At 34.0% G+C, this 144,179-nt stretch overlaps 5 protein-coding genes and 1 pseudogene across 7 annotated transcripts; 2 read left to right on the top strand and 4 right to left on the bottom strand.

Moving 5' to 3' along the window:
• Positions 1 to 3,365: 3,365 nt before the first annotated feature.
• Positions 3,366 to 4,778, top strand: LOC120086466 (24-methylenesterol C-methyltransferase 2). Its single transcript, XM_039043139.2, has one exon. The coding sequence runs from the start codon at positions 3,494 to 3,496 to the stop codon at positions 4,574 to 4,576; it is 1,083 nt and encodes a 360-aa protein (XP_038899067.1). The 5' UTR covers positions 3,366 to 3,493; the 3' UTR covers positions 4,577 to 4,778.
• Positions 4,779 to 25,130: 20,352 nt separating this feature from the next.
• LOC120069954 (uncharacterized protein At1g76070) lies at positions 25,131 to 26,000 on the bottom strand. The gene has a single exon (XM_039021799.2). The coding sequence runs from the start codon at positions 25,902 to 25,904 to the stop codon at positions 25,230 to 25,232; it is 675 nt and encodes a 224-aa protein (XP_038877727.1). The 5' UTR covers positions 25,905 to 26,000; the 3' UTR covers positions 25,131 to 25,229.
• A 50,732-nt stretch (positions 26,001 to 76,732) lies between these two features.
• On the top strand, positions 76,733 to 77,830 carry LOC120069952 (LYR family of Fe/S cluster biogenesis protein). 3 transcript variants are annotated; one of them, XM_039021796.2, is made up of 3 exons: positions 76,733 to 76,899; positions 77,177 to 77,296; positions 77,402 to 77,830. In XM_039021796.2, the coding sequence occupies exons 2-3, from the start codon at positions 77,185 to 77,187 to the stop codon at positions 77,542 to 77,544; spliced, it is 255 nt and encodes an 84-aa protein (XP_038877724.1). In that variant the 5' UTR covers positions 76,733 to 76,899; positions 77,177 to 77,184; the 3' UTR covers positions 77,545 to 77,830. The 3 variants fall into 3 exon arrangements, with proteins under 3 accessions (XP_038877724.1, XP_038877726.1, XP_038877725.1); XM_039021798.2 differs by having other exon boundaries at positions 76,758 to 76,899; positions 77,181 to 77,296; XM_039021797.2 differs by having other exon boundaries at positions 76,761 to 76,899; positions 77,168 to 77,296.
• A 528-nt stretch (positions 77,831 to 78,358) lies between these two features.
• On the bottom strand, positions 78,359 to 80,557 carry LOC120069951 (Pentatricopeptide repeat (PPR) superfamily protein). The gene is made up of 2 exons (XM_039021795.2): positions 78,759 to 80,557; positions 78,359 to 78,615 (listed from the first exon to the last, which is right to left on the bottom strand). Exon 1 carries the CDS (start codon positions 80,420 to 80,422, stop codon positions 78,818 to 78,820), a length of 1,605 nt encoding a protein of 534 aa, XP_038877723.1. The 5' UTR covers positions 80,423 to 80,557; the 3' UTR covers positions 78,359 to 78,615; positions 78,759 to 78,817.
• A 2,812-nt stretch (positions 80,558 to 83,369) lies between these two features.
• On the bottom strand, positions 83,370 to 120,896 carry LOC150034032 (uncharacterized; annotated as a pseudogene).
• Positions 120,897 to 127,256: 6,360 nt separating this feature from the next.
• On the bottom strand, positions 127,257 to 132,044 carry CPK29 (calcium-dependent protein kinase 29). Its single transcript, XM_039021800.2, has 8 exons — positions 130,860 to 132,044; positions 129,530 to 129,673; positions 128,877 to 129,029; positions 128,510 to 128,625; positions 128,023 to 128,190; positions 127,776 to 127,903; positions 127,581 to 127,680; positions 127,257 to 127,474 (listed from the first exon to the last, which is right to left on the bottom strand). Exons 1-8 carry the CDS (start codon positions 131,539 to 131,541, stop codon positions 127,403 to 127,405), a joined length of 1,563 nt encoding a protein of 520 aa, XP_038877728.1. The 5' UTR covers positions 131,542 to 132,044; the 3' UTR covers positions 127,257 to 127,402.
• Positions 132,045 to 144,179: the final 12,135 nt, after the last annotated feature.

Here is a 144,179-nt window from a genome sequence, read left to right as displayed (position 1 = left end):
ATTTCATTGAAATTTCTCAATAGACTGTTTTTCTTTTATTGAGAAACAATTCCTTCAAACCTAGATTTTGATTCATTGAGTCCTAGGGTTTAGAAAATTAATTAAAAATTTTCACATTATAATGTTTTCAATCAATTAATTGAAAATCAAAGCCAATGCCAAAAAAGTATGCATTATTGAAAAATCAATAATAAATGTAAAATACTAAAATGTAAACAACATTATTAATTTTTTTTAACTTCTCAACCAAAAAAAAAAAAAAATTGAAAACAACATAACTGTTATGTGTGAATTTGGACGGGATAGAATCAGAAAAATATTAGATAAAATTTAATCTTTTAGCTTGTTTGGAATTAACAAAAACTCATATTTAACTCTAATCAAATCCCCTATAAATAGTAACTTAAACTTTCAATTATTTATGATTCTTGAAAATTTTCATTTTCTAATTGGGACCAGATTCATAGTCTTCAAATTAAGTGGTAAGATTGTTTTGAGGTAAAACTTGTCTAAACGTTCTTTCGATTTTGATTTAGGATTTTGAGTTGATATATTTATGTTATGTGTGAAAGCTCTAAAGATGATGTGATGTGTATCATTTGTTATAGGACTCACCTCCATTGTCATATTTTTTCTAGGAAAAAAAAAGCATCCAAGAACTATGCATCTCGTTGGAGGTATTTAATTCATTCCATTTTACAGTTGTTTTATTTTTTTATATAGTTTTTTCTTTCTTAGTGTGTAGCTTTATTTGCCGCACTTTTGGCTTGAAACTCCTAAATCATATCATATTCAATGTTTTCGATAGTTTTAGTTTGAGTTGAGCTTCACATTTACAAATGCACAGGTCAACTTATAGCCATATTCAATGTTTTCATTTCAAAAGAATGATTTAGTTTTAAATTCAATTGTATTCCGTGTTAGGTTTGTGAATCATGTTACTGTTTGCTGTTTTCTTAAGTTTTTAGGACTTTGTAGGTTGTGGTGCTTAATTTTAGTAATTTTTAAATTATTTAAATCTATATGTTGTGGCTTTTGGTATGTTATTTCAAAATATGTAGGTGCTAAAAGCAACAAGTTCAATGTGAGCTACATTATTCATGTGGAGGCAGGAGCATAGTGAGCAAGATTTGTCTATGACTACTTCTTCTGGGATTGATAGTTGTAATTTTTGGAATTGTTCAATGGGTAGGGGGAGGGGGAACGGGGTCGGTTGTAAGGAAATGTGTTCATATGGGATTGATAGTTAGTTATACTGTTGAAATTGTTCATATTCTTCTTAATTAGAAATTGTTCATTTGAACTTTCTTATGAACTTTGTTAATATAAGATTGTTACATGACAATATATATGTTCAAGATATATGAACTTTCTTAGGTTGGTAGAAATTTTGGGTTGATTGATGCTTAAATTGTTTATATATATGTGTTGTTTTTTTTATTTAGTTAATAAATAATTATCCTCTTCAATTAAATTATATCATTATTGAATCTCAAAATAGAAGCAATTATAGGTAATTTCTAATCATACATTTTTGTTTTTAAAAAAGCACATATGAACTTGACAAGCAAAATGTATCAAGTGTTCAATTAAGTTGTCAGTTTTTTGGATGTCAAGAAAAAATTACATTTGACAAGTAAAAACTATCAAGTTATGAAAACCTTGATCCATAATGAATGTCAATAATTTAGATACTTGACACTTAAAATAAGTCAACATATGTCATATACTTGACAGTTACAAAATTTCAAGTAAATCACAGCTTGACACTTTTAACCAGTAAAAAAATTTCTCTTATTCTTGACACGAGCTTACTTGACGTTTTTACACTGATAGTTGACTACAAAAAAAAACATCACGTAATATAGTTTTATTATAGAGTTTACACTTTGACTTTGGCATAGAGCTTTTTCTTTCTTTTTCTTTTTCTTTTTCTTTTTTTTTTTTTTTTTTTTCAGGTTCTCTCTTCCTTAAATTACATATTTATCTTTATTGTTCTGTGAAGGTCGAGTGCATTTTCCTCAATCCAAATTTTGGCATCAATAAAGCAAATATTGAACTAAAGGAAGAAAAGTTAGTATAGTAAAAAATCGAGATTAAAAATATAAATGTTAAAACATGTGGACCAAATTGAAATAGAATTCAAATCTCAAGAGTAAAATTGTAATATTTTAAAACTTATGGACTAACTAAAAACAAACTTAAATCTCATGGGTAAATATCTAACATTTTGAAACATAGAGACTAAATTGAAATAAAACTCAAATACTTAGAGTAAAATTGTAACATTTTGAAGCTCATTGATTAATTTGAAACCAAATTCAAATTTTAAAAATGGTTTCTTTTTTTTTTTTTTTTAAAGCAAAATAGAAGTTTTATTAAAGCCGAAAAATCCATTTTAGCCAACGAAGGAAATGGGGTGGAAAATTAACACCTACAAACAAACAAGTTCCTAACAAGTTTAGCTAAAGAGCCTGCAACCCTATTACATTCTCTTTTTACATGAAGCAAACGAAATGTTGTTGATTTTATTGCTTCAATCCAGCAATCAATTTCATTTAGAGTAGAGATAGTGTCATTTAGTAGAGCAATCCTTTAAAGACAATCAGATCAAACCCAATACATGTCTAATTTTAACTTAAAACAATTGATTTTTCTTCTTCTTTTCATTGAAATTGAAACTAATTTTATGTCACATTTATCCATGCGTAATGAAAATTAGTATAATCGTAATGTAATTCTATTGACGAATCAATCGTAATGGATTTCAATCACAAACGTAATTGTTATGAATCCGTCACATTTAATATTATCGTTATCTTTACCATCTGACCGTGACGATAACGATAATAGTAAATATAACAATAAATGAATAAATTCGCACATTATTATCGTAATAATAAAGATAGATAATAACAACAAACGAAATGGACTAATTTTTAAATTACCCTAAATTTTATTTGGTATAAAACGTGATCTAAATGATCATCAAATTTACCTATAGTAAGTGTTGACCATCCAAGATTCCAAGCATTCCACAATTTCCACCTCTACCTATATATCCCACTTTTTCTTTTACATTAGGAAAAAAGATTCTTTTTTTCGCATAATGGTATAAAGAAATTAACAAAACTTTATCATATATCACACATTATAATATTTTTGACAAAAATGTATATAATGTCTAAATTATAATAATCCTGAAAAAAGAATCACTCTTTTCCATTTTAAAAATAATAATAAACAAATAAAAATCGAGGGATGCACTAGGGATTTCTCTGGGGCCACTTTCCGTGTCCCAACTCCCCACTCACTTCTTTTCTTATAAAATTCGTAATTATAATTTCGCTGTCAAATACTAAGAATAAATAAATAAATTGCATTCAGGCGCTACTCACGTGCCTCTCCCATTTACATAACATTTATACAGTTTCCATTTTCAAGGCTGCCATATTCTCACAAAATTCCTCTTCCCTCTCTACTAGTAACAGTAATGGATTCTCTCCCCTTATTCCTCACCGGAACTCTCCTCGCCGCGGGCCTTTACTGGTTCTTCTTTATCTATGGCTCCGCCGAACGCCAAGGCAAACTCGCTGTCAACCTCTCCGGCGGCTCAATCTCCTCCGAGAAAATTCAAGACAAGTACAAACAGTACTGGTCTTTCTTTCGCCGCCCGGAGAAGATCGAAACCACCGAAAAAGTCCCCGATTTTGTAGATACCTTTTACAACTTAGTCACGGACATTTACGAATGGGGCTGGGGCCAGTCCTTCCATTTCGCTCGTCCGATTCCGGGAAAATCTTACAAAGAAGCCACTCGCCTCCACGAAGAAATGGTCGCCGATCTAGTCAACGCCAAATCCGGCGATCGAATTCTCGACGTTGGATGCGGTGTCGGTGGTCCGATGCGGTCGATCGCCGCCCATTCCAAAGCGAATGTGGTCGGAATCACAATTAACGATTACCAAGTCCAACGCGCTAGATTACACAACAAAAAAGCCGGATTAGACTCGCTCTGTGAAGTCGTATGCGGAAATTTCTTAGAAATGCCCTTTTCTGATGAGAGTTTCAATGGAGCTTACGCCATTGAAGCAACCTGTCATGCACCGAAGCTTGAAGATGTATACTCTGAAATTTACAGAGTGTTGAAGCCAGGTTCATTATTCGTATCGTTGGAATGGGTTTCGACGGATAAATACGATACTACAAATCCAGAGCATGTGAAGATTATTGAAGAGATTGCAAGAGGGAATGCTTTGCCGGGAGTGAAATCGTACGACGACGTAGCGAAGTCGGCGAAGAAAGTGGGATTTGAGGTTTTGAAAGAAGAGGATCTGGCAAAGCCGCCGGCCCTGCCGTGGTGGGGCCGATTGAAAATGGGCAGAGTGGCGTACTGGAGGAATCATATCCTCGTTACGATTCTTGCCGCGTTGAGAATCGCTCCTAAAGGAACTTTGGAAGTTCATGAAATGTTGGTGGAGGCCGCCGATTATTTGACTCGAAGCGGCGACGCTGGAATCTTCTCGCCGATGCATTTGATCGTCTGTAGAAAACCTGAATCGTCTAAAACTTGTTAGAGTTTGTCAGGGTTCCGGTACGGCGCCGTTTCACATGTCTATCTATTTTCCTGCCTTTCTTTTAATTATTATTATGATTATTATTACTATTCCTTCTTGTTTTCGTCGTCATCTAATATTTTCCTTTCGAAACTCTATTTTCTGTAATTGGGAATTATTTATAAAGAAAAGAGAAAAAAAAAATGGTTTACGTTTTTGTTTATTATTTCTCTCTTTATTAATTTAAATAAATAAATAATATATATATAAACCCTATTTATTGAGTCGTGACTCGTTTGGTTGGCAATGGACTTGGGGTGCATGCATTCATTTTATTAAATCCGTACTTGTTGAGAAATACAAATGAAACAGACACCAAAATTAGGTTCAATGTCTATTTTTTTTTTTCCGATAAAAGTTAAAACGGGTGCAATATTTAAAAAAGGATTATATTTGATATCGTCGATAACTATTTAATTTTTTTTATTATAAAAATTAAATTTTTAAACATTATTTTTATTTTTAAATTTCTTCTCTGTTATTATCTACTTTTTTATCTATAATTTTAAAAAATCAAGCCACATTTTGAAAATTTTTTAAAAATTAACTTTTAAAAACTTAAAAAGAATATTGATTAAGAATTCAATTATTATATTTAAAAAAGTGTAAATCATTATAAAAATAGAGTAAATAAACTTAATTTTTAAAATTTTCTAAAAAAATAAATGATTATGGGTCTAAATGGACTCTAGTAATGGACTTCTTTAGATTGCTTTTTTTTTTTCATCTGCTTTTAAGGTTTTTATGTAAAAAAATAAGAGGTTGAAAAATAGAAAATATAAAATATTAGAGTAAATATCAATCTACGTCTATGAATTTTTGAATTATATAAATTTAAATAATTAATAACTGTATCATTTTAAATCCAAAACTTTTATAAGTGTATCTATTTAAATCTTAAAATTTCATAAATTTGATAAAATTTAAAGATTAATTGATATATTTATGAAAATTTAGAGTTTAAATCTTCTTTCAAAATGAATACGAAAATGAAAGTAGAGAATATAAATTGATGTTCGTCAAAAACATTAATGGAGAAAAAAACAAAGTAATAAAATAAGAAATCAACCCACGTGGGGCACGTGTGCTGGGTAAAGTGTGAGCTGTCCAAAGATTCTTGAGAAAGAAAAAATATTTGTTGATAAAAGAGGACAAAAGGATGAGGCAGAGAAACAGAAATGGGGATTTTTTTTTTATTGTTAATTAAATATATTTCTGAGCAATAGATAGTGAAGAGAGCCAATGTTTGCACATGACTTCAATGAGAAAAGCAATGTTCCTGTTTCTTCATTGTCCCCCAACCATTCTTTTTTTAAAAACAAAAAATCATTTTTTTGTCTAAGGGACAGGGAAATTTGGCTGGTTCTTTCAATAAGATTAATTTTCTCTTTTGTATTTTGAAATTTAGTCTAGATTTATCGAAATGGGTTGAATTGGTTCACGACTTTATTTAAACTTAGTTAATCCAATCCATCTTAATCTATCGTTAAGATTAAAAAAATTTAACTTATTTAATCAATATATTCATTATTCTTTTATGATTATTTCTTCTCAAAGAAATTAGGAAAATAAACTTTAATGGCCTTTGAAAAATGATTTTTAGTTGTGTTACCAAATCTTATAGATGTTTTAGAGATTAAGATTTCATTAAAAATAATCAAATGGCTAAGATCATGTTTGGTAACTATTCTGTTTTTTATTTTTATTTTTGAAAATTAAGTCTATAGACACTAATTTTACTTCTAAATTTATTCATTTGTTATTTACTTATTCTAATAGTTTAAAAAACCAACACAAATTTTGAAAACTGGAAAAAAAAAATGAGCTTTTAAAATTTTGTTTTTGTTTCTAGAATTTGGTTAAGAGTTCACTACTTAAGAAATAGGCTTAATTCCAAAAACCAAAAATAAAAAACATAATAGTTACCAAGCGGAATCAAAATATTTTATAATTGGGTTAGGTTAAGTTTAATATTATGTTAGGTTGTTTAAGTTGAAGAAATTTATAACCGAGACAATTGATTGGTTCTCCTAAACACCTCCATGTTCTACTATTAAAATGTTGTTTAATTCCATTATAATCCTAACTTCTTACCCAAAATTTTTTAAAAAATATTAAAAATTAAAATTAAAAATAAAATAAAATATAATTAATTAAAAGAAAATGATGAAGATTGGCGGGGGAAATAAAGTGGGAGTTGTAGAGGAAGATTGAATGGGAAAAGAGGAATAACGGCGTTATTCTAAAGTTTATCCGTTTTCCTTTTCTGTAAATACAAACAAACTTTTAAGACTTTGGGTAAAAATAATAATTATTAAAAAATTGAAGGAAGAAAAAATGGCCAGCATTTGCTTAATGTCGCATTGCTTTGCTCTCAACAGCGTGGCTTTTGGAACATTTTAAAAAAGTGATTATGATGAGAATGAGAGCTGTTATTCACATATTATTCTTTAAAGTGTCTTTCATATATATATATATATATATATGCGCTGTCGCTTGCATTTAGATGCTATCCTTTGCAAGGGGTGTTAAACAAAATCGGTTGATCCGAAAAAGTTGATCCTTTCAATTCCTCCGACGTAGGTTCCGTCACCAACCTCAACTCCTAATAGTGGTACTGTTGCGAATTGAATCATTGTCTCTGAATCTATCATTGTAGCCACAATTTCCTCATTTTATTACTTTAAATGTAATTGGTTTGTCTTCACTCTTCCCTCCAAAATTTTCAAATTAATTAAAAAATCAAAATGCAAAAACATAAAATAAGTTGAAAAAAGATTTAAGAAATCAAAACAAATAAATAAAATACTATTTGACAAAAAATAGTTTAGTTTTGATATTTGAAAAAAAAAAATAACAGTATGATTTGACGATTCAAAACATGAAATTTTAGGAGAAAATAAAGATATATGATCAAATAAACAGGCAAAGGAAAAAAGTAGTTACACTGTAATTCAAATGAGGGTTTTACAATCATAAGAGGTCTTTGGAAAGTTTTTTGCGATACTTGCGATGAGATAGTTACTTGACATAAATACACTATAATTAGTCTCCAAACTATGCCCAAAAAATACACTAAACTGAAAAACAAATACACTACAATTGAAAATCATTTAACCAAACCATCTAAATCATTTTTGAACTTACAAAAAACTATGTAACAATAATCTTTCTTGTTCTAGACCCAAATATCAATTTAGAAAGTGAGGCTTGGACTGATAAAAACTTTATCTAAATAATTGCATTCATGAAGAAAGAAATCGATTTAGATTGAAGTTTGAAAATCCCAATAAAAAATCGTCAACTGAAATTACTAACCAATTATGATGTGGTGTTGATGTCAATCATGGAGATCTCGTGAACGAAAGAGAAACAAACAATATTCGACGATGTTACCTCCTTCCTTGATCGAATGTGTGTTAAGACCCAAACTCAAATTGGTTAATACCAACAACGTCTGACCCATCTTTTCACAATGGCTTGATAAGAATCACTTTGGAAAGAAAACACTTTGCGACTTGAACTCTTGGTCGATGGTCGATTGAGTTGATTCTTTTATCTATGCACCCGTGAATTTGATTGATTCAGTTAAGCCTCCAAAGTAGACTTGTCGTCGATTGTGAACAAAAAAATAAAATCAGTAAAAAAAAAAAAATTGAAAAAGTTGTGTTTGAAACAACATAAACTTCAATAAATCGGAAGTTATGATAGTGGTTTTCATCCCATCTACCATTGAACAAAACCCTTAAAATAATTTAAAACCTGTAAATCTTGAAAGATTAATAGAAAATATAATAAAAACACCAAATCTCGATTGGGATAATAAATATAATATGATATTTTAAATTTTAAAATAAAATTTGAAAATTAGTTGATGTACAATATTTGAAAATTCAAGACAACTATTAAATCTGTCCAAAAATTCAAAACAACTCACGAGATTTATGGAAAATTATTCTTTGGAATATATAGTTGAGCAATTAATTACAGTATTATTAATAAAGATGTCGAATTACACTGCAATTAAAATGGACGATGGGGACATTTTAAAATTTCATAAAATTGGACTCACGTAACGTTCATGCCTTTTGCTATAATTCAAAATGATCCCTTTTGCTAATTTTCCAAATGATAGTGTAATTACTATTATATACCTGATTATTCCTTCATTTTTTAATGAAGGTTATTTAGGTTGAAGAACTTTACAACTAGTACAATTATGAGTTTAAAAAGTCCTTTAATCCAACCCAACCCAATGCACGAACATCCCTACCTTGCATTAGAATAAAGTGTCATTGTAAATTAATCTTCGATTAAATTATAAGTTCAAATATGAAAGAAACTTATTAAAAATAACAAAATTTCATAAATGAATAATGGAACTTTCACTTTTATATCTAACAAATCTTTGACATATTCAAAATTGTAAGAAATAACTGGTAAATTAAAAATTCAATAACTGAATATACATGAATTTGAAATTTGAAAGTGAACTTGTAACTTTGAACTAAACTCACTTCAATACTTGCAATTAACCTTTAAATGTTATTAGGTAAAAGAAAAAAAAAACAACAAAGATTTTGTTTGTGTTTATACAATTTATGAGCCAAATTAACCTAATGAGTGAGATTCTTTTAAAAAACCAAACACGAGAAGTAAAGAATCAGTGATAATCGTTTCGTGTGTGTGTATATAAAATTCTAGAAATTTATCATGATATATTAAAAAAATTAATAAATCACAAGCCTTTGATGGCATTGTGATTTCCGACAATCACGCCTAGCCTCGTTCGGGTTTTAAGATTATTATTTTACTTTTACATCTTAAGTTAGGTTCTACCCTAAATAAATAAATATACCAAAAGTTTAGTGGTCGTTTCATAATCAATTAGGTCCCGTTTAATAAATATTTAATTTTTTTATTTTTATTTTTAAAAATTAAGTCTATTTCATCTACAATTTTTATAATGATTGCATTTTTCTTAAGTACCATCACTACAAATAATCAGACATTTAACGACTATTTTATAATCATCTCATGATTAGCGACAAAATATAATTCTCGTCTCTAACCATGCGACGATACGAACAAAAGTCGCAATAATGCAACGATTAACACCAATCATCGCTGCCTAATGATGTCGGATGCGACAAAACCTATGTTCGATGCAATTGCCTTTGTGACTAATTGGACTTTGGTCGTAGGTCCAATTAATGAACAGGAGGTTTGGTGCTTTAGGGCATGCGACGAAAGCCCTTATTGTCACATTATGTGACGAATGGATGATTCCTCGCAAGTTTTGTTATGTTCGACGAAAATCTTTTTACATTTTTTTGACTAATTGGGCTTTGCGGCTAATTGGGCTTTAGTTGTAGGCCCAATTAATGGGCGGGAGGTTTTGCGCTTTAGGACAAGTGACGAAAGCCCTAATTGTTGCATACGGATGATTCATCGCATGTCTTTTTACTTTCCCCCTCTTTCATTCACTCAAGAGCGACGGTTTTGATTTCATTTTTTCCCCTTCATTCAACTGTTCGTCCGAAAGAAAATAAATCTGTCGTTTGTCGTTCATCATTCATCCTTCATCTGATGTTCATCTAAAAGTGGGGAGCTCTTTCATCATTTGTTTGCTGTTTGTCTGAAAGTGGGAAGTTCTTCTTCCGTTCGCCATTCGTCTGAAACTAGGGAGTTCGTCTACCGTTTGCCATTGCATGTGTCAAAAAAGTTTGTATCTGCTCGTCGTTCACCTTTAATTTCTTCGCAATTTCATAAATGTATTCAATCTCTTTTATATACTTATTCACACATCGTATCTTCATCGTTGGTCTTGTGGTTAAATCATTGACAGATTATTATTTAAAATATTGATATTATTTTATCAATATGTACATAAAATTTTGTATATCATGCAAAATATATTGCAAACGAATTTTGATTTTATTTTTATCAAAAACTAAAAAAGTTATTAACACGTATTTTGTCCATTTTGTCTAACTAATTAAATTCCATTTTTAAATTAAAAAGATAGAATTGCATTCTTTGTTAACTAATTAAAGATGGATCCTTGATAGGAAACTTTATAATAATCCAATTCTATCTTCTTAATTTTGTCCATTTTGTCTAAAATTTCCAAAAAAGTAAAAAAGACAACATTAGCAACATCAGAGAAAACAATAAAGTTATTTTCAGTACAAAAATTTGTTCTCCATATGTTTTAACTTGGAAAATTGTCTAATTAAATATAGTATATAGTACATTGAAGACTTGGTATTAATCAAAGGTTTTTGTCTCTTAGCCAATTAATTCAAGTTTGAATTCCAAATATATAAATAATAATAATAATTAAGGACAGCGTTGTGTTTGTGATGTCACTTGACAATTAGTTTGAACAGTTCAATATTTCATATTTGTTTGTCATATGGTTGAGTCAAGATATCTCATTTTCACCTTATAAAGTTTGCAATAATCATACAATTTGTTCTTATCTAATTACTCAAAAATCAATCAAAAGAGATAGCAACAAATAAAAACAATAAATTAAAATAATATTTTCATCTATATATTTTTAAAAGATTATCGTTTTAGTTTCTACGTACAAAATTATAACACAAATGTCATATATAACAGAAAATAATAACTATAAATATTTTTACATGTAAAATAAAAAAATATCGATTTTTTTAAACAACGTGATCAATACAAATATCTAGACATTTTTTTAAAATCACTAATTATATATAATTGAAAGGGAAACTTGAAATTATATAAATTTATTTTCAGAACTCTTAAACTAAAATTTTATTTTCAAAAGTTTCTCATTTATCCGTTGTAATTAAATATATTTTTTTCAATACTTTAATCTTCAATGATATGCTTACTCAAACTTTTTATTTATTAAAGTTTCAAAGCCGCCCTCGAAAGAAGCCAGGGTTATTTTTTGTAATTTTCGGCATCCCATTCTAATTAAGGCAGATAAGATGACCGTTATCTGTTGACTTATGCAAACAACACTTGGATCCTTAATCCATTGAGAAAAAATCCAATGGATTGTCCGAATGCGTCTTTTGAACAGATGCGTCTATTGAAGAGACGAATTCAACCGTATTTTATTATTATTTTATTTTTCACATTAAAAAAATAATTAAATAAAATAAAATTGTCATAATGCGTCTTTTGAACAGATGCATTCTGACCACACCGCGCGCGTCAAAGTGAGTTGTCAACTCATTCTGAATGCGTCTGTTGCATTCTGACCAATTTTGTCGTCTTCCCCCTCGTTCTACCATAAAAAATCAACTTTCCTTCATTCCTTCCACCAATTTCATCTTCTCCTTCACCGATTTCATTTTCTCCTTCACCGATTTCATCTTCTCCTTCACTGAAACTCTCATTTCATCTTCCCCTTCATCACCGAAGCTCTCATTTCATCTTCACCCAAAAAAAAATTTCCTTCATTTCTTCCACCTTCTTCATTCATTTTCAAATATCGATCTACCTTCATTTCCACCTTCATATCATTGTTTTGTTTCAGTGTAGTATTTTATTTGGTAAACTGATATATTTTTGTTATTTAACTTTGAATTCAGTTTTTGATAATTTTTACTGATTTTTTGTGTTTATTTTATTTACAGTGGATATTATTCAAAGTTTTTTTTGGTAAGTTCCAATATTTGGTAAGGTGCAAAGTTTTTTTTTGGTAAGGTGCAATATTTTTCTTTTAATAAGTTGATATATTTTTTTTATAGTGGGTTATCATAAGGGAGAATTACATGTGATTAACATTGTGTTATATATGTTAGGGTTAAGTATTAAAAATAACTCTAATAACTCTAATAAACTTTAATGTAGCCCACTCTACTAGTTGATATTTGGTATTTGGTTGGTACTCTATTGTTGCTTTTCTGGTTGGTATTTGGTTGCTATTTAGCTATCAAAATGAGTATGATTTCTTTGGTTAAATATAATAAACGGTAAGTATGTCTTGTTTGGTTTTTATCTATTTCTTTAAAAATAATTACCTTGCAATTTTATTGCTACTTTGGTATTTTTTTTTATGATGAAAAATTTTATTTAGGTGATTTTAAATGGAATCAAACAACTCACACTTTGTTAAAAAAGAAGTATATATTTTCTAACCTATTTCTTATGCATATTTCTAAACAACTCACACTCTGTTCTAAAACCACTCACACTTTGTTCTAAAACCACTCACACTTTGTTCAAAATAAACCCAACCTATTTCTTATGCATATCAAATTATGATAATTATTTTTAAAATATAGTTTAGAATGTTCAACTACGATTTTTAAAATATTACATCATATTTCAAATTATTTATGTTTAAACATATAAAAAAGTCATTAATAAAAAAATTATTACATAATAAAAATAATGTTTTTTTCATACTTTTAGTAAAAAATAATGTAACTCAAAATTTTAAAAATAAAAAAATATCTTTAGTTCACGTTGAAAGAAAATTTTAACGAAATCTAAAAATAGGTATTTAAATATGTTCTTAAAAAAAAAAATAAATCTTTTTAAATGTAAAAATTATATTTAATTTTTTTTCCATTTTGCCAAAATTTTAAAATTTATTAGTAGTTAGAGCACGTACGCATGTTCTAGTACAGTATAGGCACATACTCGTGTTGGATTTTATGTCCTAAAACTCGTAGTTTGTAAATTAATAAGCATATTTTGTTTTGTTTTTCGATAAATTTGTTATTGAAATTGTAATCTTGAATCCAATAAACTAAGGTCCTGAGACTATTTAATGTAGTTTGAACTTTATGTAGTGACATAAATATGAATCAAGTTCAAATATATAGCCAAAATGGTCTATAGTATATGAATAAGGTTGGGCGCCTTATTCTGGGGATACTATGGATACGACCCACTTTGTAGTTAGTACAAACGATATGATTCTGAATCGTTCATATATAGATATGTGAGTGGGGGCATCCTATGCAATAAGTTTGCATAAGACTGAACCATAGTCACTTTTTACGTTCTAAATGTCGTTTTATGTATAAAACTGACTATTCCGTTAATTGATGACCTAGGTAACTTAATCTTAATCTTAAGCTAACTATGAACTTCTGTTCACTCAGAATTATCCTTAGATCTGCATATGTGAGGGCAGCTCATCATCGCTGGCTATATAAGCCTCCCATTTCAGGGGTAAGATCGGGTGGATAGCTGGGAACATAGGGTGCAAGACGGAATTCACTCCTACCCGTTATAGGGATGGTAGATAGGTTGTTCCCTTTAGTACTGAATCCAGGTCTTGAACAAGGGCCCCACCCTCTCCTTGGCCCGAGAGGGATGCGGTTTATAAGTTGGACCTTAAACCAATTGTTCATTAGAGGATCGGTGGAACTTAAGGAACAATATGTAGTCTTGGGGGTAAAACGGTTTTTATGACCCAGCCGAGATTATGAACAACATGTGAAGAATTAGCTTACTAATCATGGTTATATCAAATGGACACAAATATATCTATAGTGAGGGGAGTGCAACTATGGGACTATAGTGGAATGACCCGTTAGTTAACGAATGTTGATTAGTTCCGTCTAAAGAGTTTAGCCAACTAATCTCGGATCGTTGGAGCCCATGATCTATAGGTCCATTAGGTTCACCTACTAGCTCATATGGAATAAACTTAGAACAGTATGATAGAATGATTCGAATTGTTCGAATTAGATGAAGAGAGAGAAACCGACAAGTATATGTGATATAGTGATCAGGTTTTTTAGTTTAGAGATACAATATTTAAATGTGATTTAAATATCAAGAATATGAAGACGTTCATATTCGGGAGCTCGAAAATCATGGAAATGGTCAAAGATGTAAAAAGTCAAAGAGTTGACTTTTGACTTTGAAAAGTCAAACTTTGACCGACTTTATATTCAAAGTGATTTGAATTTCGAGAAAATTGATACGGATTCATGCTTGGGAGGTCAAAATAAGTCAACACGGAAAAAATCATAAAAAGTCAAAATGTTGACTTTTTGGTCAAAGTTTGACTTTAACCAAATAACTATTTTGCCATTTGACTAAAGTTAGTGGGAAAATCCAAACTTTTGTTGGATAATCCCACTAACAAAATAATGGGCTAGGTGTTGGCTTATAGTGGAGACATTAAGCCCACTAAGATAGTGGATTATAGGTGTTGGTTTTTATGGATTTGGTTCATGCAATTATTGCATGATTTTTTCTATAAAATGAGCTTTCATTTTGAATGAAAAGAGTTTTGCCATTTTGCCAAAATTGTTTTGTAAATTTGGGTTAGAAAAATCACTTTTTTTTGGGAGAAAAATTTAAAACCCAAACCTAATCCAAAATTCCATTTCTTTTTTCCATCTCTTTCTCTCTCTCGATTTTCTTCATCCACCAGGTCCCACAACCCAGTTCTGAGTCCAAATGATAGTAGGTCAACTCTAGTGGTGGTCCGGAAGAGTTCGTGTCAAGATTTAGCGAGAAGAAGTGATTTTCGGGAGCTTCAAAGGTAAGTTAATTACCGGTTTTTTTCCTTCAAATTGCATGTTTTTCCTTTAAGTTAAAAACAATTAGAGTGTAATTAGATCCTAATTTTGCTGCGTATGTCTCGTGTTCCATCATGTGGTATTAGAGCATGCTTTAATTACGCTCAATTATTTTTTGTGGGTGTTTTTTTCTTTTCTATTCAAGTGTTGAATGAAATATGGACTAAAGTGGACTTATTATGATTTTGGCATTGTTTTTCTTTAAATTTCTTGTGGAAATTTGTAATTGTTCACTTGTTTATAAGCACTAATGTGTGAAAAAGGATCTGTAAATTTTTTGAAGTCACTAGAGTTGAAATTAGACTGTAATTTCTTGATTTCGGGAGAGAGGATAGCAGCAAAAATGGAGAAAAAAATGTCTCACAAACTCGAGATTGATCACAGACCCTAATTCTACTCACAGACCCGCCCCTCCAGCCTGAGCGCTTCGACCCGATTTCTCGCACGTGCGCCTGGCTTCGTGTGCCTACCCACCCGGATCCAACTGCGCGTCCGCCGTTCCATTTTGCTCGCCACGACCCACGACCTGATCCGGTCCGGTCCGCCCGAAGCTGCCTCGCGTGTGCGGTTCCCCCGCGACCCGCTTTTCGTTCGCCCGAACCGCCCGCACTTTTGTTGACCGCACCAACGAACGTTGACTAGCCGGTTTAGATGGTCTGGGCTGGTTCGAGAGTTTTTTGGTTGGGTCAAGCTGGTTCAAAGTGTTTGAAGCCGATTCCGGGAAGCTGGTTGCTGAATTTTTTAATAAATTAGTTATTTGTTTGTTTTTAATGCCAAACCGGTCCACTTTAGTGTTGTTTACCTATTATGCATGTGATGTATAATGTTGTTTGATTATGTGTGCATATAGTATGCCATATAGTTTTAAAACCCCACCATAGGAAAAGCATATGACATGCATTTGTTATATCTTATAAGTGTTATAAAATATATACTATGCATGCTTAGTTTTAATATAAGTGTTATATTAAAGCATGTTTGATTGAAGGAAGCATGTTATAGATGAATGCTCTAGGGTTATAATTGTTATAATTTATTTTATAATTGTTATAAAATAACCTAGACTTATAAAATCTATAATAAAGATAAGATGCATACTCACTTAGGTTTAACCTTTGAGCAATCCCAATTTTCATAGAAAATAGGTCGACATCTTGTAAAATCGAAGTTACAAGAAAACTCACCAGGCAAGATCTTGGTAAAAAGCCAAATAAAATGACTAAGGTTGAAGGTTTTTAAGTTGACGGTTCATGGAACACCTACTACCTGGAGATCGACCCGACATCTGAGTTAGGTTAAACCGGTTTTATGAGCATTCGTGAGCGGTGTAAGGCAATAAAATTTGTTTATCACCTAGACATCGTAGGTTAAAAATCTAGTATAAAAGTTATACTCGGATGAATCACCTAGACTTAGGATATGTTTAGTTAGCCGAAATGTATTGCTAAGTATTTTATACCCTAACCGTCTAGAACACTTCAGCTGGAAAGAAGTAATGTACTTTTAGCTCTAGCGTCCCTAAGAGTTCACACCGTGAGATTCATGCTTGGCTTTAGGCCGCCCTGGGAGCGGACTCCATTCGGAGAGTGTTTGCATGAGTTAATACCAAGGTGAATAGGGGAAGTTGTTCATAGTAAGTGAGAGAAGGAAGTGTGTCAACACATCCTACGGTCTTTTCCATTAGGTCGCATCGTGAGATTCCTATAATGCGCTTGCATGTCTACCCAGGAGCGACCTTACCAATCGGAGGGTTGTATTATAGGATTCGGAACTCCGCGAACTTTAGAAATTGATAGGGTCTCTCAGGTCCGTTTTCATTCTTGTCTTTCCAACTTCGAGAGCTTAATGATTCTAATATTTGAGGTCTGAAAATGGAGGGTCACACTTACGAGAATTATTGAGTGTTAGTAAATTCTTGACCAAAGTAGCGATAACTGAGTTACTATAAGAATAAGAGTTATTCTGGTGATAGTATCTAGTCAAGATAGTCTTGGTTCAATGGAGGATTAGTCGATCACTCCTCGGTGGAGGTTATTCTAAACCATTGAAATATCGTTGCAAAATATAATAATGAAGGGTACATTATTAGTTTTTTTTTTGCTAAACTTGATTGGATTTAAAAGATTAATGTTTTTTTACTAAAAAAGATATGTTTCTTTTCAGCATGACTAGCTCTTTAGATCAACTCTTAGCTTCCGAGAAACTAAACGGCGATAATTACTTAACATGGAAAACAAATCTGAATTCAACACTAGTAGTAGATTACCTGAGTTTTGTCTTAACTGAGGAATGTCCTCAGGCCCCTGCCTCGAAAGAAGCACAAGGTGAATATGATTTATTAGTTGCTGAAATATGTTTAGTGGAGTATGATACCTCAACCTGGATATTGGATTCAGGAGCCACTAAACATATTTGTTTCTCTTTTCAGGAAACTAGTTCCCGGAAAAAGCTTGAAGAAGGTGAGATCACCCTCAAGGTTGGAACATGAGAGGTTGTCTCGGCCGAAGCAGTGGGAGACTTGAAGTTGTTTTTCAACGATAGATATATCATACTTAAAGATGTTTTGTATGCACTTCTTATGAAGAGGAATTTAATATCTATCGCTTGTATTATGGAACAAATGTATAAAATATCTTTTGAAGTTAATGAAGCGTTCATTTTCAGAAAAGGTATTCAAATTTGTTCTGCTATACTTGAAAACAACTTATATAAGTTAAGACCAACTAAAGCAAAATTTGTCTTAAATACTGAGATGTTTAGAACAGTCGAAACTCAGAATAAAAGACAAAAAGTTTCTTCTAATGCCTATCTATGGCACTTAAGACTTAGTCACATAAATCTCAATAGGATTGAGAGATTGGTTAAGAATGGACTCCTAAATCAGTTAGAAGACAATTCTTTACTTCTACGTGAGTCTTGTCTTGAGGGAAAAATGACTAAAAGATATTTTACTAGAAAAGGTCTCAGAGCCACAATACCCTTAGAGCTCGTACATTCGGACCTCTGTGGACCGATGAATGTCAAAGCTCGAGGTGGGTATGAATATTTCATCAATTTTATTGATGATTATTCAAGGTATGGTCATATTTACCTAATGCATCACAAATCTGATTCTTTTGAAAAGTTCAAAGAATATAAGGCTGAGGTTGAGAACCAGTTAAATAAAACAATTAAGACACTACGATCAGAACGAGGTGGAGAGTACATAGACTTAAGATTCCAGGACTATATGAAAGAACACGGAATCAAGTCACAACTCTTTGCACCTAATATACCTCAGCAGAACAGTGTATCTAAAATAAGAAACAGAACCTTATTGGACATGGTTTGCTTAATGATGAGCTTTGTTGAGTTACCTGATTCCTTTTGGGGACATGCATTAGAGACTGCAGTCTATATTTTGAATAACGTTCCCTCTAAAAGTTTTTCAGAAACACCTTATGAGCTATGGAAAGAGCGTAAAGGTAGTTTACGTCACTTTAGGATTTGGGGATGCCCGACACACGTGTTGGTGCAAAATCCTAAAAAATTAGAACGTCGTTCAAAACTATGCCTATTTGTAGGTTATCCAAAAGAAACAAAAGGTGGTCTATTTTACGATCCTCAAGAGAATAATGTATTTGTATCGACAAATGCCACATTCTTAAAGGAAGACCACATAAGAAGTCATCAACCTCGCAGTAGACTAGTATTAAATGAAATTTTCAAAGACGCTACAGATAGAACTAGTTCATCTACTAAAGTAGTAGATAAAACTAGTACATCTGGTCAGTCACATCATTCTCAAGAGTTGAGAATGCCTTGACGTAGTGGGAAGGTTGTTCATCAGCCTGACCATTACTTGGGTTTAACAGAAACACAATTCGTCATACTTGATGATGGCATAGAGGATCCATCGACCTATAAACAGGCAATAAAAGATGTGGACCGTGATGAGTGGGACAAAGCCATGGACCTCGAAATGGAGTCTATGTACTTCAATTCTGTCTGGAAACTTATAAATCAACCAAATGATATAAAACCAATTGGTTGTAAGTGGATCTACAAGAGAAAACAAGACCAAGCCGATAAAGTACAGACTTTTAAGGCTCGACTTGTGGCTAAGGGTTATACCCAGAGAGAGGGAGTGGACTATGAAGAAACTTTCTCTCTTGTTGCCATGCTTAAGTCGATTAGAATACTCTTATCCATTGCCACCTTTTGGGATTATGAAATTTGGCAGATGGATGTCAAGACAGCCTTTCTAAACGACAATCTTGAGGAGAGTATCTATATGGCTCAACCAGAAGGGTTTATTGCACAGGGTCAAGAACAAAAGGTTTGTAAGCTTCAAAAATCCATTTATGGGTTGAAACAAGCTTCTAGATCTTAGAATATAAGATTTGATACTATGATCAAATCTTATGGCTTTGTACAGAATGTCGACGAGCCCTGTGTTTACAAGAAGATCGTCAATTCTACTATAACGTTCTTAGTTTTATATGTTGACGATATTCTACTTATTGGGAATGAAGTAGGTTACCTAACTGACATCAAGAAATGGCTAGCAAAGCAGTTCCAAATGAAAGATTTGGGAAATACGCAGTATGTTCTCGGGATTCAGATTATTCGGAACTGCAAGAATAGAACACTAGCCATGTCTCAAGCAACTTATATAGACAAAATATTGTCTAGGTATAAGATGCAGAATTCCAAAAGAGGTTTGTTACCTTACAAATATGGAATTCATTTGTCAAAAGATCAATGTCCTAAGACACCTCAAGAGGTTGAGGATATGAGACGCATTCCCTATGCTTCCGCAATAGGGAGCATGATGTATGCAATGTTATGTACTAGACCTGACATATGTTACGCAGTAGGGATAGTCAGTAGGTATCAGTCCAATCCTGGATATGATCATTGGACTGCCGTTAAGAATATGCTCAAGTATCTTAGGAGAACAAGGAACTACATGCTCGTATATGGTACTAAGGATTCTATCCTTACTGGATACACTGACTCTGATTTTCAAACCGATAAAGATGTAAGAAAATCTACATCGCGATCAATGTTCATTCTGAATGGAGGAACAGTAGTGTGGAGAAGTGTGAAGAAAAACTGTATTGCAGACTCTACAATGGAAGCTGAATACGTAGCTGCTTGTGAAGCAGCAAATGAAGCAGTATGGTTGAGAAAATTCTTGACAGATTTGGAAGTTGTTCCAAATATGCATATGCCTATGACCCTATATTGTGATAATAGTGGTGCAGTTGTAAATTCAAGAGAACCAAAAAGCCACAAGCGCGACAAGCATATTGAGCGCAAATACCATCTGATCCGGGAGATTGTACATCATGGAGACGTTGTAGTAACCCATATATCTTCTAAGCAAAACATTGCTGATCCTTTTACAAAGGCCCTCACAGCTAAAGTGTTTGAAGGTCACCTACAGTCTAGGTCTACGAAGTTTGTAAACTAGGACAAGTGTGAGAACTTTTTGGGTATATGCCCTAGTTTATTGTATTCATCTGTTTATTGTACTCATATGTTTCTCACTTAAATTCAACATTGTGATACTCCACTAGAAGTTTTAGTCCAAGTGGGAGTTTGTTGGATTTTATGTCCTAAAACTTGTAGTTTGTAAATTAATAAACATATTCTGTTTTGTTTTTCGATAAAGTTGTTATTGAAATTGTAATCTTAAATCCAATAAACTAAGGTCTTGAGGCTATTTAATGTAGTTTGAACTTTATGTAGTGACATAAATATGAATCAAGTTCAAATATATAGCCAAAATGGTCTATAGTATATGAATAAGGTTGGGCACCTTATTCTGGGGACACTATGGATGCGGCCCACTTTGTAGTTAGTACAAACGATATGATCCTGAATCGTTTATATAGAGATATGTGAGTGGGGGCATCCTATGCAATGAGTTTGCATAAGACTGAACTATAGTCACTTTTTACGTTCTAAATGTCGTTTTATGTATAAAACTGAATATTCCGTTAATTGATGACCTAGGTAACTTAATCTTAATCTTAAGCTAACTATGAACTTCTGTTCACTCAGAATTATCCTTAGATCTGCATATGTGAGGGCAGCTCATCATCACTGGCTCAATAAGCCTCCCATTTCAGGGTTAAGATTGGGTGGATAGCTGGGAACATAGGGTGCAAGACGAAATTCACTCCTACCCGTTATAGGGATTGTAGATAGGTTGTTTCTTTAGTACTGAATCCAAGTCTTGAACAAGGGCCCCACCCTCTCCTTGGCCCGAGAGGGATTCGGTTTATAGGTTGGACCTTAAACCAATTGTTCATTAGAGGATCAGTGGAACTTACGGAACAATATGTAGTCTTGGGGGTAAAACGGTTTTTATGACCCAGCCGAGATTATGAACAACCTGTGAAGAATTAGCTTACTAATCATGGTTATATCAAATGGACACAAATATATCTATAGTGAGGGAAGTGCAACTACGGGACTATAGTGGAATGACCCATTAGTTAACGAATGTTGATTAGCTCCGTTTAAAGAGTTTAGCCAGCTAATCTCGGATCGTTGGAGCCCATGATCTATAGGTCCATTAGGTTCACCTACTAGCTCATATGGAATAAACTTAGAACATGATGATAGAATGATTCGAATTGTTCGAATTAGGTGAAGAGAGAGAAACCAACAAGTATATGTGATATAGTGGTCGGGTTTTTCAGTTTAGAGATACAACTTTAATATTTAAATGTGATTTAAATATCAAGAATATGAATACGTTCATATTTGGAAGCTCGGAAATAATGGAAATGGTCAAAGATGTAAAAAGTGAAAGAGTTGAATTTCGAACTTTGACCGACCTTATATTCAATTGTGATTTGAATTTTGAGAAAATGAATGCGGATTCATGCTACAGAGGTCAAAATTAGTCAATACGAAAAAAATCATAAAAAGTCAAAATGTTGACTTTTTGTTCAAAGTTTGACTTTGACCAAATGACTATTTTGCCCTTTGACTAAAGTTAGTGGGAAAATCCAAACTTTTGTTGGATAATTCTACTAATAAAATAGTGGGCTAGGTGTTGGCTTATAGTGGAGACATTAAGCCCACTAAGATAGTGGATGCGTTAATTTGGATGTTGCAACAAATTCCTCAACCTTACAACACAAACGCCAGACCATTCACACGATCTAAGGGGTAGGCATGAGTGAGACTGGATTGCATATTTGGCTCCTCAAATTACAATCTGGGAAAATCGATAGAGTTTGGTTGTTAATGGACCTCCTATTAACAACAGTGTAGATACCAAGCCTGGATATATTGAATGGTATTCCACCGTGAGCAGGCGGTACATAACTAAAGCAGGAGCATTCTATCACTTGTGGTATGAGTTTATTGTTTACTATGATTGTTTGATTTTATTTCTTCACTGCACACCAAAATAAATTTTAAAATCATTAACTTGTTATTCAATTCTTTTTCAGGTCGAGCTTCCAAATTTTCCAATATCTACTCAAAAAGCCTTGCGTAGATTCATCTCAATATATCGAGTGCGATATTTCGATGGTGGTGTACCAATGGAAGAACAAGGTGATCCAGCAAGACATAAGGATGTTCCTATTCGACCTAATGTTCGAAATGAATATCCAACAATGCAACTCGATCATTTTACACATACTTCCATGATGTCCTCTCCCTCAACATTTGAATTTTTTTCCAACAACCTTTAGTACACTAAGCATGGAAGAAAGGCAAACTTCACATGTCCATCCAAATATCCATGACCAGTATGTGACATATCGACAACGTAGTAAGGGTATACACTTTGCAGGGTAAAATCAACCATCAAGTGTAAGAGGGCATGGCGATCGTGAACACTATGTCACTCAACATGATCGATCTAGGCATAATAGAGAATCTTATTCTAGTCGTGAATAAAGAACATTGTACATATGATTAAATTTATTAATGAAATTCAATTACGAAAATGAACTTGCAGTCTACAACACATCCTAAAGAACCTTGAATATTATTTACAACAGTCGAAAGTTAATATCTATATTTTTGCATAAGTTTCTAACAACTTTAAACAAAAACAATAATTTGAAATTAAAAATTAATATTGAGTATATCAAATCAATCATAACAATTTCTTAATCTCAAAATAACATTATTGTTTATACTGTTAAAAAACTAATAATATTACTATCAAAATAAAAAACGAGATTAGTAAGATAGTTGATTTTAAGTAAGAATGATTTAGAGTTAAACAAATGAAATATTAGTAATTGTAAAAAAACATAAGTAATGAAAGAGTTGAGTTTCAGGTTGTTAAAAAAATGAAAAAAATAATATAAAAATATTTTATTATTTTTTATAGGAATGCGTCTCTTCAAAAAACGCATCCGAGTGCGTCTCTCAATGTGGAAAAAATAAAAAATAAAATATCGTCGAGTGTGTCTCTTCTAGAGACGCATTCAGTATGGGGAAAAAAAATATTGCCGAATGAAGAGATGCATTTGGATGAGGACAAAAAAATCTCCCTTTCTCCTAAATAAGTTTGAAAACCTCCATTTTCCCTAATTAACGTTCAAACCTCCCCCTAAATGTAAATAATCCCATAATAATTATGAAGCTTATATAAAATAATTCACTAGAGAAAGAGCAAATAAATTTGTTATTTCAAGTGAGTATAATTCAATAGAGTCGAGATTCAAATCTTCATCCTTCACTTATTTGTATTAAGAAAAAGTTCATTATAGTTTGTGTTTTGTTGTTGCTGTTTTTTTTAATAAAGTAATAAAAGGCGTATTTTTATTCCATAAATATGAAATTTCATCCAAAAACGAATTACAATTAGAGAAGTAACTCATGTATTTTATAAAGAAAGTTATAAAAATTATGAAGTCTATATCTTTCTAATTTTTGTGATGCTTTAACAATATAAACATAAAAAGTACTATTGTTTCTATTTACTATGATGCCTAATACGTTTTATAATTTGCACATTAATTGAAATTGTAATCAGTAGACCATACAAATCTTAAAAGAGAAAACTAAAGTCTCCATTCGATATCAATATTGATTTCATATTTCGTTTTTAGTTTTTAAAATCTATGTTTGCTACCTAGTTTAACATTTGGACTTTTAATCAAATTGCAATAATAAAAATAAATTTTTAAAAAAGTAATATTTTTTTAGTTTTCAAATTTTGACTTTTTGTTAAAAAATTATTAGTAAAACATGAATAATATTTATGAGTAAAAGTGATGATAAGACTTAATTTTTAAAATTTAAATAGTTACTAAACCATCTTGAGATTTTCATAGGTGTATGTTTCTATATTTTCATCCAAGTTTTTCCTTATGGCTTCCAAATTTCAAAATGTTTGTCCTTAGAAGTATAAATTAAAATGCAGAAGTATTTTATTGTTTTTACTAATGTTTTATAAATATTGAATAATTAGTTTTTCGTAAACTTCATTGTTTATTTGTTCAGATTATTTATTTTGTGACATCCCAAATTTAATCATTTTTTACAAAATTTAGAAGTTTTGTTCAACACGTACTTCTGTATTTTTAAATACGGAACTACCTAAAAACATAATATAGTCATTTTTAATTCCCTCCTCTACATTCTAATAAAAATTAATTATATAAAAAAAATTAACATTTTAAAAGTTTATTTTTATAGTGTGAACTAAACCATTAATTCTTATATAATAATTAATATTTTATCTACTAATGACGCTTTAAAACTTTTTTAGTATAACAAGTGTGCTATGCTTAAATCGATGACGTTTTAAAATTTTTTTAATACAACAAGTGTGAAAATGTAAGATCAAACCTCCGACCTCTAATATGATTTACCTAACTAACTTAAATACCTAAATTTACCTATGTAAAAACATATTGAAATTAATAGGTAAAAATGTAAATAATTTCTTTTTTTCTTTTTTCTTTTTTTTAAAAATATCTTCACATTTAAATTTCCAAACCTTCACAAGAAATCCATTCTATATTTATATTCAAATATTCTTACATTTCTTTTGGCGTAAAATTACAAAAAAAGAAAAAGGAAAAAAAGAAAGTATAATATCATTTTTGTTTGACCATGGTTGAGTTAAGTTGTAGAGGAGTGGGCGGAACGACGGTTCTTCTCTTCCATATATTTACTTCCTTTCTCGGCTGCAGTGGGCCCACTTCTTCATCAATCCACACCGTCCTCCGCCCCCCGCCGCCGGCCTCCTCCCCTTCCACGTCATCCGGAGCAATCTGCGCCGTCCAATCAAAATTCGCCAAAGCGCCACGTCCACTCGAGAATCGCTTCATCTGATTCAGCCCCGGCGCTCTCTCCGGCAGCGGCGGCTTCCCCGACGGAGCAGCCGCCGCCACGTTGGATTTCGCCCTCCCTAATACTTTCCCACCGGTCAAAATTCTCTTAATCCCCGACGGCGGATGGCGCTTTTTGGACTCAACCGTCGCCGCCGCCTTCTTCGCCAAGTCCTTCAGCTTCTTCTTGTGCTTGATTTGGCCGATGCACGACACTTTCGGCGACGTGGGTTCCGGCGTTTCGAATCCCGAGTTATTTGATTTGGATCGCGCTTCTCGTGGTATGATCGAGATCATCATCGGACCGGAAAATCCTCGACCGGGTAGCGGCCGGGTTTCCCGACCGGGACTGACCGGCGGGTTGTTGAAATTAACGGCGGAGGCTGCTCTTGGAAGAAATTTCATGAATTGGGATTTTGGCTTGGAATGTTTTTCCATCATTTATCTGTAAATTGAAAATATTCAGGGTGGAATTGTGTATATATATACACAATAATTAATAAACACATTGGCGTTGGTCTTTTAGAAAATCAGTTGAGATTTATTTAATTAATTTAACCAAGAATTAATAAAGGCTCCGTCATCGATGGTTTGGTCAAACATGTAACGTCTGACCAAGCTAACTTCTCCGGCTAACTGCCAATTGGTAATTTTCACTGATAAATAATCATTAAAAATTTAAAAAGCATAAACATTCTGCACGAGTGGTTTTTTTTCCCCCCCCCTTCAAAATATAGCCTTCAATAAATAAAAATTTATGTTCATTTTGATGATGGTCTTGTTTCCTTTTCACGTGTCCTGAAAAGTGTATATAAGTTAAGAAGCTAATAATTATGATTATGAATAAGCAGAGATTAATAGATAAAATGGGAAAAATACCTTTTAAGTAATAGTTTTTTTTTTTTTTTTTTTTTTTTTTTTTTTTTTTTTTTTTGAAATTCGATTTCTTAATTCAAAATGTTACACTTTTAGTTGAGTTTTGAATTTGACTTTAACTTAGTTCTTAAATTTTAAAATATTACATTTTACATTTGAAATTTAAGCTTATTTATTTATACTGTTAATCTTAATTTCTACAACATGTATTTTTAGTATTTAGTGATAATATCTATTAATTAATTTTAAAAGAATAAAAAATAATTATAATTAAATATGTTTCAATACTTTTTTCTCATTAATAAAATTAAAATGAAGTATTTAATGAAAAATCGAGATTAAAATTTAAAAATTGAAACCTAAGTATCAAATTCAAACCAAATTCAAAATTTAAGATTAAATATGTAAGATTAAATTGAAACTAAATTCAAAAGTTAAATGACTAAGAACGAAAAGTTTTATGAAGAAAATAGAAACTTGATCCAAAATTTAGAAAAAAATATTTTTCTCTAGGAAAAAACTATATAAAACTGGTTTAAACTCATTATGAAATTGGATTAATTAAACCACTAAATTTAATTTTGAACATTTATGGTTAAATGAGGCTCTATAACATTTAAAACAATAAAAAATGAGATAAATGCTAAAAATTAGAGATGTTAATAAAAAAAAAATAATCGTTAAAAATAGCTTATTTAGTTGAAGGTTGGAACAGGATTATGAATTCGAAAGTTTCGTGTGATGTTCGAAAATTTAATTTTCCCCATCTCCATCATCAAGAAGCCAATATTGAATGAATTAAACGACATGTTTTTATTAATTGAAATATATATATATATATATACACTTAATAAGGAGGAATTAGTCAGTATATATAATTAAAATAAATTTGATATAGTGGGCGATATAAAAAGAAGTGCCTTAAAACGACGTGTCGGACGCTGCTGAAATGTAACGGCACGTTAAATTAAATTTAAAATGAAGATAAAGTGGAAGTTAGTAGTAATTGATATGCAGTAAGAAAGAGGAGCCGATTCCAAGCCTCCTTGACTCATTGCATTTGTACTCGCTTGCCTTTTTTAAATATATATATATTAAATAGTCATTTGGCTGATGGGAAACCCAAGGAAATCAGAACCTTTGGAATTGGTTTGGTCAATTTTAATCATATTTGTTTTTTTTTTTAATTTGTTAATTTTTAATTTTTCAAACTTTTATTTTGAAAAATAGTGGAATGTCTTTAGGTTAAGAAAGATAGCAAAATGAATTTGAATTTAATTAATTACTAATGGTTAGATTATAAAAATACTCCCAATAATATCTACAATTAATTTATTCCAAATACATATATATATTTTTTAAAATTATTGGTATTTACAATAGATTTTATTTAAAGAAAATAAGATTTGATCTAATCTCCTAAAAAAATTAAGATATTTCCAACCTCCTAAAAAACTAGGGGAATTTATATAAATAAAAAATCCCAAAAATATTTATATTTTATAGCAAAAAGTTGGGAGAGTGCTTTATACTTTTGAAACTTTTTGCAAATATTTTTAAATATTTTTTATATTTAAAAGGTCTCAACAAACTAAAATTGTGATATAAACATTTTCAATAAATGGTTGGCATAACAATACGAAATTTTTTTGACCATAAATAACATGGAATAAATTACAAAATAAATTATAGTGTAATTCTTCAAGATTAAAACACAAAATTGCAAATTAAGATTGGTTGACAAAAAAAAAAAAAAATTACATTGTAGAGTTTAGGGATCTTATTTTTCCTTCACCATGTATGAGTTGAGCCTTAGATTGCACTCTCCAACACAACAAAAATTGGTAAAAATGTGATATCTACTACAACATCAATATTTGATTACATAGAAATTAAATATAGTGTTGAGGCATTTGATATCTATTGCAACATCAAAATTTTATTATATAGAAAATTAAATACAGTGAGACATTTTAGGAGTAAAAGAAAGTCATAATGATATTTATTAAAATTGTACTACACTGTGATTGTTTGAAAATTATGTGATGTTCATTAGTTAATTACATTATAATTTTAATATGATGTTGAAGAAAAATTGGGCAACAACAAAAGGAAAAAAAATGCAAATAATGACTACTTAGTGGATAGTTGATAATTATGTGAAATAAGGGACTCAAATTGCTAAGTATAAAAAAATAATTATCCGTTAATTATTTCTTTCCTCTTCCTCTTCTAATTTCGAATTCCCAATCTCTATTTCGCCTCATCAAGTCTCCATCATGCTATGTCCCTTCGATGAGCTTGTCTCTCCATGGTCAGAACGACAAATTCAAAGTGATACGGTACACATACAACTAAAGAATCACAATAACCATAATTCCAATCTTAATTTGTAAAAGTTGATTAAGAAGGGTAAATACCACGATGGAAATTTTCTTTGGTGTTTAGAAATAAAGAAAAAAAAACTAACAAAATATTGAGTGTTAATGAAATCAACATAATTTTTTATCACTAGGAAGAGGAAAATGGAACTCCTAACAAACTGTAAACATACCCTTTATATCTTCCACCAAATCTTGCAATATGTTGATAAATACGTAGCATATCAACTTACCTCTCCAAGTAACTAAGTAAAATAAATATCAATATTGGTACCAAATACTACATGGTTTGATGTGTACTCATAGCATCTATCTCATTTATGGGTTCTTTGTAATTATCGGTTTGTAGATGGCTTCGACAGAGTTTTTTTTCCTTAGATTTTGACATGGGTCTTCTAAAAAGATTCTTACTATTACTGCCACCAAGTGTCTTCATCAACCAACAAATACATAGAAAGATAGTATAAAATTAAAAAAAGATTAAATATTAGATCTAGATTTGATATTTGAAAAAGAAGATTGCATCTATTATTTCGATTTCAAAACAATGTTGGGAGATCAGGAGAAAATCGACATCTATGTCAAAAAATCAGCACGACTAAATTAGTTACACTGAATATTTGATTGAGGCCATTTTGAATAATCCAGAAGATCAACATCACATGCAAATAGATGGTTTGCTATATTTATCTAAAAAATTTAGTTCTTGCCATATATCCAAAGGAAAGTCAAAATGATGCTATATGTCCCAATTTTCCTATAATTTACTATATTTTTAAATGTTATGGGTGAAACTTAGTCTGACATAATAAAGTACAAAATAAGATAAAGGTCTGATGGAGTTTGTTTGGAATTAGAAATATTCATATTCTAATCCTAATAGGATTAAGTTAAACCCTAGATCAAATCTTCTATAAATAGACCATTATGGTCTCATATGAGGTAACTTAAACTTATGATTTCTTCTCCATTATATAGTTCCCTATCTCTGACTTTGACATCAGAGTTATCTTTTTTTGTTTTGTAGGTCCTCTCATTCTCAAATTATAGATTTATTATTGTTGTCATGTGAAGGTCATGTACCTTTTTCAGTTTGAAATTTGGTATCAACAATAAAAAATGTATATCAAATGAGGATCCGACTAACTTGCAAAACAAAAGACTCATATGAAGTGGAGTACTTTTGTCAACATATTTTGACCCTTAAGTTAGGGTTGAGCACAAAATGGTGTTGAACTAAGTACAATTAGATTTTATACATTATTAGTAGCGTTAGTCAAGACAGATCTTTTGGTATTTGTTCCAACCTGTGCTGACGTAACGATACTTCATTTCTTATTTGGGTAACATTTCTAAGCCTCAACTTAGATGTACGACTAACGAAGCTAAGGTGTATTGGGTTTGGACTCTAGACTCGTCGGGTTTACTAATCCCATAACAATTTCTTGTTCTTACTAAATTTCCTAAATGTCACCTAATTCATTTATAAAACAATAATGATCTTTCTTACTCGACATACTATATGTTTTCAATAAATTGCAAGGATGAGAAATCGAACCTTCAATCTCAAATGGAAGAGTACTACATGACAATTACCATTAAATCAAACTAAGTAACTTTGACGAAGAGGTGACGAGTTTGTGTCTAAAGAAAATGCATTACATAACAAAACCTATTGACATAAGATATGCTTACAAAGAGATTAAAGGTTCAAATTCTCCACTTCTAATTGCTTGTTTAAAAAACACACCACATTTTTTGGTACATTAAATAAAATAATATTATTTGAAGGTATGATACATTAAAATAGTAAGTTTACAATAAAGCCCCTATTTGTCGATAATCAATGGAAAAATAATTTAATATAGATGATGATGGATATGATTACAAAATGATAAATGAGAAGTTGAAAACATAGGGAATTTATCTATTTGAAAATAAAAAAAAATATAACATGCAAAAGGATCAACATTGGATTGTTAATTAAAGTCAAATGTGGTCCGTCCGTGGCACTTATTGTCATGAGGAAGAATTTAGATGCCGGCGAAACCACAATTGGTCACTCACATTTTCTTTTTAAATTTCCATCATCAAATTTCAACATTACTTATTGATGGTTGCTCTATGAAGGCTCAAAATACACAAATAGACTTATATCCAAGAAAAATTAAGAACCGACATAGGAGAATAGAAAAATCAAGAGTTGACATAGGAGAACGTACATCTCGAAAAAGAAAAGTTAGAGTCTTGAAATATGAATCGACCAACCAAATTGATAAATATATTTCAATCGAGAAATAATTAAACCGTGTTTGACCTGGCGTCCTATTTTCATGAACATTGTAAATAACTCTAACACCATCAAAATTACACGTAACTACAAAAGATGGCTAGAAGAAAGGTATTATAAATAGCCCTAATTGATGACTCCAAAAGGGAAGAGTAAGTAATCTCCAGAGGAGAGTACTAACCTTACTTTTTTTGTTTAGTTGTTGTATACTCCCACAATCAGAATATGGTAGGTTCTATATCACATTAGTGTGTGGATCTTTTACACAAGTCAGCTTGAAAAGATAGACCAAATCTAGAAAAGTGAGACAAAATTCAAACTCATGAGCAACACGTAATGACAACAAACCTATTCGAGATCCGAGCACTAATAATATTCTTTTAAATTGCAATTTTGATTGTTAAAATCTTAAAATCCCTATTTTAATTCTTGATTTTTTTTTTTTTTTTTTTTTAAAAAAAACAACATTATTTAGTTGGGTTATTACCATCATTTCTCAATTAATATCTACCTATCTACATTTCAAATTCAAATTATCAAGCTAGATCTATCGATATAGATTTCAGTCCTATTCTACAATTATAAAAGCGTTAGGCTAAATTGATGTTTTAGTCCATAACATCTCAGTATTTTCAATTTAATCTCATTGTTTTAATATTTTTTTTTTTCATTTATATTATAAATTTGTCTAGTAGCATTCTAAAGACATCTTCATTCCTGTATAGATATCAAGTTCAAAATATCGAGGTCTCGATTTTATGGAAATATAATATAGATAGAAATTTCGAAAATTTTTATAGAAATTGATGGAAATTGTTATAATTAGTTAATGAAACTTTGATTATGATCTAATAGACTATATTTGACCATTTTTAATAATCATTTCTATAAAGTAAGATAATATTTAGAGGATAGTGTAAAGATCGGTGTAAATATTGATGCAAGAGTAGAAATTTAAAAAAGAAATGAAAAATAATTACAAAATAATATCAGATTTTATTTTATTTTATTTCTAAGTTTTTTTCTTGAAAATTGAAACTTTGGATGGTAAAAGAAGCAAAACTCACACCAATTCAATTTTAAGGTAAAATGATGTGAAATCAATGGAAAAATATCTTAATGAAATTAAAAATAAATATATGTTATTTTTATCAATTTTGGTTTCTTAGAAATGAAAGCTTTAGATTGTCAAAAAAATAAAACTTACATCAATTCAATTTTGAGGTGAAATGATGTGAAAAATAAGTGAAAAATGTTTTAATGAAATTAAAAATAAATATATGTTATTATTTTTTTTTTCAATTTTGGTTTCTTGAAAATGAAAGTTTTGGATGGTAAAAAATTAAACTTACATCAATTAAATTTTGAGGTGAAATTATATAATTCGTGTAATCAAGACAAGTCTATAAACCTTAAAAAACTTTCATTGAATTAATTGCTAAAAAAATCGAAATTTCCATAGAAATATCTCCCATACTGAAATTTTAAACTATGATGGATATATAGTACAACATTGTATTAATATTTTTTTAGGCACCATTGTATTAATGTTACATTAACTTTTTGTTGATTATTTTCTGAGTTGAGTAAATTTTCTTATACCATAGAAGTAAATTTGTAAATATTTTATATATTAAAGGCCGATAGAAAATTTTAAAGGATCATTTAATTTAATCTAAAGACCAAACAACATTTGGCTCACTATATCAACTAACAAACATAAGTCTTTTTATTATTTTGCAAAATTTATAATATAAATGTTGAGCCATATTTAGGTATAATCTAGACTTGACCAAAATTCGTGAATACTTTACGATTTTGACTAATCATTGGACTCGATGTTATTTTAACCAATATCCCCCACGACAATTTATTTTCAACAATACGCGACAAAGACATAAAAAGAGTATTGGTTTCTTAATTCATACCAGGCCAAAATCCAAAGATCATTTTAATGTTAAAAAGCTTACAAGCGTGTTTGTGGAAAAAAAAAAGAAAAAGAAAAAGAAAAAGAAAATCCCTCCCTGTTGTGAAATTAAGGAGTAGGACGGAAATACGAATATCAAAAAAATATAATATAATAATAATAATAATAATAATAGATAAAATATAAAAAAACAAAAATCATAAAATGACTAAAATCATCCATTGGTAATAATCATCATTCTTACCAATGGATGTGTGATTTTAAGATCCATCAAATGTCATTATTTATAGGTAAAGTGACAAGTAGGATGTAGATTTACGTAAACACCAAACATGAATAATAAGGCACATGGACAATATGAATGGTGACACGTCGCTTTTGAGATACTAAACAATGAACATCTATTTATTATTACAATATTCATAATACTCTCAATGTTTTTTTTTTATTAATTTAGAGAGATAAAATTGAAAATTTATGATTATGCCCTATTAAACATAAAATTTAATTTTATTTCAAATAGATCCTTTAATTTCTTTAACTAATAAGTGATTAGTTAGTTTTTGATTTTTTCTAACCTGTTAAAAATCTATTAAATACAAAATCGAAGTTAAAAAACTATAATTTCTTTTAAAATTTATGGATATTTTAAACCTAAACTTAAAAGCAGTTTTAAAAATTGTATATGGTAATTTAACCAAATATTTAAGAGATTTTTATGTAAAAAATAATCTTTGAATCTTATATTTCATAGATGTCTTTAAAATTGATTCTTTTCAAAGATGTCTTTTAGTATTAATTTTGAACAGTTTTGTCTTTTGTCCATTTATTTATATTCATTTTTTTTAATATTTTTTCTTATTTTCAAAGTTTCCTTAATGATAGTGACAGAAATATATTTATTATGGAGAAAATAAAATGCATTTAATACATTTTCACATTTTCAATTAGAAAGAGAAAATACATTTAATATATATATTTTTTAATTTTCACTTGGAGAGAGAAAATGACATTTAATATGATTTTATTTTCCATTTGGGTTTTCATGTTGATTTTTGATATTTTGTAATATATTCCTTTATTTATTTGAAAATGTTCCAATAAATATATTTGATATGTACTCAAATACAACTAGTTTCGCAAGAACTTATTGGTTTTTTTGGCAGATTCATGGTTAATTTTAAATATTCTTAGAACATTGTATTAGATGGTTGCAAATATTCACCAATATACGAAATAAAAATGTACTCAAATAGATTGTTGTACCATTCGAAAGTTCCAATATAACCATATCCATATGACAATACAATATAAATCACAATATATATCATAAATTTCATTTATATCACAGGATATATCATAAATTTAAAGTAGTCGAAATAAACAAAAGTATCTACTACATTATATAAAGCATATATAGACTTAATGTTCAACACAGAATATATATATAAGCATATATATCATAAAACAAGAAATCTAAATACAAAAACCATCAATGTTCATATAAAATAAACTATCATATACATCACAGTATACTACAAGGGACTCTCCCGATGCCTAAAACAACCATCAGGAGAGAGGATCTCTTTTGACTACATAAGGATGGCGTGGGAGTGCTCGATAACTCTCGACGCCGTAAATGAGGCATCGGAAGATGGAAATAAAAGACCATTCTCCACGAAGGATCTTCCAACGCCTCCCATAACCGTCAGAAGATATAAAAGAACTCCCGTCGAATAAAACAATTCGTCGGGAGTTGGGTGTGACGGTTTTTCAAGATCGGCCAAACTCACGATGGGTCGCCCATATCCGTCGGAAGATTAGCCAAACTCTCGACGAGTTCATTAACGCATCGGGAGTTGTGTGGGAACTCCTACAGGTAGTATTGCATGTTGGAATTTCTGTTATAAAACTCTTAAATCGAGCAGATTTCATATCTGTCTTTCTTCTTTTTCGCCAAACCCTAACAGATCAGATGCGTGAAAACCCCAAATCGAGGATGTTAGACGTCCATTTGGCCATCGTCTGCCTCCCTTCGTCCGTCGTTCGTTTTGTAGGTTTCTTCTCCTCTTTTCTTTTCTTTTCTTTTCTTTTCTTTCTTTCTTTCTTTCTTTCTTTCTTTCTTTCTTTCTTTCTTTTTTTTTTTTTTTTTTTTTTTTTTTGAATTTTTCATGATTTTGTTGCTTTGTTCATGTCAAGACTATGGCTATCCTGGCGGTTTAAATAACCATCGATGAAATTCGAACCACTGAATTTAAGCATCTAGGTGGTAAGATTTCAATCCAGTATTGAGAAAAGTGATCGTAGTAGACCATGGACCTATTCAAACTGTCAATATCTTTTAATACCCACCATCCTTTTTTTACTCTATTTAATAACTAAGAGCAAATATTTCAATTAGCTTGGAGTCAAATATTCAGAATTCTTCGTATTATTTTACTTTCTGTTTTCTCCTACTTTTCTTCATCACTAAACATTCAGAATTTGGTACGTATAGCCTACATGGACCACGAAGCAGAAACTTTGTATTCCGAGTTACAAATGGAGGCGATCTTTAAAGATCTCACTTCTAATATATATGAAAATCCTTGTATCCATTAAGTTGTTTCATGAAAAATTAATTTTGTGATGCTCTGGAATAACTTCTTGATAATATCTTATGTATTTTCACTCTAAATCTGGATGAGCTATTGGAGATGAATTACAAAGATGAGTACTTAATTCAGTGAGTAAAATGGCATTGCTACTTCAGTGCTATAGCCTTTAGGATACTTCATCTTTCCTCCGTGAAAGTTTCAGTTTATCTCTAGAAAACATGTATATATATTTGTAGTTCTAGTTTAGTCACACAATAGATGATCCCCTTTTAGACTAGAAGTAATAAAGAAGATACTTATCTGGCATTTGAATATTGACTGTGCCATTAGGTCGTTTTTATTGTCTAGACTAATAGGCAACATGAAGCAAAGAACGAATTCCAGGAGCAAGAGATATATCTAAGCAACTTGGGATCTTCTGTGGGTGACACTCCAGGTTAATATCCGTACACAATTGGATTTTAATGTGTTTTAATGTGTTTTGTGGAGTTCTTGTGTGTTTGTGGAGTTTTTGTGTGTATCTGTGGAATTTAATATTGAAGTTTGAATGTTGAGTAGGGAGGGTTGAGATTAGTATCTTTATGGGAAATTGACGATTGATGTTGTATGTTAAAAAGTAGTCTTATATTTTTTATGTTGAAAAGTAGATGTTTGTCTCGTAAAGTTGAGTTCGTGAGTAAGTTGTTTGTCTCGTAATGTTATAAGTTTGTCTTGTGAAGTTACTTCACGTGACAAAGTTTGTCTTCAATTTCACGAGACATCTTGTAACTTCAGAGATGTCTCGTGAAGTTTGTCTCATGAAGTTATTTCACGAGCCAAAAGACAGAAATGAACTCAACAATATTTTTTAATTTTTTAAAATTCTTTTTAAAAATGATTTTCTCCCGACGAAAATCGTCAAAAGTTCATAAGAACTAGTCGTCGAGAGTTCAGTTTAGAAACTGAAATCTCGACGATGCCTAAACATGTGTCAAGAGTTCTAAACTACCAACGTAGTATATGAAACGTCGGGAGTTCCAATAACTCACAACGGTATATGTTTCCATGTCAGGAGATGCTATCTCCACGGGTATATCCCGACCAAACTCTTGACGACTAGTTTGTCATCAGGAGTGGATCTCCCGATGCATTTGTGACCATTTCTTGACGATTTTAAGCATCGGGAAAGGGCTTTTTCTTGTAGTGGTGTATATATATGTGTGTGTGTCTGTGTGTCTGTGTGTATATTTGTTCCTTGGTTTATGTGTTTAAGAACCCTCCCCATCTTCATCTTCATCTTGTCGAGAACCCGCTCATTGAACGGATGTTCTTACCCTGCGCCGTTGACCAGATTTGCTCAAGCTTGATGCTGGAAGTTTTGCCCCTCACCACGTTTTCCCATGTCGTTCGTATGCAACCATGCCACCGTTTGCTCGGGCCCGCACCGAATCTGCTCATGTTTGCGCTGGAGCTGCTCGCGCTCTGCACTGAAAGCTTCACCCCGCGCCACGCCATCTGTTTGCAACCATGTCACTGGGAAGGAGAAAAAGTGAGGAAGGAGGAATAAGAAAGAATAGGGAGGATGGAGGATGGAGGATGGAGAATGGAGGATGGAGGAGGAACATTAGGGATGAGAGAGGGAAGGAAGAAAGGATAGAATCCCGACGTTTTTTTCTTTTTTTAAAAAGTAAAATCAATAGGCGCGAAGCCTAGGATTGTGCATAGAGGAGAGAGAGTCAAAACCCTATTTTTTTATAAAAGAATTTTTTTTTTATATAAAAAAATATGGATGAGACATAAATGATAAATACACACAAACTTTAGTACAAATTTGTATTCTATTAACCAATTTCTAAAATAAATTAAGGCATGGTTGCACAAATAACAATCAAACTCAAATAATAAAAGATTTAGAACAAGGATAAATATATTAAGGATATAACACGAAATTAACGGCATATATCACTGATAGGAACTATCAATGATAGCTATATAGGTAAATGACTAAAAAGCCCACAAGCAGCCCACCATTCACGTTTTTTCTTTCGATTTTCTCAAATTGAAAACTATCACTAATAGTAGCTATCAATGATAGCAACTGCCACTGATAGCCACTATTAATTGCTATCATTGATAGCTACTATCAGCGATACTTTCAATTTTAGAAATATAAATACAACCTTAAAATAATAACACTTGAAATATCACCCTTCAAATTGCTATCGATTTTCAATGGCTATCATTGATACACTTCAATCAATTGGAATCAAACTTGAAATATTAATACATAAGGCTATCAGTGGATATCAATGATAGACTTTTATAAGTAGTTATCAACTTTTGAAAGGAAACTATCATATTTCAAAGGTTAACATTTACAGCTATAAGTGATAGAAGTCTATCAATAAGAGGTTTATAATTGACTATCTTTGATATTTATCTAATTCATATCACCAATATCATTAATATCATTTATTTCGTTGATATATACTTAGGTCATATCACTAATAGCTTCAATCAATGGCTATCACCGATAGCTTTTAGTAGTGGCTATCAATAATAGCCTCTAGTTTTTAGCAGTGGCTATCAATGATAGATATTTATCAAATGAATTTGACTTTTATATCATTGATATCATCAATATATGGATATCACGTAAGTTATATCACCGATATCACTAATATCGCTTATATCGTAGTTATTGGGGATAGCTTCTATCATTGATAACATGCTATCAGAGATAAATTCTATCATTCATTTTTACCATCAAATAACATATTATTGTAGATAGCTTCTATCACTAATAACATGCTACGAAATCAGAGTGGATCTGTGGCAAAGCGGCACCTCCAGGGGTATTAGGCTTGTGCTATGCCGCCATTTCGGATTCCCGACCTATTTTCGCACTAGTGAAATGGGGTGAGTCACCCAGATCTTGAATCAACTAGTGGATCATCAAATCAACATAGGGACCCAATGCATTCTCCAGATGAGTTGGGTGCTGGGGCAGCTCGCGCGCGACCCATACCAATCCTACACTCCTTTCTCCTATTCTTTGTCACTTCTTGAAAATCACGAAGAGGATTTTCGGACTGGACTGAGCGGGAGGGGAGCTGCTGTCGTGATAGCTTCTAGGCATTTCACTTACATTTTAGTTCGGGATTCAACTTTATTAACTAAATTCACTAAGTTGACTATCAATGATAGACTTCTATGAGTGGCTATTAACTGTGAGAAAAATCATCAAAGATTAAGATCTCAATGATATAAAAATATTAGTGACTATCATTGATAGACTTTCATTACTGACTATCAATTTTGAAATATTAACACTCAAAGCTATCAGTGGTTATTATTGAGAAACTTTTATCATGATTATCAATAATAGACTTTTATCACTAATAGAAGTTCACTCATATCTACCTAAATTCGATATCACTAATACATGAATATGACTGATCTCTATCTAAGTTCTATCACTAATATCACTAACAATTGATATTATCAATACATACATATTACGGTATACAAATATACAAATATTTCAATTTGTGCCTTTCATTTTAGGTCACCTATGCCATTTTTCAAGTTTATTTATGATAGACATCATACTTTTAAAGTCCTATAAAAAGGAAAAAAAAAAAAAAACTATCGGCCTGTTTGATATGGTTCACATTTCTCATTTTTTGAGAAATAAACTTATTTAATAACTATTCTCATTTCTTATTTCAAACATTTAAGAAATGTTTCTAAAAATGGTGAAAATTTGTGGACTAAAAAAGTAGTTTTTTTCAAATCCGTTTTGCATTTGCTATTTATATTTAATATTTCGTTATAATAATCAAATTTGATTATTGGCACATGTTGGTGTTAAGTCACTTATGAATTGGGTACTTTCAAGTGTTGGGTACGAAACTCAGCGTCATAATTCTTACGAAAAAAACGGAAGAAACAAAAATCAGATAAAGGAAAGAAAATTAAAAAGGAGCGAGAAGAAGCAAAAACTAGAGAAATGAAGGTGTTTTTTTTAAAAAAAAAGAAGCAAAAATCGGAGAAATGAAAGAAAATTTTAAAAAAAAAAGAAAGAAAGAAAGGGAAGAAGCAAAAATCGGAGAAAGAAAAGAAAATAAAAAAAAGAAAGGGAAGAAACAAAAACTGGAGAAATTAAAGAAAGTAAAGAAAAAAAGAAATGAAAGAAGAAAGAAAGGAAATAAAATAAAAAATAAAAAGGAAAGGAAAGAAACAAAAACTAGATAAAAGAAAATAAAAAATAAAAAAGGGAAGAAGCAAAAATCGGAGGAATGAAAGAAAACAAAAAATAAAAAAAGAAAGGAAATAAGCAAAAGTCGAAAAAAAAGAAGAAAAAAATAAAAAAAAAATGAAGAAAATGAAGAAGATGTGCAACAAGAATAGACCGATGAGGACGAAATTGAAAATTATAAAAAATTTAAAAGTTGACTAGTCAACACTCTCATATTTACAAATATTTTTAAAATGTGATATATTTTTAGATTTTTTTCTTTATTTTACTATCTATTACAAATATCCATAAAATGTTGAAGATAATAGTATAACATGGGCCTATAAAGAAGCCTATCTTTGGCCATATATTTTCATAAATGTCTTTAAATTTGATTTTTTTAAAAATATCTTTCAGGGTTATTTTTGAACAGTTTTATCCTTTTTCTATATCTATATGTATATATTCTATTTTCAAAGTCACTTTAAATGATGGAGAGAAAAAATACATTTATTATAAAAAGATAAAAAACATTTAATATAGTTTTTCTCATTTATCAATTGGAGAGAGAAAACACATTTATTTTAATTTTTTTTTCTATTTTTCAATTGGAAAAAAATGCATTTAATGAAATTTTATTTTCTATTTACATTAGTTTTCACATATCAATTGATTGTTTTTTTTAATAGATTAATGATTATTTTAAATATACCTTAGAACATTTTGTTAGGTATTTGAAAATATTCTAATTAACATATGAAATATATTACAGTTTATAAATTAGAGATTAACTCAATATTTGACATAAATCACAATATAAACCAATATATGAAATATACCACAATATATAAATCTTCATAAATTTCTTTTGCACCACAGTATGTATATTATAGTACAATAAATCTAAATAAAAAAATACTCGTTTATATTAAATAAATGAATACATATACCATAGTATATATCGGATTTCCTAAAGCTAAAATGAAAGTACACACACATATATATATATCATCTTATATATAAAAAAATAGAAAAAAAAATAAAGTCTATCTTCATATGGGGGTTTATAATATATAACCCTCAATCTTCATCTCTTCTTTTTCTTCAGCCATGATTGCCATGGATCTCTCTCCTCGTCGTCGTCGACTGGATTTGCTCGCCCTGCCGTGCTGTCGATTGAATATGTTCAACTCGTCACCCGTTGATTCGTCCCACGCCATCCGCACCATCGATTCATCCCAAGTCGTTCGTGTCATCTCGTGCTGAGCCATCAATTTGTCCCATGCCGTCGTCTATCGTCTGCAACTTACACCACCAGAAGGAGAAAAGAGAGGGGGGAAAGAGAAAATAGAGGGAAGAGGAAGAAATGAGTGTGAATTATGGGTGAGAGAATATATGAAATATATAATTGGAGAGAGAGAATATATGCATGAGGGAGAGAGAATATGTATGTGAAAGAGAGAGTATGCATGGGGGAGAGAGAAATATATATATATATATATATAATATAGGTGAGAGCTAAATTGTAAATAGCCACTGACGTTAGTGAAAATAGAGAAGCGGATAGATTTTTTTTTCTTTTTTTTAATAAAAAAATGAAATGTTTAAGACATGTAAGATGTGTTTATTCTTTTAAGCCATTTACGCTAAAAAAAAAACCCTTTTAAGACTATATATACGTAGAAAGCTGAATATTTAATCATTGTAGTGCAAGTGCTGCCGAAAGTACTTTACCATGATACATAGATATAACAAAACTACAAAAGTTACCCATGAAGAATGGTCAAGAGAGAGGAAAGAGAAACTATAAATATAAAAGAACAAAAGAGCTCCGGGATTGCCATTTTATTGAAACTAGAATACATAAACGTGCGCCGCACGTGTCAGACCTTTTCATTCTTTTGAAATTATATATATAAATGAACAAACAACACAATATTAAATTGAAAAACAACAATTTCAAAAATAGTTTGAAAGACAACCTAATATGATAATTAAAGAAAGTATTAGTTTAATGAACTAATACATTTTTTTAATACTATAATTATAAAAATAGAGGATCAAACTTTTAATATAAAAGGACGGAGAGAATATCAATTACTATCGAAATGATCTCACTTACCCTTATTAAATGCGTATCTATATATAATTTTTTTAATTAAATTTCTCACATTTTGAACTTAACAAAAGTTTTGTTGTTTTTATTGAGATCCCTCTTGAAAGTACATTCTATAATTGTCCATGTTCAAGAAGATAAATTCCAACATGTAGTATTTTTCTCCTCTTACCTTTGTTAATGGTCATCGTAAACTAAGCCGCATGGAAAACTATAAAAAATAAAATTAACAAATTACACATACTCAAATTTAAGTTTAATTTACAATATTGTGAAATGAATAGTGAGCAACAAAATTACCATATGAATTTTGTATATAATCATTAAAAGAGTAAAAAAAACGAGGAAGAGAATATTGCATTGTAAAAACATTTTAAGTAATTTTATAAAATTATAAACAATAAATAAATAAGAAATGTAGGGTTATCTTTTCAATTATAATGACTTTCAAAACCTCTCAAACTTCTTTATTTTTAGTTTCAAATTTACACAAATGTATTAGTAACAATAGTTTAAATAAAAATGAAATAAATTATAGTAGATCTAAAATTGGTATAAGACATGATTTTTTCTTAAACAATTCAAGGATTGACATAAATATCACAAATGAATCAACTTACATAGAAATGGAAAATTGATTTACTTATCAAATGCATAGAACTATTTATAGGGAATGTAAGATGTTATCATGGACATGTTACTTTTTTTAGGTACGATGATGGAATTTGAAAAGAGTAATAAACATTATTTATTATAATATAAATATTTGTAAACATGTATCTTAAGTTTATTTGAAGACAAAGAGACTTCCAATTTCATTCATTCTCAAAAATTGAAAATTAACTACAAAACCACAATCATGTTTAAATTAGGAGTGTACATGAGTCGGGTTGAGTTGGGTTGAGTTGAGGGTATTTATTGGACCAACACGAAAATCTGGGTTGGTTTGATTGGCAACCCAAATGGGCCAAATAAAGTTTCTAACCCAACCCAACCCAACTCTACTTTTAAAACTCGGGTTGGGTTGTCGGGTTATAACTTTTTTTTTTAATGAAAAATATGTAAATTTATATATAACACATGACTAATAACTAAAATCTCATAAAATTAAGATGCTAAATACCAAATATCTATAATATTTATTGTAAACTTTAAACAAAGGTAAATATCATAACAATTTTGCCAACAAGAGTGTAGCTCACATAGTGCTTGTATTATCAACCTCGAGGTTTGAGATTCGATTCCCCCATTCCACACTTTAATTACAATACCTTTAAAAAAATATATATCATAACAATTTTAAAAGAAAAATATTAAAAATTCAAAAATTAATCAATACAAAGAAATCAAACTTTAAACAAAGAGGAATATATATATATATATATACAAAATTTGGGTTTTTTTAGCCAATCCAATCCAAGAACAAAACTAACCCAACTCAACCCTTACATTTTGGGTTGGATAGTCTAAATTATTCGGGTTGTCGGATTATTTGAACACCTCTAGTTTAAATGCTTAACCTTTAAATAAACAATACTAATTAATTAGTGAAGAGTTACAAATGGCCATATATCTACATGATCATAAATGCCACATACCCATGTCTTACCATCTAATCACCTATGCACTTATTGATCACCATCAAATTATCTAATCACATACCCATGTCTTTATTTTTTTGGTTTTACATTTAAATAAACAACATTAATTAGTGGAGGCTTACGATAGAAATTAAATAAGTTATCATGTAATTGAAGAAGACAGAGACGAGTCGGCAAGAAAAATTACAAAGTCACGTGGCCCCCACATGCCTATTTCTTAATTTTACGAAAGCAAACTTTTTCCTTTTCTTTCTCTCTTTTCTTGCCCATAATTTGGCCAAGATTTAAGGGTTAATTGCAAAAGATCCATTTCTCAACCTATAGTTGTATTGATGTATATTAAATTAATCTGAAATTTAAGAAAATTATAATTAATTATTATTTATTTGTCAAAATAAAAATAAGTTTTACTATTTTCTCACTATAAAAATTAATTTTAAAATTTTATTTTATCATTATTTTTAATTAATTAATATATATTAATGTCAAAGACTAAAAGTGTAATGAACCTAGGGAAAAATAGAAACTAAATCCAAATCCTAATGACAAAAAATAAATTAAATTTTCTTTTCTTTTATCTTAATGACAAAAAAAAGAACATCTTTTAAAATTTTAAAACGAACGGAAAAAATGCCCCGACTCTTTTTATTAATTAATCAAAATTGGGGAAAAAAAGATCAAATGTTAAATAGAAAAAAAAAACACAATTATATGTGGTTTGAAGAAAATAATGTTTTTAAACAAAAGTGGGTTAAATACTGTTAAAGATAATTTTGGATCGACAAAAGGACAAAAGTAAAGATCGAATAAAGAAAGTTACCTAGCCTAGGAAACTAACCTGACTGGCTAAAGAGCAGGTCCAGAAGAGTTCCTAATAAAGGAAAGATAAGTAGGGCTCAAAAGAGCCCACTTGACCCGCCTCGCCCTTGAGACAGAGGGCGAGGCCAATGTGAGCCTTGAGAGCCCAAGGCCTACCTCGACCCCAAAAGACGAGGTCGGCCATAAAATCCCTTATAGGGAGGTTGATTCAGATCAACTCTCTTCGTTGGAACATCCTCAAGGGACCGATCCCAAGCCCCATGTGTTCAATTTTAAAGTAGGAGAAGGAAATAAGTCTACTTCTCCAATTGGGATAAGGAAGACCTCTAAGACTCAACTATAAATAGAGCATGGCAACCCCATGAAAGGTAAACTCATCTCCTCCCTAAAACTACTTGCCCTAACATTTATGCAAAGTACTAACTTAAGCATCAGAGTGTATATGGCAAGTACACCACCAGTGTGTTACCTTTTTTTTTTTTATTGTCTTGCAGGTAATTTCTTCTCCTAATACAAATTTACCGTTGAAGGCACGTGAAAGTCAAGTGAGTTCCCTTGGCTGGATTTTGTCATCAACAATTGGCGCCTCATATGGGGAGAAAGTGTTGTACCTGCAAAGAAACGTCAAAACACATCGTTTAGACAGAAGAAGGAATGAGTCCACAAAGGAATAGCAACTCAGACTAAAAAAGACATCTCCGAAGTATCGCTAGTCAAACGGAGAATAGTGACAACCTTATTCATAACTTGCCTTGGCCTCGGTTTTTTGAGAAAGCGGCGGAGGTTAGATTTGCGACTTTAGAGGCGAGGGTGAAGGATTTTGATCAAAACCTAACTCAAATAAAGGGAGTCTTGGAAGCACAAAGGAACCTCCCAAATGCTACACACGGGGGTTAACCTCATTCATCTAGGAAAGAGGTAAAGCCATGGTACAAGAAATCACAGGGATCAAGTAAAAGACAATGTCAAAATAGAGGTCAGGTAAGGCAATAAAAAAGGTAGAAGGAAACGACAAAGTCCACACGGTTCGCTTTGTCATCAGAAGCCAAGACTAACGTGAACTTAGGCCAAGCCAAGGCTAGGTTGTGCCCGAGGCAAGGTAAAAAAATCTATGCTAGGCCGAGACCAAGATGAGACAAAAAACCTAGGCCAGGGTGATGCCAAGATGGACAGCTCAGACCAGGTCGAGGCTGATGAGGTTTTAGACGAAACTCGAATTGAGGTGAGCCTAGGAGGGTACAAAGTCAACCATAGTGGACAACCTGCAGAGGTTTTAAAGTTTGTCCCTCTCACATCTGAAGAAAAAAGGATCAACATTGGAACCAAGCTAAGGATTGAACAAAAGACAAAGTTGGTTACCTTTCTTAGAAAACTGTAGATGTGTTTTCCTGGTCACATGAAGATATACTGGGAATAGACCCCATTATAGTGGAACACAGATTAAATGTTAGTAGGGATTTTAAGCCCATAAAACATAGACGAAGAGTTTTTTTTTTTCCTTTTTCCAAGAACAAAATGAAGTGATAACTAACCAAGTAAAAAATCTTCTCAAAACAGGTTTTATTAGAGAAATTGACTATCCAGAGTGACTTTCTAATGTAGTGCTAGTTAAGAAGACAAATGAAAAATGGCAAATATGCATCAATTCACCGATATGAACAAAGTTTGCCCCTAAAATGGTTTCTCCCTCGTGATAATAGATCGGTTGGTAGATGTTACAACAGGTTATGAGATGCTAAGTTTTATGGATGCCTACTCAGGTTATAATCATATCAAAACGCATAAAGAGAGAAAACTTCTTTGATCACTAATAAAGGTTTGTATTGTTATAAAGTCATGTCATTTGGCCTTAAAAATGTGGGGGCCACGTACCAGAGAATGGTACACAATATATTTGCCCCTTTTATCGAGAAGAATACGGAAGTGTACATAGATGATATGCTAGTAAAAAGTACCAAGGCAGCGCTGAGAACATCCAAAGCGTATAAAGAAGATGTATAAACAGGGCATGACCTCATCTGCGGAGAGTCGAGGCCACGAGACCGACGCCAGCGGAGCAAGAAGTTGGGTAATTCTTGGAACATGTCTGAGAGAATTAATCAAGGAAAAGTGACACATGGAAAGCTAAGCTGAGGCCGAGGCAGAGGTCGAGGCACACCCACAAAAATAAGAACTTAAGAAGATCGAGAAGGAAGCTGGAAACATTCAAAAAGGCAATCTCGAAGACTTACAAGCCGATAAGAGAACAATTAGTTTACTCTGAACCTACCTTGGACTGGCACTCTAAGGGAAGAAGAAGAGGAGAAGATGTGGATCTAAAATAGAATCAAGCATCATCCATAAAGAGATTGCGACCGAGTCGAGACATCACCGAGAGCGAGTTGGGGTGGAATCAAGGATAGTAGAATAGAAAGTTGAATAAAATTGGAGTCTGGCCTAAGAAAACTAATGATAGAGAAACAAAGTATAAAGGAATCTGTGGACGAGGCCGAGGCAAGTTTCTTATGTTTTTACATTGTTAATTTTGAAGTTACCATTTCCTTGGCCTAATGGAATTTGTGGCCGAAACCGAGACAAGTTTCTTGTCTCTTTTATATTATTGAACGTTCGAATACGTAAAAGAGGAAACTATGTCCTCCCCGGCCCAAGGAATTTGTGGTCGAGGTCGAGGCAAGTTTCTTATGTCTTTACATTGTTAATTTTGAAGTTATGCCCTCCTCAACCCAAAGAGATTTGTGGTCAAGGCCGAGACAAGCTTCTTGTTTCTTTTACATTATTGAATGTGTGAATAACGTAAAAAAGAAACTATGCCCTCCTCGGGCCAAGGAATTTGTGGCTGAGACCTAGGCAAGTTTTTTTTTTATGTTTTTACATTATTAACTGTAAATCTATGCCCTCCTCAGCCTAAATTTCTTTTTAGCAATCTTAGCCACAACAGTTAGATGAGACAACATGAACAGTTAGACAAAAGAAAATGAAAAAGCTCCATTATGAAAGTTCAATAAGTCGTTTTTAGCCTGCAGAATTTGAAATGAAGGAATACACAAGAGGAAAAATATAAAGACAAGTTTGCAATAAGGAAAGATAAAAAGAAGAAGTCAAGCACCATCTTGGCCTAAATCAATTTCCATATCCCTTCTCCAGCACGTCTGTTGCAGATAAGGGAGGAAGGTCAAGATTGTTCCGATGCTTGACATAAGCATCACACAGAAAGGTATAATCTTTGCCAGGGTATTGACGAGATGATCACTTACACCACTAAGCAAGACCAAACACTCTGACATCATTTTGTATTTTCGTGTATCTCAATCTTTTCAAAAGCATCAACCAAGGTTAAATTGCTCCTCAGTTTCTCAAGAATGTGTTCAGTTTAGGTAAATTTGGCTCAGACTTGAACTAGTTCCACGATCATGCTGTAGGAAGTTGATATGGTTAATCAATCTTAGGCTTGGAACAGAGATATTGGTAAAAAGCTATTAAGAAATCGGAACATATGTGAAAAAAAGAAAAAGAAAAAGCGAACACCAGCTCGGCTTGACCTTGGAGGCTGAGGCCAATCCTTAAAAAAAGAAAAAAAAAATATAGGGAGCAATTCTTTGTCACAATTGAGAGTAGAGGTAGGAGCTTTAGAAGAACCGGTGGCACCAACCTCGTCAGTCTTAGCTTGATGGCCATTTCTTTGCCAGAGTTGAGAGTTGTGGGATAGAAGATCTACTTGGTTTGATTCAGTAAAATCCTCAGAAAGAGCGAAAACATGAATACGAGTAGAATTAGAGCCTCCATCAGTATCATGAGAAGCATGAGTACCCTGGAGACGAGAAGATCGGTGCAAGCCTTCATAGAAAGGATGAAGGCTCGAAAGGGGGCAGTTGACTCTAGCCTCGCATGTAGGATCTAGGAGGTCCACATCATGTTGAATACGAGAAGTTCCAACTTGATCTTTTCTTCTCTTTCTCCCTCTACTTATGCTCTCAAAGAAGGTAGCCTTGCGAAAACCCATCTCCGCAAGTCACGAGAAGAAACCAAATGACAAAATAAGGGAAAAAGATGATAAAGTAGGTTGGCTTTGATGTTCGAGGTTGACCCGAGGCCGATTTGAAACAATAGCGCGATGGTTCCTTCTCTTTGAAATTATGAGGAAAAGACTAGTCGTCTGAGGACTCTAGATTGGAAAGACCAACAAAGGCTAGGTTTTCTTGAGTAAAAAAAGTTAAAGTCGTGCCCCGTCTCCTTAACCAAACCTTGAATAACCCTAGCAAAATTGCATGTAGTAGAGGAACAGTTAAACTCTTAGGGCACTAAAAATGGTAAAGAGAAAAGGTAAGAAGAAAGAAATGAAATGTGGTTCCAAACAAGAAAAAAAGGGACAAACCCTTACCATAATCCCTAAACCTAGTTGAAATCGCATTAGATATACTCACTTTATCAGTGGATAACCAATCGCCGTCGGAAAAAAATTTCTTACATGTCATAATGTAATAAAAATAATTTTCAAATTTCAAACTATGATTAATTTGACACAATGACAAGGAAGTAGGGATAGTCGTGGGCGATCCATCACCATATGATTTGCAAAAGAGGATAAGTGCTTGTAAGATGGATCCATCAATTCAGCAAAACTCATGCAAGAGCGAGTTTTATTAAAGCTAGGGAGCTCTAAAGAAATAAAGGTAAAAATAACGAAACCCAAAGCAAAACATGGTGAGAGAAAGAGCTAACTTCCACTCAGGAAGGTTTTCTATGGTTTCATCGCCACAAGAAACCCTCAAACGAATCAAGAGAGGAATGTCAAAATCATAAAATCTCAAGTTGAACTTGAGTCATAGAGGATGGCGAATCCCCCATAAACATAGAAGTGTCCTCAATATGGGCACAGATAAGTCGAGGACTCACAGTAAGAGGAAGTGGAATTGTTGTCATCATAAATACACTCATCATTCTCGTTAAAAGAATTCAATTTGAAAGAAAAAGAAGAGGAAAAAGCTAAAGATGCGATTGCCCGACACAGTAGTGGTAAGCGCGCTAGCTCTGCCTTGGCCACAGTAACGGAGATCAACCTGAACCGCTCGATTAACTAAGGTAGGTACGCTAGCTTCACACACGCCTCCTACACTATTTTGACCGTTGGATCTGTAGGGATTGTAATTCCCCACAGCGAAAGAAATTGTGCTCCAGTTTTAATTTTACAGAACAATAATAGAGGACGAAAACACAGGATAAATAAAACTAATTAAACATGCTTTCTACTATATAAGAAGAAGAAGAAGGGTTAAGATATCACATACTCTTGAAGACCCATTATTCGCGTTGTCTTCTCCTGATCCCACGAATACTGCAATCGAACACCACCACGGGGCCTTCCCCATTAGTCTCATGGATGAGAATCATGCAGTGGTGTGGGCCTGCACTCAATCTTGGCTTAGGGAGGAGTATGAGAGATTTTTATGAGAAAAATTTATGCAGAAAAATAGAGAGAAGAAGAGGGAGGAAAGAGATGATGATCAGAGGACATATTTTCTCTCCCTCTCATTTCTTTACGTAAAAATTGAGAGATTCAATTGTTGAGGGTGTTATAATTCCCTCATTATATATTTTTTTAATTTTAATTTTAATTTTAATAAAATATATATATATATATCAACTAACTTAATATATATACATATTAAACTATATGTTATATCACATATAATATATGACTTATAGTTTGTTAGGTTTTATATCCTGAAACTCGTGGTTTGTAAACAATAAAACTTATTCTGAAAATTCAATAAGTTGTTATTGAATGTATGAAATGCTTATTCTGTTTTAGAAATAAATCCAATAAACTAAAAGATCCATGACTATTACATGAATACTTAAACTTTATGTGGAGACATAAAAGTGGATCGCGTTCGAGTAAATAGTCAAAATGATCTATAGTATATGAATAAGGTTGGGTGCCTTATTCTGGTAACACTATTGGATACGACCCATTCTGTAGTTGTTACAAAAAGTTGTAAAGTGCTACAGACGATATGATCCTAATTCGTACATGTTATGACATGAGAAGTGGGGGGATCTTTTGCACAAGATCGGACCACGAAATAAGTCACTCTTACTTAATAACGTTGTTTATTGTTTAAGACTGATTATTTCAAAGTGATGACTGAGGTAACTTGACCTTAATCCTGAGTTAACTATGAACTCTTGTTTATTCGGGATTATCCTTAGATTTGCATAGGTGAGGGTTGGCTCAACAGCGCTGGCTCAATAAACCTCCATTTCAGGGGTAAGACCGGGTAGATAGTTGGGGGCATAGAGTGCAAAACGGAATTTACTCCTACCGCTTTCAGGGACAGTATGGAGGTTGTTCCCTTAAGTATTAACTCTGGGTCTTGAATAAGAGGCCCCATCCTCTCATTGGCCCGAGAGGGACTCGGTTTGTTGATCGAATCACAAACCAATTGTTCATTAGAGGATCAATGGGACTTAAGGAACGAGAGATAATCTCGGGGATAAAACAATCATTTAATCCAGCCGTTATTACAAACAACCTGTGAAGGGTTAACTTACTAATCATGGTTATATCGCGTGAACATAATATAGTAAGGGGAGTGCAACTCTGGGCTTTAGTGGAGTGATCAAGTAGTTATCAAATGGGGATTAGTTTAGTGTAAAGAGTTTAGCCAATTAATCTCGGATCGTTGGAGGTCCACGTGGTCCCCCTACTAACTCTGAAATGGATTAGCCTTAGAGTAGCGTGATAAGTTAATTTGAAACGTTCAAATTAGAATTAAGGGAATTGGTAATTATATGTGATATAATTACTTGTTTAATTTTGAAATTAAATGAAATGTGAGAATCAATTAATATTTAAGTATGATTTAAATATTAAATTTCATGAATAGAGGTTCATGATGGTGGAATTAGTGTTAAATTATTTAATATTTGATATTTAATTAATTTGAATTAATTAAATTATTAAATTATTTAATTATTATTAATTTTATTAGAAAATTAATTAATGAATAAAATTAATAAAGTTTTCAATTTTGAAAATAAAAATGTATTTTGGAAATCAATTAGTAAAACAAAATTGAAGAAAAGATGGAAAATGGAAGATCCCAAAAGTGGGATTTCTCCACTTTCAACCATCTTGCTCACACATTCTCCACCATGGTTTTGAGTCAAATTTTCCAAGCATGAGGTGCAATTCATACAACTATCTTCTTTGCATGAAAATCTTGCAATTACTAGAGAAGATTGAATTGGAGTTCGGGTATGCATTTGATGAGTTTTTGCTGAAAAACTTAAGGTTGAAGAAAGTCTTCTTTCATGGTGATGCAGTGACTTCTTCTCCAAATTCCCTTAATCCAAGCTTATTTTGAGTCTCACAACTCAATCTAAGGGATCAAGAGGACAGTAGGGAAGGCCTTGAGGTGGTTCACAAGCAGATTTGAAGGAGATTTGTAGCTGGAATCGAGATTCAAGTGGTTCTTTAAAGGTATGTCATGAAACCCTCTTATTAGTTTATGAGCATGCTTAATTTAAAGTCAAAATTAATGAATTAGAATGCTTATTGATTCGTTTAACTTTCTTTGTGTGTTTTCTGATTCTAACATAGTTTATATTATATCACATATAATATAACCTATAGCCTATAGTTCTTATATAAATCACATTCATATAATTTATTATTTGAATCACATTCAAATAACAACCCCTCTCATCAAACAATATAAATTTAATATGAATCAAATTCATATTAATTTTTACATATAGTTTCTATATGAATCATACTCACATAATTGAAATTTGAATCATATTCAAATATTTATTTCTATAATAAATTTAATATGAATCATATTCACATTAAATTTTAACATATAGTTTTTATATGAATCATATTCACACTAAATTGTAACATATAGTTTTTATATTAATCATATTCAGATAATCAATATTTGAATTATATTCAAATACTTATTTCTCTCGTAAAAATGTATCAACATACATTATATTATATAATGTATCAATATACATTATTTAACTATATCTTGTACAATTAATTCCTTTTAATAAATTTGAACAATTCAAATTACACCAAAATTAATTTGATTCCCATCGGTCCTCATTGAACTAATGAGGGGACCTTATGAACCTATAGATTGAAACTTCAATGATACGATATTAATTGATTAAACTCTTTTAATCAAATTAATCACATTCATTAACAGTCAGTCACTCCACTAAAGATCGACAACTGAACTCTTCGCACTATAGATATATATCTGTGTTCATTGGATATAACCAAGCAACAGTGTGTTGATTCTTCATAAATTGTTCATAAGTACAGCTCAGTCAAATTATCGTTTTACTCATATAGTTACATTTAACTCCTTAAGTACCACTGATCCCTCTAATCAACAATTAGTCATAGTCTAACTATGACCGAACCCCTCTTGGGCTAGGAGAAATTTATCTTCTTACCCTAACTATAAGGAAGGAGTGAATTTCTTCTTGTGTAGCTGTGTTCTCAGCTCCTCAATCAGACGAATCCCCAAAATGGTAGGCTTATTGAGTTGACAAATCTGACCACTCTCACCCATACAAATCAAAAGATCTCCCTCATAGGCAAGAGTTTACAATTCACTTAGGATTAAGGTCAAGTTACTTATGATCATCCTGGTGAAATATATGTCTCTTCTAGCAACGACGTTATAAAGAGAGACTTAACATTTTGTGGTCCTGTCTTTATACAAACTCTTTTGTATAAGATACCCCCGCTCACATGTCTCCAGAGGAATGATCAGGATTAGATCATTTGTAATAGTTTACAACAATTGTAACAACTACAAAGCGGGTCGTATCAGTAATGTTGCTAGGATAAGGCACCATACCTTATCCATTTACTACAGACCATTTAGGCTATCACTTAAACATGATCCAGTTGTATGTCTCTACATACATGTTTATGTTACATAAGATAGCTGATATAACTCTAAAAAAGAGCTATTATTCCTAGCTTAATTCAGGCTCGTTATCCGATTTTACGTGTTTATTTCCCTATTTTATAGGTACTAAGCAACCAAGAGGTAGAATTTGCAATTTGAAGCTAATCGGGATTAATTTGAAGAAATATGGTGGTGATTTGAGTATCCAGAATTCAAAGAAGTAAAAAAGACAGAAATGCCCTTACTTGAACGTTGCAATGCTCGTGGTTTGGTTTGGCTTGACGGCCGCTCAACGCTGTGAGACGGAATGGGTAGTGTTGCAACGTTACCCATCAGTGTTGCAACGACACGAGCTTTGACGGACAGGGAGCCTCGCACGTGCACATTTGAGGGTCAGGGTAGTGTTGGACTTTTTCACCCTGACGCTCTTGATCAGCTGCCGTACTGTTGCAATGCTAGTTCTAGCATTGCGACGTTGTCCCATTTTTTTTTTTTTTTTTATAAATAATCTCCTTCAATTTAGGTTAATTTATACTGAAAATTTTATTGAATCTCAATGGAGGCCGAGGAGAGGCCGAAACTTCTTCCTTTTCCTTTATATTTTCAGTATTACTAGAATAGTTTTTCATTTTATTTCGGATTATGAACGTGTATTTGGACGTATCTCGTTGGTTTGTCTATGGATCGATGAGGTAATTCTTTATTTAGTTCTTAGATCGAACAATTGTGTAATCCAATGAGTTTTTTTGTCCAGCTTTGTGTTCTAATTTAGAATTGTGTTTTCTTTGAATCTTGCTTGATTTCGATTTGCTTTTGTGTGTTGGATTGATTCACCTATAATAATTTCATATCTCCACTAGTTAAATTTAAGCTCACACATGTTCTTGTAATTGTCCATGCTTTGAATTTACCCTTGTAGCATCGATTAAATGAGCATGCTTAGGTGTATAGGCTGGCCTTGAATCTTTGCATTGCATGTTTAATCCAGATTTAAAGAATAAATTGATTATTTGAAAAAGGCTTTTCCTGACACTTAATCAACATAGTTGAATCCTAAATCTTAATGCATATGTTCGTTTTTATGGCCGCTAAGGACCCAATTGTATCTAGAAACATGTAGGTTAGTTAGAGTACGATCTTTCTAGCATTAATTATGAATTAGGGTGCTTGATTGGTTTCAAATTAATTGATTGTCGGCCTTTGTAGAGATTAGTTAATTCACATCAATTGGATAGCAATGCATGCATAATTCAAAGACATGACTCTTTAGTGGAGAACAATGATCTAAATTACATTGAATTGTTACTTGATCCGAGAACTGATGAACCAACTACCGTTTTATTTATCCCTAGCAATTTATCTTTCTTGCATTTTATTCAAATTTCAATCAAAAATCAAAATCCCATTTTTACTATTTTTCTAAGGTCAATTTTAATTTAAAAGAAATGAATTCAACGCTTCTCTGTGGTTTGACCACGCACTTACAACTGTTGGTACGCTTTAGTGGTAATAAAAGTAGTTCGGTATATACAAATTTTCTTTTGATCATGTTTGAGGCTTATTAACGACGTAAGTTTCGGGCCTGTAAAAAACATGGCGCCGTTGTCGGGGAACGCCATTGATGTTTGGTTAGTTAAATTTCTATTTAGAGTATTCTTTTGCTTTTGATTTATTTTCATTTTTTGTGCCACTATTCTAAGCATGGACAAATATCATCAACAAGGATGGGAACAATCGAGTGGAGCATCTCGGCTTAGTGATGAGGTTCATGAACTCCGAGGTCAACTTGTTGAGTTAACTTCTTTGGTTAGTTAGTTAATTGCAGGTAACCCGTAGCAGCTACAGGCATGTAAGATTGATCACCCTGAGCAAGCATGCCCAAGTTTGCAGTGGAGCCCTATGCCACATGACTACTCCATAGGAGTGTATCTTAGTTATATGGATGATGATTTTCATCAGCCTAGATTGGAAGAGTCTTATGGCTATGGAAACCTAGGATGGGACCAGTTTAACTATGATTTACACTCTGCCACATCCGACATGACGATGCATACTCACACCGCTGACTCAGATATGTCCTTAGAAGATGTGATTAGACAACTTGCTATTAACAATATCGTTTTTGAGTAGGAGATCCGTGACCTCAAGGAGAGCTTTAGTCTTCTGACTGAGGTTGGAACTGATCTGTAGAGTTTGAGAGACTCAATCACTCAATCTTCTGACTCAGTTGAGGAAATATGAGAACCCTTATGGCCTTTCCGGGTTATATTGACTCATGTACAAAAGGACTAGAGAAATACGAGAATTTCTTTGTATCTTGATAAGGGAAGGATCGCGTCGAGCAACCGATGTTAAAAATTTGTGCTTCTTGGAGACAACCAGGTTTAACATTTTTTATTTTTATTTTTAAGAGAGATTTTAGTAGTTAATTTTTTTAAAAAAAATTAGGACACAGCATCGCGACGCTGCAATCGCAGCGTTGCAACATTGCAAAAACAAAACTGTGTTAAAACGCAATTTCTGCCCTAAATTTTCACTTTCTTCTTCATTTTTTCTCTCAAACCCAAGCCTCCCCTATCCTCCTCTCTCGATTTCCTTCACTTCTTTTCATTCTAAACAGTTTTTCCCCTTTGATTTCTTCAAAATCCTCACGTTTTACCTAGATTCATAGTCTATTATCGTGGGTTTTTCTTCAACTTTCAAGATCTAGTGAGTTTCTAGCGTCTTTTGGATTTCTCCATTTCAAGGTAAAGTTTTTCCTCATTCTTTGTCTATTATTGCACATGTTTATCAAATGGTTGAGAGATGTCTTTATTTTGCATGGATTCTTGCTTGTTTTGAATGTGTTGGAAGATTTAGATATGTTAATATTGAATACATGAATGAAATTGTTGGGATTTTTCTATGTGCATGTGAATTTTTGTGTGGTTGTTGAGGGTTTTGAGTCATTTTTGGGTAGGGTTTGAGAAGAGGTTGTGAGAGTTTGCCTAGGAACCAAATTTTGTGAGTTTACCTTTTTGTGGAAATCTTTGTCATGGGACTTAGGATAGTAGAAAGAAGGGAAGCTAGTTCTAGTGGGCATGGGCAACACTAAGATCCAGTTTTCGAGCACCCTAGGTTTAGCTCTCAAGAGGCCCTAGATAGATACCACCACGTAGTATCTTCTAGGAAGATTATCCCCGAGAGAGCCTTATCCCTAGAGGCTGACTTTTACCCACATAGAGCAGAGGGGTGGGAGTCTTTGGCACCCCGTCCTAGTGAGGCAGTTGTCCCACTAGTTAGAGAGTTCTATGCTAACATCGATGAAGGTAGGGACTATTCATTGGTTAGAGACATTAGGGTTCCTTTTTTATCGTCCTACATTAATGAAGTCTACAATTTACGTGACTTGAGTGCAGTGGGTTCTGTTCTCAGCAATTCCCTAAGAAGGGGGTGATAGAGGCCTTATGTGGTCAGGGAGTTCAGTGGGCCAGGTCTAGAGAGGTGGCTGTGAGATTCAAAGGGACAGATATGTCCGTCATTGGCCAAATTTGGCATGCCTTTGTATGTTCCAGGTTGATGCCAATTCTGTTGGGGTTGATGGTCTAAATCTCGTAGGATTCATTAGTTTGTAAACACATGTATGAACAAACAGTTTTGTGATTTATAATATGAGATATTTTATTCACTTTAGTTTATGAAATATGAGATATTTTAGTTGCATTAACCACAAACCAATAAACAAAGATCCCTGGTTATTGTTGTAAGTTAAGCTTGTATGTGGAGATATACAAGTGGATCGTACTTTAAGTGATAACATAAATGGTCTGTAGTATATGGATAAAGGAGAGAAATTTTAACCTGGTGACACTACGAGAGTGTCCTGCTTTGTAGGTGTTACAAATATTGTAAAATGCTACAAATGGTATGATCTTGACCATTTGTGTATTAGACATGCGAGCGGGGATGCTCTATACAATGGAGTATGTATAAGACCGGACCACGAAATGTTTAGTCTCATTATATAACGTCGATCATGACAAGAGACTTACATTTCACTAGGAAGACCATAGGTAACATGACCTTAATCCTGAGTGAGTTTTGAATTCTTGTCTATGAGGGCGGTCCTTTGCTTTGCATGGGTGCGAGTGGCCAGATCACCGACTTAAACCTACCACTTTGGGGATTCGTCTAGTTGGGGAGCTAGGAACACAACTACACAAGACGGAATTCACTCCTTCCTCGAAGCGAGGGTAAGTAGATAAATTGCTCCCTTAAGGGCTGATTCTGGGGCTTGAACAATGTGGCACCACACCTTCTCTTGACCTAAGAAGGTTTTAGTCATAGTGGAACTATGGTATATTGTTCATTAGAGGAATCAGTGGTACTTAAGGAATTAGATGTAACTATAGGGGCAAAACAGTAAATTGGCCTTGCTGTACTTACGAGCGATTTGTGAAGGGTTATCATACTGTTGATTGGTTATATCTGATGGAAACAGAAATATATCTGTAGTACGAATAGTTAACGGATGGTGGATATCGTGATTAAAGAGTTTAGACTGTTATTCACATACCGTTGGAGCTTCAAGCTAAAGGTCCATAAGGTCCCCTTGGTAGCTCAATGGATTCATGTTGAGAATCAGTTTTTGGGTTAGTTTGAAGTATTCAAATTAATAAGAGGGATTTGATTATATATGATATAATTAAATTAATTCAATTATATGTGATATAATTAATTTAATGTATTTGATACACTATTTGATTTGAGGAATTAATATAAATATGATTTATATTAAATGCCATAAAGGGGAAAATGAACTATGGTTTATATGTTGCATATGATGTGATATTAAAACTATAAGTTATAAATATAATATGATAGATTAGTTATTATATTTATTTATAATAAATTAATTATGAGATAATTGATTTCAATTTTCTCCAAATAACCACCTTAATGGAAGGTTTTAATCGATTTATGGAAACTGTTGGATAAATATGAAAATTGTTTTCATTTTTTCAACATACGCGCAAAAGAATCAAGTTATCAGATAACTTATTGAGAGAGTAAACGATCAATCGAGTTTTTCTATACGATAGTTACTCACTATTAAACAATCGAGTACTCAAGTCTATACGATAGACTTTTTCCTTCTCCCACTTACTCGATCGTCCAGCTCCTCTATACCTCTACCCATCTCCATACAGAACCCACAACTCCTGGATTCTCACACCGAGAATACCAAGGTAACCGATGTTAGGGATGATGCCCTAAACTCTCGTTGGGTCCTGTAGTTTATAAACACTCTATTGGACAAACACTTGTGATGTAATAATATATGATATTTTCTTCACTATTGTCTATAAAACATGGGATGTTTTATTTGCTTTACCACAAACCAATAAACTAAGATCCCTGGTTGTCGTTGTAACTTATGCATGTATGTGGAGACATACAGGTGGATCATGCCTTAAGTGATAACCAAAATGGTCTGTATTATATGGATATAGGAGGGAAACCTTATCCTGGTGACAATACAGATGCAACCCGTTTTGTAGAAGAGTTAAAAGTGTTGTGACTTGCTACAGATGGTCTGATCCTGATCATTCATGTGGTGACATGCAAGCGGGGGGCATCCTATACAAAAGAGTTTGTATAAGACTGGACCATGAAGTGTTATAGTCTCGTTATATGATGCCATTCTTGACAAAGACTTCACTTCATTAGGATGATCATAGGTAACATGACCTCAATCTTGAGTGAGTTGGGAACTCCTGCCTTTGAAGCGGTCCTTTAATTTGCATGGGCGCGATTAGACAGATTGCCGACTCAAACCTACCACTTTGGGGATTCGTCTGATTTGAGAGTTGGGAACTTAGCTAGATAAGATGGAATTCACTCCTTCCCCGAAGCAGGGGTAAGTAGATGAAGGAACTCTTAAACAAGAGTACCCATGAGCGAAAGTGGATCATTCCGATTTCATTGTGACAGAATTACCACACATACATTCCAACATACAGATATGCATTGTAACACAAATTACTGGCATGCTTTAACAAATAAAATACAAAAGATCGAGAAAACGTACCAGTTGAATACTTTCTTCAATTGAACTCGGTTCAGCGAAAGTGAACTCTTCACTTTCCTTATCGTCCAGCAATCAGTCACCTAGCAGCACCACGATCATCTACACGGTCAGCAACACACGAATAAATAGCAACCGGGGACGACACCACCACTCGAAGCCCTCGGTATTATCGAAGTGAGAATCCAAAGGGTGGAGTTTGATGGAATTGGTATAGGGGAGGAGGAAAAAGTGATTGTATAAAATGAACAAGCAAGTGGGAGAAAGGGATGACTATCATATAGCCGGGTGCTTGTCGTTTAGGTCGGAGTACACGATCGTGTAGGTTTAGTTAAGTGATCATCTATCAAATGATAAACGATCGTTTAGGTCTTCTCGGCACGTTAAGCGATCATGTAGTATACTTAAGCGATCATTTAGTATGTGGGTGTGCGATCGATTATGAATACGGGCACTATCATATAGGCTCTCAATGCTAAGTGATTGTATAGATTCATACCATGAGCAATTTTTCTTGCGTGTCTTGTATCTTTCAAAATGAACACAATTTTCATTTTATTCTTCAGTTACAAGAACTGAATTCTAACTTCCCACTTTCGCACGATTCCGGAGAAATACTCGGCCAATTATCTCATAACCACCTAATTAATCAAATAATGAATATAATCACACTATATTCTTAACCTATAGTTTGATATATATATCTACTATAGTATTTTCTCCTCTACTTGATATAAATCATATTTATAACCAATTTTCTCCAAAATAATGTATCTCATACATAATTATATCATATATAATTAATCAATTCAATTATATCATATATAATCGAACTCCTTCTTGTCAATTTGAACATTTGAAGCTGACCCAAAAACTGATTCTCAACTTTATCCAAGCTACCAGGGGGACCTTATGAACCTATGGCGTGAAGCTCCAACGGTACGTGAATAGCTGACTAAACTCTTTAACCACGAGACCCACAATCTATTAACTGCTAGATATTCCACTAAAGACTAACAGCTGAACTCTTCTTACAGAGATATACTTTTGTGTTCATTAGATATAACCAATCATGAGTATGATGTCCCTTCACAGATGCTCGTAAGTATAGCTGGGCCAAATTACCGTTTTTCCCCTATAATTACATCTCAATCCTTAAATATTATTGATCCCTCTAATGAACAATACAATATAGTCCAACTATGTGTGGACACCTCTCGAGCCAAGAGAAGGTGTGTGATGCCACATCGTTCAAGCCCTAGAATAAGCCCCTAAGGGAGCTATCTATCTAGTTACCCCTACTTCGAGGAAGGAGTGAATTCCATCTTGTGTAGCTGAGTTCCCAACTCCCAAATCAGACGAATGCCCAAAGTGGTAGGTTTGAGTCGGCGACCTGGCCACTCGCACCCATGCAAATCAAAGGACTGTCCTCAATGGCAGGAGTTCCCAACCCACTTAGAATTGAGGTCATGTTACCTATGATCATCCTAGTGAAGTGAAGTCTCTATCATAAACGGCATTATATAACGAGATGTTAACACTTCGTGGTCAGGTCTTATATAAACTCTTTGTATAGGACGTCCCCACTCGCATATCCTCTACACGAATGATTAGGATCAGACCATCTGTGACAAGTTACAACACTTGCAACTATTCCACAAAGCAGGTCGCATCCGTAGCATTACCAGGATAAGGATTCACTCCTATATCCATATACTATAGACCATTTTGGTTATCACTTAAGACATGATCCAGTTGTATGTCACCACATACATGCTTAAGTTACATACAAACAACTAAGGATTTTAAGTTTATTGGTTTGTGGTAAAGAAAATAAAACATTCAATTGAGCAAAACCAAGAAGTGAAGTAAAATATCATATATTATACATCACAAGCTTTTATACAAATTGTTTACAAACTATAGAACACGAGATTTTAGGGCATCAACCCTAATAGTAGATAGATTGCTACCTTAAGATCTGATTTCAGGGCTTGAACGATGTGGCACCACACACCTTTTTATGGCCCAAGAGGTGCCACACATAGTAGGACTATGTTGTATTGTTCATTAGAGGGATCAGTGGTACTTAAGGAGTTAGATGTAGCTGTAGGGAAAAATGGTAAATTGACCCAACTGTGAACCAGTTCGCCTGGCGGTTCAAGACCTGGTTCACCTGTGAACCAGTTTGTTCGACGAAAAATATAATAGATAGGGTTTTTTCATTTCGATTTTTGTAAAGGCTCATCCCGGTCCATTAATCCTTTGTTTATTACATGGAATGTATGTCTTTATATGTCATATGGTATGTACATATAGTAAATACCACCTTAGGTTATGTAATGGACATGCATCATCTATTTATTGTAACTGTTATAATTTAGAGAAGCATGATTTAATTAAGTAAGAGCATGCTCATGCATCATATAATATAAGAGTTATATTTATGCATGCATAAAAAGCATTGACATGCATCATCTTTATATTATAATTGTTATAGTATAAGGGTGAATGATAGCATGTTTGCTTGGTTGTTACACATTAAATAAAAGTTATGTATAGTAATGACCGGACATTGCATGAAGCACAACACATAGGTTATTTTATAAATGTTATAAACACCTCGTTGTGTGCAATGGTTTTACTTGTTTCTTTTTAAAAGTTAGAGAGAAATTAGAACTAAAAGAAATAAGAAAGACATACATGCTCACTTAGGTTTAATTCATGGTTTTAAAGTGTTTAAAGCTTGGATCATATAGATCTAAGATCACGGTTCTAATACGATTAGTAACCCTAAGACTTTAATCTTGTAATCAATTTAATAGGATTAAATTGGCTAATAAAAAGTAAAAGTGAAGTAAATCTATCTATAAGGGACCTTTTGTCTAAGGCGAGTTCTGTCTCGGCTGGGGTATTTAAGTTGACGAAAACGTAACACCCCTACCTGGGAACTTACCTGGAAAGGTGAATTAGGTAGATTTGATGCATGCATACAAGTTAAGAACAGTCCATTAAAGTGTTTAAATGTGACTACTTGAACTTGTTTATATTCATAGACAAACGTTGTTTATCAATAGAGTTTAAAAAGACGACTTAGACCAAAAGAAATAGTTGGATTGTCTAGGTTAATGAACCCCTAGGTAAAACATTCAGTGGGAGGTACTTGGGGCATGAGATGCTTCATTTAAACCTTTCACGTTTCTCCTAAATAGTCCACACCGTGAGATCTACCCTCGGCCTCGTGGCATCTTTGGCGTTTCCCCCCAACGGATGGTATTTGGGTAGGTCAATATCAAAGTGGATGGAGAGAGTGTTCATAGTAAGTAGGATCGGGAAGTGCGACAACATATCCCTCAGTCTCCCTCATTAGGATGAATAAAGTTACTGCGCATCACCTCGAGGCATCCTGGGAGTGTCCCCCTAAAGGATTGCAGTTTTGCGCGTTTCTTTATTTGATCTTCTGTAAGAGGATAAGGTAACTTAGTCTCTTGTCCTAATTTGATTCTTCTCTATGGTGGGCTCATTAGGGCGGGACTCTGGCACCAAAAGCGAGGGGTTACACTTATGCGGAATAGTTAAAGGTTAACAATTCTGGATCGAAAAATGGTGGGTGTTAGGTTCAATTCCAAGAGTTGGTTCTACCTAATGGTTAAGAATGTCTCATCCCAGCGAAAAGGCAACTGATCACCCCATCGACAATGTTTGTCTTGCCTCACTGGGGCATCATTGTAAAATAGAAGTTTATAACTTAGGGTACTTGAAACTTTTTTGCAAAACTGATTGGTTTAAAAAGTGGTTTAGCAAATTCTAATAAAGTTTTGTTCGTATTTTCAGCAACTTGTTCAAAATGGCAACCACGTTGGAATTTCTAAGTGCCAAAAAACTTACTGGCGATAATTTCGCAACATGGAAGCACATAATCACGACGATCCTGATCATTGAGGATCTGATGTTCGCTCTCACGGAGGCTTATCCTCTTATTCCAGCTCCAAATGCCACTCGAAATATTTGGGAGGCATACGAGCGATGGACAAGGGCGAATGAGAAGGCCCGAGCCTATGTCTTGGAAAGTCTTTCGGAAGTCTTGGCCAAGAAACATAAGCCTATGGTCTCAGCACGTGAGATCATGGAGTCCCTGTGGGGATGTTTGGACAACCGTCTGAACAGCTAATGCATGAGGCTCTTAAATACATATTCAACTCCAAAATGGAAGCAACATAAGCCTATGGTCTCAGCACGTGAACATGTGCTAAACATGATGGTCCATTTTAATGTGGCAGAGTTGAATGGGTCTACCATCAATGAGGGCAACCAGGTTAGCATAATCCTGCATTTTTTGCTAGAGAGCTTCCTGCACTTTGTTAGCAATGTGATTCTTAACAAAGTGAAATATAACCTTACAAATCTCCTCAACGAGTTGCAGACATACCAATCTTTACTAAAAAGTAAGGAGAGGCAGAAGGGTGAGGCAAATATTGCTTCGTCCTTAGGACGTTCCATAGAGGTTCGACCTCAGGAAAGGGGAAGAAGAAGGGTGGTAAGGTAAGGAAAAAGGTGGAGAATGATGATTCTGTCTGGATAATTGATTCAGGCGCCACTAACCATGTTTGTTCTTCTTTTCAGTGGATTAGAACTTGACGACAACGGGAGGCTGGTGAGATGACGATGCGAGTAGGCACCGGGAACGTCGTCTCAGTTGTGGCAGTGGGAGGACTCCAGTTAGCTTTACAGAATAGGTTTCTTATTTTAAATAATGTATATATTGTTCCCGAACTAAAGAGGAACTTTATTTCTGTAAAATGTTTATTGCAATGTAAATATACTATCTCGTTTAATGTGGATAAAGTGTTTATTCATAAAAATGGTGTTTTTATTTGCACAGCAAATCGAGAATCGAATTTATATGTGCTAAGGTCGTTAGCCATTAATTCCCTCCATAATACTGAATTGTTCAAAACTGCTATAACTCAATCAAAACCTCGACGAATTTCTCCGAACGAAAATGCCCAACTTTGGCATCTACGTTTAGGGCATATGGAGAAAGCTCACTTAATAGAACCCATTGAAGAATTTATATGTGCTGGAATCATAGGGAATATGGAGAAAACTCACTAAATAGAACCCATTGAAGAACATATATTGCAGACTATCATGCAAAGAGATGTGCTGCATGGGATGCAGCTCATACTTGGGGTAAAGCAAAGGAGAAGTGGTGAGTTCTTTGTAAGCTAGTTGAAGATGAAAAACCCATTTTTTCAAGTTTTGTGTAATTTTCAATTTCCAAAATCCAAAATTGATTTAAAAATAATATTTTATTTTTAAAATCAGAATTTATTAATTTTACAAATTAATTTCATAAATTAATTTTCTAATAAAATTAATAAATAATTATTTAAACAATTTAAATAATTCTTAATTAATTTAATATCTAATATTAAATTAATTTTCACACAAATTCATCTTCATATATTTAAATCATATTTAAATATATTTTCTCCAATTCCGTTTGATTCTCATTTGAACGTTTCAAATTAACTTATCACGCTACTCTAGAGCTATCCATTTTCGAGCTAGTAGGGGGACCTCATGGGCCTATAGTTCATAGGCTCCAATGATCCAAGATTAATCGATTAAACTCATTAGACCGATCTAACCCCCATTCGTTAACTAATGGGTCACTCCACTAAAGCCCATAGTTGAACTCCCCTCACTGTAGATATATTATGTCCACTTGATATAACCATGATTAGTAAGTTAACCCTTCACAGGTTGTTCGCAATAACGGTTGGGTCAATTTTCTGTTTTACGCCCAAAATTACCTCTTGTTCCTTAAGTCCCCACTGATCCCCTAATGAACAATTGTTTTATGATCCAATCACAAAATCGAGTCCCTCACATTCCAAATGAGAGGGTGGGATCCCTTGTTCAAGCCCCAGAATCAGAATTTAAGGGAACAACCTCTCTACTATCCCTAAAGTGGGTAGGAGTGAATTCCCTCTTGCATCTTATGCCCCCCGCTATTTATCTAGTCTTACCCCTGAAATGACAGTCATATTGAGCCGACGCTGTTGAGCCAACTCTCACCTATGTAAATCTAAGGGCAATCTCAGATAAACAAGAGTTCATAGTTAGCTCAGTCTTAAACAGTCAACAACGTTATAAAGTAAGAGTGACTCATTTCGTGGTCCGATCTTGTATAAACTCTTTTGCACAAGGACACCCTCACTCCTCATGTCCAACATGAACGAATTAGGATCACTTCGTTTGTAGCACTTTACAACTCCTTGTAACAACTACAGAGAAGGTCGTATCCAATAGTGTTACTAGAATAAGGTACCCAACCTTATCCATGTACTATAGATTATTTTGACTATTTACTTGAACCTGATCCACCTTTATGTCTCCACATAAAGTTCAAGTACTTATCCAATAGTCAAGGGACTTTTAGGTTTATTGGATTTCTATTCAAGAATTAGATCTATTCAATAACACCTTTATTGAATTTTTTAGAATAAACTCTATTGTTTACATACCACGAGTATTAGGACATAAAACCCAACAAACTCCCACTTGAACTAAAACTCTAGTGGTAACTTATACATCCGATATATAAGACTGAGTTTCTGAGTTTTATAGAGAAATGCAATAAACTAGGGCATCCCATACCTATCTTTTACCATTCGGTATCCCGATATTTCTCCCACTTGCTCTAGGTTTACTAGTATTCCTAGTCCTACTAGGTAATTCTCAAACACTGTAGTGGAGAGAATTTATTGTAAATATTTTAGTATATAATAGGCTTTAGATAAAACTATAAGCGAATTGCATCTTAATCTCAATAATGGCCAGGAAGCACACTTTCCTCCCACTACATTGAGGTACTCTCAACTCTTTGAGCAAGATGCATCTGACCTGTCTCAATAACTCTTTGTTAACAGTTAGACCTAGAAATCTTTAAATTTTCTATACTTTGATCTAGCCATTTAGATATCCAAATATCTATAAATGGCATTTAACAATTTGATTCTCAACAGAGGTTGCTAGAATAAACATACTTTTTGAAAATGAACATTTCATTTATCACAAATATATACAATTTGTTCTTTACAAGTTTTAACAATTAAAACCAAGTAGCAACTTCTCCCACTGGATTAGCTGAGCAAATGGTCCCAGGGTCAAGTTAGTCTAGTTACCTTTTCTCTGCTCTCTTCTCACAAGATATTGAGGGCAGTGTCTCCTCCAGTGCCCTTCTTCGTTGCAGTGGAAATATTTCCCTTTGCAGCGCTATCCTTGCCTTTCAATCCAGTAGGCTTCTTCTTCTCTTTCCCTTTGCCTTTCTTCACAAGAATACTCTTATTCTTTGAAGAAAAAGCAACTTCAGGCTTGGAGGACATTCCTCACTTCTCAGCAGTAGTAACATTTACTTCTGGCACCAGACCCTTTGTTCTAAACATTATTTGGTAAGCCAATAGTTCATTCAGCAAAGAAGTCAAATTTTATTCATTAATGCATTCAAAATTGTAGAAAACTCTTCAGAAGAGATTCTAGAATAAAACCAACTTGACTTCTCTCATGATAGCGCCGTTTACTTTTGTCATACTAAAGTGGACCATCATGTCCATGACATGTTCACAAACATTGGTGCCCACTTTGATGCGACTGTTGTAAACGTGCTTAATGGCATCCCTCGCAGAGATTCCATAATCTCTTTGGCAGTACTCATATCCTCATGCTTCTTTTGTCAACACATCAGATAAGCTGGCGAGGATATACACACAGGTTATATCATTAGCCTTGACTCATCTGTCATATACATCTCGAACATTACGGTTTGTGTTAGAGCTAGGAATGGGAAGACAGTCCTCAGTTAAGACAAACTGCAAATTGTCTATCACAAGTATTATTTTCAAATTTGATTTATGATTCACATAATTATCCCCAATAAATTTATCTGTTGCCAACACTTGTATTAATGGACTTGTCATTCTGAAATTTTATATCCAATCAAGTTTTAGAAATTTTAATAATTTACCCAAGATTATTTTTTTGCAACGATACTACATCAAGACATTCTTGACTAAATACTACATCCAGAATAACTCATATTCCGATAGTCATTTAGGTACCACTTTTGGTTAGACATTATTAACACTTAATAATTCTGTAAGTGTAGACCCGCCATTTTCGGACGTCAGAGGCCACGAATGACCAAAGAAATCTTATCCATTTCTGGAGCTTGAATTGTTCCACATCTTATGTTACAATCTTCCGAGGGGATAGCCGTCGTTAAACGACTAGCAAAGGGCCACCTAAAGCTAACCAGCAGGCGCAACATAGGAATCTCACATTCCAAACTAATGGAGGAGATCGCAAGATATATTTTTTACTAGTTTATTGTTTTGTACTAGTTTATTGTACATCTCACTTCGCTTTAGGACAAGTGGAAGATTGTTGGGGTTGATACCCTAAAGTCTCGTGTCCTGTAGTTTGTAAACAGTATGTACGAACTCTTGTGTTGTTAATATATGATACTTACTTCACATCTTGTTTTTTTTGCTTGGTCACTTGTTTTATTTTCTTTACCACAAACCAATAAACATAAAATCCCTAGTTATCTGTATGTGACTCAAGCATGTATGTGGTGACATACAAGTGGATCATGTCTTGAGTGATAACTAAAATGGTCTGTAGTATATGAATATAGGAGGGAAACCTTATCCTGGTAATGCTACGGATGCGGCTCGCTTTGTGGAATGGGCACAAGTGTTGTGACTTGTCATAGATGGTCTGATCCTGATCATTTGTGTTGAGGACATGCTAGCGGGGGCATCCTATACAAAGAGTTTGTATAAGACCTGACCACGAAGTGTTAACGTCTCGTTGTATAACACCGTTCATGATAGAGACTTCACTTCACTACGATGACCATCGAGAACATGACCTCAATCCTGAGTGAGTTGTTAACTCTTGCCATTGAGGGTGATTCCTTGATTTGTATGGGTACGAGTGGCCAAGTCACCGATTCAAACCTACTATTTTGGGGGTTCGTCTGATTTGGGAGTTGGGAACTCAGCTACACAAGATGGAATTCACTCTTTCCCTGAGGCAGAGGTAAGTAGATAGATAGCTCCCTTAAGGGCTGATTTCGGGGCTTGAACGATGTGGCACCACACACCTTCTCTTGGCCTGAGAGGTGTTCACACATAGTTGGACTATGTTGTATTATTCATTAGAGAAATCAGTGGTACTTAAGGAGTGAGATGTAACTACAGGGGCAAAACGGTAATTTGGTCCAACTGTACTTAGGAACATCTTTGAAGGGTCATCGTACTTTGGATTGGTTATATCCGATGGACACAGAAATATATCTGTGGTAAGAAGAGTTCAGCTATTGGTCTTTAGTGGAATGCCTGACAGTTAACGGATGGTAGATCTCGTGGCTAAAGAGTTTAGTCAGCTATTTACGGACCGTTGGAGCTTCGAGCCATAGGTTCATTAGGTCCCCTAGGTAGCTTGTATAAAGTCGAGAACCAGTGTTTGGGTTAATTTGAAATGTTCAAATTGACAAGAGGAAGTTTAATTATATGATATAATTGGCTAAAAGTATGAGATACATTATTTTGGAAAAAATTAGATATAAATATGATTTATATCAAGTAGAGGAAAAAATACTATAGTAGATATGTGATATCAAACTATAGGATAAAAATATAATATGTATATTTATTAATTAATTAGTTGATTAATTATATGATAATTAATCCAAAATTTACATACGGACGTGGGTTAGTGGGATTCGTCGGTTATTGTAACCGATGAATTAAAATGAAAAATGTTTTCATTTTCAATCGCCCCGTCGTCAGATCATCCAAAAAAAATCGAGTGCGTGTTGGTGAAAATCTAAACGATTGCTTATGTAAAATGAGAGCCTATAAGATAGTCCTCTTCGTCTAGACGATTGTCCACCTCGTGCCTAAACAATCGCACGTTATTTCCTACATGATCGCACAGCTTCTTTAAACGGTCGTATAGTGTGCCGATTTTGTTAAACGATCGGATATCTTTTCCTAAACGATCGTTTAGTAAAATCTACACGATCGTGTAGCTTCTCCTAAACGATAAGCATTCTGCTATGCGATAGCATCTTCTTCCCTCCCATTTTCTTATTGTCCCCACAGCGTTCGTGTTCGTGCGGTTTTTCATGCTACTGTTTTTGATGTTGCTATTGGCCGTTGGTAGATCGCTTGGAGGGTTCCACTGCTTTGAGTGTTGAAGTTTGAAGAACGTCTTCAACTAGTATGGCACTCTTTCTCTCGTATGAATGTATAATTTTTTATTTCGGTCACTGTGAAATTGGAGCGATCCGAACGTGCTCATGGAACTCTTCGGTAAGAGATCCTTCAATTTGATTATACATGATATGATTAAACTGGTCAATTATATAGATATAGTTGACATGATGTATGAGATACATTAATTGGAGGAGAAAAGGATTAGAGTTTGTATGTTGCATATGATGTGATATTAAAACTATAGGTTATAAATATAATATGATTATATTTATTTTTTAAATAAATAATTTTGAGATAATTTTTGGTGGTTTTTCTCGATAACCGTACATGATAGTGGGAGGTTACATTCAATTTTGGTAACTAAAAGATAACATGAAAATAGTTTTTATTTTGCAAAAAGATCAGACAATCGCTTCACGAATAGTACACTGCCCATCGTCTAGCTAACGAGAGCAGACAAGATAGCTCAAGTTTTCCTAAACGATCGTGTACACGCGCAGTTTTCCTAAACGGTCGTATAGCCTTTTCTGATCGATCGTGCGCGAGATTTATTTTACCTAAACGATCGTGCTCCCTTTGCTAAATGATCAAGCACCTATCTATACTATAGACTCCAAATCTCTCTCACTTGCTTGGTCGTTGTAAACAATCATAGTTTCCTACTAACCTCCACCAAATCCAACAGAGCCCACTCGTCCTGGATTCTCACTTCGATAATATCGAGTTTACTGACTGGTGGTGTCCTCCTTGCTGCCATTTCGTGTAGAAGACCATCCGGTGGTGAGCGACAACGAGATTTGGTGGACGATAGCCTTGATGTGCACAACGATAGCGAGAGTTGCTTTTCCTTGATGAGAGTGAGATGTAATGAGAAGTAGAGTTCTTCAAGAGGTATGCCTCTTATTCCTTTGTATTTAAGTTTTAAAAGCATGTCGTAATTTGTTAGTAGATTCATAACTTGTTGTATGTTTGTGAATGCGGTATTTCCATCATAATGAATTTGAAACGATCTTGTTTCCACTCATAGGTATTCTTTGATAAGAATTCCATCAACCGAGTGGTGGTGTCGAGTTTTCTTCGAGGGCCGAGGATCGAGTTTTACTCGATTGTGATCGAGTATTTGCCAGTTCGTGCTATTTACTGGGTTTGATCATTATGTTTGTGTTGTTGGACGCATTCGAGTTTGATCGAGGAAATACTAGAAGAAAGGGTTCTTCAAAGGTATGTTTACTCAATCTTTTACTTTTTAACTTAGAAGCATGTTGTAATTTACCTTTGATGCATAACTATTCTGTTTGATTGTAAATGTTCTTATTCTTTCACAATGGAGTTTGGAACGATCTGCTTCCACTCACTCGTTCTCTAGATTTAGAGTTCATTCAACTTCTACGGCTCACAGACGTCATGAAGGATCGGATTAAGCTCATGTACTGTCTAGTCCAAGGAATGTCCATCAACGTCGTCAAGTCATTAGGTCTTTGATCCATCGTTGTAGACGGTGTTCCACCACTAGTAGCTTCGAACACCCTAGCTTTATTACTAAGTTGTGTCATAGGTCTGGGGTGGAGATTTCCAACAACGAAGAGAGGATGAGGCGTCGGGCCACCATCTGTAGGTCTTCAGTTGCCGCCTTTTGTGGGCGAGGTACAGAAGGGCATAATTTAGACAATGAAGAGGAGGACAAAGATGTCCCAGCGGTAGAGTAGCTTATTGATGTTGTTCCTTAGGGCCAGTATGAGATTCTGGTGGCAGAGGAATCCTACGGGGAGGAGGCTCTGAGGATAGCCACTGAAGTGCTTAGGGTGGCCACTGAGTCACTTCGGGTGAGTCGCGAGGTTGCATGTCGGGCGAGGCGAATGGAAAGGACGTTGAACTTCATTTCTGACAAAAACTGCCTCTAGTACGACAGTATTGGATTCCAAAGAGATCCGGACTCTCCTGGCTAGTTTTCTTTTCCCTTTTTATTTTATTTTTATTTTTACTTTTCTTTTTCTTTTCCTTTTTTGTTATTTTTCTTTTTAGTTTTTCTTTCTTTTAGTTTTGCTAACTTCTTGTTTGTTTTATAGGTTGTCTGTTGTAGTTTTTCTTTTATTTTTCTCTTTTTGTAAGCCTCTCTAGAGCCTAATCAAGCGAGAAGGAGATGCCCGACTACCACCATCCTATGCACGCATCATTTTCAGGGGAGGTTTTCTGTTCCCTTGTCTTTGTTTTTATTGAGCTTTATTTAAAATACATTGGGGACAATGTATTACTTTAAGTTGGGAGTGGGGTATCTGTTGGGTAATTTTTATATTAGCTTGGGGTCCTTGAGCGTTGTGCTCGGACAATGTTATGTGCTTGATTACCTTGTTAACTTGTTTGCTCTGTTGTTATCATGATAGTTTATGACACACTCTTCCTGTAATAAAATTTGCATGAAAGAACGTTAGGAAAACATGATCATGATTTTAGCCCAATTTAAGAAAAAAATCTTATCTCTCAAGCATCTTTCAGTCATTGCTTTTGCAAAATTAGTATCTTTCAATCTTAAAATTGGATTATCTTGTTTGTATTTCTGTTGTCACCCAGAAAGGTCCACTATTGACTTAGGAGTAACCACACTTGTTTTAGAGCAGAACTAGACAAAATGGATAAAATAGGGCCTACCGTGAGCTAAAAAAAAAAAAGAGAAAAGGAAAAGAAAGAAAAGCAAATTAGTTGCAATTCTAAAAAAAAAATAAAAAAAGAGAGAGGAGAAAAATGCATAAAAAAGACATTTTTCAACGTGCCTGCAATATATATATAGTGCATTCGTGAGTGTGTGTACATGGATAGAGGTGAAAAGAGCTACCTTCGCCGTGTCTAGTTAGGGCCCGCGAGAAAAGAGTGATAGGTTCCCGACGGTGCGTGTGAAAGCTAGCCCTCTAGGTAAAATAAATGCCCTTTATGTTTTATGTGTGTGTTTAGGCACTCTTGTTTTAGTGTTGCCCTCTTTTTTGCAAGTGTGGTATGTCCGAGGTTGAAAATCGAACCAGAGTAGGGGAAAATGGGATGAGGACCTTTTAAAACTCGTTCGGGATGTGCAAGCTTAACTAGCAAAACTCTAGGCTCCCTCATGCATGAATAGATTAAGAACCATTCTTAAACTTATGCTTCATTGATCGTTCATAATTGATTTTCGTTCTTAATTTCAAATTTCATTCGGTTTGACTGTTGAGATTGGAGTAACAACATTGTGAATTAAGCTAGCATATCTTTGATTGATTTATATTATATTTTGTGTGTGTCTACTTTGCTCGAGACGAGCAAGAATTAAGTTGGGGGTACTTGATAACTCTTAAAAAAGCTATTATTCCTAGCTTAATTCGGGCTCATTATCGAATTTTACGTGTTTATTTCCCTATTTAGTAGGTATTGAGCAACCAAGGAGTAGAATTGGCAACTTGCAGCTGATTGGGGTTAATTTAAAGGAAATTGAAGGTGATTTGAGCATCCAGACTTTAAAGGAGTCAAAAAGATAGAAATGCACCTGCTTCAGCGTCACCACGCTCATGGTTTGGCTTAGCCTGACGCTCGTCCAACGCTGTAAGACAGAATAGGTAGCGTTGTAATGCTACCCATCAGCGTTGCAACGCTACGAGATTTAATGAACAGGGAGTCTCGCGCGCATGCAAGTGAGCGTGAGTGCAACATTGGACTTTTTCACCCTAACGCTCTTGGCCAGCTGCCTTAGCGTTACGACACTGTCCCATTTTCTATAAATAATCTCCTTCGATTTTAAGTCAATTTATCTAAAAATTGTATTGAATCTCAATGAAGGACAATGAACGACCAAAACTTCTTCCTTTTCCTTTATGTTTTCAGTATCACTAGGATAGTTTTTCATTTTATTTTGGATTATGAATGTATATTTGGACGTATCTCGTTGGTTTTTCTATGAATCGATGAGGTAATTCTTTATTTAGTTCTTAGATCGAACAGTTTGGGTAATTCAATGATTTTTTTGTCCAGCTTTGCGTTCCAATTAAGAATTGTGTTTTCTTTGAATCTTGCTTCATTTCGATTTGCTTTTGTGTGTTGGATTGACACACCTATCATGATTGTATATCTTTGCTAGTTAAATTCAAGCTCGCATGTATCCTTGTAATCGTCCATGCTTTGAGTTTACCCTTGTAGCATCGATTAGATGAGCATGCTTAGGTATATAGGCTGGTCTTGATTCTTTCCATTGCATGTTTAACCTATATTTAAAGAATAAATTGATTATTTGAAAAAGGCTTTTCCTGACCCATAATCAACATAGTTGAATCCTAAATCTTAATGCATGTGTTTCTAGTTCTTTATGGCTACTAAGGACCAATTTTATCTAGGAGCATGTAGGTTAGTTAGGGCATAGTCTTTCCAGCCTTAATTATGAATTAGGACGCTTGATTGGTTTCGAATTAATTGATTGTCGGCCTTTGTAGAGATTAGTTAATTCACATCAATTGAGTAGCTATACGTGAATAATTCGAAGACATGATCCTTTGGTGGAAAATAATTATTTAAATTACATAGAATTATTACTTGATCCGAGAACTAGATGAGTCAACTACCGTCTCATTTATCCCTAGCAATTTATCTTTCTTGCATTTTTTTCAAATTTCAATCAAAAACCAAAATCCCGTTTTTACTGTTTTTCCAAAGTCAATTTTAATTTAAAAGAAATTAATTCAATGCTTCTTTGTGGTTTGATCCCACACTTACCACTGTTGCTATGCTTTAGTAGTAATAAGAGTAGTTCGGTATATACAATTTTTTTTTTGATCAAGTTTGAAGCTTATTAACAATGTAAGTTTCAGGTCTGTCAATAAGCTCGGATCTTAGGTTAATGGATTATTGCATAATTGATATATCAATCAACCATTGATTCAACTAATATAAAACTACAAGGCTTTGGGGCATACACCCCAACAGGATCGACGTCGCATAACCCTCAATTCGTTTCTCCTCACTTCCAGCCAAACCTAAATTGACAAATGTACAATACCAATGGGAGACCACATGCATGGCACACTCCACACTCTAAAAATTGGTATCACTTGTTATCCTCAATATTAAGGTTACTATTACTATTGTACTTATTACTATTATTATTAAAAGATGTACATTATGTACACTTAAACAATCCCATAAGTTAATCTATAAAGGTGAACTCTGAGTAATTTTAACGAACGTTTGTAAAACCGATCCTTTAAAAAGATAAGAACCCATTATAAAAATACGATTTAAGGATCACCCGAGAATTAATCAAAATAAGTCACTCAAAGTGGCCACATGCTCGACCCAAAATACAAAAGGTGCACATCTTGAGGGAGAGCACCAACAAGTCCATAAAAGACTTAGAATGAGCTAGAACACTCAAACTACCACAATTTTAATCCCGAATTGAAACCTTGGCCTGCCAACGAGAAAAACCATCGAGTCTCAACAGATGAGTATAGGGACTAATGTTATAGGTGATTCAGATCGACAAAAGGTTGAAGGTCAAGATCGAACCAAGAGAGTTATCTAGCTTAGGAAATGGACTTGAGATTGGTTAACGACTATGAAGCACAGATATTTCATGTGAGACAAAGAATCCGTATCAGAGACGTATCAGATACTGATACTTCCAGATACTTTTCAGATACATATCTGACACGCAATTTGACGTATCTATTTTTATGCGTACTTTTTTTAAAAGAAAAAAGACAAGCAACTCATCTAATCTTTCCCAATTTAAAACTAGGCAACCTATTTAAAAAGCTCACTATTTGAGTCCAAAACTAAAAGGAAAAAAAAAAATAAATAACGTACCAAACCCTAGACTAGAATCATCTAATCTCCATCTTCACATTTGAGTTCCCACAAAGTCTACCAAAATATAAACCATTTGGATATCTTCAACAATTCAATGAAGAAGTTCTTCGTTTATCTTTATATTTCTCCCTTTAATCTTTTTCTTCTTCTTCTTTGCAATATGAGTCACTTTTATATTGCATGTTATTATCTATTGTACTTTAACATCTTAGATGTTGCTTTTTTATATTGTATTTCAGTATTTGTATTCTATTTTGTTCTATTGTTTCTAACTTGTATATTAAATTTATCTATATCCTAGATTTTTTTTAAAGAAAAAGAAAATGTATTTTCAAAGTATCAGTATCTTCGTTTTTTAGAAATATATATATTAAAAAAAAATATAAAAAATGACGCATCCTTAGACGTATCCGTATTTTAGTTTTTTTTAAAAAAAATTGACGAATCGCCGTATCCAATCGTAGCCGTGTCATATAGCCGTATCTGTGTCTGTGCTTCATAAGTTAACGAGCAGACCCAGGAAAATTCTATATAAATAAAGAGAAGATAAGTTGGGCTCAAAAGAGCCTACTTGGCCCTTTTTGGCCTTGGTGGGCCTTGAGAGGCCAAGGACTGCATCAACCCAGAGGCCGAAGTTGTGGCCATAAAATCTTTTATAATAAGGTCGATCCGGATCAACCCTCTTCGTTAGAACATCCTCAGTTGGCCGTTCCCAAGCCCTAAGTGTCCGATTTCAAAGTAGGAGAAGGAAATAGATCTGCTTCTCCAATTGGGATAAGGAAGACCTCTAGGACTTAACTATAAATAGAGCATGGTAGCGGCATGCAAGGTAAGCTCACTTCCTCTCTAAAACTACCTACCATGACATTTGTGCGAAGTACTGACTTAAGCATCAGAGTGTGTGGTAAGCACCACATTGGTGTGTTACCTTTTTATTGTCTTACGGGTAATTTCTTCTCCTAAAATACAAATTCTTTGTTGAAGACACGTGAAAATCAGGTGAGTTTCCTTGGCAGGATTTTGCCATCAACAAACACAAATTTCGTACGGTTGGATCATTTAAAAAATCTAATCAGGACAAAGAAATCAGTTTCAAGAGTAGCTAAGCTTTTGTTAATATTTTTGTCAAGTACCCATTTTAGTATTTAATCCTCCATTGGATTAAAGCCCATTGTTCCTGAGTCCTACTTTCCTGCTAGATACTAGGCTCGGCCCAAATAGAGTTTTCCGAAGAAGCCCAAAAACAAGAAGCCCAATCTGAATAGCAGTCTCAGGCCCAAATAGTTTCCTGAGGAAGCCCACTATTCGGGAGTCACTCGCCGAACGCCAGTCTTCTCCAGAAGAACGTCGTCTTCCGTCGTTGTATTCTCTGAGAACTCGGAACGGAACGACAGAAATTAATATACTTTCGATTGAATCAAACATGGAATTCACTTCTGTTTAATCTGCAGCAGTCCACCGGACCAACTCTGTTACCGTCTTCCTTTTGATCCCTAGGGTAAGTTCGTACATTCTCGAAGAAATTTACGTTGTGCCCTAGCTGCTTGAATTAGCCATTGATTTCTGCCTAGGGTAACTCTTCTTAGAAATTAGTTCGATAACACCTAATCTGCCTATGATTTCTGCACTTAACTGCTTGAATTAGCTATTGATTGCGTATCAAGGATGTTCTAAATCCTCGTAATCTTCAGAAGCAGAGAAATCTGGATTGATTTGTTCTAGAAATTCTTGAATTCTTTGTTTGGCTACAAGTAACAATGTAAAAGGTTGTAAAGGAAGAGAGATGGCCATGGCTCTCTCCCTTGATTTACAGGACTTTATTCTCCGGGCAAGAGTGTTGAAACTGTATAGACAGGCTCTAAGAACTGCTCGCAAAGCTCCTGTTCATGCTCGAGGTGAAGCTTTATGCATTTTTTTTTTCTCATCGCGATTCTTCAAATTTCATATAATTGGATTAGGTGTTTATATTGGGTGAGATGAGAATGTGTGTTTTGAAACAGAGGAATTGAAGCATACGATGAGACAAGAAATGGAGAACAACCGGAACTGCAATGAGAGACAGAAAATAAGATATCTGGTGAGTGAAGGAATAGAGAGATTGAAGCGTTTAGATGAGATGTTGGATATGCAGGGTCATTCATAAACACAGCTACTTCTTCTATGATCTTGATCCTGGGCAGTTCTTAAGTTTTTTCATCATCTTCATCACTCAGTCACTGATTATCGATACATGGATCATTTTAAATTTCTGGTATTTTTGTATGATTTTGATAGTCAGGTCGAGGTTTTTTTTTTTTTTTTTTTTTTTTTTTTGTTCCTTTTGTGGATTATGAATCCGTAATTATAAATGTTGTCTGATTTTATGTTTAGAGTGTGTTTTGGGAGTGATTTTGGAATAGAAAAATTAGAAAAAAAATCACTTTCTCGAATATTGATGTTTGGAAAATGCTGAAATTGATTTTTCAATAATTTGTTGAGAGATAATTGCATGGGACTGATTAACTAGGACTAAAATTTTCCCTCATTGCGACCATTGTAATATTGAACTTGCCACTCTATTTAAGAATAATTTTCTAATTGAAAAATATCATTTTTAATAATTCAATAATTCTAAAATCACTTTTAAAATCAACCATAATACTTCCAAATCAAAACGCTTGCAACAATATTAATTTCACAAAACCAAGTATTTTATATTTTATTCCTTTGTCAAATTTAAATGTTTTTGCACCGTTAAAATGAATATTAAGGTCTATTTGTCTTGCTGATATAGGATGAGTTTAGAGTAGAATGACAATTCTGGGTATTATTTATAATAATTCATTCTGTTCCAGAGTTTTATTTTCATATCATGTGTTCCAACACTCCTCTGATTACTTGTAATCCTAATTATATCACAGCCTCCCAAACAGTCCATTATTGTGTAGCGCCGTTTCCATACGAGAATAGAAAAAACATACTCTGAAAAATAGATAATAACTTTAAAAGGGTAATTATTCATCCATTATAGTTAGCATTTGTAATTAAACATCCAATATAATTAACTCATCCTGAGTTTGCAGAGTTCTCTCGAACAGACAATCATAGGCTTGCTAGCAAATTATAGGCACCTAGTCTCGGTACCTTTTGATTTCTGATTTTGCTGTAAAGATCCAGACGAGTTGCTTCAAGCCAATTCCTCAGTCGATTCATTTTTAGGATCTCAAAATTATCCCTGCTTCATAAGTAATCAAATTAATAGCTTAATAATTGGATAAACTTGCAAAATGAAACTAGCACAATGACCCAAAGAATGTGAGATGCCTCTGTTGTGCATCGATTCATATCGATGAAACCATTTCCAACTACTATAACTACCTGTCTCGAAGCTTTTGCGAATGCAAATACAAGTTCGAACGTAAAAGAAGTCAGCTAATCTACACGGACCGTGATGTGAATCCTCTCTCAACCATCTTATCCACCAATTCCTCGTGCTTCTTCAACTGTCCTGCCTTTCTTAGCTGTTCCAAAACCATCTTATACAAAGACATGCTGGGTTTTAAGCATTTCTCCTCAATCATTTCCCTGAAGAACTTGTATGCATTGTTCCAATGCCCCATCCCACAATATAACGATATCAGTTCTCGATATGTATTCACATTAGGCTCGACTTCTTCCTCATCCATCTCCTTCTTCAACTTGAAAATCATATCAGCAGATTTTGACTCAGCAAACATTCGCATCAATATATTGTATGTCACTGTATTTGGCTTGCAACCTACCTCCTTCATCTTAGCAAACATCCGATGTGCACCATTTACATCCCGCGACTTTGCAATACACCTAAATATAGGGTTGAAAGTCGACGCATTCGGGGTGCAGCCTTTCTTAGCCATTGAGTTGAGAACCTTTATAGCCTCTCCAAGATTGTCATCCCTGCAATGAGTCTCTATGAGGAAGTTATAAGTAACAATATCAGCAGCACAACCCAATCTCTTCATTTGGTTATACACTTGCAAAACCTTCTCTGTTCTACCAGCTTTCACATGAACTCTTATAAGATTGTTAAATGTAACTGAGTTGGGATTGCAACCAGCATCAATCATCTCAGAGAAAACATCATGGGCGCGAGTAATTTGACCAGATCTACACAATGCATCAATCACAATGCTATAAGTATAAACATTGGGGCTAATACCTGCCATCTTCATCTCTTTAAATACCCTTTCAGCCCCTGAGATATCACCTGCTCGACACCATCCATGAACTAAGCTAGTGTACACAACAACATCAGGTTCGAATTTATGTTTTAAACTATCAAAAAAGGATTGGGCTTCAGTTGCCCTTCTCTTCTTGCAAAGAATGCTGATAACAATGGAGAAAGCAATCTTGTCAGGATTGCAGCCATAGTCCTCCATGCGATTAAACGCATGAACAGCCTCCGCCGTCAATCCAGCCCTCACATACCGCCGCACAAGAATCGAGAAAGTCTCAACAGTAATTTCTACATTTCTAGCTTTCATTAGATCAATCAAATACCACGCTAATCCGAATTGTCTTACCTTACCGGCAAGGTCAATCATCTCGATGTATGGATGTGTAGAGTGCTCGAAACCCTCTACCGCCGTCGCCCAGTTGAAGAACGCGAGGGCTTGAAGAAAAGGAATGCCATGACGGACGGCACCAGATTTCTCGACGACGTAACGAACGACAGCCGGAGAGATGGAATGGAGGGCTGCGATTTGGGACAGGTCGTTGGAAAGAGAGGAAATGGTGAAATTAGGGCAAGGTGGAGTGTGATCGGGATTGGGATTTCTTCGGTAGTACTCCTTGATTAGGGCGTGGTATTTGTTGGCAGCCTGGATTTGCTCCGGCGAGAGGACAGGTTTCGAGGCATTTTGAGGAGAGTCGCTGGCGGGCTCGTCTTGAAGGGAAGACTCTGAAATTGAAGGGCAGGATGAGAAGGAACGGTGATTCTGAATTCGCTGCGACAGAGATGACAGAAAGGAAGGAAGATTAGGCTTAGATTTGATCAAAGCCATTAATGGAATCTTCTCCGATGAAGTTTTTGGTCAGCTCCGGTAGCAGAGTCGAAGGTTTTTGGAGGGTTTAGCAGAAGCCACACACTACTGCCGTATAGAGTTCCACTTCATACAAAATTTGGTTGAATTGTAATATTTAAACCCCTAAGTAAATTAAAATTTTATTTAATACCTACTAGCCCTAACTAAATTAAAAATGTTTTTATTATAAATATTATAAAAACAAATAGATGCCGTGTCTAAAAAACCACATATCATTTTTCATGTTATTTATATGTCTTATAATAATTCACGTCACATTCTAGTTGCCACTTTATCTATAAATAATGCACATTGGTGAGAATAAGAAGAAAATTTTATATATTTTCTATTTCCATTAAATCATATTTTCTAATCCTATTGTTCTTATTTCCATAAAATTATAATTTTAGTTATTTTTAATTTAGTTATTTATTAGTTTAGTTATATTATTAGTATTATTTCCATTTTGCTCCATATGCTCCTAAATTTCACAAAATGTTATGAGTACGAGCTCATGTTGCTTCCATCATTAAAGGTAGGTCGATTTTTTTTCTCTTTATTATAATTAATAAATTAAATCTTATTTTGCATATTTAGTACTGGAGGAGAAATTTCGGACCAACCAAGGACTACCACGTCATTTGCTAAATTAATGACGAAATTTTGAAATCGTCAAATTTGTGACCAATTAGGAGTTGACATGTGCCCCAAATTGAAGTTGAAGACAAATTTCGATGATGACACGGTTTCATCATGACCGTTGAATTGGATAAAATTAACTCGGTCCAATTTAATAATATTATTATTTGGGTTAAAGTCTCTAAACCCAAAAATATGTTGAATTTGACTCAAATGTCAAATCAAATCTAAATCCAACTAATTGGGACTAAGAGTTAGGCCCATGGGTCAACCAAGACCAAGCCCATGAAGCCCACCTGAGAACTCTATAAATAGAGAAGTTCTCTTCATTTGTTGGGGATCAGCAATTCTACACTACAGAGAGCTTTGAGGGAATTTTCTACAATCAAAGAACTCCTTGACTCCTGAAGTTTACCACGCTTGAAGACTGAAGTCCTTTGGAAATACAAACATTCTAAAGACTGAAATCCTTTGAAGATACAAATATTTTGACCACGCTTGAAGACTAAAATCCTTTGAAGATACAAGCATTTTGAAGACCGAAGTCCTTTGAAGATACAAGCATTCTGAAGACCGAAGTCCTTTGAAGATACAAGCATTCTGAAGACCGAAGTCCTTTGAAGATACAAACATTCTAAAGACCGAAGTCCTTTGAAGATACAAGCATTCTGACCACGCTTGAAGACTGAAGTTCTTTAAAGATACAAGCATTCTTCCAATACTCGAAGCTCAAGAACATCCACATGCCCCGCTTCTATACATCAAGCGTATGTATTCAACCGAGAGAGAATCAAAGAATCAAGTATTAGAGATCGAACCACATCGCATCAAATCAACATCAACATCAACACTAACTCAAGTTCAACTCCATGAAACAAGTTTCTTCGGAAGCCTCATGCGAGCACTAATCATCCAAGAAGATTAACAAGCCCAAAGGCTGATCGTCCAAGAAGATCATCAAGTCCAAAAGCCGATCATCTAAGAAGATCATCAAACAGGCTAATCATCCAAGAAGATCAATAAGGCCAAAGGCCGATCATCCAAGAAGATCAACAAGCCCAAAGACCAATCATCCAAGAAGATCAACAAGCTCAAAGGCCGATCATCCAAGAAGATCATCAAGCCTAAAGGTCGATCATCCAAGAAGATCAATAAACCCAAAGACCGATAAGAGTGATTGTCCAAGAAGATCAACAAACCCAAAGGTCGATCATCCAAGAAGATCATCAAGCCCAAAGGCCAATCATCCAAGAAGTTCAACAAGCCTAAAAGGCAATCATCCAAGAAGATCATCAAGCCCAAAGGCTGATCATCCAAGAAGATTAACAAGCCCAAAGGCCGATAATTCAAGAAGATTAACAAGCCCAAAGGCCGATCATTGAAGAAGATCAATAAGCCCAAAGGCCGATCGTCCAAGAAGATCATCAAGCTCAAAGGCCGATCATTTAGGAAGATCAACCAGCTTAAAGATTATAGTTTATTTTGGAAGCATCAAAATATTATGTATTAGATATTGTTCTTACTTTCCACAAAATTAATACAAATACAAAGTTGAAGTTTCACAAAATAAATTTCTCTCGAAATCTCATGCGAACAAATTGGCACGCCCAGTGGGACCTCTCTACCTCTCATCTCTCTCGTCATCCAAGTCGACAAATATACAAATGGCACCAAAGAAAGCTTCATCCAAAGCTACCGTCACAAGCAACACTTACATAAGCTCTGTCATCACAGAGGAAATCTAGGACCAACAGATGGAATCTTCTAAAGGCGGGATCGCCATCAGAGAAAATCCCTTGTTCAACAACCATGCTTCTGCTAATGATCTATCAAAGAAAGAATCACATTTTGATGTAGTGATTGTCATGATGACTAACGTAACGGCTGAGTCGACCATGGCAGAGATAGAGATAAAGATAAATCGCCTGATGAAAGGAATAGAAGAGCGAGATCATTAAATCTCTGCTTTTTGGATGAAATACAGGCTTGAGAAACTGCTGAGTCGAGTCAATCTCCAGCTACGAAAGCCAATGACAAAGGAAAGATTGTCTTACAGGAAGACCAACCGCAACAATCTACCTCTGTTGCCACCCCGTCAATTCAATAGCTGCAGGATATGATTACAAACTCCATAAGGGCTCAGTACGGAAGATCATCACAGTCCTCCTTTATGTACTCCAAGCCGTACAGTAAGAGAATCGACAACTTGAGAATGCCAGCTGGGTATTACCTCCAAAGTTCCAGCAGTTCGATGGAAAGGGCAATCCAAAACAACATGTTGCATACTTCATTGAAACCTACAAAAATGCAAGAACCAGAGGAGACCAGCTAGTCAAGCATGTTTGTCCGTACCTTGAAAGAAAATGCTTTTGATTGGTATACTGATTTGGAGCCAGAAGTGATTGACTATTGGGAACAGCTAGAAAGGGAGTTCCTGAACTGCTTCTACAGTACAAGGCACACTGTTAGCATGATGGAATTGACAAATACCAAACAGTGAAAGGGAGAGACAATCATCGATTACATCAACCAATGGAGAGCTTTGATTTTGGATTGCAAAGATAGACTCACTGAATTATCTACAGTGGAGATGTGCACTCAAGGCATGCATTGGGAGCTTCTATACATCCTACAAGGGATAAAACCTCGTACGTTTGAGAAGTTGGTAACATGCGCTTATGATATGGAGCTGAGCATCACCAACAAGAGAATTAAAGATTTCCTAGCCTCTGAAGGGAGAAAATACAAGAATGAATCCAAGGGCACTGAAAAGATCGTGGATAGTACCACAAAAGAATCTATGGTCGTTCAAGTTACCCCGCTAAAATTTTTCTCCAAAGGAAAAAAAACAAAATTTGAAAGAAGGCACGATGAGGGCGAGAAGCGTCGTCCAACCCTTAAAGAAAGATAAGAGAAGGTTTATCCATTCCTTGACTCTGATGTGGCAGATATGTTGGAGCAATTGCTAGAGAAGCAACTTATTCAGCTGTCGGAATACAAGCGGTCAGAACAAGTAGGAAAAGTAGATGATCCTAACTACTGCAAGTATCATCAGGTCGTTAGTCACCAGTTGAAAGGTGCTTCGTGCTGAAGGAACGAATTCTGAAGTTGGCTTGTGAAAAGAAGATTGAGCTAGATTTGGATGAAGTAGCTCAGACAAATCATACTACAGTAGCGCCGACTTCAAGTGTTCCAACACTGTCTGTGTTCCATGCTTAAAGACAAAGCTTGATCCAGTTCGAAGCCTTCGAGTCTAAAGTTGTCTGGTTCCAGCAAGAGATTCAAATAGAAAATTTCAAAAAGAAAGATAAGATCGTTGAAGATGACAACGAATGATGGATAGTTATGACTTGTTGAAAAAGAAGACAACCAAACTCCACCCAAAAAGAGTCGCGTTCCTATCGAAGCTATAGAAGAAGGAACAAGACTCACAAAAAAAAGGCAAAAAAATGACATGGAAGCCTAAGCCTGCTAAGAAAGAAGACAAGGACTTCCTTTAATTTCGACGACCGATAACTTTGGCAGAATTTCTCCCAAGAAGCTTTCTTAATAATCATCCAGAGAAAGTATCAGAAATTATTGCATGTCATACTGTTGGCATAGTGGAAGTCGACAACAATCATATAACTGTTGAAGAAGTCAACGACTCAGAAGAAATGAAGTAAAGAACTTTTGTCTTCGATCGTATTAAGCTTTCAAGTGCTCGATCTTCAGTCTTTCAAAGATTGAGTATGGCCACGGTAGGAGAAGAAGACCAATGTCCAACAACTACTTCTACTCGAACTTCAGCCTTCAAAAGGCTAAGTATATCCACATCAAAGAATGATCGACATAAATAACTTTAGCATCTGCTTTTGATCGTCTCAAGATAACAAGCAATCAACCTAAAGGAAGGATGAAAATCTTGAAGGCGACATCATTCTACTAAGAAAAAACGGCGAAAAGATTCACAGTCATGTCCTTTCACGAATGAAAAGGAAATTTTTTATTGACATAAGTACAGAAGGTTCTTTGATAGTGAGCCAAAGCTCATCATATTGACGAATCCTACAAATGAAGAGGATGATCAAAACCATGATGAAATAAAAGCTTATGAAGTTTAAATGAAGAAGCTCCTCATCGCAAGAGCCTAAACTGCATGATGCTCCTAGCCCGCATGAGCTTAAAATGTGAACGCCCCCTCCCAAAAAAAAAATCTTTGTACAAACTACGTTACAACTTGATCCCTGTCATTATTAAAGGTACGCAGGCAACTTAGAGAAATTTAAGTTCAGTTGTGTATTAAAAAACATTCTTTTTGAACTACATTATGATTTGATCCCTATCATTATGAAGGGTAGTAGGTAGCTTGAAAGAAACTTCAAGTTCAGTCCAGTTAAAAAAATCTTGAACTACGTCATGATTTGATCCCTTTCTTTAAGGGTGTGAGGGCAACTTAAAGAAATTTAAGTTTAGTTCATCAGAAAGGGTACCACAAGCACCTAAGTATGATACTACAAGATTGATGTTGATTGTCCCTGTAAAAGAATGACACTTCAGATTGAAGATGTTCATCTCTATTGGGGGCAACATAACAGATTGAAGAAGTACATCCCTCGTAAGGAGCTAGCACAGTAAATAAAAGGCACACACTTGGAATACACTTCATTTCCTCTTCGAAATCAAACTTGGATGCTCTTCCATCTTCAAGTTCAGAGGTTTCATCGATGTTTCATCTTCATGCTCAAGTCTGGAGGCTTTGCAATGCCATCTTCATGCTCAAAGTCGCGAAGTCGAGCTCAATGCGAAGATTCATTGATGCTTCGTCAAATTCAAGTGCGGAGGATTTGCCAATGCTTCAAGCTCAAGTGCGGAGGATGCATCGATGCTTTGTCAAGCTCAAATGCAGAGGACTTATCGATATTTCTAACTTAAATGCAGAGGATTCACCGATTCTTCGAGCTCAAGTGCAGAGGATTCGTCGATGCTTTGTCAAACTTAAATGCGGAGGATTTGCTAATGCTTTGTCAAACTCAAACGCGAAAGTCTCATCGATGCTTCTTCATCTTCAAGTTCAGAGGGTCCATCGATGCTGCTCCATTTTCAAGTTCAAGATCGGCGTGTATGGCCCCACTTCCATCTTCAAGTTCAAGATCGGCGTGCATGGCCCCACTTCTATCTTCAAGTTCAAGATCCATGTGCATGGCTCTGCTTCTATCTTCAAGTTTAAGATTGGTGTGCATGGTTCCACTTCCATCTTCAAGTTCAAGGTCGGTGTGCATGGCTTTGCTCCATCTTCAAGTTCAAGATCGGTGTGCATGGCTTCGCTCCATATTCGAGTTCAAGATCGGTATGCATGGCTCTATTTCCATCTTCAAGCTTAAGATTGGTGTGCATGGCTCCACTTCCATCTTCAAGTTCAAGGTTGGTGCGCATGGCTCCGCTCCATCTTCAAGTTCAAGGTCGGTGTGCATGGCTTCGATCCATATTCAAGTTCAAGGTCGGGGTGCACGACTCCACTCAATCTTCAAGTTTATGGTCGGTATGCGTGGCTTGCTTCGCCTTCAAAGTCTAGCATGGTCCGCTTCGCCTCCAAAGTTTGGCATGGCCCGCTTCGTCTCCAAAGTCTGACGTGGCCCACTTCGTCTCCAAATTCTGGCGTGGCCCGCTTCGTCTCCAAAGTCTGGCGCGACTCGCTTCTTCTCCAAAGTCTGACACGACTCGCTTCGTCTCCATAGTCTGGCGTGACTCGTTTTCTCTTCACAAGTCAAGGCGTAGCTTCACTTCGTCTTCACAAGTCAAGGCACGACTTCGATTCATCTTCAATAACCAAGGCGTGACTTCGCTTCATCTTCAATAATCAAGGCGTGACTTCGCTTCATCATCACAAGTCAAGGCGCAACTTCGCTTCATCTTCATAAGTCAAGGCGCGACTTCGCTTCATCTTCATAAGTCAAGGCGCGACTTCGCTTCATCTCCAGAATGATCATGTGACTGTCACCCACATAGGGGCTGTGACTAGCAGGGGTCAGATCGTTATTGGCAAAGCTGACGACTACCCCTACAGGTTACACAATCGCCCACATAGGGGTTGTGTCTAGCAGAAGTCAGATCACTATTGGCAGAGCTGACGACCATCCCTGCAGGCTACATAGTCGCCCACATAGGGGCTGTGTCTAGCAAAAGTCAGATCGTTATTAGTGGAGCTGACGACCACCCCTATAGGCTACACAGTCACCCACATAGGGGTCGTGTCTAGCAGAAGTCAGATTGTTGTTGGCAGAGCTGATAACCACCCCTATAGGCCACACAGTCCCCCACATATGGGGTCGTGTCTAGCATGAGTCAGATCGTTTTTGGTGGAGCTGACGACCACCTCTACAGGCTACATAGTCGCCCACATAGAGGTCGTGTCTAGTAGGAGTTAGATCGTTGTTGACGGTGCTGACGACCACCCCTGCAAGCTATATAGTCACCCACATAGGGGGCCGTGTCTAGCAGAAGTCAGATCATTGTTGGCGGAGCTAACAACCACCCCTGCAGGCTACATAGTCACCCACATAGGGGCCCATACCGTGAGGTTCATGCGACACTTTGTGTCACCCTAGGAGTGACCTCCATTCGGAAAGTGTTTGCATGAGTTAATGTCAAGGTGAATAAGGGGAAGTTGTTCATTGTAAAATAAAATATGTGATATATTGATTTCAACTCTCGCATCCCTAGAAAGTACACTATGAGATTCATATGACGCTCCATGTCTCCCTAGGAGTGACCTCCATTCGGAAAGTGTTTGTATGGGTCAAGATCAAGGTGAATAGGAGAAATAGTTCATATTAAAATTGGTTAAATCAGTTGTTCAATAGAGGGTTAGTGGGACCTTAAGGTGCAAGATGTATTTATAGGGGTAAAACGGTAATTTTGACCCAGTTGTAAAGACGAACGACCGGTGAAGGATCGACTTACTGATTATGGTCGAAATGGACAGAAATATATCTATAGTGAAGAGAGTGCAATTATCAAGCTATAGTGGTGTGCCTTGATAGTTAACAAATAATAATTAATTTGGTTTAAAGTGTCTAACTGATTAATTACAAGCAGGAGTCAGATCGTTGGTGGCGGAGCTGACGACCACCCCTACAGGCTACACAGTCACCCACATAGGGGCCGTGTCTAGCAGGAGTCAGATCATTGTTGGTGGAGCTGACGACCACCCCTGCAGGCTACACAATCACCCACATAGGGGCCGTGTCTAGTATAAGTCAGATCATTGTTGGCGGAGGTGACGACCACCCCTGTAGGCTACATAGTCACCCACATAGAGGCCTTGTCTAGCAGGAGTCAGATTGTTGTTGGTGAATCACCCCTAAGGCTACACAATCACCCACATAAGGGCCTATCTAGCAGGAGTCAGATCGTTGTTGGCGGAGCTAACGACCACCCCTGCAGGCTACACAATCGCCCACATAGGGGCTGTGTCTAGCATGAGTCAGATCGTGCTGGCGGAGCTGATAGTTGCACGTCGAATGTCCCGGCTAATATATGTGCATATATATATATATAAGAAAAAAAAAACCATCTTTTGTGCAAAGATAGGAAGAAGTAGGGGAAATAACAAAGTGCAGGTTGCTGATAGTTCTAACTCCCGTAAAAAAAAGGGCAAGGGGGCAAGTTAGTAAAAAAAAAATAATAATAAAAGGAAAAAAGAAAAAAATGAAAAAGAAAAGGAAAGAAAAGAAAAAAAAAGAAAAGAAATGAAATTTTGTTGAAAAAAAAAAGAAAAGAAAAAAAGAAAAAAAGAGAGAAAAAAAGGGGGAAGTTTTTTTTTTCCTCTACCTTTGACTGCTTGGGATGAAAATACAGAAGGTTTTGAGCCAGGGACTCCACTGAATCTAGAATTCAATAAGAAAATCATAGATTTTATTGGTTACAAAAAAAAATCTTTTTTTTAACCACCCAAATCTTATCTTTGATAATTTTTTTTTTGTTCCTCATTTTTTAAAACTTTTGGTCCGACACCGAACCTTTTTATTAATCGCATTTTAGCCCGAATTAAATTAAATTCGAGATGAAACTTATTCTTTTATTTTTAAATTTGAGATTCCTGAGTTTATCCCCAAAATCAAATTAAGTGGGACAAAGCTCAATTTTTTTTTTTCTTTCCGGAAATTTGGCAATATTCCAAATTTCTTTCTTAAAAACCAAAATTTTAAGTTTTCATCTCCAAATTAAATTAAATTGGGGTGAAACTTTAACTTCTATTTTTAACTTAAAAAAATTGCTAAGTTTTATCCTAAAATCAAATTAAATGGGGATAAAGCTCAAAGTTTTGTTTTGTTTTGTTTTTTTGTTTTTTTTTTTTTTAAATTTGGCCATATTCTAAATTTCTTTCTTGAAACCAAAATATTAAAGTTTTCATCTCCAAATTAAATTAAATTTAGGATGAAACTTAAATTTCATTTTAAATTCAAAATTTTTAAGTTTCATCTTCAAGTCAAATTAATTTAGAATGAAAACTGAATTTTCCTTTTTGTTTAAAAAAAAGAAAAGAAAAAAAGAAAATTTGAGAATTCCTACTTTATCTCTCCAAATCAATTCAAGTCTGAGATAAAGGTTGAGATTTTTCTTAATGTAAAATTTTTGTTCAGTACCCTATTACAAATTTTAGTTAAACTCGTCACAACTCATGGTTTAATTAAATTGGGAGTATCGAAGTCAAGACCGAATTACTTGCATCTCGATGTCGATTTTATCTTTTTCGAGATTCATCCACCCACATCTGTGCACAAATCTCGACAAGGGGCATTTGTTGGAGGAGAAATTTTGGACCAACCACGGACCGCCACTTCATTTGCTAAGTTAATGACAAAATTCCGAAATCATCAAATTTGTAACCAATTAGGAGTTGACATGTGCCCCAAATTGAGGTTGAAGACAAATTTCGATGATGCCACGTGGTTTCATCATGACCGTTGAATTGGATAAAATTAACTTGGTCCAATTTAATAATATTATTATTTGGGTTAAAGTCTCTAAACCCAAAAATATGTTGAATTTTACTCAAATGTCAAATCAAACCCAAATCCAACTAATTGGACTCAAGAGTCAGGTCCATGAGTCAATCAAGTCCAAGCCTATGAAGCCCATCTGAGAACTTTATAAATAGAGAAGTTCTCTTCATTTGTTGGGGGTCAACAATTCAGAGCTTTGAGGGAATTCTCTACAATCAAAAGATGTTTTGACTCCTAAAGCTGACCACGTTTGAAGACTGAAGTCCTTTGGAGATACAAACATTCTGAAGACTGAAGTCCATACAAATATTCTGACCACGCTTGAAGACTGAAGTCCTTTGAAGATACAAGCATTCTGACCACGCTTGAAGATTGAAGTTCTTTAAAGATACCAGTATTCTTCCAAGACTCGAAGCTCAAGAACATCCACATGCCCCGTTTCTACACATCAAGCATATGTATTCAACCGAGAGAGAATCAGAGGATCAAGTACTAGAGATCGAACCACATCGCACCAAATCAACATCAATATCAACACCAACTCAAGTTCAACTCCATGAAACAAGTTTCTTTGGAAGCCTCGTGCGAGCACTAATCATCCAAGAAGACCAACAAGCCTAAAGATCGATCGTTCAAGAAGATCATCAAGCCCAAAAGTTGATCATCTAAGAAGATCATCAATCCCAAAAGCCGATCATCCAAGAAGATCATCAAACCCAAAGGCCGTTTATTCAAGAAGATCAACAAGCCCAAAAACCAATCGTCCAAGAAGATCAACAAGCCCAAAGGTCGATCATCCAAGAAGATCATTAAGCTAAAAGGCCGATCATCTAAGAAGATCATCAAGCCCAAAGGCCGATCATCTAAGAAGATCATCAAGCCCAAAGGTCAATCATCTAAGAAGATCATCAAGCCCAAAGGCCGATCACCCAAGAAGATCATCAAGCCCAAAGGTCGATCATCGAAGAAGATCAACAAGTCCAAAGGCCGATCATCCAAGAAGATCAATAAGCCCAAAGGCCGATCATCCAAGAAGTTTAATAAGCCCAAAGGCCAATCATCCAAGATGATTAAAAAGTCCAAAGGCTGATCATCAAAGAAGATCAATAAGCCCAAAGGCCGATCGTCCAAGAAGATCATCAAGCTCAAAGGCCGATCATCCAAAAAGATCAACAAGCCCAAAGGCCGATCATTCAAGAAGATCAACCAACTTAAAGACTATAATTTATTTTGGAAGCATCAAAATATTATGTATTAAAGATTGTACTCACTTTCTACAAAATTAATACAAATATAAAGTTCAAGTTCCATGAAATAAATTTCTCTCAAAATCTCGTGCGAACAAGTACATATGAAATTTATAATATAAATACAATATTTTTTGATAGTGTTGCCATGAAAAAACTTACAAAATTAGAATTAGCAGCCCTTGACATTAGTGACAATAATTATTTGTCATGGGTGCTCGATGCCGAAATTCACCTGGATGCTATGAACTTGGGAGAAACAATTAAAGAAGGAAATACGACATCCAAACAAGACAAAGTAAAAGCTATGATTTTCCTTCGTCATCATCTCCATGAGAGATTAAAAATGGAGTATCTTACAATAAACGATCCTCGTATTTTGTGAAAAAATTTGAAAGAAATGTATGATCATCAAAAGACAGTTATTCTTCCTAAAGCCCATTATGAGTAGATGCATTTGAGGCTACAAGATTTTAAATCATTTAGTGACAATTCCACATTATTTAAAATCAGTTCAAAATTGTTGTTATGTGGAGAAAAAATTATTGATGCTGATATGTTAGAGAAGACATTTTCTACATTTCATGTCTCGAATATGCTCTTGTAGCAGCAATATCGAGAGAAAAGTTTTAAACAATATTCTTACTTAATTTCACGTCTTCTTGTGGCCGAACAAAATATCGAGTTATTGATGAAAAATCATGAATCTCGACTAACTAGGACGACACCATTCCCTGAAGTGAATGTTATGAATTTTAGTAATAATCGTGGTCAAGGTCGTGACCATGGCAAAAGAACTACACAAAATGATTATCACAAAGGAAAAACTCCACAAGATAAGAGTTTAAAAAGTGATGAAAATAAATGCTTCTGATGCAGAATTACTAGCATTGGTTACGTATCCGTCGTACGTCAAAATACTTAGTTAACCTCTATCAAGCCTCCCTGGAGGAAAAAGGAAAAAATGTGGAAGTAAATTTTGTATACCAGGATAATGATATATTTGACCCATCCCATATGACAAATTTGGATGTGGTGGACTTCTTTGAATCTTCTGAAGAAAAGATTGATGCAGTTGATGGAACATCAAATGTTTCTTTTGATTTTGAGAGCATCTAGACTTAATGTTGTTGTTTTTCTTTTATCCATCTTCATGTTTTTTTTAGTAACTTTTGTATATTTTAATTGTTGTTTTTCTTATTGTAATTATTTATTTTTAATGAAGAAACATGCATCATTTTCATATGTTGGGTGTTTAAAAAATGAGCGAAGAAGATCTATGTCTAGAAGAAAATGCAATTACACACAGTACTCACAAATAAAAAAAAATTCAAATTGATAATAGTGAAAGCAAATGTAAATATAATATCAGGTTCTGCAAACTTAATCGAAGATTTTGGAAAAACAAATATTATTTTGCCTAAAGAAACAAAATTTACAATTGACGATACATTGTTCTCTAGTCAACCAAAGAGAAATTTTCTAAGTTTTTAAAGATATACGTTGCAATGGTTATCATGTCGAGACCGATAGTAAGAATAATGCGGAATATCTATATATTATCTCTACTGTCTCAAATGAAAAATGTATATTGGAAAAGTTGCTTGCTTTATCTTCTAGATTGTATTATACTCATATACGAGTAATTGAAACATATGCAACAAAGAATTTGAAGTTCATGTATCCAAATATATTTGCTATTTGGCATGATAGATTGGGTCATCCAGAGTCTATAATGATGAGAAGAATTATTGAGAATTTAAGTGGACACTCATTGAAGAGTTAGAAGATCCTTCAATCTAATGAATTATCATGTGATGCTTGCTCTCAAGGTAAATTAATAATTAGACCATTACCAACTAAAGTGAGAACTGAATCACCAGCATTTTTAGAACGAATTCATGGTGATATATGTGGACCTATTAACCCACCACGTGGACCATTTAAATATTTTATGGTATTAATAGATGTATCCAATAGATGTTCACACGTGTCTTTATTATCAAGTCAAAATCTTGCATTTGCAGGATTACTTGCTTAAATAATTAAGTTAATAGCAAAATTTCTTGATTATACAATTAAGGCTATTCGTCTTGATAGTATTAGTGAATTTACGTCCCGAGCTTTTGATAATTATTGTATGTCAATTGGGATAAGTGTTGAACATTCTGTAGCTCATGTTCATACATAGAATGGTTTAGTAGAATCATTTATAAAACTTTTGCAATTAATTGCAAGACCATTACTTATGAGAGCTAAGCTTCTTTCATTTGTATGAGAACATGCTATTTTGCATGCTGCGTCACTTGTACGCATTAGGCCAGTAGCTTATCATAAGTACTCGCCATTACAATTAACTTATGGTCACAAGCCAAATATTTACCATATGAGAATTTTTAGGTGTGTAGTATATGTTCCAATTGCTCCACCACAACACACTTAAGATGGGTCCTCAAAGGAGTTTAGGAATATATGTTGGATATGATTACCCATCAATTATTAAATACCTTGAACCCTTGACGGGTGATGTATTTACCGCACGATTTGCTGATTGTCATTTTAATGAGACAAATTTTCTAACATTAGGGGGAGGAATTAAAAAATTTGAAAAAGTAATTACATGGAACGCATCTTATTGTCTCATTTAGATTCCTGTACAGATCAATGTGAACTTAAAGTTAAAAAATAATTCATTTGCAAAATATAGCAAATCAATTACCAAATACATTTATAGATGCAAAGAAAGTAACTAAGTCACATATATCGCTGCAAATGTTCCATAAAAAATTGATATCCCAACACAACGAGTTGTCACTAATGAGTTTGGAACATGTCAGAAGCTTGGTAGACCAATGGGTTCCAAAAAAAAAATCCTCGAAAACAAAAAATAATTAATAGTGAAAAAGACTTGATTGAAGATGTAAAAATACCCATGAAGAAATTCTCGACATGACTAGTGAGGAAAGTGAAATAGCTAAAAATAATAATGAGATTTCAATAAACTATGTCATGACAGGAAAAAGATGGAATCAAACTAATGTAATTATTGACAACATTTTTGCATATAATGTTGCTCTTGATATTACATCTAAGAATGAGAATCCTTAACCAAAAATTATTGAAGAGTGACGACATAGAAAAGATTGGCTTTAGTGGAAAGAAGCAATCGAGACAAAATTAAACTCACTTCCAAAACGGTAGGTTTTTGGACCAGTAGTCAAGATACAAAGCAAGACTAGTTGCACAAGGTTTTTTACAAAGACTTGGTATTGATTATGAGGAGACATATTCTCCAGTGGTGAATACAATTACACTAAGATATTTAATTGACTAGACTGTGTATGAAAGTCTGGATATGCATCTTATGGATGTAGTCACAACATATTTATATGGATCTCTTGATAATGATATTTATTTGAGAATCTCATAAGGATTTAAGGTACCTGAAACATATACACCGAATTCCCGGGAATGGTATTCAATCAAGTTACATAGATCATTATATGGATTGAAACAATCAAGACGGATGTGGAACAATTGCCTGAATGGATATTTATTGAAAGAAAGATATCAAAATAAATCATATTTTCTATTTCTATTATTTCTGTTTCCATAAAATTATAATTTTAGTTATTTATTAGTTTAGTTATATTTTATTATTTTATTTTATTTATTATTATTATATATATATATATTAATTTCTCCATATCCGTTGTGCTCCTCAATTTCACAATAGTCTTCATTATTTATTGGAAAATAAATACATTTTCTTTGTCTATACATTTTGAGCTAACTAGGTTTCAAAACACTAAACTTTTAGTCCATAAGTTTTGAGTTTGATTTCGATTAGTTCGTACGTTTCAAAATAACTTTTTTTCCTTAAGTTTTGAGTTTAGTTTTAATTCTATTCTTAGATTTTAATTTTATATTTTCAATATCGGATTTTTACTAGATACTCAATTTCAATTTTGGCTTTGTCTATTAATTAATCAAAAATAACTATGAAGTAAAATTTTAAAATTAATTTTAATAGTGATGAAAAAAATAGTGAAGCTTAGTTAATTATAATTATTTTTATTCTTGTAAATTAATGTATAAACATTAACATTAAGACTAAAAGCGAGTATTTAGTAAAAAAATAAAAATAAAAATCAAAGTTAAAAATGTAAATCTAAATACCCAGAGATAAATTTGAAATAAAACTCACAACTTAGTACTAAAAGTGAAACGTTTTGAAACTCAAAACTTAAAAACTAAGTTCTTGTTGGTAATCATTTAACTTAAGGTCTTGGTTTTCATCTTCCTTAAGTAAGAGAGTTGAATGCTTGGTTAAATTTCAAAAAAAAAAAATTAAAAAAAAATTAAAAATTGATTTTTTAGTTTTCAAAATTAGGCTTGGTTTTTGAAAACATTGGTAGAAAGTAAATAACAAAACAAGAAATTTAGAAGTGAAATCGGTATTTATAAACTTAATTTTAAAAACTAAAAATAAAAAGACTCTAAGGCTCCATTTGGTAACAATTTTTTTTTTTTGAAAATTAAGCCTATAAACACCAATTCCACCTCTATGTTTCTTGTTTTGATATCTACTTTCTATTAACGTTTTTAAAAATCGAACAAAAATTTGAAAACTAAGACCATGTTTGATAACCATTTGGTTTTTAGTTTTTGTTTTTGAAAATCAAATATATTTCATCCACTTTTCTTACCATGATTTGCATCATTTTTAAGTACAATGATTGAATTCCGAGTCAAATTCCAAAAACAAAAACAACCTTTTGAAAGCTACTTTTTGTTTAGTTATCAAAATTTGCCTTGGTTTTTTAAACTATTGGTCAAAGGTAGATAACAAATAAAGAAATTTAGATGTAAAAATAGTGTCCATAAGCTTAATTTTTTTAAAAAAAATAAAAAATAAAATGGTGACCAAACGGGACTTAAAAATATAATATTCTGAAACAAATGAACCAAATAAACATTAAGCTTAAAACCTGACAATCAAAAAAGTATTTTTATATTATTTATTTATTTGAATAATCTTTAGGATTTAGGGTTTAGGGTTTTTATTGTTTAACATGGGCAAAAGTTCAAATTTAAGTCGATTTTAATTTCAACTATAATTTTTTACTTTAAAAAAAAACATTTCTATGTATTTTTAATATTTTGAAAGTTGAAACTCATGAAATTTCAAAGAAATTGGCATTAGAGTTATATTTTTGTTTTTTAAAAAATAGCAAATGGTAAGGATTGACTCACTTGGAGGAGCATAACTAACAATTGTATCTTTTTTTTCTTTTTCTTTTTCTTTTTTTTTTTAAAAAAAGAGTGGCTTCCTTCTTATTAAAACTAGATTCACTAAAAAGTGTGCCTCCACTCCAAAATGTCGAATGAAATAAGTGGCCAATCTAACTATTTAGGAAGGTTTTGTCAAAATATAGAGATAAAATCTAACTGTGAAACTATATCAACTAAATTCTAAGTTTCTTTAAATCATAGAGACCAACTTTATAATGTAACCTATTTTTTTTTTCTTTTTCTTTAGATGGACAGAAAAACAGATTATGTTGTAAAATTGAGGAGCACAACGGGGACACGAATATCAATAAATAATAATATTAAAATAAATAAATATAATATATAAAATAAATAAATAACAAAACATGAAATAAGAAATTTGTCAAGATTCTCCACTTTCTCCAAAATTCATGGATTTTGCCCAATACATGTATGTCTTTTAAAATCCACAAACGGCCGCTTATTTAGAGGGATCTTGGCAAGTCGGATGTGGTACATTTGGAGACCAAGCATAGGTTATTGTATGACATATGACCAACACATGTGGTAATTGAGGAGGACACTTGGCATTTGACACGAAGCTTGGACATCTATTTAACACATATTTATAATACTCTCCCTTAGATGCCCATGATATATGTGAACTATGTCTCATTAAAACCTTACAAGGAAAAATCCAATGGGAAAAAACCCTAGTGAAGGAAACAAAAGTACATATTTTGTACAATCATGTCGCCATTTTCTTTAAGATCACGAGTTTAGAAAAGCTTGGGTGAAATAAGCGTTGTTCAATCGGTTGGAATTGATGTCCTAAATCTCATAGAGTCCTGTAGTTTGTAATCGTATGGTACAAACATTTTATTCATTTAATAAAATATGAGATGCTTTATTTGACATTTAGTAGCATTAAACCCACAAACCAATAAACTAACATCCAAGGTTATTATCTGTAGCTTAAGCATGTATGTAGAGACATACAGGTGGTTCATGTTTAAGTGATAACCTAAATGGTCTATAGTAGATGGATAAGGCTGGATACCTTATCCTGGTGACACTGTGAGTATGACCCACTTTGTAGATGTTATGATTATTGTAAAGAGCTATAAAGGATCTGATCCTGATCATTCATGTGGAGACATATAAGCAGACGTATTCTATACAAAGGAGTTTGTATAAGACCGAACCACGAAATGACTAGTCTCATTATATTACACCGTTCATAACAGAACTTACATTTCACCAGGATGATCATGAATCCTGAGTGAATTGTGAACTCTTGCCTATGAAGGTGGTCCTTTGATTTGTATGGGTGAGAGTGACCAGATCGCTGACTCAACAAGTCTACTATTTTGGGGCTTCGCTTGATTAGGGAGTTGGGAACACAGCTACACAAGACGAAATTCACTCCTTCCCCAACGTCGGGAAAAGTAGATAAATTGCTCCTTTAAGGACTGATTCCAGGGCTTGAATAATGTGGCGCCATACCCTCTCCTGGCCCAAAAGGGGTTTGGTCATTTTTGGACTATGACTTATCGTTCATTAGAAGGATCAATGGTACTTAAGGAGTTGGATGTACGTATAGGGGGAAAACAGTAATTTTGGCCTACCTTTACTTACAATCAATTTGTGAAGAGTCATCACACGATTGACTAGTTATATCCAATAGACACAGAAATATATATGTAATGCAAAGAGTGTAACTGCCGGTCTTTAATGGAGTGCCCGACAGTTACTCGATGTTGAATAATTTAATTAAAGAGTTTAATTAATTATTCAAGTACCGTTGGAGCTTCAATCTACAGATCCATGAGGTCCCTTTTGTTGCTCAACAGGGATTAAATGAGAATCAATTTTGGATTAATTTGAATTTTTCAAATTAATTGAGGGAATTAATTATATGTGATATAATTAATTTTAATTTAATTATTGTTGGGATTGGTGTCCTAATTCTCCCGGAGTCTCGTTGTTTTGTAAAGATACACATTGTTTGATGAATAAAATAAATGTTATTTAATTCTTGCATTTACTCATATCCAATAAACAAAGCTCCTTGGTTATCTTATGTGAACTTAAGCATGCATATGTGATATACAAGTGGATCATGCCTTAAGTAATAACCTAAATAGGTCTGTAATATAAGGATTAAGGTGGGATACCTGATCCTGGTGACACTACAGATACGGTCCGCTTTGTAAAGGTTTGCAAGTGTTGTAAACTACTATAGATGATAGATCCTAACCATTCATGTGGAGACGTACAAGTAGGGGTGTCCTATATAAAGAGTTTGTATAAGACCTGAACCACGAGATGACTAGACTCTGTATATAACGTCATTGATACTGGAGACTTACATCTCATCTAAACGACCATAGGTGACACGACCTCAATCCTGAGTGTTTTGGGAACACTTGCCTTTGAGGGCGGTCCTTTGATCAGAATGAGTGAGAGTGGCCAGATTGCCAACTCAATATGCCTACCTTTTTGGGGACTTGTCTGATCTGGGAGCTGGGAACTCAATCCACAAGATGGAATTCATTTCTTTCCTGAAGTAGGGATAAGTAGAGAGATTGTTCCCTTAAGGGCTGATTCCGGGGCTTGAACATAGTGGCCACAACTTCTCTTTGGAAGAGAAGACTCGGTCATAGTAGGACTATGACTTATGTTCATTAGAGGGATTAGTGGTACTTAAGGAGTTAAATGTAACTACAGGGGCATAACGGTTATTGGCTCAGCTGTACTTACGAGCGATCTGTGAAGGGTTGTCACACTTCTGATTGGTTAAGATGGACACATAATATATATCTAATAAGAAGAGTTCAGCTGTCGGTCTTTAGTGGAGTACTTGACAGTTAACGGATGGTGGTTTCCGTGACTAAAGAGTTTAGTAAGTTATTCACGTACCGTTGGAGCTTCGAGCTACAGGTCCATGAGGACCCCTTGGTAGCTCAATGGATTCAGTTGAGGGTCAGTTCTTAGTGTTGATTTTAAATGTTCAAATTGACAAAAGGTAATTTGATTATATATGATATGATTAGTATGATGTATGAGATACATCTAGTGGAGGATTAACGTAAATAAGATTTACATTAAGTACCATGGAATAGAAAAAGAACTATGGTTTATATGTTTCATAGATGAAATATTAAAACTATAGCTTATAAATATAGTATGATAAGTTGGTTATCATTTATATTTATAATAATATTAATAATTAGATAATTAAATCTTTTTCTCTAATAACTAATTGAGTAGGAGGTTATTAAGGTTCATGGTAACTGTGAGATAAAAGAAAAATTGTTTTCCTAATTTTAGTAAGTTTTTTTTTTTTTTTTTTTTTTTTAAGTTTTTGCAAAAGTGATTTTGAGTTTTTCTCTCGGAAAAATATCTCATGGAAGCTTGTCAAGTAAATACCGATTTACTAATTGACAGCTTGATTTAGTAAACGATCGTGTAGTGTTTTGTAAATGACAGACACTGAGCTAAACGATGAGCTAAACGATCATTTAGCTTTTGCTAGACGATCACTTAGCTTTTGCTAAACGATTGGGCATCGACCTATACGATAGGTCTCACCCATCTCCCACTTTCCCACCCTCTGGATTCTCACACCGAGAATACCAAGGTAACCTTCTTGGTGGTGTCATACTCAACTGGACACCGTCGAGGTTTTGTGGAGGCCGTTCATTTTGCTGGGGAGTTCGTGACTGAGGCGATCGCAGAGGACGAGTACACGGTGTTCGTGCTGTTGAGCAGTCGTGTTGTCCGAGCGTTCGAGGTTGCTGTGTTCGAGCGTTCATGAGTAAGAAGCATGGAGACGAGTCTATAAATGTTCGTAGAGATTTCTCCTTGTTCATTTGTACTTTCATGCTGTAATTTCTGTATTGATTGCATAACTGTATATTTTGTTGACGACTGTAATTGTAATGTTCATACATGATTGTAATTTGGAATGATCTATTCCGCTGCTCATGGGAATCCTCAGATTCGATTTCTTTCAATTGGTATCAGAGTCAGGTTGTTCTGATATTCCAAATTACAACTCTGTTTTGAACTTCATTTGACAGTTGCGGTGGGTTTTTGCGTCTCTATTTAATCGTTAAGTGCTTTTGTGGTTAAGTTGATGAATGTTTCGGGTTTAATTGCCTTTAGTTAAAGCTTTATGTATTACAAAGTGTTAATTTGTAAGGGCCCATGTGTTTTTGGGCGTAATTAACTTTGCAATCGAGTCTGTAATTCAAAGAGTTTGAGTTAGTCGAGTCGTTCGTGATGAAGTTTCGAAGCATGGAGATGCGTTTCTCAATGAAGAAGAAGACCAAGCATTGGTCATATCCTGTAACTGAAGGTAAACGATCATTAGGATTTAACTAAGCGATTGTTTAGATTTTTTTGAACGATCATGTAGTATTTTTGAAACGATCGTTTAGCTAATGCTAAGCGATGGGGTAAATCATTTACTCTATCGCATAGCGTTGGTTGCCCGATCGCGTAGGCGTTAGAGGTAGACGATCGTAGTGGGATCATGTGATGCTCATCGTTTAGTAAAAGGCGTGCGCTAGACGATCGTGTAGTTAGAAAGCCTCATCACTTAGTTACTACTTACACGATCGCACGTATGCGATTGGAGGCGCTGGCTAAGCGATCACTTAAATGATGGTGCTTCGCGGCATCATAGTCATTTAGACGATCGCGGAAGGTGGGTGTTGTGAGGAGCGCGCTAAGCGATCGTGTACTTCAGGTTTTATCGCTTAGTAAAAGATACACGATCGTGTAGTAATAGCTAAACGATCGTTTAGATTTTTCTAAATGATCGTGTATATTTGTTGAACGATCGTTTAGCTCTGGGAGCGTTAGTAAGCGATAAAGAAAAGTGTTTGCTTTATCTTGTAGACGATTGCGGGATAGTACACGATGGTTGGAGACACAATGCTTTGCCCGAGCGGTTCAAGACCCGGTTCGCTTGTTGGAACTGGAGACTCATTATCTTTGTAATAGTTAGCTTTCCTTTTGTGTATTTTAAGGAAATTTTACTCGGTTCATCAACATTGGTTTATTATACATGTGATGTATGGTGCTTATATTCCAAAGTGTTTGACATATAGTTTAAAACCCACCTTAGGTTGTGCAATTACTCATGCATCATGTATTATAGTTGTTATAATATTGCATGATGAAATTACTTGAAAGCATGCGCATGCGTCATGAAATATAAGAGTTATATTTTGCATGCAGTGAGCATTATCATGCATCATTCTTTTATTATAAATTTTATAGTCTAAGGGTGAATGGAAGCATGTTTTGCTTGTTTCATTGCTATTTTGTATAAGTGTTATATTAAAGAAGTAGCAATGAATGGACAATGCATTAAACTTTACACTTAGGCCATTTATAAGCGTTATGAATGCCTTTCATGTGTTAGCTTCGCATTGTGGTGGTTGTTTCCGTTTATAAGTGTTATAAAGGAAATTAGACTTAAAATCAATAATTCAGAGTTGCATGCGGACTTAGGGTGAATCAAGTGTTTTAAAAGGGTTTTAAAATTGGATTGAGATAGACCTAAGTTCAAGTGGTTCTAAATAATTTAGTAACCTAGATTAATTTTTTAAAATCGATTTAATAGGATTAAATTGGTTGGCATAAAAGATTAAATTCGTTGTAAATTTATCTATAAGGGACTTTTTGTCTAAGGCGGGTTCTGGCTAGGCTAGGGTTCTTAAGTTGACGGAAACGCAACACCCCTACTTGGGAACCTACCTGGAAAGGTGAATTAGATAGATTTTCAACAAGCATGCGATGATTTGGTCAAAGACTCCGTTAAAGAGTTTAATGGATGATGATCAAAAGTTGTTTCACTATCCAAGGTAAAAGTTACCCTTGGAGAAACCTAAAAATCACTTAGTTAAAATCCTTAGTCGTGTTTTTTCTAAGTAAGCCAAACCTTAGGTTATAAAATACTCAGTCGGAGGAGGAGATGTATATGATATGTCTATGATTCCACTCACGTTTCTCCCTGTATGTTCACACCGTGAGATTCATGCTTAGCCTCGTGGTGCCCTGGGAGCATCCCCTTTCAGATAGTGTTTGCATGGGTCAACATCAAGGTGAATTGAGAGAGTGTTTATAGTAAGTGGGTGAAGGGTGTGTATCAACACACCCTATGGTCTCTATCATTGGTTCACACCGTGTGATCATTCTGTACTCCCTCGTGTCGCCTTTGTGCATTCCCCTTCAGATGGGTTTTGAGCAGTTGGTTAAGATCAAGGTGAACTCCAGAAATGGATAGGGTTGCTTTAGGTTTTGCCCCAATCGGATTTTTTCCCTTCGGATTGGCCTTTTGGGATGGACCTCTAGGGCCTAAAATGGTGGGCCACACTTACGGGAGATTGTTAAGCAAGTTAATAATCTCTTGGCCAAATCAATGATGGCTAGACGTTATAGGAGCAAGAGTTATTCTTGTATTAATGATTGGTTGAGATCTTCTCAATTCAAAGAAGGGATAACTGACCTCCCTTCGGTGGCTTTTGTCCTAAACCTTTAAAGCGTCATTGCAAAACTAGATGTCACACGGAGTTCATATTAGTTTTCTAAAACCTTATTGGATGTTATTTTGTTTTTTCAACGGGTATTTGCTTAAAACCTAACATAGGCTAATGTGTTTTTCTTTTTAGCAACTCGTTAGTATTTCCGTTTAAAGCTTTTAATATGACCGATTACTTACAATGGAAAGAATCTCGTGAAATGAATTTCGTGGCAAACGATCTCGATCCCACTACTCTCCAAAAGAGGAAACAAGACTAAATATGATTTATTGGTCTTGGAGACATGTTTGGTAGAGAATAATGATTCTGCCTGGATTCTTGATTTAGGTGCTATTAATCATGTTAGTTCCTCTTACCAAGGATTAAGTTCCTAGCAAACGTTGCTACAGGAAGAGATGACTCTTCGACTCGGTACTGGTGAGGTTGTTTCAAGTGTTGTTGTAGGCAGGCTGAAGTTATTTTTTGACAAGAAACATTATCTGTTACTGGATAATGTTTTTGTAGTTCCTCATATTAAAAGGAACTTAATCTCGATTTCTTGTCTCATTGAACAAGGCTATATCGTCTCCTTTTCTGAAAATAAAGTTTCTTTCTTCAAGAATGGAATGGAGATTGGTTATGGTTCAATAGAAAATAACTTATATGTACTAAGGCGGTTAGTCATAAAAGCCTTGTTTAACACTGAAATGTTCAATACGACAACAACAACTAAAAGACCAAAGGTTTCTCCTAAGGAAAACGACCATCTTTGGCATCTAAGATTAGGTCACATAAACCTCAATAGGATTGAGAAGTTGGTAAAAAGTGGACTTCTAAAGAGTTTTGAAGAAAACTTCTCACCGGTATGTGAATCATGCATCGAAGGCAAGATGACCAAACGACCTTTTACTGGAAAAGGTTACAGAGCCAAGGAAGCCTTGGAGCTTGTACATTCAAACCTTTGTGGTCCGATGAATGTTAGAGCTCGGGGTGGGTATGAATGTTTTATCTCTTTCATAGATGATTATTCAAGGTTTGGGTATCTCTACCTAATGCAACATAAGTCTGAAGCTCTTAACAAGTTCAAGGAGTATAAGGCTGAAGTTGAAAACTTGTTAGGTAAGAAGATAAAAACACTACGATTTGATCGTGGTGGAGATTATATGGACTTCCAATTCCAGAACCATGTGATAGAACATGGGATTGCGTCCCAACTCTCGGCCCCTGGTACACCTCAGCAAAATGGTGTATCTGAAAGGAGAAACTGAACTTTGTTGGACATGGTTCGGTCTATGATGAGTTATGCTTATCTTTCAGACTCGTTTTGGGGTTTTGCAGTGGAGACTGCATGTTATATCTTGAACAACGTTCCCTCGAAAAGTGTTTCTGAAACACCTTTTGAGTTATGGAGAGGCCTATAGGTAGTTTACGCCACTTTAGGATTTGGGGCTGTCCGGCACATGTACTAGTGACTAACCTAAAGAATTTGGAACCGCGTTCGAAGGTTTGTTTCTACCCTAAGGAAACGAGAGGTGGATACTTCTATGATCCAAGTGAGAACAAAATGTTTGTTTCTACAAATGTTATCTTCTTGGAAGAAGACCACATGAGGGATTATAAGCCATAGAGGAAGCTCGTTTTGCATGAGATCTCTAGTGAGACTGAGACTGTTGAGGGTTCAACAAGTGTTGTTGAACAAGTCGATAAATCAACAAGAGTTGTTGAGGTCGATACATCTAGTCAACCAGTTCAATAGTTGATACTGCCTCGATGTAGTAGAAGGGTTATGAACCCACCGGATCTGACTGAAGCCCAAAATGTCATTACGAATGATGGGGTCGAGAATCTATTGTCTTTTAAGAAAACAATGGAGGATGTTGACAAAGATGAATAGGTTAAGGCCATGAACTAGGAAATGGAGTCTATGTACTTCAATAACGTCTGGGAGCTTGTTGATCCACCTGATGGGGTAAGACCTATTAGATGTAAGTGGTCTATAAGCGAAAGAGAGGTGTAGATGGAAAGGTGCAAACCTTTAAGTCTAAACTCGTGGCAAAGGGTTATACCAAAGTTAAGGGAGTTGACTATGAGGAAACTTTCTCACCTGTTGTCATGCTCAAGTCTATCCAGATTCTCTTGTCCATAGCCACATTTTATGATTATCAAATATGGCAAATGGACGTCAAGACTGTCTTTCTTAATGGTAATCTTGAGGAGACCATCTATATGACTCAACCAGAGGGGTTCGTAGTTCCAGATCAAGATCAAAGGGTTTGCAAGCTTAATAGGTCCATTTATGGGCTGAAACAAGCATCTAGATCTTGGAACATCAGATTTGACACTATAGTTAAGTCGTTTAACTTTGACCAGAACGTTGATAAGCCTTGTGCTTACAAGAAAATCATCAACAACTTAATGGCTTTCTTGGTACTGTATGTGGATGATATCCTACTCACTGGTAATGATGTAGGGTATCTGACTGACATTAAAAAATGGCTAGCTGCCCAGTTCCAATGAAAGATTTTGGTGAGGCGCAGTATGTTCTAGGGTTCCAAATCATTTGGGATCGTAAGAACAAATCGTTAGCCCTGTCTCAGGCATCGTACATTGATAAAATGTTGACCAGGTACAGGATGCAGGATTCCAAGAGGGGTTTATTACCCTTCAAGCATGAAATCGTTTTGTCTAAGGATCAATGTTCTAAGACACCTCAAGAGGTTGAAGAGCTGAGAAAGATTCCCTATGCTTCTGCTGTAGGAAGCTTGATGTATTCAATGTTGTGTACTAGACCCGACATTTGCTATGCAGTAGGGATTGTCAGCCGATATTAGTCCAACCCAAGATTTGATCACTGAACGGTGGTCAAGACGATCCTCAAGTATCTTCGGAGAATGAAGGATTACATGCTTGTGTATAGAGATAAGAATCTGATCCTTACAGGATACACAGACTCTAACTTTCAGACCGATAGAGATTCTCGCAAATCGACATCGGGGTTAGTGTTCACTCTGAATGGAGGGGTTGTAGTCTGGCGAAGCATCAAACAAGGGTGCATCGCAGACTCCACTATGGAAGCTGAATACGTAGCCACTTGTGAAGCAACTAAAGAGGCTGTTTGGCTGAGGAAGTTCCTTTTAGATTTGGAAGTTGTTCCAAATATGGATTTACCTATCACACTGTATTGTGATAACAACGAGGCTGTGGCAAATTTGAAGGAGCCTCGGAGTCATCAATAGGGTAAGCATATCGAACGAAAATATCACCTGATCAGGGAGATTGTGCATCGCGGTGATGTGATAGTCACGAAGATTGCATCGGAGCACAACGTTGCTGATCCCTTTATAAAGGCCCTCACGGCTAAGGTGTTCGAGGGTCACCTGGAGAGTCTGGGTCTGCGGGACATGCGACATCTTGTCTAGGGCAAGTGGGAGATGATACTAGGGTATGCCCTAGTTTATTGTATATTGTACATTTTTATATTGTATTATACATTAGTCTCCCGAGTCATTAGGACAAATGGGAGATTGTTGGAATTGGTGTCCTAATTCAACCGGAGTCTCATTGTTTTGTAAAGATACACATTGTTTGATGAATAAAATAAATGTTATATAATTCTGGCATTTACTCATATCCAATAAACAAAACTCCTTGGTTATCTTATGTGAACTTAAACATGTATATATGATATACAAGTGGATCATGCCTTAAGTGATAACCTAAATAGATCTATAGTATAAGGATTAAGGTGGGATACCTGATCCTGGTGACACTATGGATACGGCTCACTTTATAGAGGTTTGCATGTGTTGTAAACTACTAAAGATGGTAGATCCTGACCATTCATGTGGAGACGTGCGAGCGTGGGTGTCCAATACAAAGATTTTGTATAAGACCTAGACCACGAGATGACTAGACTCTGTATATAATGTCGTTGATACTAGAGACTTATATCTCTCTTAAACAACCATAGGTGACACGACCTCAATCCTGAGTGTTTTGGGAACTTCTGCCTTTGATGGCAGTTCTTTGATTAGTATGGGTGAGAGTGACCAGATTGCCAACTCGACATGCTTACCTTTTTGGAGACTTGTCTGATCTAGAAGCTGGGAACTCAATCTACAAAATGGAATTCACTCCTTTCTCGAAGCAGGGATAAGTAGAGAGATTGCTCCCTTAAAGGCTGATTCCGGGGCTTGAACATAGTGGCCACAACTTCTCTTTGGAAGAGAAGACTCAGTTATAGTAGGACTATGACTTATGTTCATTAGAGAGATCAGTGGTACTTAAGGAGTTAGATGTAACTATAGGGGCATAACAGTTATTGGCCTAGCTATACTTACGAGCGATCTGTGAAAGGTGGTCACACTTTTGATTGGTTAAGATGGACACATAATATATCTGTGGTAAGGAGAGTTCAGCTGTCGGTCTTTAGTGGAGTGTCTGGCAGTTAACGGATGGTGGATCCCGTGACTAAAGAGTTTAGTTAGTTATTCACGTACCATTGGAGCTTCGAGCTACAGGTCCATAAGATCCCCTTGGTAGCTCAATGGATTAAGTTCAGGATCAGTTCTTGGTGTTGATTTGAAATGTTCAAATTGACAAGAGGTAATTTGATTATATATGATATGATCGGTATGATGTATGAGTTACATCTAGTGGAGGATTAATATAAAATAGATTTACATTAAGTACCATGGAATAGAAAAAGAACTAAGGTTTATATGTTTCATGAGATGAAATATTAAAACTACAGGTTATAAATATAATATGATAAGTTGGTTATCATTTATATTTATAATAATATTAATTATTGGATAATTAAATCTTTTTATCTAATAACCAATTGAGTGGGAGGTTATTGGTAGTTCATGGTAACTGTGAGATAAAAGAAAAATTGTTTTCCCAATTTTAGTAAGTTTTTTTTATATTTATATTATTGTTATTATTTTAATAATAGGGAAGGGAGTTACAACTCCCTTCCCCACCTTTTCTCTCCACCCACATTAGTGTGTGGTGGTTATTTTTTATGGCAAGGAGAATAAAAAAAAATGTTTTTCTTCTTTTTTCTACGTTTTGGCTGTTGGTTGAACGATTGATTTGAGAAAGACAGAAGTGTTCTGTGTCTTTGTGTTTTGTGTGATAGTTCTCAATTTTCTTCCTCCACTTCAAATTTTTCCCTCATAACCAAAATAGTCAGAGCCCACCACTCCTAGGTTCTCATCCTGATAATACCAAGGTAATTTTATGGTAGTCCGGGTTTTGTTCGAGGTTATCTTGAAGAAGGTCTCCGCGTTGTTCGTGAATTTGTTCGAGGGAAAAACACGAAGAAAGGTCTAGAAAGGTGAGGTTTCTTGAAACCCTTTTCTTTTAAAGCATGGTGTAATTTAGTTGTAAATGCATATCTTATTGCTTGTGTACTGTAAAACTTTTTATTCAATAAATTATGGAATTTGGTCGATCCTCTTCCACTTAAGGTTCTCTCATTAGAGTTCCTTCAATTAGTATTAGAGGCAGGTTGTAGGTTTCTGATTCTAAATTCTGTTCTTGTATTGAATTGTCTTACAGTAATGGTGGGTTTTATAATCTGCATTCTATTTAAGTGATGAATCTTGTGGATGAATTTGTTGATGGATGTTATTGGGATAGAACTCTCTGTTTAAGACTTTCTTTAATTTACAATTTTTAGTTTATAAAGGCCCCTGGGTTTTTGGGAATTACTGTTGCAATCGAGTCTGTAATTTGTAAGTTTTGAGTGGCTCATGAAGTTCCAAAGTTGCTTCAAAGAAGGGTTGCAGAGCGTTGTTTCGATGGAGAAAAGAAAATAGAGGCTCCAGATCATGTAGCTACAGCTAAACGATCGGGTAGTTCTTGTTATGCGATCAGGTAACTTTTGCTACACAATCGTGTAGCATTTGCTAAACGATCACATAGCTAATGCTACGCGATCGTGTAGAGTTTGCTACACGATCATGTGGCATTTCCTACAAGATCTTATAAAGGCTTGCTGAACAATCACGCGACTTTAGTTACTTGACGCATGGTTGTTTGCTACACGATCGCATAGTCTTTCATGCTCATCGCATAGTTTCTAGTTACGCGATCATGTAGTCTTTCATGCTCATCACATAGATGCTCGACACATAGTTCAATTTGCTACACGATCAACTGCAAGGTGGTTCTTTGAATGTCGGTTCGGTTCGAGCGGTTCAAGACCTAGTTCACTTGTTCCAAACTGGTTGACTCAAATTTTGTAATAGTTAGCATTTTGTTTTTTCCTTTTTTAGAGGTCCTATCCCAATCCATCAACTGTTAGAATAAATATACATGCGATGTATGTTTTATATTATATGTCATAATGTATGTCATATAGTTTTGAAACCCACCATAGGTTATGCATTTATATTCATGCATCGTTTTATATTATAAATGTTATAATATATGAATATGCATGATTTAAATTACACAAAACATGCTCATGCATCATATAGTATAAGTGTTATAGTATATGCATGCATGCATTATAGCATATCCATGCATCGTTTATATTATAACTGTCATAATATATGGATGAATGGTTGTATGGAATGTATGCTATAGCATGATTCATTACTTAGTTATATAAATGTTATATATTAGTAATGAATGAATATTGCATGAAGCATGACATTACCTTAGGTTAATTTATAAAAGTTATAATTAACTAAAGTATGTCTAGCATGCAATGGTTGGTTTTTTAATTGTTTCATTTATTTATAATTGTTATAACTAAATGAAATTAGAATTGAAATCAATAACAAACAGTTGCATGCAAACCTTAGGTTATAATCATTGTTTAAAGTTGTTTTAAAATATGATTGAGATAGACCTAAGATTACATTTCTAATGAGATTAGAAATCTAAGTTTAATCTTTTAATCGGTTTAATAGGATTAAATAGATTCTTAATGAAAGATTAAATATGTAACAAATTTATCTATAAGGAACCTTTTGTCTAAGGCGAGTTCTGGCTAGGCTGGGGTACTTAAGTCGATGGAAACGTCGCACCCCTACTTAGGAACCTACTTGGAAAGGTGAATTAGATAGATTTGTTACATGCATACAAGTTTAATGAAAGTCTATTAAAGAGTTTAATGAGACTTAAACCAAATTGTTTAATCATCAAAGACAAGAGTTGTTTTTAATAAAATTAAACAAACACTTCGATAAAATCAGTAGCCGGATTTTTCCAAGTTAATTAACCCTAGGTAGAACACTTAGTGGGAGAAAAAATGGGGTATATGATACTTCACTTGGCCTCTACACATTTCTCCCTAAAATTTCACACCATGAGATCTACTCTCGCCTCAAGGCACCATGGGTGTCCCCCTATGGGTGGCATTTGGGTAGGTCAATATCAAGGTGAATGGAGAGAGTGTTTATAGTAAGTAGGAGTGGGATGTGTGACAATACATCCCTCGGTCTCTCTCATTAGGTTAAATAAATTTTCATTCATCGCCTCGAGGCATCGTGGGTATCCCCCTAAAGTATGGTTGTATTGCATGATGCTTTATTTAATCTCCAAAAATGGATAGGGTTGCTTTAGTTTCATGTTCCAATCGGCTTTTCCTTACGGTTGGCTCATTGGAGTGGAACTTTAGAACCTAAAATGAGGGGTTACATTTATACAAAATTGTTAAGGATGTTAACAAATTTTGGACCTAACAATGGTGACTATTAGTTACGGTGACAAGGAGTTGTTTCTGTTTAATGATTGAGAATGTCTCATTTCAGTGAAAGGGCACTTGATCACCCTACGGTGACTTTTGTCCTGACTCATTGAAGCATCATTGCAGAATAGATGTCACTTAGGGTACACTAGACTATTTTGCTAAAAATTGATTGTTATTTTTAAGTAGTTTAATGCAAGTAGACTAAAATATGTTTGTACTTTTTTAGCAATTTCATTAAATGGCTACCGCTACCTTAAGTTTACTAGCTGCTGATAAATTAACGAGTGAAAACTACGTTAGTTGAAAAAACACAATCAACACTATTATGATCATCGATGACCTTCGCTTTGTCTTGATGGAGGAGTGTCCTCCCCTTCCACCTGGCAATGCTCCTCCATCAAGTATCTTGGCAAGCCTTAATGAACTCTTGGCCAAGAAGCATGAGCCCATGCTCACAGCCCGTGAGATCATTGAGTACCTGAGGGGGATGTTCGGACAACCGTCTGCACAGCTCAGGCATGACGCTCTCAAGTACATCTTTAATGCCCGTATGTAAGAGGGGGCATCTGTTCGAGAACACATTCTCAACATGATGATCCACTTCAATGTGGCGGAGATGAATGGGTCAAGCATTGATGAGGCCAATCAGATTAGCATTATACTGGAATCTTTTCCTAGAAGTTTCCTGCACTTCCGCAACAATGCTGTTTTGAACAAGATTGACTATAACCTGACTACCCTGCTCAATGAGCTACAGACTTTCCAATCCTTGTTGAAAAGAGAAGAAGGGTGAAGCAAATATTGCTTTATCTTTTAAAAAGTTCTAGAAAGCTTCAACCTCTGGAACTAAGTCTGTACCTTTTTCCTCTGGCACCAAAAAGTGAAAGAATGAGAGGGTGGAAAGGGGAAGGCTGCTAACCCAGTAGTTGCTGCACCAAGGGGTAGACAACCCGTCAAGGTTAACAAAGGAAAATGTTTCCATTGCAACCAAGATGGGCACTGAAAGAGGAACTACAACAGATATTTGGTAGAAAAGAAAAAGGCCAAACAAGGTAAATATGATTTGCTTGTATTGGAAACTTGTTTAGTGGAGAATGATGATTCTGCCTAGATTATTGACTCTTAGGCCACTAACCATGTTTTTTCTTTTAGGGAATTAGTTCCTAGCAGCAACTAGATGCTGGTGAGATGATAATGCGAGTTAGAACCGGGCACGTTGTCTCAGCTGTGGCAGTGGGTGGTCTCCGGTGGACTTTACAAAACAAATTTCTTGTATTAAAAGATGTATTTGTAGTTCCTGACTTAAAAAGGAACTTAGTTTCTATAAAATGCTTGTTGGAACAATGTTATCATATCAAATTTTCTTTTAATAAAGTGTTTAATAGAAAGATTGGTGTTGATATTTGTTTTGCAAAACTGGAAAATAATTTGTATGTGCTAAGGCCGTTAGCAACTAATGCCTTCCATAACACATAGATGTTTAAAACTGCAGTAACTCAACATAAAAGACTTAGAATTTCTCCTCAGGAAAATGCCCAACTTTGGCACCTAAGACTAGACATCGATCTCAATAGGATTGAGAGGTTGATGAAGAATGGACTTCTAAGTGAGTTAGAAGAAAATTCTTTACCAGTGTGTGAGTCATGCCTTAAAGGCAAGATGGCTAAGAGACCTTTTACTGGAAAAGGTCAAAGAGTCAAAGAACCTCTAAAGCTAGTACATTCAGACCTCTGTGGTCCGATGAATGTAAAAGCTAGGGGAGGTTATGAATATTTCATCACTTTTGCTAATGATTATTCAAGATATAGGTACGTTTACTTAATGCAACATAAGTTTGAATCTTTTGAAAAGTTCAAAGAATTCAAGGCTGAAGTTGAAAATGTATTAAATAGAACAATTAAAACATTTTGATTTGATCAAGGTGGAGAGTTTATGGATTTAACATTCCAGAACTATTTGATAGAACATAGAATTGTATCCCAACTCTCAGCACCTGGTATATCTCAGCAAAATTGTGTATCAAAAAGGAGAAATCGAACCCTGTTGGACATGGTTTGGTCTATGATGAGTTACACTTGACTCGTTTTGGGGTTATGTAGTAGAGCTAGTTGAACTATTTGGGGTTATGTAGTAGAGCTAGAAATCAAACCCTGTTGGACATGGTTCGGTCTTCCATACATCCTGAACTGTGTTACATCCAAGAGTGTTTCCAGAACAACTTTGAAGTTATGGAATGGTCGTAAAGCTAGTTTACGTCATTTCAGAATCTAGGGTTACCCAGCACATGTGCTTGAGGCTAATACTAAGAAATTGAAACCACGTTCAAGGTTGTACCTATTTGTAGGTTACCGTAAAGGAATGAAAGGTGATTACTTCTTTGATCCTAAAGAAAATAAAGTATTTATATCGACAAATGCTAATTTTCTTGAAAAAGACCATATAAGGGAGCACAGACCAGAATTAAGATTGTGTTGAATGAGATTTCCAAAGATACTACTGAATCTTCAACAAGAGTTGTTGAAGAACCTAGTACCTCAATAAGAGTTGTTGAAGTAGGTTCATCTAGTACATTAAATCCACCTCAAGTGTTGAGGGAACCTCGACGTAGTGGGAGGATTGTGAACCCACCTATTTGCTATATGGGTTTAACTGAAATCCTTGCTATGATAACTAATGGCGAAGTTGAGGATCCATTGTCTTACAAGAAAGCAATGCAAGACATTGACAGAGATGAATGGATCAAAGTCATGGATCTCGAAATGGAGTCTATGTACTTCAATTCCATATGGGATCTTGTAGATCAACCGCATAGGGTTAAACCTATAGGTTGTAAATGGATCTAAAGAGGAAACAAGGTATTGATGGGAAGGTGCAAACCTGCAAGGTTAGATTGGTGGCAAAGGGTTATACCCAGGTAGAGGGAGTTCACTATGAGGAGACTTTCTTGCCTGTTTCCATGTTGAAGTCTATCTGGATCCTTCTATGCATTGCCTCATACTATGACTATGAGATTTGGCAAATGAATGTCCTTGCTTTTCTGAATGGCAATTTAGAGGAGACCGGTGCAGTTCAAGGGATTCATAACCCAAGGTCAAGAGCAATGCAAGCTTAATCAGTCCATTTATGGACTGAAACAAGCTTCTCGATCTTAGAACATAAGGTTTGATACTACAATCAAATCTTATGGCTTTGATCAAAACGTTGATGAGCTTTGTGTATACAAGAAGATCATCAACAATCAGTAGTTTTTCTAGTGTTGTATGTATATGATATTCTACTCATTGGGAATGATTTAGGTTTACTGACTATAGTTAAGAACTAGCTAGCGACCCAATTTCAAATGAAAGATTTGGGAGAGGCTCAATTTGTTCTGGGTATTCAGATCTTTTGAGATCGAAAGAACAAAATGCTAGCACTATCTCAGGCATCGTATATTGACAATATGCTCGTCAAATATTCGATGCAGAAGGAATAGTGTCATAAGACACCTCAAGAGGTTGACGAGATAAGACGAATTCCCTATGCATCTGTTGTAGGCAACTTGATGTATGTGATGTTATGTACTAGACCTGTCATTTGCTATGCAATGGAGATAGTCAGTAGATATCAATCTAATCCAGGATTAGGTCATTGGACAGCCGTTAAAAACATCCTCAAGTATCTACGAAGAACAAGGGACTACATACTTATGTATGATTCTAAGGATTTGATCCTTATGAGAAACATGGACTCTGATTTTTAGATTGATAAGGATTCTAGGAAATCCACATCAAGATCAATGTTTACTCTTAACGAAGGGACAATAGTATGGCGAAGCACCAAGCAAGGGTGCATCGCTGACTTCACCATGAAGGTTGAGTATGTAACGACTTGTGAAGCTGCTAAGAAAACCATTTGGCTCAGGAAATTCTTGACTGATCCAAAAGTTATTCTGAACATGTATAAGCCCGTCACACTTTATTGTGATAATAGTGATGTTTGAGGGTCACCTACAGAGTATGGGTCTATAGGACAAGCCACATCTAGACTAGGGCAAGTGGGAGATATTGTACTGGGTGCGTGTTATGCCCTAGTTTATTATTTGTATACTTTGTATTTTGATTATATTGTACACCCCACTAGCTTTAGGTCAAGTGGGATATTCATATTATACTGGACGCATGTTATGCCCTGATTTATTATTTTTGTACTTTGTATTTTGATTATATTGTACACCCCACTAGCTTTAGGTCAAGTGGGAGATTGTTGGTGTTGATGTCCTAAATCTCATAGGGTCCTATAGTTTGTAAATATTTGTTGAACAAACTCTTTTTGTATTTAATAAAATATATGATATTTTATTCATTGTCATAAAATATATGATATTTTAGTTGCATTAACCACAAACCAATAAACTAACATCCAAGGTTATCTTTGTAACTTAAACATGTATGCTGATACATATGAGTGGATCATGTTTAAGTGATAACTTAAAAGGTCTGTAGTAAATGGAAAATGCTAGGTACCTTATCCTTGTGACACTGCAAGTATGACCCGCTTTGTAGGTGTTACAATTATTGTAAAGTGCTACAAATGATCTGATCCTGATCATTCATGTATAGACATGCGAGCGGGGATATTCTATACAAAGAAATTTGTATAAGACCGGACCACGAAATGTTTAGTCTCATTATATAACACCGTTCATAATAGAGACTTACCTTTCACCAGGATGACCATAGGTAACATGACTTGAATCCTGAGTGAGTTGTGAACTCCTGCCTATAAGGGCGGTTCTTTGATTTGTATAGGTGTGAGTGGCCAGATTGCCAACTCAACAAGCCTACCATTTTGGGGATTCGTCTGATTAGAAATCTGGGCACATAACTACACAAGATGGAATTCACTCCTTTCCCGAGGTAAGGGTAAGTAGATACATTTCTCCCTTAAGAGCTGATTCTGGGTCTTGAATAATGTGGCGCCACACCTTCTCCTAGCTAGTCATAGTAGGACTATGATCTATTGTTCATTAGAGGGATCAGTGGTACTTAAGAAGTTAGATGTAATACAGAGGAAAAATGTAATTTGGCCTAGATGTACTTACGAGCAATTTGTGAAGGGTCACCTTATTGTTGATTGGTTATGTCCAATGGACACAAAAATATATTTGTAGTGCGAAGAGTGCAGTTGTCGATCTTTAGTGGAGTGCCCGACAGTTAACGGGCGGTGACTAATGTAATTAAAGAGTTTAGTTAATTATTCATGTACTGTTGGGGCTTCAAACTATAGGTCCATGAGGTCCCCTTGGTAGCTCAATAGGATTTAGTTGAGAATTAGTTTTTAGATTAATTTAAATTGTACAAATTAATAGAGGTATTTAATTATATATGATATAATTAAATTGTTTCAGTTATATGTGATATATATAACTTAATGGGAGGAAATAAATATTTGAATGAGATTCAAATATAGTTTCTATGAATTGGATTCATAGTTGTTAAATTTAATATAAATATGATTTATATTAAATGTCATATAAAAGAGAAAAGAAACTATAGTTTATATTGTATGTGATACAATATTAAAACTATAGGTTATATATTATATTTGATATAACATATAATACATACATACATACATACATATATATATATATATATATATATCGTATTTATATTTATATTATTGTTATTGTTTTGATAATAAGGATGGGAGTTACAACTCCCTTCCCCATCTTTTCTCTCTACCCACATTAGTAGGTGATGGTTATTTTTTATGGCAAGGAGAATAAAATGAAAAAAAAATTTTCTTCTTTTTCAACGTTTTGGTTGTTGGTTGAACGATTGATTTAAGAAAGACAGAAGTGTTCTGTGTCTTTGAGATAGTTCTCAATCTTCTTCCTCTACATCAAAGTTTTCCCTCATAATCAAAATAGTCAGAGCCCACCACTACTAGGTTCTCACCCTGAGAATACCAAGGTAATTTTGTGGTAGTGTCTGGGTTTTGTTCGAGGTTATCTTGAAGAAGGTCTTCAAGTTGTTCATGAATTTGTTCGAGGGAAAAACACGAAGAAAGGTCTTCAAAGGTGAGGAAAACCCTTTTCTTTTAAAGCATGTTGTAATTTAGTTGTAAATGCATATCTTATTGCTTTTTTACTGTAAAACTCTGTATCCAATAAATTATAGAATTTGGTCGATCCTCTTCCATCCAAGGTTCTCTCATTAGAGTTCTTTCAATTGGTATCAAAGCCAGGTTGTAGGTTTCTGATTCCAAATTCCATTCTTGTATTGAATTGTTTTACAGTGATGGTGGATTTTATAATCTGCATTCTATTTATGCGATGAATGATTGTGGATGTTTTGTTGATGGATGTTTTGGGATAGTACTCTCTGTTTAAGGCTTTCTTTAATTTACAAATTTTAGTTTATAAGGGCCTTTACGTTTTTGGACATTAATTGTTGCAATCGATCTGTAATTTGTAAGTTTTGAGTCACTCGTGAAGTTCCAAGGTTGCAGAGCGCTGTTTTGATGGAGAAGACGAAACAGAGATTCCAGATCGTGTAGCTACAACTAAACGATTGGGTAGCTCTTGTTATGCAATCAGGTAGCTTTTGCTACACGATCGTGCAACATTTTCTAAACGATCGCATAGCTAATGCTACACGATCGTGTTGCGTTTGCTACAAGATCGCTTAGTCTCTTGCTGAAAAATCGTGTAGGTCCATAGGATGCATGTCCAAAATTTATACACAGTCAGACCAATTAAATATCTTAGCATAATTGCATCCACCACCGAAGAATACGTCTTCCCAAAATCAATACCAGGTCTTTGTGAAAAACTTTGTTCAACTAGTCTTGCTTTATATCTTGTGACCTTATTATTTTTATTTCTGTTCCTCACAAATATCCATTTGTATCTCACAGGTTTGACATCTTTTGGTATTTGGACTACTGGTCCAAAAACCTGACGTTTTGAAAATGAGTTTAGTTCTGCCTCGATTGCTTCTTTCCATTGAAGCTAATCTTTTCTATTTCGACATCCTTCAACTGATTTTGGTTCAGAAACCTCATTTTCAGATATAATATCAAGAACAACATTATATGCAAAAATGTTGTCAATTACTGCATTAGTTCTATTCCATCTTTTTTCTATCATGACATAGTTTATTGAAATCTCATTATTATCTTTAGGTATTTCACCTTCCTTACTAGTCATGTCAAGGATTTCTTCATGGGTATTTACATCCTCAACCAAACCTTTTTTACTATTAATTATTTTTCTTTTTCAAGAATTTTTATCTCTAGAACCCACTGGTCTACCACACTTCCGACGTGTTCCAGATTCATTAGTGACAACTTGCTGTGTTAGGATATCAATTTTTTATGCAACATTTGCAGCTGCTATATGTAATTTAGTTACTTTCCTTGCATCTATAAATGCATCTGGTAACTGATTTGTTATATTTTGCAAATGAATTATCTTCTAAACTTCAAGTTCACATTGATCTTTACGGGGATCTAAATGAGACAATAACGATGCATTCCATGTAATTTTTTTTCCAACTTCTTAATTCCTCCCCATAATGTTGGAAAAATTTTCTAATTAAAATGAAAATCAGCAAATCGTGTAATAAATACATCACTCGTTAAGGGTTCAAGATATTTAATAATTGATAGATGAATCATATCCAAGATATATTCCTAACCTCCTTTGAGGACACATCTTAATGCATTGTGGTAGAGGAATTGGAACATATATTGGACATCCAAAAATTCTCAGATGAGAAATATTTGGCTCATCACCATAAGCTAATTGTAATGCCGAGTACTTATAGTAAGGTACTGACTAAAAGTGTACAAATGACGTTGCATGAAAAATAGCATGTCCCCATACAAATGTAGGAAGCTTAGCTCTCATAAGCAATGGTCTAGCAATTAACTACAAACGTTTTATGAATGATTCTGCTAAACCATTTTGTTTATGAATGTAAGCTACAAAATATTCAACATTCATCCTAATTGATACACAATAATTATCAAAAGCTTGGGATGTGAATTCACCAACATTATAAAGATGAATGATCTTAATTGTATAATTAGGAAATTTTGCTCTTAACTTAATTATTTGAACACGTAATCTTGCAAATGCAAGATTTGGACTTGATAATAAGCACATGTGTGACCATTTGCTGAATACGTCTATTAATATCATAAAATATCTAAATGGTCCACTTAGTGGGTTAATAGGTCGATATATATCACCATGAATTTATTCTAAAAATGCAGGAGGTTCAATTCCCACTTTGGTTGATGATGGTCTAATTATTAATTTGCCTTGAAAGCAAATATCACATGATAGTTCATTAGATTGAAGAATCTTCTGGCTCTTCAATGAGTGTCCATTTAAATTCTCCATAATTCATTTCATCATTATAGACCCTGGATGGCCTAATATGTCATGCCAAATAACAAATATATCTGGATTCATGAATTTCAGGTTCATTGTTGCATATTTTTCAGTTACTCGTATATGAGTATAATATAATTCAGAAGATAAAACAGACAACTCTTCCATTATACGTTTTTCCTATAACACATTAGATATGATATATAGATATTTCATATTATTCTTACTATCAATCTCAATATGATAACCATTGCAACATGTATCTTTAAAACTAAATAGATTTCTCTTTGATTGACTAGAGAGCAATGCATTGTCAAATTTAAATTGTTCCTCTAGGCAAAATGATATTTGTGTTTCCAAACTCCTCAATTAAGATTGTAGAACCTGATATTGTATTAACTTTTGTTTTCACCATTTTCAATTTGGACAAGTATTTTTTATTTGTAAGTATCGTGTGTGTAGTTGCATTGTCTGCCAGACGTAGATCTTCTTTGCTAGTTTTTTAAACACTCAACATTTGAAAATGATTCATGTTTCTTCATTAAAAGAAAATAATTACAATAATAAAAACAACACTTGGAATATACAAAAATCAACATTTTCTAAGAGAAAAAAAATATAAAGATGGATAAAAAAACAACATTAAATCTAGATATTTTCAAAGTCAAAAGAAACATTTGATGTTCCATCAACTATACCAATTTTCTTTTTAGGAGATTCAAAGAAATCCGTCAGATCCAAATTTGTCGTATAGGATAGGTCAAATATGTCATTATCCTGGTATGCAAAATTTGCTTCCACATTTTTCTTTTTTTCCTTCAGGGAGGCTTGATAGAGATCGATTAAGTGTTTTGATGTACGACAGGTACCTGACCAATGCCTAGTCATTCAACATTGGAGACATTTATTTTCAACACTTTTTGAACTCTTATCTTGTTGAGCTTTTCCTTTGTGATCATCATTTTGTGTGGTTTTTTTGAAATTTGAATGATTAGAACGACCACCTCAAAAATAATAATTATTTCTTCCTTTTCCACGGTCACAATCTCGACCTCGACCACAATTATTATTAAAATTCACAGCATTTACTTCAGGGAATGGTGTCGTTCCGGTTGGTCGAGATTCATGATTTTTCATCAATAAATCATTATTTTGTTCAACCACGAGAAGATATGAAATCAGTTTAGAATATTATTTAGAACCTTTCCCTCGATAATGCTACTGCAGGAGCATATTCGAGACATGAAATGTAGAAAATGTCTTCTCTAACATATCAATATCAGTAATTTTCTCTCCACATAACAACCATTTTGAATTAATTTTAAATAATGTGAAGCTGTAATCACTTACTGATTTGAAATCTTGTAGCCTAAAGTGTATCCACTCATAACGAGCTTTAGGAAGAATAAGTATTTTTTGATGATCATACATCTCTTTCAAAGTTTTCCACAAGATACGAGGATCTTTTATTATAAGATACTCCATTTTCAATCCCTCGTGGAGATGACAACGAAGAAAAATCATAACTTTTGCTTGACTGGATGTCGTATTTCATTCTTTAATTGTTTCTCCTAGTTCATAGCATCCAAGTGGATTTCAATATCGAGCACTCATGACAAATAATTATTGCCATTAATATCAAAGGCGAAAAATTCTAATTTTGTGAGATTCATCATGGCAGCACTATCATAAAATATTTTCTTTATATTGGAAATTTAATAGATATTAAATATGCAAAATAACATTAAATTTATTAATTATAATAAAGAGAAAAATAATCCGGCCTACCTTCAGTAGGAAAAACGACGGGAGCTCGTGCTGATAACGTGTTATAAAATTAGGGAGTACAATAGGAACACAGATACCAATAAAATATATTAATAAAATAAATATGATATAATATATAAAATAAATAAGTAACAAAATATGAAATAAGAAATTTCTCAAGATTCTCCACTTTCACAAATTTCATGGATTTTGCCCAATATATGTGTCTTTTAAAATCCACTTATTCATAGAGATTTTGGCACGTAGGATATGGTACATTTGGACACCAAGTATAGGTTATTGTATGACATATGGCCAACACATGTGGTAATGAAATGGGATACTTGACTTTTGACACTAAGCTTAGGCATCTATCTAACACATTATAATATTTATAACTGTTGGAATCGGCTACCCTTGGACGGTGAAACTTGACAGTGGAACCTGCAAAATAGAAACTAGTTACAGGCTGAGTCGCGGATCTCGCTCTCTTTAAGACGTTTCGCAGTTCTGCCTAAGTGTGCAAGCAGTTCAACTGTAATGCTATACGTCGTCTCCAGGATAAAATAACCATAGTAGATAATACTATCTCGAACGGAGTAGCACCGTGACTGATCAGACACTCGCACCCTTTATACTAAAAAAATATTGAGAGAGAAATGGCGATAAGAAATCTTGTTGTGTCTCACTATAAAGAAAGGCAGAGAACGCTCGACCAGAGAACGTGCATTTTCGTGAAATACGTGGAGTCATTAATCTTGCATGTGCGCATGGAGGAATACTTGACCCGCGAGCGAGCGATACGTGTTGGTTCGGTTTCAGTTGAAAAGGAAAAAATTATTAAAGTCAAATATATATATATATATATATATATATATATATATATATATATATATATATATATCTTATGTTGGCCTCCAAGGCCTATAAAATATGGGTAACCCTTGGGCCCAAACCTAATGTTCAAGATGGGAGTATATGAATGAGAGTTCATTTCCCAATCTAAGCAATGTGGGATTCTAAAAAACAATTCTTCCTTTTTAAAAACCCAAATTTTCACCAACAATCCCCCATTTGGGAATTTAAAAACATAAGAAAAGCATTTTTCATCGAGTAGTATCAGTCTAAACAACACTGTGCATAAGCAAAGGTGTCTTACGACTTGAACCTTTACATAGTGTCATTAGGGTGTAGTTCAAAAGCCCGTGCTTTAAGGCCTAACATGTGTATCTCGGTTTAGTGAACGCTCATAGAGTGTTTCCTTAAAACTCCAAAGGAAGCGACTCCCACTTCCACATTCACATAGGTGAGTCTATCAAGAGTACTCTTATAGCTAGCTACCCCACTTGACATCAAGTATATATCTCATTAAGAACTAAGTTCAACCTTTCTTAAATTTTAGAATATCATGCTCAGAGTTTAGGTCATAGAAAGAGGACTCTATGTTAGTTTTAGCATGATTCACTTTATGTTACTTTCAGTTATTACCCGTTGAACATATTTCTTGAGATCTCAAACCTACAGGTTAGATTTTCCTCACAGTGATTCATCTCTATATAGGCATTAGTCTCATCCTTTTTGTGGTTTTGAAAACCTTCTCTCTGGACAGTCTTTTCGTCAAAGGATCTTCCAAGTTTTCATCAGTTCGTATATGATCCACTCTAATTGCACCAGTAATAAGGAACTCTTTAATGGTGCTATGTTTACGACGTATTTGTCATCTCTTTTCATTGTAATAAAGGTTATGAACTTTTGCGATTTCTACAGTACTATCACAATGGATCAATATCTTTTTCCATAGGGGAATCGCTAATAGTAGACTTCTAAGCCAACTTACTTCTTCATTAGTTGTTGCTAGTGCTATCATTTCTAATTCCATCGTAGATTGGGCTAAAATAGTCTGTTTTTTGGACTTCCAAGAGACAGTCGCCTGCTATATTAAAGATATAGCCACTTTTAGCCTTTGAATCATCCGAGAGGGAGTTTCAGTCAGCATCGCTGAATCCTTCTAGGATAGCGGAAAACTTCTGATAATGTAATCTTATGTTTTGGGTTTTCTTCAAGTACCTCATAATTCTTTCTATAGCATTTCAATGCTCTATACTAGGTCTGCTTGTAAACCTACAGAGTAGTCCTACAGCATAAGTTATGTCAGATCTAGTGGTCAACAGCGTATCTAAGACTGCCTATGATACTCGCATACTCAAATTGATTAACACTGTCACCAGTGTTCTTGAACAACTTAACACTAGGATCATAAGGAGTACATGCTGGTTTACATTCAAAATAAATATATTTCTTTAGAATCTTTTTTACATTGTGAGATTGATCCAAAGAAATTCTCTTTTCAAATCTAGTCACTTTTATGTCTAAGATTACACTTACTTCTCCTAAGTCATGTCGAAGTTTGCACATAATGTAGATTTCACATCATTTATGACATGCAAGTTCGACCCAAAGATTATGAAATCATCTACATACAGACATAGGATGGTGCAAAGATTATTTTCAAACTTATAGTAGATGCATTTGTCACTTTCATTAATCTTGAAATCTTTAGATAGGATTAGCTTATCAAATTTTTCATGCTATTGCTTAGGAGCTTGTTTAAAACCTATAGAGATATATCTAGCTTACAGACCTTATTTTCTTGACCATGGACTATAAAGCCCTCAAGTGTTCCATGTAAATCACTTCTTCAAGTTCATCGTTTAGGAAAGCGGTCTTTACATCCATCTAATGTACTACAAGGGCATAAATGGCAGCAAGAGAGAACAATACATGAATTGAGGTAATTCTAGAGACAGAGGAGAAGGTGTCAAAGAAGTCTATGGTTTCTCTTTGTCTAAAGCCCTTTGTCACTAACCTGGTTTTAAACTTGTCAATGGTTTCATCAAGTCTAAGTTTCTTCCTTAAGATCCATTTGCACCCTATTGCCTTGCAACCTGGGGCAGGTCTACTAAATGCCAAGTCCTATTTGATTCAATATAGTCCATCTCATCATTTATGGCTTCTTACTATAAGTTGACATCTACAGAGGATAGGGCAGCTTTTAGGTCTTCAGGATCTTCTTCTACATTATAAGTCTGGAAGTCATTCCCAAAATCTTTGACGGTTCTAGTTTTTTCTGCTTCTTCTAGATTCTGGGTTGGCTTCCTTTGTAGGGGTAGGATTCCTAACTAGGGCTAGACTACTAGATCCTGAGTAGTCACTATTTCTCGATTTAAAAGGAAATCTATCCTCGAAGAAGTCGACATTGTTTAACTCAATGATCACTTGGTTTACTAGGTCATAGAACCTATAGGATTTACTGTTTATGACATAACCTATAAAGACACATTCATAGGCTCTACTAGTTAGCTTTCTTCTTTTAGGGTTTAAAATCCTTACAAAGGCTAGACATCCTCATGTTCTAAAATATGACAAGTTTGGTCTCTTATTCTTGAGGATTTCGTAAGGTGGAGTTGTGTTTTTAGACTTTGGTATTCTATTCAGGACATAACACACAGTGAGGATGATTTCACCCCACCAATAAGATGCAACTTCTAAACTAAGTAAAATAGCAACTACTAGCTCAACTAAAGTTCTATTTTTCCTTTCGACTTTTCCGTTCATTTCAGGAGTGTAAGATGTAGTCTTTTCATGTATTATTCCAAGTGAGTTAAAGAACTCATTAAAGTTGTCTGAGTCTTGCTTAATTCCCCTATCACTACGAAGTCTTTTAACCTTTCTATTAAACTGATTTTTTATTCCAGTTACAAACAATTTGAAAACATCAAATGCATCACTTTTGTTTTTCAGGAAGTATATACAAGTGAAATCAGAGCAATCATCAATAAAATTAATAAAATATCTTTTACTGTTCCTAGTCAATATGTTATCAAATTCACATAAGTCAGAATGAATTAAATCTAGAGGCTCATACCCTAAGTACAGATTTATGCGGAGTTTTAATTATTTTAGCCTGACTACAATACTCGCATTTATCAAATTCATTCATGGATAACTTAAGTATCATTTCCAGTCTAATCATGTTATTAATTAATTTCTTATTAATATGACAAAGTCTAGCATACCAAACATTCAAAGAACACAACATATACACATAAGATTTCATTTTATTAATGTCTAAATTTAATTTGAACATTCCCTCAGTTGCATACACTTTCCCTACGAATATATTATTCTTAGTAAGGGTATATAAATCTGCCCCTATGATTTGAGTAAATCCAGCCTTGTTGAGGAGATAGCCCGAGACCAAGTTCTTTCTTATCTTCAATGTGTGCAGGACATCCCTCAATGTAAGGGTTTTCCCGAAGGAAACTTCAGCTCCATCTTGTCGGTAAAAGCAACTTTTGTTGAATGGTGATCCTCCAATAGAATATTCTTATCCTTAGTTTCAGTATAAGTTTTAAAGAGACTAAGATCGTGATAGACATGGCGCATAGCGCCAATGTCTATCCACCACCCCTCAGAACCACCAATCACATTTACTTCTTTGATCATGGCAACTAACATTTCTTTTGTCAAGTTCACCTGACCAGCAGGACGATGCCTATTCCTACAGTTCTTAGCCATGTGTCTAAGTTTATTATAGTTAAAGCAAAGGAACCTTACCATTTCTCTCGAAGGGGGATTTCTACTTCTTCTGTTGGTTCTGGTTGCTGGAACCATGGTTTTGACCTTTCCTCTTTGTCCCCTTGGACTTTTGGTCAGACTTTATCACAGTAGATGTAGATATCCCAGGTATGATTTTCACCTGCTCCCTCTGGTCCTGCTTTTGGACTTCCTCCTCAATCCTTAGCCGGGTGATAAGACTTTCTAAGGAAAACTCCTTGGTCTTATGTCTCAAGATGTTCTTAAAATCCTTCCACAATGAGGCAGTTTGTCAATAATAACTGCAACTTGGAATTGTTCATCTAAGGGCATACCTTCAAATATCAGTTCATGGGCTATCTTCGGCAGTTCATGGGATTGGGTCTCTACAGATTTGTCATTCGTCATCTGGAACTTGAGGTAACGACTGATGACATATTTTTTCAATCCCACCTCCTCGGTGTCGTTCTTCTTTTGCAGGGCGTCTCAAACTTCCTTTGTTGTCTTCATAGTGCTGTAGTAATCATACCGATCATCAATCAAACCATTTAAAATGAAATTTTTACACAAAAAGTATTTTTCTTCCCAATCAACAATTGCTTTTATTTGTTGTTCAGTCAGATCTTCATTCGAAATAGTTGGCTTATCTGTGGTACAAGCATCGACCTCTTTCTTGACGATAAGGAAAAACATCTTCTGCTTCCATCGTTTGAAGTTCACTCCTTCGAACCGGAATGGACGGTTGAGGCCGGATGTCATAATGTCATTATTACTTGTGAGGGCCATTGCAACAACGACAGATAGTCGTCTTAAAATTGTTGGAACCGGCTACCCTCGAACAATGAAACTTGACAGATGAATAGTCACGAACGACAATCGTCAGAAATGTGGAACCTGCAAAATAGAAACTCGTTAAAGACTGAGTCGCGGATCTTGCTCTCTTTAAGATGTTTCACGGCTCTGTCTAAGTTTGCAAGAAGTTCAACTATAATGCCACGTTGTCCCCAAGATAAAATAACCAAAATAGATAATATTGTCTCGATCGGAGTAGCACCATGACCGATCGGAAACTCACACCCTTCAGATTGACTTGCTCGGAAAACTTGAACGGAAGAAAGAAAAAAAAAAGATCGAGAGAGAAATGGCAATAGGAAATCGTGTTGTGTCTCACTACCGAAAAGGCTTACGCCTTTCATAGGCCTCAAGGGCCAACAGAAGCGGAGAACACTAGGCCAAAGAACATGCAATTTCGTAAAATGCATGGAACCATTAATCGTGAATGTGTGCACGTGGAGGAATACTTGACCTATGGACGAGCGACACGTGTTGGTTCGATTTCGGTTGAAAAGGAAAAAATTATTAAAGTAAAATAAAATTAAAAATTGATATATATATATATATATATTTATTTATTAAAAAATAATCACACACGCACCGCACCCGTCCGACCGGACGGCGCACGTGTCGGATGTCTACTGTATCCACATTGATCTATTTCCTCACTCCATCTAAAATATGGGTACCCCTTGGGGCCCAAACTTAAAGTTCAAGATGGGAGTATATGAAAGAGAGTTCACTTCCCAACCTAAGCAAGGTGGGATTCTCAAAAACAATTTTTCCTTTTTAAAAACCCAAATTTTCACCAACAATAATAGATTGTACAGAATCGTGCATTGATAAGTAGAAACTTCGTAGTATAATGGACATTATTGATTTTGTAGTTTGTATAGTTACACTTTCTCATTGCAATCATCAATTACATATCTATACACAACAAACTTACTCATCTTTTTCCTTTTTACAACCTGTAAACTGTAATCTAGTTCATTTTTGCTTCCACTGTCCCTTTTGTCATCATGTTAACAAACTCGTCGTAGTTAATTTTTCCATCCTGAAAGAGATTAAAAAAAAAAAGGGTTTAAATCTTTCAAGTTGCTAAACTATCAGAGATGTTGCAATCATATTTCAGCTGTAAAAATCAGAGGAAAGAGTAGTACTCCATCGATATCAACATCGTTGATAATTTCATTTATGGTCTCTTCATCTCCCATGTCATACTGAGTCATGGCTTGTTTGAGTTCATCTCTTGTGATAAATCTGAAAATTCAACAACAAAGTATCAGTAGCATTTTATCAATCAAACAGCTTCCCAATGCAAGAGTTTATAGAATACTGCATTCTGCATTACGAACCCGCTTCGATCGATGTCAAAGAACTGGAAGGCCTTGTATATGTTCTCTTCTTTCTCGAGCCTATGTCGATGCATTGTTGCAGTAATAAACTCGCCATAATCAATTGTCCCATTTCTATCGACATCAGCCTGGCCAAAGTAGAGAAGTAACATTTTCATGTATAAGCTAAAAGGCATTGCAATTTCTGAACATACTCAACCAGTTGGGAAAGTAAAAGAGGGGATAAGGGAGATTTTTCGCCTCTTACCGCATCCATTAGTTGTTTTATTTCGTGTTCGGAAAGCCTTGAACCGAGCCTGGACAGACCTTTTTTCAGCTCATCAAATGTGATGGTACCACTTCTATCAGTGTCTATGTTCTTGAACATTTGATTTAGACCCTTTAATTCTTCTTCTGAAAGGTTTTCTGCCATTACCTACAAACAAACATTCAGCAGAGTTTTAGATCAGTCAAGTGAAATTCACTCATTCTTAAGTTGTATTTGTATGAGTCATATTTACGTTTTTTACGTTTTGATCCTAGAGACACCTATGATCTATAATCTGAATTATATTATCTAAAAGTAAACTATTCTCCCTTTGTCCATGGACGTAGCTAATACACTTTGAGTGAACCATGTAAATCTCTATATCAATTATCTATTGCTTACACTTTTCTGTTTATTTTTATTTGTCGATTTCATGACACTACATAGGAAGCTAAAAAATTGGGGGAATGTAAATTATGCGAAATACCTTGAGAGCAAGTTGCTTAAACTTGTTCATTGCTCTGAACTGTTTCATCCTAATGAGCACAGCGCTATCAATGGGCTTGGTAGAGGCCTCACCCTCAATCTTCAACCAAGGATGTTCTGATCAATCAATGGGAGACGTAGAATGGAAAAAGTTGGTGGAATGAGAATATTTTTATGTTATCATCATGTATATTGAAATTAACTTCGAATATTAATCAAATGGGGTGGGTCCATGAATTTTGGAAACAATGGGAATGACATTCTATCACTAAGAACAGGTTCAACTTTTGTAATAAACACAAATATTGAAAATGAAAAGAGTGATTTTTGTTTTCAATCTAATCAACTAGGGAAGTAGCCTTACTTACCGAGTGCTTCAGCAGCGGTGATCCGCTTCTTTGGGTCCCTCGTCAACATTTTAGAGACAAGATCCTTGGCAGAAGGGGATATGGAAGGCCATGGAGCATCTTCCATTTTTAGGTTGCCTTTCTGGACCGCTTTTATTATCTCGTCCTCGGTCTCTGACGGAATTCAAACATCAAATCAACTCTGAACAAAGCCAAATGCATGAAGTCTAATCTTAAGAGCAGGATATTGAAGTGTGCTTAGATTAGACTTGTTAGCTCGGTTTTGTGTTTAGAATAGATGCTCAGCAGAATACAATACTTAAAGACTTTATAATACTAAAAATAAGCAGAACATTAAGCTCATAAGTGAAGTCTTCAGATTCTTCGAAGCAGAACACTCAAAAAAGAATCAACTACATTGAGTTTGCGAGCAAACAAGTCTAGTTTCAAACCAGAATACTAAAACTATTAAAGATCTTTTTCGTTTTTTAATTTTTGAAAATTAAACTTAGAAACACTACTTCGCTATGAGTTTCTTTGTTTTGTCATCTACATTTTCAAAATCTATGCTAAAAGTAGTTTTTGGCTTTAGAATTCAAGTGTAATCTTAAGAAAGACGGAGGTCATAGTAAAGAATTGTAAGACTATGTAAAGAAGTGAAGTACTTTACTTACTTCCCCAAAAGGGAGGCTCCCCACACAAGATAATGTAGAGAATAACCCCAGCGCTCCACACATCAATTTCCTTCCCATAATTTCGCTGCAAAACCTCAGGGGCAATATAATATGCACTTCCAACTATGTCTCTGTATACTTTGCCTGAGAAATTTCATTCAAATAGAAACTGTCAAGAACCCTGAGGAATCCCCATACTCAGCAGCCCAAAAACAAACCTAATATGATTAATGGGAACAAAAAGTTTTAAATCTTATTTTGGTCTTACCTACCTTAATAAATTCTTCCGTGATATCTCGTGATCATTTTATTTTATATTTTTTAAGTGCAACAAGATATTGGATAAAAGAATTTGAATTCTTTGGTTGAGGTCATATACCTTAATCAACTAATTATATTTAAATTGATCAATATACTGTAACATCCATAGTTAGGAAAATAACAGGAACGTTAGTAGAATATTAGTATGGTTATTAGAAGAGACATATTAGTAATTAGATAATAAGGTTGTTAAGGCCTTTAGTGGGAGTGAGTCAAGAGGAGGGTAATGAAGAATTTTGTAGTGATTTCCTGTGGAAAATATTGAGAGAAAGTAGCCCTCTTGAAGACTATGGAATATTGTAGTATCTTCGGTATTGCAATATAAATTTATCTTTTTTTTTTTTAAATTCATTATTTAGAATTTTTATTACTAGTATACTATTATTTAAATTATGTAAATCTAAGCATAGCTCAATAAATAAGGTAACAATGCATAACTTTATATATCACATAACCTCAATTAAAAGATAAAAAGGCTCAAATTTTCATTCTCATATGTTATTAATTTTTAAAATGTAATGGAACATTTATGAAAGTTTAGGAATAAAAAAAAAAAAAAAAGTCCCACTTTTTAAATTAAAAAAAAAATGAAATATTTAAGGCAAGAAATAGGCTTAAATTTTCGAAAACTAAAAGTAAGTCAAATCCCAAATGGTTACCAACGATGTTAGTGTAAATTTAAAAAAGTAAATAACACATTTAAATCAACCATCAATCTAAAAACTTAAGCTAAACAAAAAAAACTTAAGTTAATTGGTAGAAGTAAATGTTATGAAGCTAAATGAAGTGGTTGACTTGGTTGACCAGTCGTTTTCTTGGTTGATTTGGTCAACGGTGATTTTCAACGTTCCCCATACGGCTTGCTTAATACAGACATTCCAATTCGAATGCCATTTTCAAGAGCTCTCAGTTCAAGTTCATACATAAAACATACACAGTGCTTCAAAACAATTTTCAGTTAACAATCAAAAGAAATGCACAAGAGAATTGGGAGTGGAAACTGACGAACCTTCTTCAATGAAAACAGAGAGTCCAAAATCGGTAGCCTTAATCGGCGAATCGTCGTCTTCATTGACCATCAGGAAGTTCTCAGGCTTCAAATCTCTGTGCATAACCCCCATGAAATGACAAGCATGAACCACGTTCAAAATCTGCTTACAAATCGACGCCGCTTCTCGTTCCGAGTAACTCTTCTTCTTAATAATCCGATCGAAAAGCTCTCCGCCAGAACACAGCTCCATAATCAGATGCAAATTCCTCTTATCCTCATACGCCCCTTTAAACTCCACGACATTGGGTTGCCCAGTCAAATGCTGCAAAATCAAAATCTCCCTTCTCACATCTTCAATATCCTTCGGATTCACCATTTTTCTCCTGGAAATCGTCTTGCAAGCGTATTTAAGACCAGTGGCTTTCTCGGTACAGAGATAAGTAATACCGAACTGACCTCGACCCAGCTCCTTGTGGAGTTCGTAGAGTGTGGTTATGTTGATGTAAGGACGGCCGGTGAGTGGGCCAATCTGCGACCGCGGAACGGACTTGTAAGAGGGAATCGGTTGCGGCTTTGGCGGTGGTTTTGGGTTTGGGTTTGGTGGGTCTTGAGAATGAGGCTTGATTTGCGGAGATGGGTCTGAGGCATAGGAGAAGGAGTCGATTGGAATGTCGCGGGTTCTGGTGAAGCAGAGACCCATGGCGGAAAAAGGAGAAAGAAATGGAGAACCCCTTTTTCTTTTCCTTCTTGTTCTTGTTGTTCTGAAATGGGATTTTATGAAAGGAGATGCGAAGGGAGGAAGAAGATGATTGTTACCCTTTTTGTTGTTCTACTTTATTCTGTGCTTTGCTTTGGCAAATGGGTTGGTATTCAGCATCATTCGCTTCCACTTTTTTGTTGTATTGCCAAAAACAGAGAAAAATGGGTACTACGAAATTACAGAGAAAAAGAAAGAGAAGAAGGAATCGGTTTCTTTTGAAGAATAGAAACCAAATTCAGGAAGCTTTCTAATAGCTGTCTGTTTATTGTGTTTATGCGTTTTCTCTGTATCACTGCTCCCCTTCCTTTGTAGTTTCAACTTTCTTTGCAAGTTTTCACAAATTCTCCCCCGAATCACATGGGTTTTTTCTTTTTTTTTTTTTCCTCTCTCTTTGATCAAAAATTTTGTAATGCAATAAAATTAAAAGCTATCTATCTCGGAGTCAGAAATCGATTCTCACACAGTCAAATAATAGTAATAATGAAGTTGTTACAATCTGATTACTATTTGACAAATATTGCATACATCTGAAAGTTATTTACAAATTCTTACGAAAATTGTTATTATAGCTCTAGGTTATTCTAGATGGATTATAATAATGTGTCTGGATATAGATTATTATACTTTTGATTATAATAATATATGTTTGAAATATAAATTATTTTAGCTTTAAGAGGAAATATTAAACCTGGTGATAAATAATAAAACAATAATGAACATGAAATAGTAAAAAGTGTAGTAAATTGTAAATACGGTAACAAATGAGAGTTCTAAAATAATGTTGATTGTAGTTAATTGAAGATTACAAAGTAGTATGTATTATAGCAAGAGATAAATATTATAATCTTAACATAGTCTTTGCTCCAGACGTCCCCTTGGGAGCCTTTGAGACGAGAGATAGACTTGTTTAATCCAGTTGTTAAATTTAAGAAATTGTTTAGTCATTCATCCACAATGTAAATAGTTAATAAATCGTGAAATTAATACTTGTTTATAAGAAATTGACAAAATGAGCTTGATTGTCATAAAGTTTGCACCAATTTTTTTTTTTTTTTTTTTTTTTTTTTTTTTAAAAAAAAAAAAACAACTCCCCAACCGGCTAGGCCAAACAACTTCAATTCCCCAATGCCTACTCTTTGACCAAAGACACATTAAACATTAGGCTAAATTATAACAAATATTCGTGAACTTTATCCTTTATTTTAAAAATACTTCTATACTTTCAAAAGTTGCAATATTACTCTTGAACTTTCATAAATGTTTCAAAACTACAATTGGAATAGAATTTCTTTAGAATTTCAAACAAAAAATTCATACTTAGAATGATGTGAAGATGACTTAAGCCGATGGGATTGATCTAAATTTTCTTTTTAAGTCACTGTCGCACCATTTCATATTTTAATTTTCATGCAAAATTGTAAAGAATACTACTCCAAAAGTAATTTTGAAACATTTATAAAAGTTCAGAAATATTATTCCTTCTTCCGAAAGTATGTGGATAGTTTTGGAAGAAATGACACCGTTGAAAGACATTTATAGGATAAATAAGAAGAATAATATAGTTTTAAAACAGAATTGGTAAAAGTAGATGCATGTAAAACTATTTAAAAAAGTAGACCATTTTTTTTTTTTTTTTTGTGTTTAATAGAATGCATCTCGTGTTCATCTAAAAATCAATGTCATTATAAAAAAAAAAATTAATGGATATTTGAACGTAGGTTAAAACTTAACGATTCTCTTCTTGTTTAAAATAATTTTCTTATAAATCCTTGATATTAAATAGAAGTTTGCAATTGTGGCAAGCTCTCTATTTTTCATTCACTAATGAGGTCGATATGTTTTTTTTTTCTCCAAAGAAAACTCTAATTTGTTAACGTATAATTTTGAACTTCAAAACTATTTTATGTTTCTTTGTGTAACAGAAGTTACAAATATAAAAAGACCTAATTAATATATCAAAAAAAATTTATAATTTTTCTATAGTAAAAAAACTATACTGACACTCTTATAATATAAAAAGTTATAATTTTGTTAATATATCAAGCCATTTCTAAGTTTTATTTATTATTATGATAGATAAAATCAATTTTTTATACTAAAATATCAATAGTTAAATTATAATTTAAATACTAAAATATTTAAAATTGTAACTTTAGAAAAAAAAATAATATAACATTCAAATCAACTAAAATACAATTAATATACCATGTTTTATAAATAGAAAATCTTAAATTATAACATTTATAAAAAAACAAAACTGAAACAATTATTATCTTAATTTTTTAAATATTTTTAACTATTATTTTATTAAATTAAAATCATATTATTACTTTATCTATTAATTATACATTTATGTGATAACACTAGTTTTATAAGTGAAAATATATATGCTATCTAGCCTATCTTTGTGATCAGATGTTATGTGTTATGTGTTTTAGTTTCAATTTTCAATTTAAGAGCACAATTGATTTTTTATTTATCTTAAATGTAATAAATTGAGATGTCATTAAGATGACGTGACAATTAATTGACTGAAAAACCTTATTCAACCGTGCCCATATAATTTCTCTATAAAAAATGTATAGAACTTCTTGATAGATTAATTATAGTCTTCTATATTTGTAACTTTTTTATTAAAGATAATTTCTGAAAATATATATTTTTAGTAACAAATTTTAAAATAAAACAATAGTTAATTACCATTCTTATTTTTTAAAAAGAAAAGAAATAATTAAATATATGGTGTCACTATTCTAAACTCATATTTCGTATGAACAGTTACGTTTAACACTCCAATCAATATTTTTGTTAATTTTCAAATTGAGTTCGTCTCTTGAAGAGATGCATTTTTCTAGAAGATAGAAAAAATGTTCTATTTTTTTTAAATAGTTTCACATGCACCTGTTTTTACTTTTTTTTTTTTTTTTTTTTTTAAATGAAAACTCTATTATTCTTATTTATTCGGTATTTTATAATTTAACCTAAAAATTATAAGGTATAGTTTAAAAAAGACTTTTTTTAGTATCATATATCCGCGGTCACTGTAGCAAACATCAGTGTTTAACATTTCCTCAATTATTTTGTTTTGTGAAGTTAAATGTTGGAATGTATTTAGAGTGAGAATTAATTAGGGTGAGTTTTGCTTAAGAGGTTGAATATTTAAATTATTATACAAATATATCAGTTTCAATAGCAATGCAAACACTCACTTCTTTTTCACACCGAATCAACTAATTAAATTATATATTTGACTAAAAAATTAGATATTTAAATCTCTTATACGCCACAAGTTATTGAACTAAAAAAAAGTTATATTTTGAAATTTCGTGTATAAATTTGAAATATAAATGTTAGATCACAAGTTTAGTATCGGAATTTTTATAATTATGCTTTAGATACTTTCAATTTCGTGTTACTTTTTATTTTTAAATTGTGATTATTTCATCACTTATCATTTATGATTCTCGTTTATTTTTTATTAATGTGAGATGAAATTATTTACCATTAAGATGATAATAGATATTTTATGATTAATGGTGTTTGTGGGTTGGGTTGAAACACTTTTTAGACCCAACCCATGATTTGATTTGTAAATTTCTTTAACCCAAGTAATTCTTATTAAATAATGAATCAAACACGAAACTTTTTAGGTTGGATTGGAATGGTTTGGGTTACTCGAACCTTTATTTTTTTTTCTAAAAAAGATAAAGTATTAAATGTAAAAAAATTATTTAATTAATTTCATATATAATTAAGATTAGCAAATTAATTCCAAATTATACTATGAATTTTTTCTTTCTTAAACTTCTAAAAGAATTATTTCTAGAAATTGTTGAAGAATAAATTATAAAAAAAAAAAAATCACAAATTTTTTAAAAGGTATTATAAAAATACATTTTAAAATTAATAATAAGTTTGGGTTGATTTGGAATATTTTAGGTAGACAACCAATCAAACTCATAATATTTCATTTAGTTTAATCCAATTAATCCGAATAAGTTGATAATCTAATCTAAACCGTGTAAATTAGACTGAGTTGTTTGAGTTTTCATGTCATCGAAATTTGTGAATACCTCATAAAATGTTTTAATAACCCATAAAATTTTTCATTTAGTATCTGAATTTTTATACTTGTGTTTTAGAAACTTTCAATTTCGTGTTACTTGTTATTTGTAAATTGTGATTATTTCATCACTATCATTTATGATTCTCAGTTAACGTGAGATCAAATTATTTATCTTTAAGATGATAATAGATATTTTATCGATTAAGGGTGTTTGTGTGTTGAATTGAAATACTTTTTAGACCCAATCCAATAGTTGGATTTGTAAGTTTCTTCAACTCAAAGAACTCTTATTAAATAATGATCCAACCCAACCATAAAAACTTTTTAGGTTGGTTTGGGTTACTCGAGTCTTTATTTATTTTTTTTCTAAAAGAGGTAAAATATTATATGTAAAAAATTTATTTAATTAATTTCATATATAATTAAGATTAGCAACGTAATTCCTATGAATTTTTTCTTTCTAGAGCTTCTAAAAAGAATTATTTCTAGAAGTTGTTAAAGAATAAATTTACAAAAAAAGTCACAAATTTTTTAGAAGGTAATATAAAAATACATTTTAAAATTACTAATAAGTTTGGGTTGGTTTGGAATATTTTAGGTAAACCTATAAACCAACCCAGCTGATAAAATTTTCATTTAGTTTAACCTAATTCAACTAGAATGAGTTGATAATTTGACCTAAACTGTGTAGGTTAGGCGGGGTTGATTTTGTTTTCATATCATCAAATTTTTTGAACACCTCTATTATCTATTTAATTGTGTCGAAATAGACGCTCTTAGTACATTTAGTTGTTAATCATAACACATCAATCAATATTTGGTCAATCATTGTATGAGTAACATTAACGGTAATAATTAAATAAAACATAGTCATGAAAGAAATAGCATGAGAATTTAGAAGACTAAGGGTGTGTTTGAGTAAGAAGTTGATTATTATAATCCACCTAGATTATTATAATTGTGTTATAATAGTTTGTATTTGGGGTGTTGATTATTTTAGTTTGGGTTATAATAATTTGTGTTTAAGGTGTAAATTATTTCAGTTTGAGGAGGAAATATTAAATACTGTAGCAAATAATAAAAAAAATTATGAATGTAAAATAGTAAAATCTATAGCAAATAGTAAATACTGTAGTAAATTGAGATTTTGAAATATAGTGGATGATAGGTAATTGGAGACTACAAAATAGTATGCACTATAGTAAGAGGTGATTATTATAGTTTTAGCATGCATAGTTCTCTCAAATGCCCTAAAAGAATCAAATATACAATTTAAGTAATCGATAACTTAGGTCCCATTTGGTAACCGGTTTTTTGGTTTTTTGTTTTTGTTTTTTAAAATTAATTCTATTTAATCCACATTTCTGATAACCAGTTGCATTTTTATTAAGTATAATGGTTAAATTCTTAGTCAAATTCAAAAAACAAAAACAATTTTTTGAAAATACTTTTTTTAGTTTTCAAAATTTGGTTTGGTTTTTTAAACCATTGATGAAAAGTAGATAATAAATAAAGAAATTTGGTGATGAAGCCTTAATTAAAAAAAAGAAATAAAATGGTTACGACCTTAACATGTAAGAAATAACACTCTTGTCGTGTTTTTTTTCCTCTCTTTTAAGTGAGCACGCGTAATTTGGTAGCAATTGGCAAACATAGAGTTTGCAATAACAACTTTAATATTCTTGCCATTTCGTAGACGCAAAAAAGAGAAAAACTAAAGATGAAAATTAAATACTACTTTAGTTTTGTTAATTTGAAGAGGGAAAAAAAAAGAAAAGAAATAAACAATGAAAATGAAACGTAACTAATTGGTTGATAAGAAAGTGATGTCAAGGCACCTTTGCTCTTAAGGTCATAAGAAATTATTCTAGGATGCCAGCAAATATACACCATTGAACATATGAGAGAAATATAAGAATTAAAATTTATAAATTTCTTTGTTGAAAAAGAAAATATGAGTAAAAAACTCAAAAGAGACGACTTGGATAGCAAATATTGTTTTATGGATATGACTATTAAATGTTTAGGATAATTAATGTTTATGTTTGGATTTGCAGGATAATTAATGTCTGAAAGTTTAATAAATATGTTTGATTTACTAATTTTGTATATAGAAACTAAAACTAAATAATTATTTAATCAAATGTAAGAGAACAAGTAATGTAGTTCCTTAGAAAAAATTAAAACAAAAACAAAAACAAGCAATGTAGTCGTAATTAAATTTAATTATTTAATATATTGTTATATCGATTAATTATTTAAACACTTAAAATATCAATAAATGAATATTTTTAAATAACATTATTTTAAATAATTTTATTTAATTTCATGATCTCCTGTCATCCTTTCTTAGCTTTCTCCTTCTTGTTGTTCTAACTCGTCAATTAATTTGTATGACCATCGATGAATTTTGTTTTATTGATTTTTCTTATTCTAATTCAGTTTTGACGACTTGCTTTAATGCTGTAAGGAACTATAACTGTATCGAATAAAAAGTTTAAAGATTTTATTTGATCTTCTGACTTAATTTTATCTTCAATTTGAATCGTCTGAACTACTTCAATATCTCTTTTTTAGTTCCTGTCCATCCATGTTGTTTTTTTGGATCCATACAACTTTTGTTCTTCCATTTCTTTTAATAAGGAGCTTTGAATATTAGAAGAAAAGGGCACCAGCTACCCTTTTCTGGATTTATGACGAAAGGAAGAAAACTCCGTCTATACCATAGCTTGAGATGAAAATCAGAAGACAACGAGCGTGGTTTACGAAACGCGGGGGGGGGGGGGGGGGGTGGTGGTGGAAGGGGTGTGGTTGGATTTAAAAAGTGTTAGTAGGACTCAACACTTGAAATTTAGATGTTAAATAGAAAGCATTAACAAGTATTGGTAACCCAGTTCGATGATAAACTACCTACATCTAGAGGGTCGTGTGCCCGTGAAAGATAGTCCACTAATAATGATGAGATAAGCAATGTATAATATACTATTTATCTGTAATACACCGATTACTACATTGGCTCACATAGAGCTCAACTCCCAGATCACTTAGGCTTCCCCTAGATGTGAGACTCTCTCTCAAATGTACTTAAGCTCCCCCTAAACTTGATATTAGTGATGAGACTCCTTCTACGAATATATCTTCCCTTCAAGTTAGTGAACTCCCTTCACTGATGAATCTTAAGATTCCCCTAAGATGGAGAACTCCCTTCTTCGAAACTAAAGATCCTCTTAAGATGGAGAACTCCCTTCTTCAAAACTGAATCTTAGGCTCCTCCTAAGACTGAGAATCCTTTCTTTGGCAGCTAGGACTTAAACTCCTTCTAAGCTGTGATAATCTTCAAAGTATTGTAATCAATGGATGAAGAACTTGCACAATGGAATAATGAACAACAAGTAAGTATACAATGTAGAACAATTTGGTTAAAGTACAAAAATCATCTTACTCTAAAAAACCAAATCGGCATAATAATAACTCCTCTCATTTTAAAATCATACCAAGACATCTCCTTTTATAGAAAAATACAGAAAAGGAAACATCTCCCATATAGGAGAAAATAAGTTGCGCTGCAATAAAGGAAAATGTCGAACAATATCAATCTGCCAAAATTTTTCAGATTAGGAAAAAATATTCTGATGTCTAAACTCGATGTTAAGACTTTTGATATAACAACTGCAAAAACCAAGACATTGGAAAAATATAAAGCCAATAAAAAAGAATTTTTTTCCCCTTTAGCTTATATTTTTAAGGCAGAATAAAAAACTAATAAAAGTTAGTGTTGAAGGAGAAATTTTGGACCAATCACAAATTGCCACGTCATTTACTAAAATAATGACGAAATTTCAAATCGTCAAATTTGGGACCAATTAGGAGTTGATATGTGTCCCAAAACCAACTAATTGGGCCCAAGGGCTAGACCCATAGACCAACCAAGTCCAAGCCCACAAAGCCCACCTGGGAACTCAATAAATAGAGAAGTTTTCTTTATTTGTAGAGGTCAGCAATTCTACATTCCAGAGAGTTCAGAGAGAATTCACCAACAACCAGAAAACTCCTAGACTTCTGAAGCTGCACAGTTCCTTAAAGACATAAAGACTCTTCTAAGACTTTGACTTCAAAATTGTCAAGCGCTTCGCTTCTTCAAGTTAAACGCATGCATCCAACTGAGAGAGAATCAGGGGATCAAGTGTTAGAAATCAAATCACAACGCATCAAATAGTTCAACTCCACGAACCAAGTTTCTCTAAAAACCTCATGCGAACAAATTGGCATGCCCAGTAGGATATCTCTACCTCTCATCTCTCTCTCATCATCTAAGTCAACAAATCAACAAATGGCACCAAATAAAGTTACATACAAAGCTATTGCTGCAAATGACTCCTACATGGGACTTGTCACTCACAGTCACTCAAAGAAGATTTTGCATGAGTAAGAAAAAGGCTCTGTCACCACGGAGAAAATTTAGGAACCGTTGATGGAATTTCTTAAAGGTGGGATCGCTATTAGAGAAAATCCCTTGTTTGAAAACTCTACTCCTGAATCTGATCGATCAGAGAAAGAATCACACTTTAATATAGTGTCGTTAGGATGGTTGATGTAACGGTTGAGTCGGCCATGGCAGAGATGGAAAGGAAGATAAATTTTCTAATGAAAACTATAGAGGAGCAAGATTAGAAATCGTTGTCTTAAGAGAATAGATGCAGGCTCGTGAAGCTGCCGAGTCGGGTCAAACTTTTACTGTTAAAGCCAATAACAAAGGGAAGACCGTGTTGTAGGAAAACCAATCGCTACAATCAACTTCTATTGCCTTCTTGTCAGTCCAACAACTACAGGATATGATCATCAACTCCATCAGAGCTCAGTATGGAGGCTTGTCTCAGACTTCTTTTATGTACTCCAACGTATTGTTTATAACAGCCAAATCGCAATCTCTCCGGTTCTGTGGCTTCAGTAGCTCATCATCAATCTCTTTGAGTTTAGTAGACAGATATTGTAGAACACAACTACCAAAAGGAGAATCTATGAACCCCTGACTCAGTCCATCAACATACCTATTGTAGAGGGAGCAACAAGGTCAAACACATGAAAGTTGTGGAGAAACATTAGGTGGATAGTGAAGAACCCCTAAGGTCCATTGCGAAAGTGGGATCGATCCCATGTTTTCACATAATTGAAAATTTACAGTACATAAACTATGCATAAAAATAAACATTACAATATGCATCTTTTAAAAAAAGAAAAAAAAAAAAAGAGAAAGGGTTGGATCAAACTTACCCTTGAAGAAACCAATTTCTTCACGAAATCCGTCCTCGAACAGTCACGATCCAAAAATGGCCACCACCATAAGTGAGACCTCCGTATTCTCTTTTGGGATAAGAATTTCTCATAAGTGTGTGAGCTCTAATTTCTTTTAGGAAGAGGGGAAAAAAAGAGAGGAAAAGAAGAAAAAAAAACTTTATGTGTATCTAGTGGGAGAGAAAAAACAGATATCAACGTTCAATTGCATAAAAGATTGGAGAGAGAAGAAGATCATTCCCTGGTAACCCTCACTTCCATGTCTGATGAAAGAAAATTAAGGGGAGGGAGTAATTTTGAAATTTAAAATTAAATTAATAAATTTAATTTAATTAAGAAATAATATATATATATATATTTATATATATAACTATATGTTATATCAAATATAACACCTAACCTATAGTTTATATTGTATCAAATATAATATAACCTATAGTTTTATTCTCTTACGTATATGATATTTAATATAAATCACATTTATACTAAATTTAATTATGTGAATCTCATTCATATAATTAATATTTGAATCATATTTAAATATTTATTTCCTCTCAATTAAACTTTATACTGTTATGTATCAAATACATTATATTAATTATATCATATATAATTAAGTTAAATTAATTATATCACATATAACTAATTCCCTCAATTAATTTGAACAATTCAAATTAATTCTTAATAATCTCAGTTGAGCTATAGAGGGGACCTTATGAATGTGTAGATTGAAACTCCAATGATACTTGACTAATTAATTAAACTCTTTTAATTAAATTATTCAACATCCATTAACTATTGGCCACTCCATTAAAGACAACTAGTTGCACTCTTCACACTACCAATATATTTCTATGTCCATTGGATATAACCAACCAACAATGTAATGACTCTTCTATAACTCAACTGGGATTATTGAGAATTAATTTTTGGATTATTTTGAATTGTTCAAATTAATGGAGGGAATTAATTATATATGATATAATAATTTAAATTAATTATATGTGATATAATTAATATAATATATTTGATATATTATAATATAAAGTTCATTTTGAGAAGATCTAAATATTTAAATATGATTCAAATATTGTTGGGTTTTATGTCCTAAAACTCGCAGTTTGTAAAATGATAAACATTTTCTATTATCAATATACTTGTTATTGATCGCATAAATTGTAAGAAAGTCTAAATCCAATAAACTAAGACTCATGACTTTTGTACGAGTACTTGAACTTTATGTGGAGACATAAGAATGGATCGAGTTCGAGTAAATAGTCAAAATGATCTATGGTACATGAATGAGTTTGGGTACCTTATTTTGGTAACATCATTGGATACGGCCTACTCTGTAGTTATTACGAAGAGTTGTAAAGTACTACATACAATGTGATCATAATTCGTACATGTTATGACATGAGGAGTGGGGGCATCCTATGCAATGAGTTTGCATAAGATCAGGACCAAGAAATAAGTCACTTTTACTTTATAACGTTGTTTATTGTTTAAGACTGACTATTTCACCTAGATGACCTAGGTTACTCGATCTTAATCCTGAGCTAACTATGAACTTCTGTTTATTGGGGATTGCCTTTAGATTTGCATAGTTGAGGTTGGCTCAATAGCGCCGACTCAATAAGACTCCCATTTCAGAGATAAGACCGGATAGATAGCTGGGGACATAGGGTGTAAGACGGAGTTCACGCTTACCCGATTTAGGGATAGGAGAGAGGTTGTTCTTTCAAGTACTGAATCCAGGTCTTGAACAAGGGGCCCCACCCTCGCACTGGGCTAAGAGAGTTTGGTATGGTGATTGGATCACAAACCAGTTGTTCATTAGAGGATCAGTGAGGACTTGAGGAATAAGACGTAATCTCGGGGGTAAAACAGATATTTGACCCAACCGTTATTACGAACAACCTATGAAGAGTCAACTTGCTGATTATGGTTAAATCATGTGGACATAATATATCTATAGTGAGAGGAGTGCAACTATGGGCTTTAGTGGAATGACCAATTAGTTAACGAATGGAGATTAATTTCATCTAATGAGTTTAGCCAATTAATCTCGGATCGTTGGAGCCCATGATCTGTAGGTCCGCGAGGTCCCCTTACTAGCTCGTAATGGGCTAGCTCTAAAATAGTGTGATAAGTTAATTTGAAACGTTCAAATTAGAATTAAGGGAATTAGTAATTATATGAGATATAATTATGTTTAATTTTAGAATTAAACGAAATAAGAGAATTTATATATTTAAATATGATTTAAATATATAAAGATGGATATGTGTTAAAGTTAATTTAATATTTGATATTAAATTAATTAAGTTTCATTTAATAATTAATTAATGAAATTAATTAATTTTTCATTTTGAAAATCAAATAGATTTTTTAAATCAAAATTTGATTTTTAGATAAAATTGGAAAATTGGAAAGCAAAAACATAAAATGGAAAAATGGTTTTTTCCTTTATCCATCACCTAACTAGCTCACACATATTGCAATGTTTTGCCTTTGTCTTCTCCAAGCATGAGTTGCAACTCATGCAACTCTTCTCTTTGTATGTTGATATACAGAAGAGATTGAAGTAAAAATCGGGCATGCAATCTATAGAGTTTTTTAGAGAAAAACTGGTTTGAAGAATGGTTCTTCACAAGGTTGTTGCAGTGAGCTTTTCTCTTTCATCCCTTGATTCAAGCTTGTTTTGAGTCCCACAACTCAATCTAGAGCACCAAGAGAATAGTGGGGAATATCTTGAAGTGGTCTACAATAAGATTTGGAGAAGATTGCAGCTTGAGAAGGAGCTTTGAAGAAGTTCTACAAGAGGTATATCTTGAAACCCATTTTTTTTGTAGAAGCATGCTTTATATTATGCCAAAATTAGTGAATTTGAGTGCTTAGATGATCCTTGTGCTTCTTCTGCTATTGTTACAATCCTATAATTGGTATTAGAGCATCAAATAAGCATTCAATTTGGTTTAATTTTAATTTGGTGGGTGTTTTATATGAGAAATATAAAACTGATGCACTGATATGGTTTTCTGAGTTTTGGCTGTTTAATTCTCTTTTATTTCTCATTTAAATTTGTAATTGGCTCTTGATTGATGAGCTTTAATGTGTTCCCAAGAGTCTGTAATTTATTTGGAGTCATTAGAGTTGAAATTAAGCTGTAAATCGAAGAAATAAGTGAAGAGGCCGTGTTGCAGTTCTAGAAAATCAG

This window comes from Benincasa hispida, chromosome 9, assembly GCF_027475165.1.
Source record: "Benincasa hispida cultivar pf3 chromosome 9, pf3_genome.v1.1, whole genome shotgun sequence".
Classification (NCBI taxonomy): domain Eukaryota; kingdom Viridiplantae; phylum Streptophyta; class Magnoliopsida; order Cucurbitales; family Cucurbitaceae; genus Benincasa; species Benincasa hispida.
Note: the sequence above shows the minus strand (reverse complement) of the source record. Positions and strands in the feature narration are given on the sequence as shown.

Bases quoted from the DNA above. Each gene is read 5' to 3' on its own strand.
- LOC120086466 (XM_039043139.2), top strand. From the start codon at position 3,494: ATGGATTCTCTCCCCTTATTCCTCACCGGAACTCTCCTCGCCGCGGGC.
- LOC120069954 (XM_039021799.2), bottom strand. From the start codon at position 25,904: ATGATGGAAAAACATTCCAAGCCAAAATCCCAATTCATGAAATTTCTT.
- LOC120069952 (XM_039021796.2), top strand. From the start codon at position 77,185: ATGGCCATGGCTCTCTCCCTTGATTTACAGGACTTTATTCTCCGGGCA. The intron at 77,297-77,401 runs GTGAAGCTTTAT...GTTTTGAAACAG, and splicing joins AGCTCCTGTTCATGCTCGAG to AGGAATTGAAGCATACGATG.
- LOC120069951 (XM_039021795.2), bottom strand. From the start codon at position 80,422: ATGGCTTTGATCAAATCTAAGCCTAATCTTCCTTCCTTTCTGTCATCT.
- CPK29 (XM_039021800.2), bottom strand. From the start codon at position 131,541: ATGGGTCTCTGCTTCACCAGAACCCGCGACATTCCAATCGACTCCTTC. The intron at 128,191-128,509 runs GTATTTCGCATA...GTTTGTTTGTAG, and splicing joins TTAAGCAACTTGCTCTCAAG to GTAATGGCAGAAAACCTTTC. The intron at 127,904-128,022 runs GTAAGAGGCGAA...TACTTTGGCCAG, and splicing joins TAAAACAACTAATGGATGCG to GCTGATGTCGATAGAAATGG.